We start from the raw sequence: 121,896 nt of genomic DNA, 5'->3' as shown, positions 1-121,896 counted from the left end.
TCTCACAACCTTGTCCTATGTTGGGCACATGACAAGTGAAAAGAACCAACCTTCTCATGGGTAAGGAGGCTGCCCTTCCTACCACCTCTTTATGGGCTGCAGGAGCCCATGTTCAGCCAAGTTCTTGTAATTCAGAAAATTCAGCTTCGTTTTGCCATGGTTTTCAGGTCTTAAACCAAAATTTTACTGGTGTTTCTACCAAATCACAACCCGTGACTGAGTCTCAGCTCTCACATAATTCCCATTATGTACTTTTTTGGTGGACGTTCTAACAAGCAATAAAACTGCAGCCGATCAAGAAATCAAGAGGGAAAACTAAAGCAAAGAGTCTGGATTTCCTATTCCAAGGATATTCAGCTTCTGAAAAATGGAGTGTCAGCTCTGAGCCTTCCTTCCCAGAGTGGGTATTTTCTCCTTGGAACTCATATCTTACTGTTCCTGGGTATAAAGGATTAACCTGCTATACTAGGTTTGAGGGATAAGTGATAGGCATTGTATAAGTGACAGGCTAACTTCTCGATGCCAAAATTTCATGGTATGTAAATGAGAAATGTACAGAAAAAGAAGACTACACACAAAGAATCTGCAAATCCAAGTCCTGCCAAGAGCCCAGAGAATTCTGTGAACTTAAAAAGACTGTGGCAGAAGCACAAGCCAGTACTGCAGAGGTTATCATTTCTTGCTCTGCGTTGTGTCCTCTGCATTGTCTAATGCACGTAAGCAAAGGAAACAGATAGTGGCTGGGCCATGTCTTTTCTTAATAACATTAATAAAAAGTAAGCCACATATTATCAATTGTGTGACCTCAGTTTACCTGCAATAAAGTGCCCAGGAAGTGCAACCTGTAGTTCTTAGCAGTCCAAAGGTTTCCTGGAGTTTCACACCCAGAACAATCTCCAACTTAACACCTAGCCTGGAGCAGAGGAAAATGGGCCAGGTGTAGAAAGATGATTTAAATTCTACCACAAATGCTGTTTTACACAAGGTCACTGCTCAACTGACAACACTATGATAATGCAAACATGGCATCTGCTACAGGAAGAAACCTCAGTGCTTTGAGAAGGAGAAAAAGCAGTTAAATTCACGGCTCTGCATTTCAGGGGTATCAGGACCTTCTGGAGGACTCATTTTTCTACACACAAGAGCAAGCTGAATACTGTCCCGTGCGGCTTTCTTCTACTTTCATCTCTACAGTAAGTGCCTTTTCTATGAAGAGCTGCTGGCTGATGGGGAATCAGAGGCCATCAGTATGTTGGTGGCATTTCCTAAACAAATTCTGAGCTAGTTGGAGGAGACCACAGTGACCTCCAAAGGCAGGCTATCCAGGGGGGGAGCCAGGCCATGAGCAAGGAAGGCTGTCCATTAACGTTGTTCACGGCCCATAAGGTTGTACCTTTATTAGATTAGACAAGAGTATATATTATATATGCTAGGCTGTTAAGCAAATAAATACGGGTAAGGAAATGACAGCCCACAAAATTATATGGCTTGTTTTAACCACCACTCACCACTCAGAGTAGCTTTTCTTCTGCTTATGCCAGGGCAAACCAGCTACTCTGGCGCTGTCGGTGGGAGTAATGATCCCCTTTCCTCTGCAAAGCAAGTAAGAAACAAACAGCAAATAACAGCAACCCTCAGGGGCCAGAGACACGTCAGAAAGAGTCACTCGGGGTCGTGGGGGGGAGTCCAAACCGATTTGTTGGTCCCGTATCTCTAGTTCTGGTAACGGCCCTCCGGCCTTGGGCTCCAGGTGGAGGCAGGAAGTCTCAGCGTAGCGGGGAAGAGACGCTAGCTGTCCCGCGCTGGCGGGAGCCTCGCCGCCGAGGGAGCTTGATCGTGGACCGAGTGGAGTCCAGGGTCTCGCGGGAGGACGCAGACGCAGCCCGGGGCTGGGAGCCCCCTCGCGCGGGCCTCCACGAGGCGCCCCCGCCGCGGGTTTTCGCGCACGTGGCTGCGGGCCGCGCCGCACTTCCCCTCCTCGTGGGCTCCCGGGGCGGCCCGGGCCCTCGGCGGCGGCGGCGGGCGGCTAGCGGCGAGAGGCGGGCGGCGGGCGGCGGGCGGCAGGCGGCGGGCGGGGGCGGGCCTGCGAGCAGGGCTTCTGGCGGCTTTCCAGGTCGGCGCACTAATACGGGCGATGAGGCTTCGCGGCTCCAGTCTGACTGACGCCGACTGGGGCCGCCGCTGCCGCCGCCGCTGCAGCCGCTGTCTCGGTCCCCGCCGCCGCCGCCGCCGCCGCCGCCGCCGCCGCCGCCGCCGCCGCCGGGCCCTGCCGGCGCTGGACGCGTTCAGCCAGGCGGTGAGTGCGCCGCTTTCGGAGCGGGCGGCCGGGGCACCCACCGCGGGGGAGGGGACGCGGCCGGACCTGAGTGGGGGTGGGGGGTAGGGATGAGCGGCACCGCGGGGAACAGGTAAGAGCTGCCCTCGCCGGCGCGCGCTGGGCGTGTGCGTGTGTGGACGCGGGTGCGGCGAAGTTTTTCTTCCACAGGGAAGTCTTGGAGGCTCTTTGGTGTGTGGCTTGGCTCTTTGTACTCTCCATCCCTGTATTTCTTGGTGGGGCCTGTTTGGGGTGGGTCGGGGTGGGCGAGAGGCCGGAGGGGGCAGCTCCGGGGAGACGGCCGCGCGCCTTCCTCTCGGCTGCGGCCGCGGGAGCCGCCGGCACCTGGGACCTGTCAGAGGATGCTTGGCCCGCGGCGGGGGGCAGGGATGGGCGCTCGCCGTCAGCCCCCAGGCTGGGTACCGCGAGGGGCCGAGCACCGAGGACAGGCGCCGTGGAGACCCCGATTTGCCGCTGAGTAACTGTTTGCTGTGGCCGGAGGGGGAGGACAGTGGAGAAATCGGGGTGCGGGGTAGTATATGTGACTCCGCTGGCCTCCCAGGCCTTGTATCTCGTAGGGTTTTTTTTACTCTGCTTACCTTTGAGACACGCGAAGTGAGCAAAAAGAAAAAAAGAAAAGTTAGAAATGTTGTTCAAGTGTCTCTGCGCTAGCGCTTGGATTGTGTTGGGAGCTGGGGTGTTTGTCTTTTCCTTCGCCTGCTGTTCGGTGCCAACTCTCCGCGGAGGGGAGGGGGGCGAGGTGGGGAACAGATACAGGAGACTTACTGACGCCAGCATTGTGATCGGAAGGAGCAGCGAGCTTGGGGCGGCGGCGGGGGGACGGGACACATTTTTATGGATGGCTAATCGCTGACAAGTCTTCCCGTTACTATGCCTTCCTCCTCCCACTCTTGACAGTGGAAATTTGAAATGATAGTTTAGAAATACTCCGTTGACTTGTTTCTGGGCTGGAACTGGTACGCGTGAGAAATAACGTACAAATGATGTAAATCGACTTTGGGAATAAAATTGCACGTAAATCCTTTGCCCAGTAATTCACAGTCGGATACACACCCACAGGACACTGTGGATTGCTTTTAATGGATCCAATTTACAAGTACCGTTTCAGTGGCTTGCCAGATTTCTCGGATAATCTTTTGGAAGCGTTGTTGAACAGGAATAATAGAGAATAGCTGTAAAGTCATAAGGCATTTAATAATGCTACCTCCTTGGCCATAATTGAGCCAAGCATTTGGGCATCCTTCTGGGTGAGTGACATGTTAATCCTACAGGCATATCTTCTGCCTTGGGATTCCTGTCGGTGTCAGGGAATGCCATTGGATGTTTACATTTTAGAAATAGTGATCTATATTTAAAAAGGAAGTAAAAATAAAATCCAAACACATTCTCCTAACTCTAAATAGACAGTTCAATAAGTAAGTATCCCTATATTTGTAGGAAACCATGAGCAGGATTTTGGACCGCTCTCAAGTTTGTGGTTATCCAAGAAGGATACTGCAGATAAGAAAATGATGTAATCATTTATAAATAAGGAGCATTTAAAATATATTATGATAGAAGCTTCAAATAATATATCAGAAAAATAACTTTTAGTGGCAATGGTCACCTTCATTGATGGCAAGACTGCTGTCTTTAGCAGACAGCCTTCAGCTTGTTAATCTATTCTGACACAACCAACTCCCGTTTTTATGCTTCACTGGCTATCTTTGCCAAAGCTGTTTTTTGCTTGAACTCTGTGGTTTCAAGCTATGTTTAAGAGAATGCCAACGTATTCTTGATCTGAGCAAACTCATTTTTATCACTACAGTGTTTGCTAAAAATCAAAGACATAAACAAATCTTAGGTTAAACCTCAAAGTACTTTGCCCTTCTCACATCTTTGTCATCAATCTTATAAAGTCAGCATGAGCTATTTGACTTTTCTCCTTTTAAAATCTTTTTCCTTTTCTTATATATCCCCAGTTAATGAGTAATCAGAAAATATTCACAGACGTCAACTACTATATCTCTGATTGCCCAAGACCATGGAATGAGAATTAGGAGGGGTTTTTGTTGTTAATGAAACATTGCTAAGGATTCTGGAAGTAATAAACAACTGGTAAATTTGTTTATCCTTTCTAATCATGTGGTCAGTTGGAGGAGAAAAAAAAATCTGTCAAGAAATTATTTCATAAAGATTAAAATATTCAATTTCAATTTTACAAATAGTTTAATTCTTTTTAATGAGAGTTCAATTTCCTTTGCCACATTTGGAGAGTTGGTGTTTAATAAGTGGTCACTATAGCACTTAGACAACTAACTAGTTTATATCTGACATTCCCTCTGCAATAAATAAAACAGCAATTTCATCATGTTTGGCTTTAATATGTTGGAAATAATACTTGTCCACAAAATATATTCTGATACAAGGCAAGCTAAAAGTTATGAAAATGAACAAGTTTGTTTTTTTAATTCGCAAAACATACTACCTTGAATTTCAAAGTTCTAATGAAGCTTAGTGCAGATTTTCTACTCATCACTTCTAACATTTAATGAGGAATTCAGAAACAGTGAATAGTCCAGAATAAAACAGTAAATGTAGCAGTACATTGAAAGCATGAATCTCTTCAAATAGTTGTAATTCTAGGCTGTTGGGTTTATATTTCCTTGGTTACTGTTGCCAGTGAGTTGAAAAGTTATTCTAAAGGGGGAAAAAGAAAAAGCAAACAGTAAATTTGTAAGTAGTTATAACAGTATGAGCACCGTAGAATATTTTCTGTTAACCTAGTAAATGTTCATGTCATGAGTAGGGGCATAACAAAAAATAAACAAATATCCCTTGGCCATAAACTAACATTTTCAAATAAATATTCCGATAAATGATGTCTCTTAAGAAACGTGAGCTAACTAAAGTTAAGATTTTAAGATGTTTGTTAGCGTTAGAAGCCATCAGACCTGTGGAAGTTGAATGTTCTTCTTGCCAGTGGACCTCGGCCTGACACTACCTACCCCAAACCATTCTGAACACCACCCACTACTCTCTTTTTGCATCAGCCTTGAGCTGACCCTAGACCACGTTTCCAGGCTTATCTTCCCACCCCTTCCATATTTTATGCTGCAATTAAAATAAAGAATTGTGATTTTCCCTGCATACCCTGGCTTTCCTCTCCTCTGCACGTTTCCTCATGCTAAGGCCTAGAATGCCTTCCCCTGCTTCCCGACCTCTCACCGAATCCACAGACCTATCAGCATCTTCCTCATCTTTAATGACCCTGTCCAGGTGTGTCCTCCTCTGATGCCCCTGGTCTCAGGTGTGTCCTCCTTTGAGCACCTGTGGCTCTTGACATTTTGCACTCTTGCCCATCTTGTCTACTATTGAATTACTCATATACTGATTTGTTTCTTCTCCTCAGACAATCCTTTCAAGATCTGTGAAGGAACGGACTGTGTTTTTATCTATCGTTTTCATTCCCTTCTTGCCCACCACAGTGCCCTGCCTAGTGCTCAGTCAATAAATATTAATTAATTGACACATCTTTCACTGAACCCATGGTCTCGTCTGGAATAAAATCTGCAAAGGAGTTTCCCCTAAACGATAGGTCTTAACGGTCCATCTTTCAAGAAGCCAGCGTTGAACTTGAGCTGAGGACGTGTTAAGAGGCTGTGGAGAATAAGCCCTCACCCCAGCCCAGCTGAGCCTCTTTTTCCTGAATATTGTGGCTGAGCATTACAGTCAGGAAAGCTTATATGATACTCTTATTGCATTAGCAATTTTCCATATCAGATTCACTAAATACACAATGGAAACCATTTAGCAAAAAAAAAAAAAAGACCAGATTTTTAATGTGATATGGCTACCACAATGAAACTCTAATTCGATTCCACAGAAAATTGCTAACACGATATGCTGACCCCCTTTCCCCCAGCAATAGCCACAGAAAAATTGATACTGTTTTTAGTGTACATGTTTCAAACTGTGCTCACAAAAGAAAAAGCCGACTTGCTGAGATGAGCTTCTGCTCTGGAGATTGGATGTATAAAGAATCTTGTTATCAGTCTTGTCAGAGAGCTGAATCTCCCTTCTGTGCCTTGTTGATTACATTACCAGACCATACTAACTCCCATGGTAAGGTGCATCATATTCTGTTCAGTGGTTCAGAGTGAATAGAGTTAATATAATGTAAAAAATATAATTTGTATATAAATATCATGGCTATATAATATAGTCCATTATACAGTTTTAGTTGGGAAATCTAATCAACTCAAACCAGTTTTTTAAGAACCAGAGAGACTATGCATAAAACTTAAATGCAAAACTTAAAATGAAAATGCATAAATAGAGACAAATTATAAATGTGTGTATACAAAGCTGTAGCACTTCAGAAGTCCTAAACACTGATGAAATGTTGGTTCTCCCCTTTCATTCCCTACACCGTATTTAATTCAAAGATGAAAATTTAACCCATGAAATCAGTGTAAAGGAGTCCTACAAAGTTCTGATTTTTCCAAAAGGACAGTTTTGATTTTCTTTTTCGGGGGAAATACTAAATATCAAAGTCCCTCTCTTTCTCTCTCTCTCTGCATCTCTCCTGATTATCTGATATCACTGGTGGGGATTATTTTTATATATGAATTTTCCCTTAGGGAAATTTAATATTTCATATCTGACCACTTCCCTTCCCCTTTTTCACATTTAACTTTGAGGGACTGTACGTAGGAAACGTGTATTCCTCAATCATGAAATGGGTTTAGGGCTACGGTAATGCAAAGCTGTCTTTGTTTACAAACACTGGGATTATCAGGGGTGGCCATCCAGTTTTCTAGCCACTGGACAGATAACCTGCAGAGTTCATATGTTCCCTGAGGGCCACCCAGATGTGTTGATGGCCTTGGGGATTCGTTCTGAAACAACTTAGGGTTTGGAAGTGGTGGAGGTGTGAACATTCTGTGAGGGAGCAGCAGTTTCACCTGGCCGATTCCAGGAGCACATCCCCAGATAGAGGGGGCCACGTGCCCTCACAAACCCTTTTTAACCCATGGGGTATCTTCTTCCATGTGGCCTAATATTTTTCTTTTTTAATCTGTTAAACTGCTTAGAAGTTGATCAAATGTAGATTTGCTTTAGTTAACGTGTGTGTGAGTCAGTTTGTTTTTACAAAATGCGGTTCATTGTGAAATAGGTAGTTGAGGCAATTTATCAAAAGCCTTTGAAGGATTTTGTCCCGAGCACTTAGGGGCTTTGGAAGCAGATGTGCAGATTTTTTTTTAAGGAGAGTTTGATGGGTGGTAGAGTTCATCTAAAGTGCTGTGAGTTGCTTTCTGAGTACTTGTATGTAATTTAATTGACTTGGTGGTAACACATTTCAGAAAATAATTCAGAAAAAAATGACAGATTCCATCAGGGTTCTCCATCTCTTGGTAGAATATTTGATATCTCCTATTATTCGCACTTGATTATAAATCTGTTTGTTCATCTTGCTTTTCTTCTTTACTAAGAATCACACATGAGAGAATTGGAATTTGGTAGGAGGAGAAAGAAGAAAGAGTAGGTCATTTCAGAGTTGGTGCATTAGGACAGTTGTGAGGATTGGAGGTACCTGAGCTCGGGCAGAGGGTGCGGCAGAAAGCAGGTCGGCAGGTGCCGAAGGTGGACGTCACCTATTTGGGCTGGTTTCAGCAGTATTAGAGGCTACCTATACTAGGAGTGGAGAGGGTCTTGGTGAGCTGGCCAGGGAATTTATCAGCACTTGCAACATTGTTTCTGCGAGGAAATGAATTCCACTTTCCCTATGACCACACTGAAATGCACACTTATTCATAAAGTGGGACCACCAAGGATTAATGACATGAGTGATTATTATTAATGATATGAGTGATTATTAGAAGACAATGAATGTGAAAAATGAGAAAATGTTATAAACTAAAAAGATTTTAGGTCCCAAGTGCTTTTCTTTCACTTGTTGATGCCTTTATATCCTTCTTGCCTGATTTCCTAGGGGTAGAAGGATTTCATTTTTAGGAGCAGAAGTTGGATCAGATGTTTGTCAGAGACAAACCCTTGTGTACATAAATGCTTCTCTTAGGATTTATTAGTTATTATGTGTTTACACAAAGCAGTCGTTAGGAGTTGGATGTTTGCAAACAATGGCAAGTTGGTATCTGGGTGTTATTTCAAAGGGTGACACCTTCTTTGTGTCATCATTGATCTAAATTGATTGCAAATATTCATTTTAAAAAGTTTAAAAAAATACTGTATTGATTATGTTTTGGGGTCATAAAATGTGATTTTGTGGATGTAGTAGTTGCTCTAGAAAGTGGGACTGATACACTTGGTCATTCATTCAACATTATTTACTCTGTGCCTTTTGTACCTACACTGCCTGTGAGGCCCCAAACCAGGCCGTCTGGACCATATAAAAAGGTAACCATGGGCTTCCCTGGTGGCTCAGTGGTTAAGAATCCGCCTGCCAATGCAGGGGACACAGGTTCGAGCCCTGGTCCAGGAAGATCCCACATGCCGTGGAGCAGCTAAGCCCATGCGCCACAGCTACTGAAGCCTGCACTCTAGAGCCCGCGAGCCACAACTACTGAGCCCACGTGCCACAACTACTGAAGCCCGCGCGCCAAGAGCCCATGCTCCGCAACAAGAGAAGCCACTGCAATGAGAAGCCCATGTAATGCAAAACGAAGAGTAGCCCCCGCTCGCCGTAACTAGAGAAAGCCCGGGCACAGCAACGAAGACTCAAAGCAGCCAAAAATAAATAAATAAATAAAATTTATTTAAATAAAAGGTAACCACATAAAGTAGCATAACAAAATAAAATCCCGGTATCCAAGATTTCTCAGCCTAATTAGAGAGAGAGAGAGAGGTCAGGAAAGCAGATATCAAATTGTTTATCCAATAGTTAAGTTTTTTTATACAAAAAATTGACCTATTTGGATTTCTCTAATTTTTCCTGGTTAGAATTCCATTTTAGCTGTGTGTGAATTTTGAGTCACTCTTGACAAGGTTAATTAGGACGGTGTTATATGGGGTTCAGGACTCTAACTAGAGGTGAAATAGAAGGCATAATGGGAATAGAGATTCTGGTAGTAAGTCCCTGTGAGAATTTAAGGATGCTGAGGGCATCTCTGGACTTTTACCGCTCTGATTTTCCCAGTTACCCTCTACTGGCTGAGGGAGTTTGCATGGCCCCTCCTACAGGAAACCTTCCCCAGCCCTTTTTGTTTGTTTTTTTTTTTTTTTTTTTTTTTTTTGCTGTATGCGGGCCTCCCACTGTTGTGGCCTCTCCCGTTGCGGAGCACAGGCTCTGGACGCGCAGGCTCAGCGGCCATGGCTCACGGGCCCAGCTGCTCTACATCATGTGGGATCTTCCCGGACCAGGGCACGAACCCACGTCCCCTCCATTGGCAGGCGGACTCTCAACTACTGCGCCACCAGGGAAGCCCCCCAGCCCTTTTAATAACAGTTACAATAATGCACCTGTCACCTGTCTGGTAATAATGTGTTTAGATTTCTGTTTCCTCCTGTAGACTGTAATATTTTACAGGAAAGGGACTGTATTTTATCTTGAAATACCCAGTGCCTAGCACCATGTCTGGTTCATCATTGCTACTTGATAAATTTAGTTCTTCCTTCAACCATGTCCTTTTCTCTTCCCCTAAGATAGGTTGGTGTTTCATAGGGTAAGGAGGAAGGAAGGAGAAGCCATTTGGATTTTAATCTGTAGGCACAGGAGAGCGATTCCATTTTGACCTGTGGTCAAAAAAGAAACACTAAAGGATTTGAACAGGCAAATCACATAATCAAGGGGTGTTTGAAGGAAGGTGAAGACCAGTTGAAGTGACACAGGGCATCTGAATGCCCACATTCGCATCCAGCGAAGCTGGTGAGATGGTTGATACAGCACGAATGCCTTTGGCCAGTAAAAATCTGCGCTTACCCGAACTGCAATGCATTACACAGCTCATTAGTGATTCTCCTCTATCGGTTTTTAATCTCATCCTTCAGGCAGCCTGTGGCCAGGAAACTCAACCTCCCACAATACATGCACATCAATAAAACGTTTTAAATTGCCCACATCATTTTTAAAAACATTTAAAATTTTCTTCACAGCCATTGAACACTTTGCAGGTATTCAAGTACAGGTTGGTGTTCTCTGTAACATCACCTTCAGTAGATAGACTGTTACATGCACAGGAAGGAGGGAGCACATTATGTAATTCTGCCCTTCAGAAGAATTTATCGTATCACGTCAGCAAAGTAATGGGTTTCAGGTCAGCAGTTAGACTGATTACATAGGGCTTGATAATAAAATAGTTCATGTTACTGATAAAACTGGATTTTACGTTTATTCATGCAACATTTGTTGTAGTCCAGACCTGGTGTTAGGCTGTACTGACCACCCCGTGGCACAGCCTGTGCCCTTTAGAAGGAGCTTGACATCTCTGGGGAAAACAAGTAACAAATACAAGGAGTCAGGAGTGATGGTGCTACCGTGAAGGTCTGTGCCAGGGGCTGGGGAAGCCCAGAGGAGCTGTGGAGGCCGATTCATGCTGCTATCTGGGGCCGCAGGGAAGGTTTCCAGGAAGCCGCCTTCCAGCTTGGTCCTGAAGGAGGGGCAGGAGGTGGCTGCACACAGGCCTCCTGGGCAGAGGGGAGGGAGTCAAGGGCAAAGGGGGCGAGAACTAGTGAGGCTGGGAATGTAGTTGGGGAGGCCAGGTTGTGAAGAGCCTGGTTTGAAATTGAACGCCAAAAGCATCAAATCATACCCCACCCCGCAATGATATTTACTGTTGTTTTTTATATAAAATACGCAAATACATACCCAGAGTAGAAATTTGGATACAAATATTTTAAAGCACAAACAAAGCACGTTTAATCCCCACCCCTGGAAATAGATACTGTCCATTTGGCTGCAGACTCACAGCCAGGTGTCACTCAGGACTCGGAATGACATCACGTGAGGACCCAACAGGGAGGGTGCTTTCTGGGGGGTGGGCTGCTGAGGGGGGAGGCACAGTTGAAGACAGCTGCCTGGAGTGATCCAGACTCACTGAGGACGTCCAGGGTGGGACATGGCTAAGAAGTGTGTGGCAGGGCCCATCGCAGGATTCGGTGACCTGTGGGGTATGGGATGGAGGGAGAGGAAGGAATAGAATTTCCGTGGGATTGTTCTGGGTCAGGCGTAGCTCCTGGTTTCTAGCTTGGACTAGTGGTTAGAGGGTGGTGCTACCAGCACAAGGGGAGCACAGGGAGAAAAAACGGTGCTTTAAGAGGCATAACAGGATCTATTTCTTTCTCTTCTTTTAAATTAGTAAACTTTATTTTTTAGAGTAGTTTTAGGTTCACAGCAAAATTGAGTGAAAAGTACAAGAGATTTCCCGTATACCTTCTGACCCCACACGTGCACAGCCTTCCCTGCTACTGAGAGCCTGCACCAGAGCGTTGGGCTTACACTGTCACCCCAAGACAAAATTTTACAGTAGGGTTCACTCTTAGTGTTGTGCGTCCTGTGGGTTTGGACAAGGTTATAATGACCTGTCTCCACCACTGTATTCTCCTGCTGAATGGTTTCACTGCCCTAAAAATCCTCTGTGTTCTGGGCTTCCCTGGTGGCGCAGTGGTTGAGAGTCCACCTGCCGATGCAGGGGACGCGGGTTCGTGCCCGGTCCGGGAGGATCCCTCGTGCCGCCGAGTGGCTGGGCCCGTGAGCCATGGCCGCTGAGCCTGCGCGTCCGGAGCCTGTGCTCCACAACGGGAGAGGCCACAGCAGTGAGAGGCCCACGTACCTCAAAAAAAAAAAAAAAAAAGTCCTCTGTGTTCTGCCTCTTCATCACTCCCTCTCCCCAACGCCTGGAATAGATCCCATTTCTACATTTGGATATACTGCTTTGAAGGATTCTGGAGTTAGTAGTAGTCAAATAATTTAAAAATCGTTTTAACCAGCAGACCCTTTCATCGAGGAAGCCTCAGGAAGTAAAGCCGAGTGAAGCAGGGCTGCTCTGGTGGACGGTGGTATCCACAGGGAGACAGAGTCCTGGGCCCCCCTCCCCTGGTGTCCGTCTCCCCCCACCGTCCCTTGTTGCTGTGCCCGAGGCTCCCTCCAGTCTCCAGGATCCTGAGCAGCCCCCTTTGGAAACTGCACATAAGCAGCTCTGGAGCTCAGAGGAGGTCATAGTAGTTACCAGATGCAGTGACCTCAAACTCTTGGGCTTTCGGAGATTTGGTGACTGATTCTTAATAGATTTTTTTTTTTTTTGATTTCTACTTGTTTGTTTGCTTGTTTGTTTTGGTCCCCTTCCTTGGCATCAGGCTGCCAGTTTTGATTTCACTTTGCTGTCCTACCTGCTAGTAGCACCTCCTCTTCCCTGTCTGTTTGCTGCTCTGATTTGCTGTAAGCTTGGGAATCCTAGAAACATGCTTGTTGTTTAAACTGAGTCGAAAATAGTTGCAAATAGATCCTGTGTGATCTTTTTTGTACAGGCTTGATAACACAATTGTTCTGGCAGGTAGAACTCTTTTTTGTTTGTTGCTTGTTCTCAGTTATCAGCAATTGTACAGAGGCAATTGCTGGATAGTCAGATTTTACGCGGTTTTCATTCCATCTCTGTCAAGGTCCATCTATCTTCTCACCTTCCCTCTCTTTCTGTCTGATCCTGGAATTCTGGATTTACATAGAAAGTATATTATGGGCTTAGGAATTTCTTTTTTGTAAAATAGGTGTAGCATGGAACTTTATTTATTTATTTATTTGGTCGCACGGTGCAGCACGCAGGATCTTACTTCCCTGACCAGGGATCGAACCTGGGCTCCTCAGTGGGAGCAGGGAGAATTCATCACTGGGCTACAGGGAAGTCCCTGGGCTCAGAAATTTCTATCCATCAGCTCTACTGGGTGAATAGTAGCAGTTGAAGCTGATTAGGAAGAAAAACATGTCATTTTTAATTCCTAATGAAATGCTGATATGTTGAGATAGTTGAGACACTGTTCTTTTCCTTTGATGTGAACATTTATCCTCCCCTCCCTTTTTTCTCTTTCTTTGCGTCTGATCCATTCTTAGATTGTTTTTCTTTCTTTTTTTCCCCTTTTTTGGGGGGGATACATTTTATTTGCACAGTGAGGTATGCATAAGGAATCAGCAGAAGTATAACTGTTAATAATAAAAAAAGAGTGTCCTTACATAGTTTACAGTTTTCAAATTGTTTTTGTACACATCCTCTCAGTATGAAAGGTAATGATTATTGTTTCAGTTTTACAGAGCAGAAAACAGGATTGAAGTGTTTAATTTGAAGGTCTCAGTTAATTAGCAGTGGAGCTAACATTCAGACTCAAGTCTTCTTCCTCCAGTTCCTGTGTTTTTAATCCATTACATTATGTAGTCTCTCTTGTTCATGGAATCAGTAGTTAAACTGTGGACCCTTCCAAACTTGAATAATAAAATATCACACTTGTGGGGTGGTATACAGTATTTCCAAGCATTTGCTGACAGTGTAAAGGATATAGATTGGAATGCTAGAAGCTTATGCCGTAATCTTCCCAAGGTAGTGTTGACATTCTCTTATAAGTGTTATGAATTGCTTACTCTTACACAATGTTTAATCTTGCTCTTAATATTCAGAATACTACATGGAAAAAATATGTAGCATTCTAAGTCTACCTTAAAGTGACCCACACGATTAGGTGTGTTCTTTACATTCCCTCTGTCAACCTTTAAAACAAAAACGTGGGGCTTCCCTGGTAGCGCAGTGGTTGAGAGTCCGCCTGCCGATGCAGGGGACACGGGTTCGTGCCCCGGTCCGGGAGGATCCCACATGCCGTGGAGCGGCTGGGCCCGTGAGCCATGGCCACTGAGCCTGCGCGTCCGGAGCCTGTTGCTCCGCAACGGGAGGGGCCACAACAGTGAGAGGCCCGCGTACCGCAAAAAAAAAAAAAAAAAAAAATGTTTCTTGTCTCTCTATTTTAAGAAATATTTCTAAATCTCCAATAATTCTAATTCCAAAATAATTCTGAATCAGAAATTTAATAAATGATGTCTAACCAACATTGACATTCTAGCTGAAAAATCAAACTATATGAATGCCAAGAGAACTGTGTCTCAGGGATTTAAGTGAACATAGATTAAGACTTCTCACAGGCTTATTAAGCATAAGTTCCAATGATATCAGCTTACTTTAGCACTTCATATTATGAACACAAGGCTGCCTAGTAAGCCATGTCTTGGTTTAGGCATAATATATCACTTGTAGTTAGGGCCTTTATTTTATGTGAAATTCAGTATTAATATAAAAAGAAACCAATCTGCTGTTGGAGGAGTTCTGTTTTAAAGTGAGATTGAGTGTGTGCTTTATGCATTATGAAGGTTTTGACATACCTGTGAGCTTTTTTTTTTTTTTTTGTGTAGTTGTGTAGTATAAGGTAAGGTTGTTTAACCCAATAATATTCCCATGCAGTAGATTCTATTATAGTCCTATTATAGTCCTATATATAGATTCTATTATATTCCAGGAAGGATTATAAAGTCAATTTTATGGAAGAATGAATTTCAAATTGTGTGGACCTTCCAATAGATTTGAAGTCCTAGAGATTCTGGAATATTAGTAGGTTTTAACACAACTTTAAATATCGTATGTGATAGTGCGTGAAAAGGAATTTATATTTCCGCTTTCTTTCAAAATGCTCACAGCTGATGAATCTGTGGATGTTTGTTTAATTTAGTTATTTGTTTTGTATGAGAATAAGTGATTCTAAGAAAATAAAGCTCAATAATATCAATTAGTGGTATATAGACTTGCTCTTGGTTGGTTCTGAGATAGAAAGTAGATCTCATTTTTAAAAATAATCTCTCTAGAAATGGACTTGATGTGGGGAGGGGGAAGGGTAAACTGTGACAAAGCGAGAGAGAGGCATGGACATATATACACTACCAAACGTAAGGCAGATAGCTAGTGGAAAGCAGCCGCATAGCACAGGGAGATCAGCTTGGTGCTTTGTGACCCCTGGAGGGGTGGGATAGGGAGGGTTGGAGGGAGGGAGACGCAAGCGGGAAGAGATATGGGAACATATGTATATATATAACTGATTAATTTTGTTGTGAAGCAGAAACTAACACACCATTGTAAAGCAATTATACTCCAATAAAGATGTTAAAAAAAATAAAATAAAAATAATCTCTCTAGAGATTGTTCCATATTTTCCCTTTTTCTTCATGTAGAAGGAAATGTTATTTTTAAAACAGTACTCCCCTCTTCCCCAGCCGCCCCAAACTACCACTGTCAGAGAAAATTGATATGTTTATATGATTCGGCATTAAGTGGAAGAAAAGGTCTAAAAGGCAGGCAGAATGCCCGGACTGCACAAAACTATGATGGTCCTGCAGTAAGTGTGGGCCATTGAAAGGTGAGTAACCTACATAATTGGGCCTGGGCTGTGTGCGAAGATTTCCCAGCATTTTATGTTATTAGGGATTTTAGTTTCTTTCAAGGCTTCCATGTACCAATGGCACATTATTTTCCATCTCAAAATTAGAGTTTTAAAAAACCCTCTGATTTTGGCAGAAGGAGACTTTATTTGTAAAATCCCTTGAAGGTAGTGATGAAGCAAATTATCATAACATTTGGAATAAGATTTTTCTTGTGGTAAAATATACATAAAAGTTACCATTTTTAAGTGTACAATTCAATGGCATTAAGTATATTCATGTTGCTATGCTTCCGCCACCACTATCCATCTCCAGAACTTTTCCATCCTCTCACTTGTAACTCTGTACCCACTAAACAAAAACGCCCCCTTCCCTTTCCTCTCAGTCCTGGTAGCTTCTATTATACTTTCTGTTGCTATGAATTTGCCTGTTTTATTTACTTCATGTAAGTGGAATCATACTTTTGTGTTTAGCTCATTTCATTAGCATAACGTCTTCAAGTTTCATCCGTGTTGTAGTATGTGTCAGAACTCCCTTCTTTTTAAGGTTGAATAATAGTTCATTGTATGTATGACCCATTTTGTTTATCCATTCTTCTGTTGATGGACACGTAGGTTGTTTCCACCTTTTGGGTATTGTGAATAATGCTGCTCTGAGCATTGGTATATGAGTACCAATCAGTGTCTGTGTACCTGTTTTCCTTTGTGTATATACCTAGGAGTGCAATTATAGGGTCATGTGGAAATTCTACATTTAATTTTTGAGGAGCTGCCAAACTGTTTTCCACAGCTGCTGAGCCATTTTACCTTCCTACCAACAGTGCACAAAGGTTCTAATTCTTCCACGTTCTTGTCAATGCTTGTTAGTTTCTGTTTTGTTGATAACAGCCATTCTAAAGGGTATGAAGTGTTATCCCATTGTGGTTTTGATTTGAATTTCCCCAATGACTAATGATGTTGAGCACCTTATCACAGACTTATTGGCCACTTGTATATCTTCTCTGGAGAAATGTCTATTCAAGTGCTTTGCCCACTTTTCAACTGAGTTGTTTGGGTTTTTTTTATTGTTGAGTTCTTTATACATTCTGGATATGAATCCCTTATCAGATATATGATTTGCGTGGAATGTGATTTTTAATGGAAAGAGTCTAAAAAACTACTATATATATATGTATTTTCCACCTATTTGTGTATATTACTTTTCACATTTAAGAATTCTGTGGAGTTTCATAACATACAGTCATATAAGTAAAAGAAAGCAGATATTTAAAAAGATTCTTTGTTTCTAAAACCCAACCAATCTTAGGTCACATTAATTTTAAACAAATCATGGTTAGATTAGAGGATATCTAGCCAGCAAAAGAGATAAGAGTCCAGTGTGTGATATAACATTCAGTGACACAGCAGTTGTTCTGCAAATGAAATTAGAAGGGCCATTTGGTCTTTGTAGCTCTAGAAAGTTGGATCACTGAAGAAAAATTAGCTGCCGTCCCCTAGAGTCTGTTTTTGGCCCCTCAGTGTCCTCCTCATTTAAAAGCTTTCATTTGAGTTAAGAGTTGTAATGCAGGTAGATTAGAAATAAGAATTTTTAAAACTTGGTTCTAGTTCTGCTTTTGACATATTAATATGGTGATAGTATTGAAAATCCAGCAGCAACTCTTAACTGAAAAACAAAGATATTTTAAAAAGTATAAAACCTTTTGAACAGGATAAGGACAATAAATATTTTTAGTTTCATTTGTGTGTGGTATCAAAAAAAACACAAAAAGCCAACCTCATAGATACACAGAACAGATTGGTGGTTGCCAGAGGTGTGTGGGGGGGAGGGAGCAGAATAGTTGAAGGGGGTCAAAAGGTATAATTTATAACATAAATGAGTCATGGGAATGTGATGTACAGCATGGTGACACGTGATCATACTGTATAGTGCTGCGTATTTGAAAGTTGCTGAGAGAGTAGATCTTAGAAGTTCTCATCACAAGAAAAAAATGTATGTAACTAGGTATGATGACAGATGGTAACTAGACTTACTGTGTTGATTATTTTGCAATATGGACAAATATCAAATCATTGTCTTGCACACCTGAAACTAATATAATGTTATATATCAATTATACCTCAATTAGAAGAAAGGATTTTTCAGAAGAATACATTAGAGGAGAGAAAGAGTAGGAATAGAGTAGAATGACCAGGAGTCAATTTCAAGAAATGAAAGCCTAGGTCAGCATTTCTCAGCTTTGACTCTACTGGTGTTTGGGGTTGGGTAATTGTGGGGTGCTGTCCTCTGAGTTGTAGGAGGTTTAGCATTATCACTGGCCTCTACCTGCTAGATGCCAGTGGCACCCACTCCCTCCAGCCCAGTTGTGGCAACCAAAAATGCCTCCAGACTTGCCAAGTGACCCAAGGGGGGTAAAATTACCCCTCTTCCCTCCTTGAAAACCACTGGTCTAGGATGGTAAGAGCCTGAGTTGAGTTCCAACAGCAAGATGTCATAAAAAGGGGAAAACAAGTGCAATTTTGAGTAAAGAAAATTTCCGGTAATTAATACTTATTAAGCAGCTACCATTTCCCAGGCACCAGCACTAGGTGACATAGTGCCGTCACACAAGTAATCATAAATATTTATTAAATGCAGATTTTATGAGAGGGATTGGAGCTACAGAGATGAATAAGACAGTTTCTGTCCTTAAAGACTGTCGTTTAATAGAGGAGAGACAGATGAACAAATAAATTACTATCCAAAGTGAAAATAGTAATGTGTATAAGCTACTGACTGAGAAGAGAATTCATCTGGGAAAGTCACATGAGCTGGATTTGAGGGATGAACAGCAGTATTGCCTCCCGGAGTGGGTTTTGCAGATGAGGTGATGAATTCTCCATGGTCTTTTATTCGCTAAGTTGAAGACCAAGTTGAGGCAAAGCTCTCTCCAGACTGTCACCTCTGTCCAGGGAATAAAACTCCCAGAATATAATTAAACCTGGGATGACTGCCTGGGGAAATTGTACATTTTCCCTGAGGGTTTGAGTGGAGCGATTAGCACCTGGCAAATCCCAGAGCTGTGCCATTTTAGTGACAGCTTATATACTTCACATATTGTTTTAAATCATTATCAGATGAGGAGATGCATATCTCACTCCCTTAATAAATCAGACTCTCTGCCAGACTATATCAACAACATCTTGTTGATTTTGAAAAAGTTAAATAAGAGGCCTATTTGCATCCTCTGGTTAACAGGTTCTTTATTAGCAAGTAGGTGTGCTGTCTTGGGACCTAGAAACAGATGGGGCCATGTGGCTTAATTTGTGGAGTGGCAATAGATTGCTTCATCTCACAGCAGCAGTGTTTGCTGTTATGTAGGAAAAATGCAATTATTCAGTGGCAGTTTACATAATATACATTCAACAGTAGTGGTGCTCTTCATACTTCCTTAATTATTTACATTTTAAAATTTTTACATGGAAAAAGGAAGCAATGAGCATCAAAGAAAATTGCCAAAGCATTTATCTTAAACTGCACCACATATTCTAGCGCTGCTTTTTCTTCACTGGCTTCTGTCCCATTAGTAACAATAGTGTTCAGGCTTGCTGATGTCACTGCTCAGTCATTTAATTTAACTAAATGTGATAAATATGTTTAATGAAGATTTCGTTTGGAACTTTTTTAGAAGGTCAGTATGGTGCTTTTTGCATTGCAGGGTATGTTTTCTGATATGATTGTAAAACTACATAAACTTATCAAAAATAATTATTTATGTATCCTAAAAGCTATGGAGACACTTGAGATAAGATGCAAAAGCTCTTTTCCCTCTCAGTTCAGAGAAGACAATTTATGGTTATTCTGCTTCATCTCATCTGATGGTTTGTTTTTGAAAAATATAAAATGTTCAATGTGATAGTAACAAAATGATTTTTAGCTTTAGTATGTGTGAGTTACTAAACACTGACACACACCAGAATGGCTCCAGCTGCTCCTGCCCCACTGACAATATGGCTTTGAAAGGGTCCCTGGGCACCAGAGCCCAAGCCTAAACCACCTGCCTTCCTGCCATTTCAACTCTTCTCTGACAGGAATTGTTCGACCATGGTATTATCTTCCTCTCTTTTCCTTTTCTCCTCTCACCCCCACCATTTTCTCTGAGCTGTGGACAACTCTGTCTTCTCAGTACCTCATTCATTCATTTAGCAAATATAAGCACCTACTATATGCTAAACCCTATTCTAGGAGCCTGGGGTACAGTGATGAACAAAATGGACAAAAATCCACGTCCTAATTGAGCCTATGTCATGGTGGGAGAAAAGAGACAATAAACCATAAAAATAAATAAAATACAAAACAATCTTGAAAAAGGAGAACAAAGTTGGAAGGCTCACACTTCCTGGTTTCAAACTTACTACAAAGCTACAGAAATCAAAAGAGTGTGGTATTGGCGTAAGGCTAATTAGATCAATGGAATAGAATTGAAAGCCCAGATCTGTGGCTGATTGAGTTTTGACAAAGGTGTTAAGAACACTCCATGGGGAAAGAATAATCTCTTCAACAGATGGTGCTCGGATAACTGGGTATCCACATGCAAAAAAATGAAATGACTCCTATCTCACACTATACACAGAATTAACTGAAAATGATCAAAGACCTAAATAAAAGCACTAAAACCATAAAACTCTTAGAAAAAGACATAGGGGTAAATTAATTATGACCTTGAATTTGGCAATGAGTTCTTAGATAGGACTCCAGAAGCACAAGTGACAAAAGAAAAAGTAAATAAATTGGACGTCATCAAAATTAAAAACTTCTGTGCATCAAAGAGCATTATCATGAAAGTAAAAATACAACATATAGAAAGGGGAAAATATTTGCAAATCATGTATCTCAGAATCTCTATATCCAGAATATATAAAGAACTCTTACAGTGCAACACAAAAAGACTAACAATGCAGTTTTAAAATGGGCAGAGGACTTGAGCAGACTTTTCTCCAAAGAAGATATACACATCGCCAAGAAGCATGTGAAAAGATGCTCAGCATCATTAATCATTAGGGAAATGCCAATCAAACTACAGTGAGATACCATTTCACATCCTCTCAAGATACCCCACGTTCCTTAAGTTGATGCCAGTTTTCAAGCAGGTAAACATGAATATATTTTATCAGTAGATTTCCCACTCTGGTAGATTCCTTTGAATGGCAGGTTGGGCTTAAGCAGAAAAGGGCTTTGTCATAATATGGAATACTATATGCAGCATTTTAAAAGAATAAAGTAGATTTATATAATACTAACATAGAAAATACCCTCAGGCAAGTTGCAGAATGATTAAATATTTTTAAAAATTCAAACTAATACTATATTTTTTTGGTGAGGACCTATCTATATGTGAATATGAAGAGGAAAATATCTAAAAATAAGCCCAAAGAGGTAGTTATACCAGGAAGGACATGAGGATTTGGGAACTGTGGTTGATGATCAAATGAAATTTAATCTTATCTGTGTTTTAACTTTTGTAAGAATAATAGCTTAATGAGCAACTTATATAATTAGAATTGTAAAATGCCTTGACTGATTTAGATATGACTAGAGGCAAAATGCCTGTGGGTTTATTTTGTTTTTGTTTTAGCAATTACTCTGGAACTGTTGACAACCAACTGTAAAATCTGTACAGGGAGTGCTCAAAATCTGTTTTTTTTTTTAAATTATGGCACAAGAAAGTATTGTAAGTGAAATAAAAATGCAACTTAGAGTTAAAATTGAAAGCTGAATATTACTCTGACTACCACAAAACTTTAAAAACAAAATACTAACATGAAAATGCTTACAATATTTCATTCATTGAAATAGGCAGAATATAAGACTATCTGTGAACTAACCCTATTTTACAATATTTTTATTTAGAAGAAAGAGTTCTAAATTCATAAAAATGTTAACAATGGTTAGCACTTGTGTGAATGAACAGCCATTTTGGGACTCTCTTTTTAAGAAATTTTCCATATTTTTCTAGGTTTTTTTTTTTTTCTTTCTTTCATGAACACAAAATGCTTTTAAAATCAAGGGGAGAAAATGCCCTCACTATTTTATTTAAAGAAAAAAGGAAGGGAGAGAGAAAGGAGGAAAGACTGGGCAGGGCAAGCCAGGAAAGATGGGGAATTCTTGTGCTACTCTTCTGCCTCAAGTATTAATAGCTTGAATTGTGTGTTTTCATTGCTTTGATCTTTAAAATATAATTTGATAACATGTATGTATCTCTGTGATATTTAATTTTTGTTTATCTGTTTTTAAACTTTATAGAAATGATTTCATACTCTGTATAGTCTTCTAGGCTCTACTTTGTTTTTCATTTAACATTTTATCTCTAAGATCAACCCTCAGTATAGTTAGTTATATTTCACTGTGAGATTATTCCATCATTTATCTGTTCATTCTGTAGTTGATGGATGGGTTATTTCCAAATTTGTGCTATTTTGAATAATACTGCTATATAAGTATTACCGTATATGCAGTAGTGTCATTTAGGGCAGTGCCTTTCACATGGTTTTAACTATAACCCAACAAGACATATACACAAATCACTCTTTCTCTCTCTCTCTCCCTCTCCCTCTCTCTCTCTCTCTCTCTCTCTCTCTCTCTATATATATATATATATATATATATATCACTTCAAAAACTTCAAGATATAATACTTTTCCCTACTCTGATAAAACCCAGTCTATTTTTTAAAATACTGACAGAGATCCAATAAGTTGGATTTTTTTTTTTGCGGTACCCGGGCCTCTCACTGCTGTGGCTTCTCCCGTTGCGGAGCACAGGCTCTGGACACGCACGCTCAGCGGCCATGGCTCACGGGCCCAGCCGCTCCGCGGCATGTGGGATCTTCCCGGACCAGGGCACGAACCCGTGTCCCCTGCATCGGCAGGCGGACTCTCAACCACTGCGCCACCAGGGAAGCCCCTATTAACCATTTCTACCTGAGGTTTGAAAACTAGTCGAGGACATACATCCAGTTGTGGAGTTGCTAAGTCTAAAGATATGCAAATTTCAACTTCACAAGATAATAGCAAATTGTTTGCAAAGTACTGATCCACCTATTCCTATCAATTTTTGTTAATCACATTCTTATCAACACTTGGTATTTCAGACAAAGTTAGGTTTTCAACAAGAAGTCTATTAACTTAATAAATCAAGTGAGGACATATTAATGATTTTTACTTACATTCTACTCTTACAACTAAAAATTTCTAGCCAAATAAAGTGCCAGGATTTCCAGAAGACTGGAGAACACTGAGTTGTTCTGTATTCTGCTTGAGATCTTGCTTGGCAAATGTCTTCACATATTCTTTGTTTGAAACTACATCTCACTTATTACTCTGTTTGCTTTGCTGCTCAAGTATGCAAATAGTGATCTACCTCAGTTGTGGCTTCATGCTTGATTTTAAAGTTAAGCATCACTGAGATATTATCTGCTAAGTAACAGTTTAACCAACTGAGAAAACAGGTACGTTGTCCCTGATGTGGTATGACACGGGTCATTCTAAAAAGACTGGAATTTTTATGGGCAGTGGTTATGTCAATTTTAAAGCTCAAAGGATCAGTTAAGTATAAGCAGGCTGTTTGATGAAAAGTTTTGGTTGATTTTGTCAAAATGTGTCCTTTTGTAGAACCAGCCTGACATCTAAGGCTTCATAGTAAGAACTTAGTTTAGCTAGTTTGTGGGTCTTTTCACCGTTTGTGAGCTTGAGAATGTCTTTCCTGCTGTTTTTACACTTGCCGGGGAGGGGAGTGCCTCTGTATGCTGGGGCACTTCCTCTTGCCTCTTGCTGTGTTTCATGACTCCTTAGCACATAAAAATCTACTTGTTAGTCTAGATTCAGTGACTAAATCTACAATGGAGGAATTTTTGCTCTGCACAATGATTGACTTCATTATTCACAGCTATCCTCTTGGTTAATGGGCCATCAGCCATAATCTTATAAGGCTCCTTCCTTATGTCTGTCTGGCCTGGGTGACTCCAATAGGAGGTGAACTTCCCTCCAGCTTAATCTTTCAAGTCAGTGGTACAATTAAGCCTAGTCACCCAGTAATGCCATGTTGTATTTATTTCAATGATATTATCATCATAATTGAGAAAAATTTTCCCAACACTGCCTTGCACCCTTTCATCCTTCTGGGTGTGAGTTTTTCTAGCTTGAAAATGTACAGAGCTCATTACAATGGGTGAGCTCACTTTGACTCCAGCACAGATTCTGTTTTTCGTTTTGTTTTGTTTTTAGTTTCTGGAATTCTTTCTCAAGGGCGAGAATCCTAACCGTAGGTCTAAAGAAGCACTTGCTTGCACGGTGGGACAGTAGCAGTTAACAGATGCCCAATGGAGCGGCAGGAGTAGATAAATTTACAGCACAAAAATGTTAGGACTCTAAATGGTGTCGTTTCCTCAGTTATATCGCATCTATGTTTTTAGAGATTCTACCTGGAAAAAAACCTAACAAGTTGGAGCAGCTCAAGTTCATGTCTCACGGTCCATCCACAGGTCTAGGGAACAGGGAGACTGTCCTGCGGGGCGCCAGTTACAGATCGTGGGTCTCACTGGGGCTGGCACAGTGAAGAAAATAGATTGCTTCTGGGCTGGCCCAGAGTTTTAGACTCTCTATGATGAAATCACTTGTTGCCACCTATGTTTAAAATAAAAATAAAATAAAACAAAGCAACACTTCCCCATAAACCATTTGGCAAAGCCAAAAATATCCCCCCAAATATCCCTCATTGCATGTTTAAGACTCTAAATATTTTGAAGCAGTGTAATGGCCTTGTGTCCTGACTTAGATTCTTTTAATTCCTTAGATAACGAAGACTTTGAATCTGGGAAGCGGTTGTATAGTTTTAGCACACAGCACAGCACCTAACATATGGTAGAGACTCAAAGGTTTGTTGGCTGAATCAAAGAATGAATGAAAATGTACAAACTACCAGTCATAAAATAAATCACAGGGATGTAAAGTACAGCACAGGGAATATAGTCAATGATATTATAACAACTTAGTATGGTGTGTAATCTATAAAAAATGTTGAATCGCTATGTTGCACACCTGGAACTAATAAGCCACTTGTACCTCATAGAAAGAAAGAAGGAAGGGAGGGAGGGAGGAAATGAAGAAAGAAAGAAAGGAGGGAGTGAGGGAGGGAGAGGAAGAAGGAAGGAAGGAAGGAAAAGAAAGAAAGAAAGAGAGAGAGAAAAAAGGAAAGAAAATGTGGAGAATTACTTCAGGATGGCTTTGCAGGGTAATTTAGAGGCTGTGTAGAAATAACCCCTACTACTAGGAGTGCACCTAACCACAAGCGAAGGTAACAAGATGCTTTGGTCATGCCAGGCAAATGGCCATTCACTCTGCTGTAGATCTGCATTTCTCAGAGGAACAAAGTGGAAAGAGGAAAAGTGAAAGATCACTTGTGTTTACCATAATTACAGGCTGGAGTTACAGAAATAAATTAAAAAAATCTTTTTTTGAGTAAGCCCCCTGCGCATTACTTGTGTGTTGATATATGAGAAGTTCTGAATGAAAAATAGGAAGATTTGAAAAAACATGTTTCTGTCCTCTGCGTGGTGTGGCTGTCATGCACTGTTCTGCTGTGTCACCACAGCATATACCCCATATTTGGTCTGAACAGCATTTATTGAGAAATGTGGAGGGCGGGGGGAGACAGAGAGAGAAGGAGGATGTACGTGTTGGAGGAGAACTCATTTCTATTGTTCCTAAACACTCATCAGGGTTAAAAAATGACATCCAAGGTGTCCTGGGGTGACTTTATAACAACGAGGAGGTGGAAATATACCTCCTTACCTACAAAAACAATTTCAAAACATCTATTTAGAAAAAGGGAAATATCCCTTTTCTGAATTTGAGCTAAGCTATTCTACATGGATATCATCTGATATTTAGAATAATACAGTTTTCTGAAGGACACACTGGGAGCATTTTTTAAAAGTGGTTTATTGACTACATCAGTAAAATAATACCGTATTGCTTACAAAAAAGCTGGCAGGTTTGTAAAATTCTTAAAGTTTTAAGGATGTTTGGTGTTTTGATGGGCAAAGAGTTTAGAAGATAAAGCGTCCCCAAAGCTAATTTGATTTGCTCTGCAGTTTGCTAACAATGGGGTTCTTTACTGCCTAACGAAAATGTTTAGATGATAAGATGGCCAGAATACGTTTTTTTTTTTTTTTTTTTTGCGGTACGCGGGCTTCTCACTGCTGTGGCCTCTCCCGTTGTGGAGCACAGGCTCCGGACGTGCAGGCTCAGCAGCCATGGCTCACGGGCCCAGCCGCTCCGCGGCATGTGGGATCTACCCGGACCGGGGCACGAACCCGTGTCCCCTGCATCGGCAGGCGGACTCTCAACTACTGTGCCACCAGGGAAGCCTTCCAGAATATGTTTTTAAAGTTAGAGTTGTATTTTAGAAGTAGCCATATAATGTGAACTCTCTTAATTCTAGTAAGGAGTCTAGATTGTTTCTATTAGATATACCTTTAGAAGCAAAATATGTAAAGTTTAACAGTTAACTAAAGGAACTGCAACATAGACAACTTGGTAAATATTTATTGAATGAAAGGGTATTTATTCCTGAAAAAGCTGAATCAGATTTTTGTAAATTGCAGCATACTTTTACATTTATAATGAGTCATTTTGTAAGACAAATAATCTCTCCCAAATTTACATTTGTGGCAAAGCCAGATTTTCATAGATCAGAATTGCTTCGAGTAAGGGCACCTTTAAGATGCCTTGTGTTGTATCTTTTTGTGGTTGCTAAGGTACAGAAAGTTTGTTTTTTTTAAGGGCAACAGTTATTCAGTTTATAAACAATTCAGTAAAAATAGATTTCTGAGGATCTTCAATTTGTAATTGATAAATCATCCATGCTGAAATAGTTGGCCTTGATTCTATTTTCCTTGAGAATGTGGAATGTTTTATAAACACACTAAGAGTTACAAATATAGGAGGGAGGAAAGAAAGAATTGCACTGTCTAATGTGATGATATACATTTGTGCATACATGAAATTTCAATCAAAACATTCTAATACAAACAGTAAAGCATGTTAGAATTTGGTCTAAATTAAGGAAAGCCTCTAAGTAACACATAATCTACTTTGTTGCAATCCTATTTGGGTCCTACTGTGAGTTAAAGACCTATATTTTTTTCTGTTATCTTGTCTCTCTGCTGAGTTCTGGTGATACAATTCAAGTTTTAAGTTAAGTAAGAGCTCCTGATGAATGGGTTGTCTCTTTGTAAGATGTTCACTACCTATTGTCTAACTGGGAATGCAAGACTTATCTTGGGAATAAAAAAACATGGAGCCACATTTTAAATAGCACACTACTTTTTGAATGGATACTGGAAATCCAGTCTTCTTGTCATTTTAACGAGAGCTGAACCAAGATCTGTAGGCATCTCAGAGAGAGTAATCATATGGTTCTGCTTCAAAATCTGTTGAGGAAAGGTGGGGGAAAAATCAATCTTTGTTAATAAAAGGTTTATACAGAAAGAAATTGAAGTATGAAGCAGAATCGATGCTTGGAAAAATAATGGGCAAAACATTTCCTAATTTTTGCAGTTCTTCTCTTCTAGGTTTTTTATTGGGATTTTTCTGACTCTGGAGGTGTTTTTCAGTTGATACAGAATTCAAAAAGTACAGAAGTAACATGTCTTTCACCCTTCTCCCCAGTCACCATTTTCTTTCCAGAAGCATCTAATGTCATCAGTTTCTTGTGGATCCTTTCAGAGTAATGAAAGTATTTATCCTCAGTCCCTGCCTCGAAACTATTATATTAAAGGTTCAAAAGGCAATCAAGTAAGTCACTCCTTTCTGTAAGGAACATGAATCCTCTGTATTACCACTTCAGAATTTCCTCTGACTTGCTAATTTCCAGGTGCTGGGTGGCATGATCATCACAAAAAAATATTTAGAAGTGTTATTTTTTCACACTTGAGGGCACTGCCTACTTTAGTAGGAATGTGACCAACTTATATTTTGAGAGTGTGTTGTGATATTTTTGTGATTCATATAGATAAGTACCCAAGTACCGTCTTGGCTGCCCTGCTTCTTTATCCAGCTCTGATCACCTCCTTGTATCATACAGGGAAAAGAGCCCACTGGTAGAGGACCCAGGTTTCAGTCTGAGCAGTGAGTAATGCTTCCTTTCCAAGAGTAGGTTGACTTTTTCTGAAGCTCCTTGGAGTGGGACCCTACAACGGCTTTGTTGTCTGTCAGCCGTGCTGGCTAAGTGGCCCCTGTAGTAGATTGCCTTTTGTTTTGTATCTGTATTTCAGAACACACTCCTGTTTTCCCACCCTCTCCCTACTTCCCACCTTTTCCTTGCTCCTGAAGTCTCTCATCCCTCCTCCTCCCAGTCTTAACTCAAACTTCAATCAAAACATTAGACTTTTTCAGAGGTAATGCTCCCATTCTTCCAGTGATCAGATGGACAAACCTACCTGAATCTGCCCTCATTCTCCCCTCTTCCCTTCTGTGGCCCCACTTCCTCTATCTTTTGCAACATGAATCTCTCCTTTTTTTACTGATTAATTTCTCTCAATGCGTAAGATGGTCTCTAGAATCCCCATCTTAAAAACACAAAGCAACACTCCACTGATCCCACCTTCCTCAACAGCTACTGCCCTGTTAGGTCTCCCATGGTCTCTCACCTGTACTGTAGTGTGTTCTAGTTGGTCTCCCTGCTTTTTTACCATCCTGTTTTTCTCCACATAAGCAGCCAGCGTGATCATTTAAAAATGCATCAGGTCATTTAACTTCTTTGTTTTTTAAACCCATTCAAAGGCTCCCCTTTGCACTTAAAATAAAATCCATTTTCCACACATCGCCTTCAAAGTCCATCATGAGCTGCCTCCAGCCCACCCCTCCCACCTCACCTCCTTGCCCACTCCTCCTTGGCCACACAGGCTTTCCTTCAGCTACCCAAACTCACCAAATTCTCCCCACCCTTACGCCACCCTCTTAGAACTTCTGCCTGGAATTCTCATTCCACAGCTTCTGGAGAAGCTGGCACTATCGCCTCTTTGTTTGTTACCAAACCAGACTTCGGTCCACTCACCCAATGTGCAGCAAAGCCAATCTACTGACACTAGGTTATGGTGAAGGAAAGTACAGTGTTTCTTGCAGGGCCAAGCAAAGAGAATGGGTAGCTCATGCTCAAAAGACCCGAATTTCAGGGTCCCTTGAGATTCTGTATGAATTTTTCTATTCTGCCAAAAAATTCGGATTTTTTTGGGTAGTATTGACATCTTAACAATATTAAGTCTTTCAATCCATGAACATGGGATGTGTTTCCATTTACTTATGTCTTTCATTTCTTTCAGCAGTGTTTTATAGTTTTCATTATACAAGTCTTTCACCACTTTGGTTAATTCCTGAGTATTTTATTTGTTTTGATGCTATTGTAAATGGGATTGTTTTGTAATTTCTTTTTCAGATTGTTCACTGTTAGTGTATAGAAATGCAACTGATTTTTGCATGTTGACTTTGTATCCTTCTGCTTTGCTGAATTTGGTTATTAGTTCTAACAGATTTTGTGTGTGTGGACTCCTTAGGGTTTTCTACATATAAGATCATATCATCTGCAAACAGAGATAAATTTACTTCTTCCTTTCCAATTTGAATGCCTTTTATTATTCTCTTTCTTGCCTAATTGTTCTGGGTAGAACTTCCAGTATTATGTTGAATAGAAGTGACAAAAGCAGGCATCCTTGCCTTGTTCCTTATTTTAGAGGAAAAGCTTTCAGTCTTTCACCATTGAGTATGATGTTTGCTGTGGGTTTTTTAATATATGGTTTTTATTATGTTGAGATAGTGTCCTTCTATTTGTAGTATGTTGGCATTTTCTCATGAATGGATGTTGAATGTTTTCAAATGCCTTTTCTGCATCAGTTGAGATGACATGTGTTTTTTTCCCTTCCTTCTGTTCATATGGTATATTACATTGATAGAGTTTTATATGTCTAACCATCCTTGCATTCCAGGAATAAATCCCACTGGGTCATGGTGTATAATCCTTTTAATATGCTGCTGAATTCAGTTTGTTCGTATTTTGCTGAGGATATTTGCATTGATGTTCATAAGGGACATTGGTATGGTTTTCTTTTCTTGTAGTGCCTTTGTTGGCGTTGGTTTCAGGATGATTCTGGCCTCATGGAGTGAGTTAGGAAATGTTCCCTCTTCTTCAATTTTTTGGAAAAGTTTGAGAACGATTGGTATTAGTTCTTTAAATGTTTGGTAGAATTAGCAAGGTCCCAGTGAATTAGCAAGTTCCGGACTCTTTGTCAGGAGATTTTTTGATTACTTGTTCAATCTCCTTCTAGTGATAGATCTATTCAGATTTTCTGTTTCTTCTCCAGTTCATCTAGGTTATCTAATTTGTTGGAGTACAGTTGTTCATGTTACTCTTTTATAACAGTTACATGTTATAAACTATAACATGTTACAGTTGTTCATACTACTCTTTTATAACATATTTGTTTCTGTAGAATCAGTAGTTTCGTTTCATTGATTTTTTTCTATTGGTTTTCTGTTCTCTGTTTCATTTATCTCTGCTCTAATCTTTTTTATTGTCTTCCCTCTGCTAGCTTGGGGTTTAGCTTGTTCTTCATTCTCTAGTTCCTTAAGTTGTCCTAGTCTTTAATGTCTGGCTTCCAAAAGGAAAAAAAGAGAAACTTAAAAGGGGGTGAGGTGGAGAAAAAGTATCAGTCCTTTAAAGCCCCTGGAAGTCACTTCAGCCGGAGGGGAAGGGGCTTGCACCAGTGGGAGGTGCAAGATCAACACTTCCCTCCAGCTTGTCTGCATCTCTGTGATTGGATCAGCAGTCGGTGACCAGAGCACAAGTACCTGATGTTTGGAGGACCCAGTCCTTTTTGCCTACCTTGGCTCCCTGCGGAAGGCGTGCAGGCTGCTGCCAAGGGATATGGACTAGGTAACTGCTTCTTGTGCTAAGAACTGAAATCGGCCCAGATTAGCCACAATTTACCATCCAAGCCTTCCCCTGAAGTTGCCAGCCTTCAAATGACTCCAGAGTTCCAAAATAGTTACATTAGATTCTGCTAGTGTAGTAATTATCTAAGTGGGAAGACAGATTCCTGGTGCTTCATACTCTGCCATCTTCTTAGAATTCTCTTCCTAGTCTTTTTTAAAGACCCTTCCCCAGCACCCAATTTAGTTAGAATAGTCAGCTATTCTCTTCAGTCTCTTCAGCTTCTTCCCCTTCTCTCTCATACTTTCTCCTTTTCCTCTTCTAATTCAGTGGGTCTTTTTTGTCTTTTTTAAATCTTCTGGTGGTCACAAGTTCTTTTAAGAATTTGAAGATAAATACCTATGAATTATCTCCCTAGAAAAATCTATATATGCACAATCACCCAAAATGAGCAGACAGTTCAGAGGTCTGTAGGTGCTCTGAAATTCCACCATGGGGGCCCCTGTTATAAGGACACATGTCTGTCATCTTCCTTTGACACGGTGGGCAGGAAGTATTCTACTCCTGCAACAAGACACTCTCTAGGAGATTGGTGAATGCGAACTGCCCCCTCACAGATTTGTAGGAAGTCTCTGATTACAGCTAGAAAAGCCTCTTTCCTGGCATATGAAATCATAACGCCATTTCCATGTTTATCCACCAACTGGCATGTTTATCCAATGACATTAAACTGGTATGTGTATGAGGTAGTTACTTACACCTTACAATACGAACTTGTGATTGCCACTCATTTGGAACATGTAGAGATGACAGGCTAGTTTAAGTGAGGACAAATTTGAATTAATCAAATATACATCTGTGTATTTGTTTGTGTGTGTTTAATTAATTTATTTATTTATTTTATTTATTTTTGGCTGCGTTGGGTGTTCATTGCTGCACATGAGCTTTCTCTAGTTGTGGCGAGCAGGGGCTACTCTTCATTGGGGTGCCGGCTTCTCATTGTGGTGGCTTCTCTTGTTGCGGAGCACAGACTCCAGGTGCACGGGCTTCAGTAGTTGTGGCACGCAGCTCGGTAGTTGTGGCTCGCGGGCTTAGTTGCTCCATGGCATGTGGGATCTTCCTGGACCCTCGAACCCGTTTTCTCCTTCGTTAGCAGGTGGATTCTTAACCACTGCACCACCAGGGAAGACCCTGTGTGTGTGTTTCAAGCCTGGTTTCTCTTCAAGCGTGTACAGTAATAAGACATGATACACATGTGCCAACAGTGATAATAATAGCCAGCTATTTTCTAGGTAGCATTCTTTTGGGTCTCTTTTTACACTTTAAAAGCCATATCAATTACTGGTGTACAAGAAGTGCTGTAGGGGCTTCCCTGGTGGCGCAGTGGTTGAGAATCCGCCTGCTAATGCAGGGGACACGGGTTCGAGCCCTGGTCCGGGAAGATCCCACATGCCGCGGAGCAACTAGGCCCGTGAACCACAACTACTGAGCCTGTGCTCCGCAGCAAGAGAGGCCGCGATAGTGAGAGGCCCGCGCACCGCGATGAAGAGCGGCCCCCGATTGCCACAACTAGAGAAAGCCCTCGCACAGAAATGAAGACGCAACACAGCAAAAATAAATTAATTAATTAATAAACTCCTACCCACAACATCTTCTTAAAAAAAAAAAAAAGAGTGGCAAAGAAAATTCAAAAGTTTTTTTTTTAAAAAAAAGAAGTGCTGTAGAAGTAGTCAAGGAAACAGTCTCTTCTTTTAAGGAGGTTAAATGTTCTTTTGGCGGGGATTCCCTGGCAGTCCAGTGGTTGGGTTCGATCCCTGGTCGGGGAACTACAATCCTGCAGACAACGCAGCACAGCCAGAAAAAGTTCTTTTGGCAAGTGTGTTCAAATTCTAAATTTCCGTAGTAAACTGTTTTATGGAGGGGATACCGAGATATACTTAATGCTGGCCGTGCATTAGAGGGTCAAAATTGATAAGGCTGAAAAATTTTAAAACACATAATGAAATAACAGTGTTCTGTCATGAATGTTTCTGGAGTGGCCCTTGCAACCATAGACACCCCGGGCTGACTGGGGTACACTGCCTGGTAGGTGATGTAGATTTTTCTTGGCCACGTTGACCAAGAAGCAGCGCCCATGAGGGGTTGTTCAGTGGTTCCATATGCTCCTGAGCAGACAACCAATGTATGCATCTTAAACAGTGTTTTTTGAATTATGTTTTCTTCAGGATTGAATTCACCAGTTGAATCTTCCAGTGAGGCCAAGTAAGTGGAAATAAGATTGAGTAACTGCTAACAGGAGTTGGATTTAAACAGACAACTTAAAAAATAAAAGGCTCATATCTCCCAAACTTTTATCCAGCCTGGCAAATTGGATTTTAGTGTGGAATCATGCACAGTTAGATCATGGAGTGTGCATGTGGCCAGTGCTGCTTTCTTTTAAGTGGTCCTGTTTATTTAAAAAACTTGAAAATGAGAAGTTGTTTTGCTCGCTCAGTTAGGGTTTATTGTAAAACTCAGATGCCAGAAAAAGAGAGTACAGTATTGTTTTTGTGCTGTGAGAGTGTGAAGTGGACCACGAGTGAACCGGAGAAGTCATGGTCGTGGTGCTTTCTTCCTTCTGCCCAAAGAAGGAAAGCTCTAATGGTCAACACATGGTGTTTGTGGATGTCTGGCGTTAACACTCATGGATGTCTGGCCGCATCAAGGCCTTGATGAAGGCACTGGAAGTGGTGGCAGACACAGTCACGCCAAGTGTACATTTTCACTCTTATTCCCCAGGGGTGATAAAAATAATGCTAGAAAGAAACAAAAAGGTGGAGAGAAAAGTGGGCCCTGTGCTGTGTTGGTAGATGGCATTTGTCATAAAAAGGGCCAGTTTGATAGCCTCGGAAAGAAGAAGTTGTTCTGCCTGGCTCCATGCGGTGTAGCTTCATGGGTGAAGGTGCTAACTTTCAATCTTCCCAGGGGTAGCAACGTAGCACCAACAGCTGAGGGAATACAGCTATTTTCCTTTTCCATTCTTGTGTTCCCCTGAAATAGAGGTCGAACAGATATTTTAAAGGTGCAAAATGCTATCAGAAAATACTATTTGAAATGAACATTACAGGAATATCTTGGCATAATGGCCGCAAAACACTCTATCGCTTGGCAGGAAAGAGGTATAGAGGAAAGCAGCACATTAGCATTGAGGACTGCTTGTCTCGCCCGGTAAAAGCAGGCGCAGTGTACAAAGAAGTGTATCCTGAATGTGTTATTTGCATTCATTTAGCACAAATAAATCATTTGGTTTCACTTCAAAGTGGAAAAAAAAAAATCCCATGTGTGGGAGGACACGTGGTTGTTGTGTAATCCCATGTGACACGACAGACACGGAGTCATGGACCCATCGCCCAGACAGACCCTCCCAGTGAGACCGAGCCCCTTCTTGATCCACAGAGGAGGACATGAGGGACCCCGGAGAGATCACAGGACTCGCCCGAGATCACACAGTTGATCCATGACAGCAATACGCAATTTTCTTACAAAAGTGAGAATTTAACCACAAAAAACTTTAGAAGATTACCCTTATCTGCCAAGTGAGTTTATCTTTTAACTGTGACTTACATCCTTCTAAGTGCAGCTCAGTGATCATCTTTGGAACCCTTCCAGAACCCCGCAGGTTGGACCAAGGGCTCTTCCTCCTATACCACCTCCTGCCTCTCTCTTCCATAGCTTTTGTTATATTTTGGAGAAATCATCTGGTTGTGTTTTTGTGTATGAATCCTCCATGTACATTCATCTTTATAGTTTATTTTGTTTCATTCTTCTTTGTGCTTTATAGGAATGGAGTAATGACCAGCATGAGTAACACCACCCCCCTTCCTATTTTTGTGAGTTTTACAATGACCCCCCCCCAGGGGGTGCTCTGTGCTAATTATTACGGTGAGCCCTGGCCAGTGGTGTTTTCAGAACGTCATGCTAGGTTAGAGCACATAGTCTACAGGAACCTAAATTATCTGAGGATGGAAAGCCATTCCGAACCAGGTGGACACGACTGAACAAACGGGCGAGGTGGGGGCCCTACACTGTCGCTGTCATTGTGATGACTGGCTGACGATAAACGGGGACCCTTTGTTCTACTAGTGGCTAAAACATTATAGGAATGTTTGATACTATGTATAAAATAGACAACTGATGGGAACATACCATATAGCACAGGGAACTCTACCTAATGCACTGTGGTGACCTAAATGGGAGGGAAGTCCAAAAGGGAGGGGATATCTGTATCTGTATGGCTGATTCATTTTGTTGTGCAGTGGAGGCTAGCACAACGTTGTAAAGCAACCATGCGCCAATAAAAATTAATAATAATAATAATAAACATTATAGTAATGAGAATGGGAGGATAACCTTTGTGAACCTTAAACCGCATCCCTGGACAAATAAGAACTATTAACATTGACGAGAACCGGAAGCCTTAGTGTCAGTGAGATTCCAAGTTTGATGCTTTTTTTTATTTTTACATTTAGTTTTTCTATTAAAAAATATATCAAACAAGTATAGAGAATCATATTTTGAACATCTGTGGATCCAGTCAGCTTTACTAAACCTTAACTTTTTTTTACAGGACCTAAATATATGCATTTGTAATTTACTTTGTGTTTTTATTAAAATTTTTTATTAAAGTATATTTGATTTACAATATTGTGTTAGTTTCAGGTATACAGCAAAGTGATTCACTTATACATATATATATATGCACACTATATATATTACTTTATATGTACTATGTATATTTTCCAGATTCTTTTCCAGTATAGGTTTTAACAAGATATTAAATTTAATTCCTTAAGACTGTAACTTTTTTTTTTTTTCTTTTTGCGGTACGCGGACCTCCCACTGTTGTGGCCTCTCCCGTTGTGGAGCACAGGCTCCGGATGCGCAGGCTCAGCGGCCATGGCTCACGGGCCCAGCCGCTCCGCGGCATGTGGGATCTTCCCGGACTGGAGCACGAACCCGTGTCCCCTGCATCGGCAGGCGGACTCTCCACCACTGCGCCACCAGGGAAGCCCAAGACTGTAACTTTTTGATATTTTGTATTCTTTTCCTTCCCTATCCAGTGGTCACTATTACAAATTTGACCTATTACTCTGAGATTCTAAGTTTGACTCTCTGGGGCCTCCCCAACGCAAGGGCTCTGTGTGATGGGACAGGAGCTGTGTCTTGCAGCAGTAAAATCATAGTTCAGGAGCCACGGTGAGGCTCATAAAGATTTGAAATGCGGCAGAGAGATCAGACTGCAGCGCCAGGGTTCCCAGATCCCAGATTCTTGACTAGTTAAGATTTCCCCAGGGGACGAGGAGGGACAGTGGCCCCTGAAAGTCACTCATCAGGGTGAACCTCAAACAGACATGGTTTGAGGAAATGTATGGTTTAGGGATAATGCTTTTCAAACATTTTTTTTTTTTTTTTTTTGTGGTACGTGGGCCTCTCACTGTTGTGGCCTCTCCCATTGCGGAGCACAGGCTCCGGACGCGCAGGCTCAGCGGCCATGGCTCCCGGGCCCAGCCACTCCATGGTATGTGGGATCTTCCCAGACCAGGGCACGAACCCATGTCCCCTGCATCAGCAGGCAGACTCGCAACCACCGCGCCACCAGGGAAGCCCCTTCAAACATTTTTTGACTGTAACCCACAACAACAAACAAACTTTGCTTGGTGACCCTCGACACATGCACATGTACACACACAAACACACACTCGCACACAGACACACACAGAACACCTACCTCTGAATGAAACATTTAAATGGAATAATGCCTTTTCTTTCTTTGTCAGCTGCCCTGCAATATGGTCTACTTTGTTGTTTTTACAAAAGCTATGTGTTCCAGTAAGTTGATTTCCCAGGCCATTAATAGATAGGAACCCACAGTTAAAACGACAGCAGCAGCAGCAAACCCTGGTTTAGAGAACTGTGATTTGTTTCATGGAGCAAAAGTTTTTTAAAACATATATTTCGTTTAACTCTGCTGAACATCTTTATAAATAGCTGTTTTCTACTGCTGACCTGAGTTTACAGATTTATGCCACAATTTACTAATAACAAATCCTATGTAAAACTAAGCAGAATTCAAAGCTCTTTGGGGGTTCAGGTTATTCTGTGTTGTGTTCCTTCTCCTCTTTAGAGCTCCTGACCCTCTTCAACCATTGCTTTAATGCAGCCTGTCTCGATTAAGTAAACAGAGCTTGAACACAGTGTCTTAACTATATTTTATAAATTCATGATTGTTAAGCCACAAAATCAACCTTTCCAAATAAAACTGAGTGTAAGTCAAACTGCCAAGAGAAAAAGAACAGCTATCAAGCGCTTAACGTCTCCTTTTCTTTACCTTTCTCCATACAGTGCTAACTAAAGTCTATACAAGGAATAAAGCGATGTATGTGTTGCTTCGTATTTATAGAATGTCACCAATTTTTGTGTAACGACCATCTTCTTCACAGAGCTGCCTGATGGCTATCACAAGAGCAGGCGTTGTGATAGCGCCTTTGTTCAAGATGTGCATGTAATTGTACTCAGAAAGGTGCAGCTTTCCCCCCAGGGAAGCAAAGGAGAAAATTATGTTTAATTCATATTTAAATGAGCTATTGTTGGAGATTCTGAGCTAGATTGATTCCAAGATGCTAAAATGAGTCAGCTTTCTCCAAAATATTACCAGCAGCTACTTTAAACATTAACAGGGGAGCTGGTTTCTAAAATCTGGAAGAAGGAGAGAGTTTTGTTTAAGCCAGCTATTTCACAGAAGAGGAAATGCAGTTCTACCTCAGGAAATTTAAATGGGACTGTTGAATAACTGGGAAAGAATGTCTCCTTTGGATGAGAGGGCAAAGAAGAATTCAGCTGATTTTCAGGGAGAATAACAAATGTGACAGCAGTACTTTTTTGTGTACGCGTTTATGTATGTGACTATGTGTAACTTCTAGAACTTTCTGGTCTTATGACCCCTTTCTATTTTTTTTTTTAAAGATTTATTTATTTAGGCTGTGCTGGGTCTTTGTTGTGGCACGAGGGATCTTAGTTGCAGCATGCATGTGAGATCTAGTTCCCCTACCAGGGATCAAACCTGGGCCCCCTGCATTGGGAGTGCAGAGTCTTACCCACTGGACCATAAGGGAAGTCCCATAACCCTTTCTACTTTTAAGAATTATTGAGAACTCCAAAGAACCTTTGCTGATGTGGCTCATATCTTTTTTTTTTTTTTACCATTTTAGTAATTAAAACTGAGAAGCTTATAAAATTTACTGACTCATTAAAGACAACAATAAACTCATTATATAGTAACATAAACTTTTTTTTGAAAAAACTAGATTTTACCCCCAAATAGTGAAAAGAGTGCTATTGTTTTATATTTCTGCACATCTGTTTAATGCCTGGTTTACTATACGACACTTGGATTCTCACATCTTCTCCTGAATACAGTCTGTTGTGATCTGTTGTTTGGGTCGAAGTACATGGGGAAAATCTAGCGCACACAGATGTGTAGTTGGAAAAGAGAGGGCTTCACAGCCCACTGAAAGGGACTCTGGGACTCCCAGGGGTCCTTGGGTCACATTTTGAGAACCACTATCCTATAAAGTAGTTTGGAAGAATATATGAGTGGTGAGATGATCAGTGGTCCTAATTTTTTATTTTTCATTTTTATATCTTTTGTACAGTGAAGATGGATCACTTGTGCAAACTATAAATTCGAAAAGAAGAGGCATGAGCATGTTGAGAAAAGACCCTAGAAACCCAAGCAGAGACATTTATACTTGGGAAACCATGGAGCCACTGTAATTTCTCAAGTAGGAAAATGGCATGTTAAAAATTGTATTTGGTAGTACATGGATTAGAATTGGAAGAGAGGAGCTCCTTCAGAGGTGTTGCAGTGATCAAGGTGGGTGGTGCGGTGGGGCAGGGCTCAGATATGCGGAAATGGAAAGAAAGCTTCAAAATCTGAAAGACATTTCGAAGGCAGAATTACCAAGGCTTGGATATAGGGAATAAAGGAGAGGGAAGAGTCAAAGGTGACTGAGAGTTTTCAAGTCTAGAACATTTGAAGAATATTTTCCCTCTTACATCCAACTTTTAACCTTTTCTGAAAATTATCCTGATTAAGTTCACTGAAGTCTTATTTTGTGTTTTTCAGAGTTGGCCAGCCCATCCCAGGGCTTAGGAGAAAGTCAACCCCCTTTCCAGCCCGCATTGGTCACAGTTACTTCCAAAAGAAAGGGAAGACCTATGACGTCCCTGGAGAGTTGGTACCTATGACATCCCGGGAGGCGTCCTTGCTCACTTCACTCGGGCCCTGCAGGCAGTGAAGGGCCTTGGGTCCAGCTCCTGTTTGCACTGGACGCCTGTGGTCCCTCTCTTATGCACTCCAGCACCCCCATCAGCTCCCTCTTCTCCTTCACCAGCCCAGCAGTGAAGAGACTGCTCGGCTGGAAGCAAGGAGATGAAGAGGAAAAGTGGGCAGAGAAGGCGGTGGACTCATTAGTGAAGAAGTTAAAGAAGAAGAAAGGAGCCATGGATGAGCTGGAGAGGGCGCTCAGCTGCCCAGGGCAACCCAGCAAGTGTGTGACGATTCCCCGCTCCCTGGACGGGCGGCTGCAGGTGTCTCACCGCAAGGGTTTGCCCCACGTCATTTACTGCCGAGTGTGGCGTTGGCCCGATCTCCAGTCTCACCATGAATTGAAGCCACTGGAGTGCTGTGAGTTCCCATTTGGCTCCAAGCAGAAAGAGGTGTGCATCAACCCCTACCACTACCGCCGTGTGGAGACGCCAGGTGGGTTTCCTTCATGGTTCATTGTAAGAGGTAAGAGGGTGTGTCTCAGTTGGTGGAGAACATGGGGCACTGGTAGGAGAAGGACCCCCCTTCCCGCGAGAGAGGGAGAGAAGAGAGGGAGGTTCGATTTGCAGGAACTGATCCAAATTCTGTAGTCAGAACAATCTAGACAGAAGATATTTTCATTTCAGTATACGTGTAAGCTTTGTGTGATTTTGAAAAATGCAGTTTTATTTTGATGCATTTTGGAGTCATCATCCAGTTCTTGAAAGCTCTTAATATCGCCTCGACATGATCAACTGGAAGAAAATAAACATCCTCCTCCCCAGCCCCCTTTGCTGCACTCAACTGTGCTGAGCTAAACGGGCTGCACTTTCCCCAAGCTCAAGTAAGTGGAGATATCTCCTACCTGGGTCTGAAAACAGCCAGTGAAAGAGTTGCTGGGAACCCTTCCAAGACTGAACATAGTGGCGGTTAGGGGAGATTGGTGGCTGTTCTTAAATATGGCTTTAAATATAGGAAGGTGTTGTTCCTAAAACTCTTCACACACATGTGTGTGTGTGTACCTGTATTTCACACACACACACACACACACACACACACACACACCCTTTTGGAGAAGGCTGGTGTTGCTCTTCATTCCTTCACACTGGCTGTAACAATTTGACTACATTTCTCTTTGGATGGAGTGTTCCTATGGCTTGATGGATACAGTTTTTGTGGGAGCTTCCTCTCCCTGACTGGCCATCTGCCCCATTCCAGGAGACCAAAGGGCTGGCACGTGCACTCTGGGAACTGGCCCATGACCATTACGAGGCACTTCTAGGTAGGAAGGCAGGTAGTGGGGGGAGTCCAGCCTGCCTCCTGGCCCCCTCCCAGGCTCAGTTAACCTTGCAGCCGTCCTGGCTAAGTCATGCCCAGCCTATAGCAGTCTTAGTGAGGTGACCTTTCAGGCTCCCAAATCCCACTATCATGCTGTTAAACTGTTGTTAAGGAAGTCACCTGCCTGAACGTGGATGCTTCTCATGGTCACATCACTCCGGATACAGGGTGAGACTGTGATGAGAAAGGCCCACATTCCTGGTGAATGTGGTGTGCTTTCCCCTGGACCGTGTAGGTCTTTGCTTTCTCCTCTTCTTTCCTGCTTCTCTCTGAGCTATCTTTGCCTACTTTAAAAAAATGTCATCAATGAGTTTATGACAGAAATGACTTGATTTCCCTTTTGTTTCTAAGATTTGAATTATATTAAGCATTCAGAATACATCCCATGAAAAATATTTATCAAGAAATCATTTTTCTCTTCCTGAGTAATGTAGTTATAAAATGTGTCTTGTAAGAAGTATCTTGTAAAATGTATCTGGCTTTCCTTTTGAACACTTGAAACCCTAATTTTAAAGGATTATTTCATGTTTTCATATTATGTGAGGTTCTTTCAGGAATGATAGTGTGAATGTTTTTATAGGGCAGGTAGATTTCATATCATCATATTTTAGGTTTGAGTTTCAAAAATGAAAGATGGGCAAAGATTGTATTGATTTTAAGGTAATGTTTAAGCTATACCTTTTTTTTTTCAATTCCTAACTTTGATCTTTTAATAGAAAAAGGCATATTTTACATCTAGCTTTCTGGCCGTGCTTAAAGTCAGTATTTTGAGAACAATGAAGATGCTAATGTGCACCAAGTTTGCTGGGTCCCTGATTATCATAAAGCTGAAGTTTTGCCTTTGAAATCTCTCATCTTTTGACCACCCGTTTTAGGAACCTTGAAGGCTGAATTCTGATTTTGTTTACACTCACACAACCACTTAAATAATCAATTTTAGTGCTTTTCAAACTATCTGTAGTGAAGGACCAGTTTTTAAAAAAATTTCCAATCCCTCAAATATCAGTATTTTTACAATACAAATGAATTACTAGGCAGATAAAACTTTTGAAAGACTTACAAAATACAAGCTCAATATTTTTTACTATTCATTTCAACAGATATAAAATTACTCTGTCAAGTGGCTATTAAAGTTTCTAAACACAGACTCTCAGTTTCAGTACTTGTATTTCCACGGACTGGTACCCAGCAGCTGGTAAAGTCTCACCAGTCCTCAGACCTCACTTTGTGTGCCTTGCGTCTGGTAGAAGCTGTGCAAAAATGTTTTCATGGCTCATAATGATTTTTCTTCATGCAACTGGAGGTTATTTCAGGAGTATAATTTCTCCTCCGTGTAAAATGCCCACACTCTATCAGACCACATGACTTTTGAAAAAGATACAAAAGCTTTTCTCAGCTTTGCTCTGCATTTCCTTATACGCAGTAACTCCTTCCATTATCTGCCCCCAGGGTAATGCTTAGATAGTGTGGTATTTAAAAGGTGGCATCACATTGAGACCAGTGTCTGTAAGCTCACTAGGTCATATTTGCAAGCAGCAGTTGTGATGCAGAAATAGAATTGAGTAATTAGAAATAGCTATTACTATAGATTGAATGTCTGTGTCCCCCCCCAAATTCATGTGTTGAGAACCTCATGCCCAAGGTGATATTATTAAGAGGCGGGGCCTTTAGATGACTAGGTCATGAGGCTAGACCCCCATGAGTGGGATTAGTGTCCTTATAAAAGAGGCCCCAGAGAGACCCCATTCCCTTCCTACTGTGTGAGGACACAGTGAGAAGAAGCCAGCCTGCAACCCAGAAGAGGGCTCTCCCCAGAACCTGACCAGGCTGTACCCCTGTCTTGGACTGCCCAGCCTCTGGAACTGTGAGAAATAAATTTCTGTTGTTTATAAGCTTCCCAGTCTATGGTATACCTGCTATAGCAGCCCTAAGGGGCTAAGACAGCTGTGTTTTGAGTGAAAGTATTTACAAATATGATCAGTGCAAACCTAAGGTAAACTGAGCTCGTCAGGCTGAATTACAACCAGGATGATACCATCAGTTTTCCTTACAAATCTTCACTGCCTTTGGTTTTACCCAGATGATAGAAATACATTATCAAGATATTTGCCTCAATAAAGAAAAATGCATCCTTTCTTTTCTTTTGGTGCCTCAGACCTGCAGGCCACGGTGGAGTGAAAGTCTCTGCATTCAGATATGAGGGAGTCTGTTTATCAATGTTAAGAATACACCGTAGATATCTTACATTAGAACTGAAGTCACAGTGAGTATCTGAATTCTTCATCCAAAAGAGAAAAATGAGTGTTTATTTGACCTTTGTTAACACTGTGATCAAGAAGCATCACTGGAAAAGAAGTCATATGTCATTTACTATGTCAGCCCCTCACTTTCAGAGTATTCATGAGGCAAGGCATTTTTGTATGCCTGTATATTCATGGATTACATAAAAGGAAATTGAATGGCTTATCATCCAGGTTATTTTTGCACGGTGATGTTGAGTATTTGTTCTGTCATGTCATAAGGCATATACAAATACTGGCTTTTGAAGGAGGAAGAAATCATTGTTTCTCTGCCACCCTCATATCTGTAGTGGTTTCACTTAAAACTTTTCATCTACCTGTTGGAGTTTATATTCTACCTGTAGAACTGAAAATTATTGCTTGTTAAGAAGAGATAAGTGTATGATAGTGGGTAAATGGTGGACTTCGTGATGGATGTTATTGTATTGTAATTGTTGTCTGTTTACTCCAAAACATTTACTTTCTATGAAAGTTTTTATTGATACTTGCATGTGATAACAAATCCATAGTGTGATTTGAAACAAGTGCTACCTCAGCCATTTCCAGAAGCAAGCTCTTTTAATCATTCTGGCTTGGTTCTTTTGCTAGTTCTCTCCATTATTACTAAAAAAATATGAAGATAACTCTAGATAATATACATGTTTCCAAATTTATCACTTTTAGCTAATTTCATTGACTCTAACATAAAAGATGAAGATTTAGCTAATTTATATTACCTTTTTCCTTTCTTCCTCTTCTCAACCTATATTTTGGTTTCTATTATATTATTATATAAGTTAATATAATATTAATTATATTATTCTTTTGGCTATTCTATTTGTTTCCATTGTGGGATTTGGGGGTAAGAATTATTCCCCCTTAGAAGAGCATTGATCCATTGCCTTCTACTGTCCAGCATCGGTGATGGGAAGTAATAAATCAGTTTCTCATGTCCTTGTAGGTGACTTTGAGGTGATCTTCTGGGAGCTTTTAGAATATTCAGTTTGTCCTTAGGTGTTTGAAATTCAAGATGGTATGACTAGGTCTGGATCTTTTTTCATTAATTAGGCTGTATACTCTGTGGCTCTTTTCAATCTGATGACATAGATCCTTCTTTAGCTCCGAGACGTTTTTGCCTATTATTTCTTTGATCACTTCGTCCCTGTGTTTTCCCTGCTTCTCTTTCTGGAACTTATGCTGGTGCCAGGTCACCCCTCAACAATACTTCATGGAATAGCTTATTTCTGCCAAGCCTTGGGACACTTTAGAAGTCAGTAGGAGCTAGGAATGCCTGGACAATGCTTGCCCTTGAGAATTGCATCTGTTCCTGTTTTTGTATAGAATCAGGAGCGAACTGTTCTTTTTAAAGTATGGAACCCAGAAGGAAACATACTAAAATGAACAGACTTTATCTATAAGTTCTCTGTTACTGCTTATCTTCTACTTATTCACTTTTGTTACTACTCACTGTTTATCTTTTACTTTATAACTTTTAGTTACCTTTAAGCCTTTCTGCTAAAGGCAAGTAGAATGTTTTTACTTAAGCAGCCGTACGGAGCCTAAAAATTTAGGCTGGTCATCTAAGTAATTCACTGTGGTTTCTGAAGTAAAAATATTCTGGGCATGACTTGGGGTTTCATTGTGAGCAATAGAAACCGATTTTGCACTAAACAAACAAACAAACAAAAAACCGCTTTATTGGCAGAATCAAAGGAAGCAGTGAACAGTCAGGTCTCCAGAAGGCCAGGTAATAGGGCAGCTCTAGTCATTTCTGCGATGGGAATGAGTAGGCAATTTTTAGAGCGCTGATATCAGAACGATTCTCCGCTAAACTTTTCGTTAATTGGCTGCGAGGAGAGAAACCATTGCTTCAGCTTGATTCCCAAGCTGTCTTTTGAGGGGGAGATGGGACCTTCGTGGACAATGTCACGATGAGCACACAGAATGGTGGACAGGTAGTTCCCAAAGGAAAAACAGGAGTTTGTCACCCAAAAATGGATAGACGAAGAGCAGCCCGCCTCCACTCTCCTTTGGGCGGGTGAGCCGAGGTTCTAACATACCGGTTCCTTCCTCCCCCCAGTTCTGCCTCCCGTGCTCGTGCCCAGACACAGCGAGTATAACCCGCAGCTGAGCCTCCTGGCCAAGTTCCGCAGCGCGTCCCTGCACAGCGAGCCGCTCATGCCGCACAACGCCACCTACCCCGACTCCTTCCAGCAGCCTCCGTGCCCGGCCTTCCCTCCGTCGCCCGGGCCCCCGTTCCCGCAGTCCCCGTGCACAGCTGGCTACCCTCACTCCCCGGGAAGCCCTTCCGAGCCGGAGAGCCCCTTCCAGCACTCAGGTCAGTGAAAGCCTCGGTCTCCCGGGATACGAGTACCCTACACGGTTGTGTAGGCGGGGCCATCGTAAAAACCAGCGCTGCCACTTGCAGTTCACACAGCAGTTTCCTGCGGGCCGTTGGACCCTGCCCACCCTCTAACCAGATCAGGACTCTACCCATTTTGGAGCAGTTATCAATTTCTTTCTTTTTTTCTTCTTTTTTTTTTTTTTGTTTGTTTGTTTTTGCGGTACGTGGGCCTCTCACTGTTGTGGCCCCTCCCATCGCGGAGCACAGGCTCCGGACGCGCAGGCTCAGCGGCCACGGCTCACGGGCCCAGCCGCTCCGCGGCATGTGGGATCTTCCCGGCCCGGGGCACGAACCCGCGTCCCGTGCATCGGCAGGCGGCTCTCAACCACTGCGCCACCAGGGAAGCCCCAATTTCTTTCTTTTTTTAAAAAAATTTTATTGGGGTATAATTGATTTACAGTGTTGTGTTAGTTTCAGTTGTACAGCAAAGTGAATCAGTTATACATGTACATATATCCACTCTTTTTTTAGATTCTTTTCCCATATAGGCCATTACAGAGTATGGAGTAGCATTCCCTGTGCTATACAGGAGGTTACCTATTTTATATATAGTAGTGTGTATATGTCAATCCCAATTTTCCAATTTATCCCTGTACAATCCAGTGGCATTAAGTACATTCACACTGTTGTGCAACCATCACCACGGTCTATTTCCAAAATTTTTTCATCACCCCAAACAGAAACTCTGTGCCTGTTAAGCAGTAGGTCCCCATTACGTCTTCCTCTAGCCCCTGGTAAGCTTTTATCTACTTTCTGCCTCTGTGGATTTGCCTATTCTAGGTACCTTATATAAATGGAACCATACAATATTTGTGGGGATTTTTGTGTCTGACTTATTTCACTTAGCACGGTGTTTTTCACAGTCCATCCACATTGTAGCAGTATCGGTTACTCCATTTTTGTAACTGAACAATCGTCCATTGTATGGATATACCACATTTTAAAAATATCCATTCATTGGGTGATGGATATTTGGGTTGTTTCTACCTTCGGCTCTTGTGAGTAATGTTGCTATGAACATTGATGTTCAAGTATTTGTTCGAGTCCCTGCTTTTACTTCCTTTGGGTACATACCTAGGAATGGAACTGATGGGTCATATGAACTCTACGTTCAGCCCCTTAATTTTGTAGATAGATTGACTCAAGGACTTACAAAAGGGTCCCCTTTATAACTTTTGCACCAGGGTCATAGTTCATTTTCTCTTAGGGAAATGCCTTATCACTGGCACTGCGGTGTGGTCCATGGACCACGTGCATTAGAATCATCAGCAATGCCTGTTAAAACCTGCATGGCTGCATCCAGCCACTGATCTACTGACTCACAATTTCGGGGGGTGGGCCCAGGAATCTGCATTTTAACAGGTTCCACTGACGATTTTTATGCCCACTTAAGTGTGAGAACTACTTGGATGGACAATTCAGTTCAACAAAAGCAGTGGAGTTAATGCCATTGAACTCCACTGCTAACATAACAAGACCACTCTGAACCGACATGAGGAATGTGAACAGAAGGAATCATTTGTTCTGAGGTCCTTGATAAAGAGTTTACTTTCTGCCTCAGGAGTTTTTATTGTCTTGAATTAATTTCTGATAACATGTTATCAACTGAATGCATACCATTTGCCTAATTATGATCATCTGATCATAAAACTGATATCTGGGGAGAAGAGCCCTTCTTAGCATGCCTTGGGCACAAGCTTATAATCAGGTTTCAGCCATTCTGTGTTTTGGGGGCCATATTTTGAACTGTGTTGAGTCAGAGTTTCCCTTTGGCCATTGTACAATCCATGGCACCAGAGGAACTGAAAATTAAATTCACTTCAAAGAAGGTTTAGCGTTCTCTGTTTTGAAAGCCAGGTAACAGACTATAGAGAAAAGCTAGGAGAATAGCTCCTAGATTTGAAGGTCCCATCATGAAGTCATTTGAACCCAATAATAACTCATAAGTCAGAGGGACAGCGAATCAACCCTCTAGTGAGGGCCTCAGGACAACCAGTTTCTCCTGGAGGACTGTCCCAGTGTCACCGTAGAATGGCCCCCTTACATTAGTGGTCTCTCTGTAGCAGTGACACTGTCCACCAAAGCCAGGAGTTTAGCGGCAGAAAGGGTTGACTCAAGCTGTCCTTGTGTAGTCTATCAGTTTGATGTTCCTTTGTTTTACTGCTTTCTTTTAGTTGACACACCACCCCCACCTTATAATGCCGCCAAAGCCCCAGGGACCCAGAATGCCTGACCTATAGATGCCACAGCTGAGAGTCACTTAGTACTGTCAGTGCCTAACAGAGGTCACTTGGCAGATGAACAGCCAAATGTAGCTGTTCTCCAAGAGTACTTCCTATTACCACCTCCCTTCTGGGAAACAAAGAAAAAAGCAAAAGAAAACAAAACGTGCCAGCCTGCTGTTTCATAAGTGTTGTCAGGGGCAGATAGCATGGTTTCACATTTTGACTTTGGCATTCCTCAGTCCCATAGAGTGAATGTTTTGTGTGTTATCCTGGTTAGTAGAACAAGTAAATTTTAAATTTTAACCGAACATTTACGAGTCTGTAGTTCTGGATGTTTTAGTATGGAATTGGGTATTTAAGAAGTAAGTAATTTTGTCCCGTTTGTGTTTCTTTACTATAATAAGTTTATAGTAGTGTCTTTCATTTGGCTTAGAGGAGTGCTCTTCAAAATATGTATATAGCTTTTACATAATTTTATTTGTGTCCTGTAATAGGCTAGATAAATATTGCTCCACTTTAATGTTCATACAGACCACGTGGTGATCTTGTAGAAATGCAGATTTTGATTCCCTAGATCTGGGGTGCTTTCCAAGAATCTGCATTCCTAACAAGCTCCCAGGTGATGCAGTGGCTGCAGTTCCAGGAACCACGCCGAGCAGGGAGGGTCAAAGCGCTTTGCTATCTAAGGTATCTCAGAGGGAATTCTTTCATAAGTGAAGGTCCATTTGGAAATCAAATAATAACCCCCTAATTTATCTGTTTTGTGAGGTCATATTTTAGTGCATATAGGAACACACTGTAGACACAAGAATTACTAGAATATTCAAAGAAAAGAAAGACACTATAATCAATAGAAAGGCAGATAAAGAGTGTGAGGGGCGAAGAAAAAAACCCGCCAAATTTGGGTTAGTGGCAACTTAACTTTGAAAAATTTGGGGTGAAAACATAACATTCATGGATTTCCTAATGAAATAGACCTCTCCCTTTAAAATATTTTTATGTAATTATCCCATATGTACACGAAGGAGAATGTGAGTCTATGTGGACATTGTTTTTTCTTTCTTAAATAAAATCCTATGCAGTGTTTTTGGTTTGATTTTTACATATTCGAACAAATTTTTTTCAGCTTTAGGTCGTTAGAAAAGGGTACCCGTTGCCACGGGGATTCAGTTTGGCACTGCAACAGTAAGATGCTGTCGTCTGTAAAGATGAGGTGACCTGGCAGCTTCCTTTTAGCTGTGTTTCCTTTCGGGGGGATGAAGTTTACATGGATCCACTCATATCGCTGTTGCCTGGCCCCTCAATTCTAGTAAACATGTTTACAAAGCCTCCATCCACGGGAGAATCACAAGGACGGTGGCCCCTGTGCACAGGTACGTGGACCAGATGAGCTACCTGCCAACAGCTTCCATGGAAGAGGCAGGTTTGTAAAGATCACACAGCAGCCTCCTGGGTCTTGCAGCCGACTTTCTGGTGAACAGCGGTAACCGCAGTTTCCTGGTGGAGTCGTGAGCTGGGAGGCACGAGCGTGGCGGTAGTGATGTCCTGTCTGGTCCGTTTTCTTTCAGATTTTCGGCCTGTTTGCTACGAGGAGCCGCAGCACTGGTGCTCAGTCGCCTACTATGAACTGAACAACCGTGTTGGGGAGACGTTCCAGGCTTCCTCCCGAAGTGTGCTTATTGATGGATTCACAGACCCTTCAAATAACAGGAACAGATTCTGTCTCGGACTTCTTTCTAATGTAAACAGAAACTCAACGATAGAAAATACCAGAAGACACATAGGAAAGGGTAAAAGCAAATATGTAGTTCCTTCCTATATTCTTCTGAGCTAAAACGTGGAAATAGAAACAAGCCATGGATTGGCTGCATGACCTAGTGGGATGATCCCAGGGCTGGGATCTGGGAGACCATTCTGGGGATATTGTTGGGAAAAGCATGGGAGGTCTTGTAACCTTAGAGTCTGTACCTCTGAGGTCAGCACAGCATCTTCTGGGGGGTGGCGTAGGGTGGGTATTAGGAAGACGAACAAGATGATAAATATGAAAACAGGATGAAATTATTATTTTTATTCATTTATTTATTTGGCTGCATCGGGTCTTAGTTGCGGCGTGCTGGCTTCTCTCTAGCCGTGGCATGCGGGTTTTTTCTCTCTAATTGTGGCATGCAGGCTCCAGGGCACGTGGGCTCTGTAGTTGTGGCACGCAGGCTTAGTTGCCCCACGACATGTGGGATCTTAGTTCCCCGACCAGGGATCGAACCTGCATCCCCTGCATTGGAAGGCAGATTCTTTACCACTGGACCACCAGGGAAGTCCCAGGATGATATTATTGAAGAGAAGTATTATGAATTGTTTTTGAATTGCCTGAAATGCTAAATAGGATAACTTCTGAAGAAGAGGAGTTCTGGCTGGATGATTATTTATATCAGGTGAAGTTACCTTTAGAGACTGAGAAGCCAGGCAGTTTAAAAAATCGTTGAGTTATTAATGTCAGGAAGCCTTTGGTAGGTGATTGGGGTTCTCTTGTGTCCAGGCTTTGTTACAACAGCCGAATAAGCACAGGCCTCACTGGGGTCTGGCTGTGATGCGTTTGGAGCCTGTCTCATTGGCATAATCAATCCCAGCTGAGCATGAGGCCTCGTTGAGGATTTTAAGTTCTTTTCTTTTCTATTCGAATAGTTGGCAGTATCCGAATGGTGCCTGGTTGTCCACTATTCTACTCTGGAATCACAGGTGTAAAGAACCTTCAGAGTCATTTGATCTTTTCTCTCCCCATCTATCACTTATACCACCTTGGGAAGTAGCCACAAGCCTTTTATTTCAAATTTCCAGGGGAGATTCATTATTTCACTTATGATGCTTCCTGTATTCTTCCTAACGTACGTCCTAAATGTCTCCTGTTGTAAACCTACAGACCATTGACTAGAGACAGGCTGAGTTCCTTCTCTGATGTTGACTCTTAATGGCAAAAGTTACTTTCTGTTTATTTTATCCTGTATCTTTCCATAGTAGCTTTGAGGTGGCTTACAAGAAACCTTTACAGTGAAATGATAAATGAAAAATAGAAAATCAGGAGCTGGGGGTGCGTGGGAGAGAAGAATACAGGTATGTCATCTCCAAGAGTTACCATTGTAATTGTAACCACTGTGATTGTGATTAAACTTTTCCTCTGGAGGTCAGAAAAAGGAAACTTAATCTGTAATGTAACTTTTATCCCAAAGGAGGAAACACAGTCATTCCTCAAAGGAAGTAATATTTTGACTGAAATCTTAAATATCTCAGGTATGGTTTTACTTTTAAATGATTTTTATAAGAATCTTTAGGTGAAATCTAAAGGTAGAATGTTAAAACGTAATGTTGTAGAGCTGTTTGCTAAAGGGCTTTACAGATTGGTCTGCATATTAGACTTCTACTTATGCCACTTGATCTAAAAATATAATTAAAATATGGAAGGACTGTTAAATACCTTCTGGGAAACTTTCTGCAAGTAGTTTGTTCAAAGTGCTGCTGATGTGGATGGACAGATGTGGAGGGTTGGTGTCATGTTAATAACTGAGAGATAATCCACAGGGTCAAAAAAAACACATAGGAGCAAGAGCCAGGACTGGTGACCTGTTAGAAAAACCAGCAAACCTAGAAAATGCTCACCTGGATGGAAGGGCACTCCACCCTCAACATGGTCCCCAAGACAAAGGCACAATTTTCTCAGAAAGCTGCTTTGGAATTGTCCTAATGTGAAAAGATTATTTTTTTAAGGGGCTACAAGCCATGCCATAAAGCATGGCATGGAATATTTCAAAGCAAGAGCTATTGGTTTCTGTGAGGTCAGGGGGCTCTCTCTCAGGGGCCCCCATGGATTATCTGGTTCTGAGCTGCGTGGCTTCCTGGAGCACCAGCCTGAGTAAGTTTGCAGCCAAATGCACCTTGAGGTTAGTGAATGAGTTAACGTGTTCTGTGGCGCTAGTTGCTAGAGACAGTCAGACTTCACAGCTATGCATTCATCTCGCAAATATTTATTGAGCATTTAATCTTAGCCAGACGGTTCTGCCACTAGGGATGTAGCAGTGGGAAACAAACAAGACAAAACAAAAATCCCTGGCTTCGTGGATTACCTACAACTAAGGAAAGACAAACAAGAAATAATACACGCGCACGCACACACACGTCAAATGATAATTGTCCAGAGAAAAACAAAGGATGGGAAGGGAATGGGGAGGGTAGCCAGGGCAGGCTTCCTAAGGAGGTGACATTTGAGCCGAGAGCTCAAGAGGGAATCGACAGTGTCGGTAGCAGCGGGGAAAGCTTTCCAAGCAAAGGGAAACAGCAGGTACAAAGGCCCTGAAGCCTGCCTGGCATAGTGAGGAATAGCAGGGATGCCACAGTGAATGGAACCGTGAGCAAGGGAGTGAGGAAGTCATAGAAGAGGGGACAGGACCAGGTCTCAGGGCCTAGAAGCCATGGAGAGTGCTTTAACTTTGCCTGTGTGACATAGGAAGATGGAGTTAAGTTGGAGTTTATAGATCTGAGTTTTCACTTCAGAAGGATCCCCTGGCTGTTATATCGAGATGAGACTGTAGGCTGGGGGGGGGGGGGCGGGCAAGGGTGGAAGGTATCGACAAAAAAAAAATCTTTTTATTATGGTTAATTATGGGCCATTTCTCCCCTCAGTAGTTATCAGTTGCTTTGAGGTCACTTCCGGTTTGTGTTCCTTGCCACTTAAGTTAGGGAAGATGGCTGGTCCTCTAAAGGAAGTTCATGCCACCACCGGTCAGCAGTGCATGTACTTTGAGTTGTTTTCTGTGGCGGTGATGGTTTATGCTGACTCACCCATGCTCTTTCATCCTGCTTTCCATCTAATGCAATGCACTGTGAGGCAGCACACCACAGCCTTTATTTGTGTCCTTACAACAGTAACAAATCTATTACTTTGACCTCTCCAGCCAAGTGCTTTAAATAGCTGTAGGCTAGTTAGCACTAGAATAGCCTGGGCTGCTGCTTCAGTGTCAGAGGCAGGGCTTCAAAGAACCTGGAAGGGTGCATTCTACATGAAGTCTGTCCATATTCTTCCTTGAAGACCAGGCAGACCACTTGAACCCTTTCAAATGACTGATAGCTGCCCCCACTGATTTTCCCTAATGTGTGTGAGGCACCCTGGCAGACTCTTACTCATATTATTTTTATTGTCACCCTACAAGTTAGGATTTCTTAGTCCCGTTTTATGGATGAGGCAATGGAAGCTCAGAGAATTCAGCAGCGTACCCATGGTCCCACGAGTGATGTGGGTTTGCACCCATGGCTCTGTCTGTAAGGTCCCGTTGCTCCCGTCTGCTGGAGGGGAGGGACCCTGCTGCTTTTTCATCTCGGCACCCCTCTTAGTTCAGCACTTGAGGAGTTAAATCTTTCGATATGGAATGAAAATACTTATCATATGCTGCAGGCATGATATGTCAGAATCACCTCTGAGATCTTCAAATAAGGCCCTCATAGTACTAAAGTGATGAAATTTTACAATGATTTACTTTAAAAATGTAAATCAGAGAAGATTTTGTGTTTTCCCCACAAGAATATTCTAGAAAAGGAGTACCTCACTGAGTTACACAGAGCTCCATCGGAGGATTATAAGGATCTTTACAGAAAAAAAGATGAAGAACTGATGACATATCATACCTATCTGTGACTGCGCAAAATAAAGCAAAGGTTATTTCCTGATGTTTTGGGAGTGATGGAATAGCCAATTTGGATCACTGGAGTATAAAACGTGCCTGCTTTCTTAGAGTGGCTTTTAGGATGGCCCCGATTTCCAAATAATGAGGAAAACCGCAGTTTTGAATGGACTGCATGGACATATGTGTGCTGCTCTCAAGGTCATTGAGGTTGGATTATATTTCTTAGAAATGCACAACTTAACATAATCCTAATCAATAGCACTGTCATTTCTGAGCACCTACGATTTGTGCTGTAACTGAAGTCAGAGCTGTTGACCTTGGTAATGAGCCTGTGCCGGGTTCTTGGTGTGAAAGGACACTTGGAGCAGGACAGGCAGGTTTCTCCTTTGCAGCTGCAGACATGCGTGTGTCCTGGCTGCTGGCTGTTCTTCCTCTCATGGGAGAAGGAGTGGGTGATTATAATTCCTGAGGCATTAGTCCCAGGGATTGAACTTACTGAGGCAAACCAAGACCTTCCCCGAACATAATTATCATAGATTCCAAATCACTGAATTGCTTTTGGAATTAGTTTTTCACCTTTTAATGAATCTTTATTTTCTTGCACGTCTCAGCTTGTTCTGTAGAATCCTAGTAATGCTTCCATGTTTTATGAAAGGAATTATCCTGAGGCAAGGGTTTGGTTTGTCAGTTCCTTAGCAGGAGGGTCTGCACCTCAGGGTGATTTTTTTTTTAAATAAACTTATTTATTTTTGGCTGCGTTGGGTCTTCCTTGCTGTGTGCGGGCTTTCTCTAGTTGCAGCGAGCGGGGGCTACTCTTCGTTGTGGTGCGCGGGCTTCTCATTGTGGTGGCTTCTCTTTCTTGCCAAGCATGGGCTCTAAGCGCGCAGGCTTCAGTAGTTGTAGCTTGCGGGCTCTAGAGCGCAGGCTCAGTAGTTGTGGCGCACGGGCTTAGTTGCTCCGCAGCATGTGGGATCTTCCCAGACCAGGGCTTGAACCCGTGTCCCCTGCATTGGCAGGCGGATTCTTAACCACTGCGTCACTAGGGAAGTGCTCAGGGTGATTTTTGGATTGCTTCTTTCCCAATGGATTTAGTTTCCCAGTCTCAAAATGTCCTTTCCATTCTGCCTTTGAATGTGTATAAGGTTTCTCATCCCTGAAAAAGCAAATCCTAAAAAATTTTAACACAATGTCATACTGTTGCAGTTATTACACAGGGCATTGCAGAATACTTCATATCATGAGAAAATGTTCACACTATTTTTTTTGTTTGTTTGTTTGTTTTTTTTTTTTTTTGGCGGTACGCGGGCCTCTCACCGCTGTGGCCTCTCCCGTTGCGGAGCACAGGCTCTGGACGCGCAGGCTCAGCGGCCATGGCTCACGGGCCCAGCCACTCCGCGGCATGTGGAATCTTCCCGGACCGGGGCACAAACCCGTGTCCCCTGCATCGGTAGGCAGACTCTCAACCATGCACCACCAGGGAAGCCCCACACTATTTTAATATGTGAAAAAAGGTTATAAAAGATCCTGTAGAGGATGATCCTAATTTTGTTTAAAATGTGCACATAAAAGACTGAAAGGTATGTGACAAATATTAGCTTTGAATATTTCTGGGCTGTGGATTTGTGGCTGATCTTTATTCTTTGCATCTCTGTATTTTATAAATTTCCTCTAGTGGGTTTTGTTGCTCCTGTGAAGATGGGGTGGGACCGGGCATGTCCAGGCATGCTGGGGTCACTGAAGTAGTGGTGAGAGAGAAAGCATCACGGTTCACCCACCCTGGCAGAGTCGCCCGAGTGTGTGAGTGCACAGTGGGCATTCAGTGTAGGTCAGTTGGGACCAAAGCTGCTTGTTCATCATATTGTCCAGAGAGACTTAAAGTCTTCAAGTATAGCTTTAGGGAACTGATTTTGCTACCAGCCCAGAAGTGTCTTTGTGTGAATTGGAAGGAACCCATTTCTCAAGAGAAGTTACTGCCATCTGCTGGAGGAGTCTTCTAATAACTGTACAAATCTCGGAAGACTGAGGCACACCCTGGGTTTGTGCAGTGCACAGCTGCAGGCACTGTCCTGGGCGGGCCCACCTCCATCCTCTGGACCAAAGCCCCGGTGTAGATCTGGAAATCTTTACTTTTATATTATTTTTCGATCATACATTAAAAAAAAATTTATTTTGGAAAATTTCAAGCTTACACAAAAGTAGAGTCATGTAACAAATTTTCATATGACCATCTCCAGCTTCAATAATGAGTCACATTCTGTACCATTCTTTTCCCCTGTCCCATCACAGTATTTTTACAAGAGTATTTTGAAGCAAATCTCAGACCTCGTATCCTTTCTCCCATATATTTAAGTATATGTCTAACTACATAAGGAATTTCTGAAAGTATCATCATTAATCACCCTCAGAAATATGCACTTTCTTCAAGCTCCAGAGGGTCCTGACAGTCAGCCAGATTTTAAAATAGTTGTGCATCTTTGATGGGGAGTAAAGACTGGTGAGGCCCTTTGCCTTTGGGTTTCTCTGAAATCTTGATCTTACCTTAGATGGCCTGGACTCAAAAGAATGTCACCCTGCATTTCATAGAGTTTCTAAGTCAGTATGATTACACTTCTTCACAGCGACTAGTTGGATAATTCACTTGTATTTCAATAAATAGTGCATTTTTTAATGGGAAAAAAATAAAATAAAATAGTTGTGCAGAAGAGAGGGCAGCAAAGCCAAGGGGGATATCAATTACAAACTCCAGGGAAGGTGTTGAGTTTGTGCTCATAAGTTCAGGGTGTTTTCCAAGCAGAGTGGAGAGGCATCAGGGTTCTCTGAGCTGGGCTGTGGGGTGATGAGATCTACTTTCTGCAGGGATATCCTTTCCCCACCCCCACTCCCACTCCGGAGGGGATCCATGCATATTCCTTCCACTTTGGGACATCCCCCTCTGACTGTTAGTGGGTTCCACAGCATTGGAACCCACTCACAAGCCTAGCTGAGCCACTGTCCTCCCCACCTCCCCTCCATCATCTCTGTCATTCAAGGCTGCAGAAGATGCCAGAAGGGACCGACCTGCAGCCTGACTCAGCAGATCCAAATCAAGCCCACAGGGTCCTAATTAACCACCACCCAGGACTCCAGACTCCCTAATCTCCTACAGGGTGGGTGCAGGCACACACAAATGGAAAACTCAGAGGAAGAAAGATGCAGCCCCGGAAGAGAGGTCGTCCGAGGTGTGGGTGCAGCTTGCCCGAGGACCCCATCGCCTGGCTTCTCTCTCGTCTCAGGTAGCGCCTTCTTTGGGCGTTTACCCTTACTGCTCACTGTTCTCTATGGCGATCTAGCATCTCACACATGTGGTTTGAAGCCACTCTTCTGACCTGTCAAACGGATGCAAATAAAATCCCTTGCTTACTTGACTCCTTCGATGCTGCTGTCTCTAGCCCAAATCCAGCCTCCTTCGCAGTGGGGTTGAACTCCCCCCGGTCCCGGTACTGAGGCCGGCCTTGGGCTTCTGCAGGTGCATCCCGTCGGCTCTGCCCCCTCTTCTCGCTCAGGATGCTAAACTACTGCCTCCTTGTTCGGTCTCTTCTCTGCTTTCCATGCTCTGCCAGCATGTCTGTGGCTGCGGATAAGACTTTAACAGGACTGAAAATCCTCCCCTAAATAAACACCAGAGTCAGATGACAAAAATCTGTTCTCCTTATTAGGTTCTGGGAGGATTATATATTTGAAGGTCATTCAATTCAAAGACATACTAAACACTTAGCAGCCTCATGTTCTGGCTCTCTTACCACCTGCTCGCTCTCACTTTGAAAAAACGCACAGCTACCCCAGAGGCAGGCCTTCCCCCTGGGAGTTTTTAAAGGAAGTCTGCTTGGATTTGCCCCTGCCTCACCTCCAACATGTCGCTGCAGCCAAGTAACTATGTCCCAGCTAATTAGGACAGTCCTTCTGCCTTCTCCTCACGGCCAGGGCCACGAGGTGTCAGACCCCAGGCCGTTCAGGGGAAGGAATGATGGAGATGAGGAAGAAAAGGGAGAGGAAGGCTGAGCAGAGGAGGGGAGCTGTTCTGATCTAGGTGCTGAGAGGGGAGGCTTGGCCTGAATATCAAGAGCTGTGCTTCATCATTGTGACCCTGGGTCCATTTCTTCAGACTGTGTTGGAGTCTATGGTTGGGATACATAATACTGAAAACCACTCTTCCCTAAAACTGTATCAAGGGAAAGGAGATGGGAAAAGGAAGCCATAAAGCTGGCGGGAAGTATAATGCAGAAGTGCCTCCATTGCTGCGGCTGTGTCCGGAATGTTTCCTAAATGCCGAGTTACGCACACCAGGGTCTGAGAACCCCTGCAGGTCAATTCTGTTACTTTTAAATGTTTTATTTTTAAAAGATCCAAAATCTATCTCTGTAAGTACATTCAGGATCATTTCTACAAACCCCTTGCCACTGCACAGTGATTGCATTTACAATCATGTTGACACTTCGTGCTGGACCATTTTGTTCCTGCTAAAAGGTTGGGGAACAATTGTTCTAGTCTTTAATACTCACTAGACTAGAACATCTTCATCTCATCTAACCCCAGTCCCTTGTTACAAATTGACGTGGAATCTTAAACCCAGACGTTTGGAGTGAAAGCAACAACTGAAATTTACTTTGAGCAGCAGCCTTCTCAGGATGCTTTGCCTTTCAGCTCTAAGAATGTGAGATAAAGTAGCATAAACTACATTTTGATTGTGTTTTTATATTTTATCTGAAAACGTGGCACAAAGTTCACTGTAGGTAAAAAGAGGCATTGTTTCTGTGACCTATGACCTAAGCTTTAAAATAAAATGGGTGTCTTTGAGGTATTTATTAAGAGAAATGGATTTATAATTGTTGGTGAAATAAAATTTAAACTTCATTTAGTGTTCCCTCTGAAGCAGGTTTAGTGTATGCACCTAAGTATTACCATGGCACTGTGTACAGTTCTTTTTTTTTTTTTTTGATGTGTTCTGCATTATGTATTTATTTCGCATCTAATATTATGAGATCTTCCTTTTAGAAGGAACAAGCGTGAGATTGAGCAAGTGATGGGAGTAGGACACGAGAGCCTACTTCTGTGCTCTTGGTGCTGATCGTAAACCTGGGTTGCAGTCCACTTTTAAATGGACTCATGAAAAAAATATAGATGATAATTAAAGCAAGTCAGCCTTTGGGGCACGTGTGGTACTAATCAATGATTGGTGATATTAAAATTAACCTCACAGTTGATAGTCACATCTCTTGAGGTTACAGAGGTGGATGAGAAGGGAAGGGTGATAAATCCAAGCGAAAGTCGGTGCTGGTGTTGGAAGACTGTTTTTGCCTCGTAGGCGTGCATCTGTACTACGTTGGGGGAGAGGTTTACGCCGAGTGCGTGAGTGACAGCAGCATCTTTGTGCAGAGCCGGAACTGCAACTATCAGCACGGCTTTCACCCGGCCACCGTCTGCAAGATCCCCAGCGGCTGCAGCCTCAAGATCTTCAACAACCAGCTGTTCGCTCAGCTGCTTGCCCAGTCTGTCCATCACGGATTTGAAGTCGTTTATGAGTTGACTAAGATGTGCACCATCCGGATGAGTTTTGTCAAGGTAAGGAGTGCTTGCTTCCCAATTGTAAGATGAAAAATAAAAGCAAAAGTACTCTTTGGTTGATGTGGCAGTTAGACAGCCAGGGTAAGTAGACAGCAGTTTGCCGGGGGGCGGAGGGGGGCACTCTCTTTAATTGTTTTTTTTTTAAAGTAAATACAAATTTAATTTAAATTTTTATTATAAATTTTACAGTAAAAGTAAAACGAATAATATCCTAGAAGTCAAAATTCTACCTACAGGTAATGGCAAGAGTAGGGAAACTACAGAGTCCAAATTTTACCAAACAATGTACAACTTTCCTGATCAGCAGCTTAACTGGGAAAAGCATGAGCTCCGTAAGCAAACAGATTTCAAATCAAATCCCTGCTCCCCTAACTAACAACTGATTAAACAAGGTAGCTATGCTATCTTTTTTTTTTAAACATCTTTATTGGAGTATAATTGCCTTACAACGGTGTGTTAGTTTCTGCTGTACAACAAAGTGAATCAGCTATACGTATACATATATCCCCATATCCCCTCCCTCTTGAGTCTCCCTCCCACCCTCCCTATCCCACCCCTCTAGGTGGTCACACAGCACTGAGCTGATCTCCCTGTGCTATGCGGCTGCTTCCTACTAGCTATCTATTTTACATTTGGTAGTGTACATATGTCAGTTGTTTTTTGTAAGAGCTCCTCCATGAGTATGAAATCTCTTGTTTAGCAATTTTAAGAAAATTCTTAAGCATATTACTTTTGGAGGAAAACCAAGTTAAGATAGTTATCTGATTTTTTTTTAACACATAAGATAAAGTGACAATGATAATTGTATAGAACTTAATGCTACAGAGATTCTTCCATCCCGCAAACTGCTGACCACCTATGGTCACTGCCGACCACCTATGGTCACTCAGTCAATGTTGTTGAATTTACCTGAATCAAATAAGACACTCTCCTTACTCTTACAAAGCATACAGGCAAATGGAGCAGTCATATTTATAAATAAGCTACAAAACAGACAGAACTGACTCTAATACAAGATAGTATGAATTAAGTGCTGTTTATAAAGGTATAAACAAATTGGAATAGAAACATTATGGGGCTTGTGATTAATTCTGAGACAGCAGTAGATGTTCTGTTTATGAATATTTGTTGAATTTATCAAATTAGATCTTACTAAAATTGATGTGAAGGCTGGAGAACGGAGGAAAAGTTACTTAGCGGGAAGGAAAAAAACTGGATTTGCACGTTGAAGCTAAAGACCTCACTTTCATTGTCTGCTATTTCATCCCTCGCAAAGCACTTGCAAATAATTCTAATATTTCCAAATCTGAGCTTGTTTATCAAACTGAGTATATGTTTTCCCATTGTCATATATTCATCCAAGGAATCAGTATGGCTTGTTGCAGGTTTTTTCAAAGTAAAATTTATTTATTAATCCTTTAAAATTATCTTGAAAAATGTGTCCTGTTTTTCTATACTTCTTTTTAAAATTTTATTTATTTATTTATTTTTGGCTGTGTTGGGTCTTTGTTGCTGCACGCAGGCTTTCTCTAGTTGCGGCGAGCAGGGCTACTCTTCGTTGTGGTGCGCGGGCTTCTCATTGCGGTGGCTTCTCTTGTTGCAGAGCACGGGCTCTAGGCGCACGGGTTTCAGTAGTTGTGGCACGCGGGCTCAGTAGTTGGGGCTTGCGAGCTCTAGAGCGCAGGCTCAGTAGTTGTGGTGCATGGGCTTAGTTGCTCTGCAGCATGTGGGATCTTTTCAGACCAGGGCTGGAACGCACGTGGTGTCCCCTGCATTGGCAGGAGGATTCTTAACCACTGCACCACTAGGGAAGTCCATTGTGTCTTTATTGTATGTATAATTTTAGTAATTATTTAAAAAATAAGAATAGAGTTTCCAATTGAAAAACTGACTTCTTGAATCCATTTCTTTCATGGTGACAAAGCAGTTTTATTCAAATTTACTGTTAAGCTTTAAAAGTATTTTCACACGGTCAGGCAATTAAATACCTGAAAATCTTTTCAAGCGTTCTGATGCTTCAGAGCCAGAAGAGGGCGTTAAATTGCCATTAACGAACAACCATTTGACTTGTGGTTACTTTTGTCTAGGCCTGTGTTTTTCAAATTAGGATGAAATGCCAATATCTCAGACGTAATTATTTCACTGTAACATAAGCTTGCACAGAAATCTTATTTTCCTAAGATCAGCAAGATGTATTTCTCAGATATGCAACCTTTAAATTCATAAAACTACACAATTCACAGAAAATAAACTGTTATTATATTGCAGGGACTTTTAAAAACATAAATCCCTAGCAAATATAACTACAGGTGATCGATGTAAAAGAAATGTACAAGTTCTCATCACAAGAAAAAATTGCAACCATGTGAGGTGATGGATGTTGACTAAACTTATTATCTCTATTTTTACTGTCTCTCCTATGGATGGTCATAAATGGCAAATTGCCAGAAGTGAGCCGGCGGGGGGGGGGGGGGGGAGGAGAAACAAGCTTTGTTCATCAATCCTGAATAACCAAGAGCACCCTCAGCCCTCGCTTTACAACGTTCAGATCCAGTCATTGGTCTGTAGTGAGCAACCATCTTGTACAAAACGTGGGTCTTCAGCATTAGGGGGTGAACATGAGTTCAAGCTCCTTTCCCTGTGGAAGAGGAAGTGATTTGCCAGGGTCTCCGGCATGGCTAGAACCCAGGCCCTTTCTAGGTCCATGAAGTTAGTTGTGAACCCAGGAGGAAACCATGGATGGGGACTCAGGGTATCTGGTTGATGCAAAAGTCGTCCTGTACTTGCAGGAACGTAGAGTTCACGTTCTCAGGTCCCAGGCGCTGCCCCGGGTTGGGTGGGCTGTGTCCACGGGCCTGCTGGGGCCTCTGAAGGCTGCCTGTAAAGTCTGGAACAATCACTCCGCCCCGTTTTTGCTTTTCAGGGTTGGGGAGCCGAGTATCATCGCCAGGATGTCACAAGCACGCCCTGCTGGATTGAGATTCACCTTCATGGACCACTGCAGTGGTTGGACAAAGTTCTGACTCAAATGGGCTCTCCACACAACCCGATTTCTTCAGTGTCTTAACAGTCTTGTCTTCATCCACATTTCTATAGGATAGATGCTATTGCAGGCAGTGGCTTATATCATTTCAGATTTGCAACTAACTGAAGTTTCTAAGTACATGTGTAAATACATATAATATATACTATTCACATTTTGTATCACCATTTGTGTTGTGCTTTCTAGTTAACCTGATGCCAGTACAGTGTAATTAGAAAAGCAGGTTTTTTGTGCTTACGCTCTAATAAGCAGCAGCTTCTTTTGTGGGAGAGAACAAATGAGAGGCAACTGTAGGAACAGTATTTGAAGGGTGTTGGTAGAATAAAGGCAGCTTTAGTCCACCATGTCATGTAAGGCATGTTGTGTGGCCAATCTGGAAAAATATTAAAACTGTTTACGTAGCAAAAATCAGGTACTAGCAGCACTAGAGCAAATAACACTTTAGGACAAAACAAAGCTACCAAACCCATAAAATTGAAATAACCTCACTGTTAGTGCTACTGGCCAAAAAAAAAAAAAATCAAGCTTTTAAAATCAGTTATGTAAGATAAGTCACATAAACTTTATTTCTGAAGTTGAAATGCCTATAGCTGGACTATTGTGCTGATATGAACGGTACATTTTAAACAAATTAAACTGTGATGGGAAAAGAAAGAAACTGTGAAGCTGAGAGTCATGTTGCCTCATTATCTACCACTGTAAAAAAAAAGAATGAGTCTAATATGGGAAGATACATATGAAAATAGCATGAAATGAGCTATATCCCCCAATTGCAAAATAAGACCAGAACTTAGTCTGAGAATCCCCCACGGAGATGCCTGCTTTCCACATAGGAAATCTCGGGTTCCAGTTTTCCTGTTGATTCGTGTCAGGCAGCTCTGCAGATTTCTGAGTCTGCACAGTGAGCTCTACGGCCATGTATGTCAGTCAGTCCTGTGTGCGGAAGCAGTAAACTAAGAGCATTGGACAAAAGCACCCTGTTTACTTATACCTTCTCACATTCCCATGTTCAGAGTCTCCAGGTGAGGGCATGCCTTTTGCCACATTTTCCTCACATGTTGGCAGATATTAACTATTCACAGATGACCCAAACAGTGGTGAAGCCTTTGAGAAAATCTAGACACACTGCTGGGATCAAATTTGAGTTATTTAACTTAGTGTCTCTATTGATTAAATGATCTGCTGGTCATATGTGGTAGCCTCTTCTAAAACTAAAGCTTCATACCTGGAAATACCTTCCCAAGTAAGATAATAATTTCACAATCCCTATCATTTCTGAGGAACAGTGGTCCTGAATAACAGGATATTTAAAAAAATGTATCCACAACATCAAAACCTGTTCTTATTTACCCTTGGATGATAAAGAGAGGAAAATTTCCCAAATTCCTAGGTACTTTCATATATATATATAATTCCCACCCACTAAACACTGCATTGCTTGGAAAAATATTTCACACCCTTTATAAAATGTGTAATTTAAGAAGGTAATTATGCTTGTAACAGACGGTACTTCAGTGATCCAGGAGGTTTCTTCATTTATACATTCTGTCTCAACTCTTTCTAGCATTAGTGCATAGTAGTTGTTTCTCATTAAATTGTATTCAAGGTAGGAATGATCATGTGAAAAAGATGTATGTGTGAGCTACTGCTGTCACCTCTTGTAATGACTAGTGTTACGTAATAGAAGCTTCTCTATATACAATAGAAAATATTACATTTTACATTAAAGCTAGGTGGTCCACTTAGTGTTTAGCAAACTCCATAGTATATTGGTTCATCAACTATGTATGTGCCTGGCACAATGTTAGGTACTGTGGAATCGAATGTAAACAAGAGACCCGTCCCAGCCCTCTGGAGCTGAGAGTCTTAAGAGTAAATCTGTTTGTAGAATCATCTTCATGTTTCAAGAACTTTTAAAACAAACCATGCAATCTTTCTTATGCTTGAAAAAAAGTATAATTTTCTTAATTATCTCTATTTTGAAGCTGATTTCCCTTCTCTTCTGAGCAATCAAGTAATGGTTGAAGACTTCCTTGGATAAATGATACTTTTCTTCTGTGTCTCAAAATTGAGTTTTTCGCCTTTTGCTTCCCTATTTTCCAATAATTTCCCCATCTCCCCTTTTCTTGGAAAAGGCATTAATATGGTGAAGTCATCCTCATACAAGTACTGTTGCATGAAAGAGCATTAGGTACACGTGGTTTGGGCTCCAGAGAGCAAACACAGCTTTTTGAATCTCTCCATCAGTGGTCAAACTCCTCCTCTGGTAATCTTATACCTTTACAGGATTAATCAGTACTAGTTGCTTATAAATGACATGAAAAAATACATTCAATTTTCATGCAGCTTTGGGAAACCAGGCCAAAATATTCCAGTGAATCCAAATTATTTCTTCAAAAAATAAATGATTAAAGTGGTACATATGCGTCATTACCAGTCCTATCTCACCAAAAGCCTTTATTAAGATACTGTGAAATTCAGAGGATTTAGAATTGATGAGAAGTTAATCCTTCAGTCACTGTAAGTCACATTTTAAATCAGCCTTTTAACATTTTTGCTGGCAAGAATTGTTAAAAATAGTAATGCAGTATTTGATTTCAAACTTCTAAATGTGCTCATTTAGCATTCATTCCTTGAGACAGACAATCCAAAAAATGTCATAGCATTCTTTTATAGGATAATGAGCAAAGTGGACATGCTAAGCCATTAATTGCATCAGCCAAACATGTTTAAGGTTGCCATAGACAAGGATTGTGCAATAGAGAATAACAACATCTGGCCTGCTTACAAGACCCAGAACATTTATGGTGTTGTTCAAGCCTGTTTTTTGTGTTTTTTTGTTAAAAATTTGAGATGTGAAAAGTTTGTTTTAGTTAGATGATATTTTAATACCTGCCAGTGCTTTGGAACTATTAAGATGTCACTTCTCAATACATTTATGTTTTGTTATTCTTTTCTTTTTTTACACTCAGTATAAATCTGGAAAAGTTGTACAACAACCTAGCATTTAGAATTTCCTTTTCATTGTCTTCTTAGGAACTGAATACCCCCATCACAGCAACAAAAGCATTTTATAAGTACCACTTGCTAGACTTTAAGCACCTGCTTAACTTTGAGTATGTCCTGAATATTTGGTATATATAGTCAACAAATAAAGCAAAATATAACATGCATTCCAAATTTCGTCTTTTCCTATTAAGGATTTAACAGCTGAACTATATGACAAGATTAGGTGATCCTGGCATATGTTAAATTCAAATTAATGTAAAACAAACCAACAAAAAAGAAACTATTTCTATTTAAGTAATGTTTTTGATTATTGTAGCTAGGCTTCAGTTATCCTTCAAATGCACACTTACACTGTTACCTGATTGTTTATAATAAAGAATACTGTACCTATGTGTCATTTGGCTCATTTTTCCCTGCAGACGTCATAGAAGGATTTCTCGCATATGAGTCCTTAAGATGATCTTAAACCGTCCTATTTTGAAAATAGGATGTTTTTGAAATCCAACATCCTATAGAGAAATCAGGTAACAGTTTTGAATTAAACACCTCAGAATAACTGGCATTAAATATAGAACCTTGCAGGGAGGGATAAATTAGGAGGTTGGGATTAACATATACACATTTATATATAAAATAGAAAAACATATATTCATATATAAAATAGAAAAGAATATAGAACTTTGAAGATACTTTGCAGTAATTTTAGAAAGGATATGCATAGAAGCTTTTTTTCTGGATATTAGCAAATATTAAGTGATATTACAGTATATAGGAGAGAATGAACAATTTTATTACTGCATACATCTGTACATTGCTATATATTACCTATTAGAAAGGTGCTAAAGAAGGCAACTGAGTAAGAACTAAGATGAAATCCAGGAGGAATATGAATATATCTAAAAATGTAAATGTTCTATTCCCTCCATTTAAATTTCCTTCCAGTCTATAAATGGAGGGGGTTAAATATGTAAATATTTTGAGAAAACTTAGCTGCCTTAACTTGATCGAAGTTTTTCTTTTTTAATTTTTTTTAAAGAAATGGAGCCCTTTAGTCAAAAGAAATATTTTGTGGAGTTCCAAAATGTAAACAGATGAAAGACAAGCTATTCTGGTTCAATACAGGTGAGGATTATGAAGCTGTAAGTTTATGGAAAGCAGTGTTTGTGTCTTGCTTGTCTTTGCATCTCCCATGGCTCCTGACCCTGTTCTTGCAACCAAAATTTGGTATTGGCACTTCAACCACTAACTAGTACAGATTTTTAAATATATCACTGTATAGACATAAAATATTGTCTTTAAACGTCAGCCCATCTAAGAGAAGGAATATTTTCATCATCCTAGGAACTTCCACGTATTCGTTTATTAGACGATTCTTGTGCATCAGCTACTACCAGGCAGGCACCATAGATGGCAATGACGACACAGTTTCTGCCTTAAAGAAGCTTATCATCTGTGGAGGAAATGAACAAGTAAACCAGTAAAGGTCAGTGTGCTCTCAGTTGTGACAGGCTGCAGGGGACCAAGCAATGACACCTCTGTCGGGCCCTGGATGGGTACCCAGGAAAGCTTCTGGGCTGACCCACCTTGCCTTCCTTCCCATCAGTTCCCTTAGCAAGTCTCCCAGACATTTCTAAACCAGCCTAGGTGCCTGATCTCTGTGCTCCCATCATAATTTGTGCTCATCGATGGTCAGTTATCAATTCCTGCACCATACTGTTTTCTTGTCCATCCATCTCTATGAAGCTGGGAGCTTTTTAAGGGCAAGGATTGTATCTATTCCTGTTCAGCATTTTCCAGCTGTTGTTTGTTTAGAAAGGCATTTGGGGTTCACATTATAAAGGCAGAAATGGTATTTGTCTCATTCTCCTTTTTTAAAATCAGCAATTATTTAATCTCTTCAAAATAAAAATAATTGCAAGCCTTCAATTACATGACCAGTGACCATGCTGCAGCTGGTGGGGATGGGAGAAGCATGCTTATGATTTAGTTTGCAAATATTCAGCTGCACAGCAGTAGCAAGGGAAGATAGCTTTGACAGTTAAACTGTTAAAATTGTTTTTATTCTAAGCACTTATTTTCAAAATGTGAATTTGAGCAAAGACAAGATGCATAGGAATTCTGATGTAACAAGTTAACAAGGAGCATAAAAAAGGTAACAGTTCTGAAAGTTTATCTCTGTATGATCACTGATGATTCCATTATTTGCATGCATCTGATAAAAATGTTATGCATGGCCTCAGATTTACTCCAGTAATCTGAAAGATGATGTTAAATGGAGTAAATATAATGAAAATTATATTCAGGTTTTTTTTTTTTTGTTTTGTTTTGTTTTTTGCGGTACGCGGGCCTCTCACTGTTGTGGCCTCTCCCGTTGCGGAGCACAGGCTCCGGACGCGCAGGCTCAGTGGCCATGGCTCAGGGGCCCAGCCGCTCCGCGGCATGTGGGATCTTCCCGGACCGGGGCACGAACCCACGTCCCCTGCATCGGCAGGTGGACTCTCAACCACTGCGCCACCAGGGAAGCCCAGGTTTGTTTTTTTTAAGCCAGAAATTACTCACACCTGCAGTATGTTATTTGGAGATAATGTTTGCAAGTGACAGGCTAAATTTTCTCTAACCTCATCATTTAGAAAGAAGAAAACTAAACATTCTCAAAATAACCCACTGATGTTTAATGACGATGCCTGTGGAGAGAGGCTCAGGAGTAGCGGTAAGAAGACTTTTTCTATCAAGGGGCAGACAGTAAATATTTTTAGCTTTGCAGGCCATGTGGCCTTTGTGACTGTTATAACTACTCAACTCTGCCAGTGCAGTGCAAAAGCCACCCTAAACAGTATGTAAGTGGATGGGCATGGCTGTGTTCCAATGAAACCTTATAGACATTGAAATTTGAATTTCATATAATTTTCACATCATGAGATGATTTTCTTTTGATTTGTTTTCAACCATTTAAGACTGTAAAAACTATTATTAGCCTGCGGCAGTACAGAAATGAGCTGTGGGTTGGATCTGGCCTGGGGCGGGGTGTCCCAGTTTGCTGAGCCCTGCTCTGGAGGATGAGAAGTTGTCTTGAACGTACCAGCCATACTCCCATCTGAATGCAGCCTCAGGAGACACCCCCCAAGCCCGACCACGAGAACCCCTCAGCTAATCTCAGCCAACCCTTAACATTGTGGGTTGGGCAGGGAGGTGATTATGGGAAGCCACTCTGCTTAGGGGTGGTGTGCTAGATAACTAGTCATAAACGTGTGGAATGTTGATGAAACTTTTTCTTTGCTTCATCCAGAAGCCTCAGGTGGGAGTAGCTTCTCATCACAAAGCACAGGCATGCCTGTTTGGAAGCACCTACAATTTTTTTTTTTAAACATCTTTATTGGAGTATGATTGCTTTACAATGGTGTGTTAGTTTCTGCTGTATAACAAAGTGAATCAGCTATATGTATACATATATTCCCATATCCCTTCCCTCTTGCGTTTCCCTCCCACCCTCCCTATCCCACCCCTCTAGGTGGACACAAAGCACCGAGCTGATCTCCCTGTGCTATGCGGCTGCTTCCCACTAGCTAGCTATTTTACATCCGGTAGTGTATATATGTCCATGCCACTCTCTCACTTCGTCCCAGCTTACCCTTCCCCCTCCCCGTGTCCTCAAGTCCATTGTCTACGTCTGTGTCTTTATTCCTGTCCTGCCCCTAGGTTCTTCAGAACCATTTTCTTTTAGATTCCATATATATGTGTTAGCATATGGTATTTGTTTTCCTCTTTTGACTTACTTCACTCTGTATGACAGTCTCTAGATCCATCCACCTCACTACAAATGACTCAATTTCATTTCTTTTTATGGCTGAGTAATATTCCACTGTATATATGTGCCACATCTTCTTTATCCATTCATCTGTCGATGGACACTTAGGTTGCTTCCTAAGTGCTCAGTGCCCTGTTTTCAGGCTCCTGTCATATTTGCAGAGCTGCCCTTTCTTTCTAAAATAGCCTTCAGGACCGGGACACCTTGCCTTTTGTGCCAGTGCGTGGACCCTTGTGGCCTGGGATCTGCCTGTCCAAGAATAGCCAAGCGTTCCTCTCTTATCCTGTCCTGGCTATTGTAAATAGAGCTGCAATGAACATTGGGGTGCATGTGTCTTTCTGAATTATGGTTTTCTCAGGGTATATGCCCAGTAGTGGGATTGCTGGGTCGTATGGTAGCTCTACTTTCAGTTTTTTTAAGGAGCCTCCATACTGTTCTCCATAGTGGCTGTATCAATTTACATTCCCACCAACAGTGCAAGAGCGTTCCCTTTTCTCCACACCCTCTCCAGCATTTGTTGTTTGTAGATTTTCTGATGATGGCCGTCCTGACCAGTGGAAGCACCTACAATTTATGATATGGTAGCTACTCTGGTTCTGAACAGTACCCCGGCTCCATTTGCTCCGCCAGTGAAACCGCTGTTAAAGAGATCTCTGTTCAAAATACTTCTCTTTCCCAGACCATGTGGGAAGACTTGCCAGTTTGGTTGCTACAGGTAAAGCATTCAATTCCCACCTCCTATTAACACCAGAGGCGAGCTATGACATTCCCCAGCGAGGGTACAGTGCAGGCAGTAAGGCAGCACTGGCCTCTGAGGATACTGCTGTTCCCACCACTGCTGTGGTGATCCCAGCCTCTGACCTTCATCTTGTGGCCAGAGAAGAGTCCAGAGAGCCTAGAGTTCTGCTGGTCAGAAAGCACCCCGCCTTCCTCTCCAAACTGGGTACCTGAGAATTAACTCTGTGCATCTCTGTTTTAAATTCTCATTGCCCTTCGGAATGGGCGGTGCCTCGCCTGGGCAGAGGATGTGGTCATTTTCCAATTGCTAACTAAGCAGGAAGTGTTCAATAAAGTGAGGTCCTGGATGGACTTTAAACCCCATTTAAAGGTAGCAAATGTCTGGGACTGGGAAGCAAAGGGCAATGCTGATTGTTGCTGGCACTGGAGAGGTGAATAAGAAATAGAAGAGACACAGGAAACACGGTCACATAGCATTTGAACGTAAGAAGAGAGACAGGTACCTGGATAAGAGAGGAACGCTTGGCTATTCTTGGACAGGCAGATCCCAGGCCACAAGGGTCCACGCACTGGCACAAAAGGCAAGGTGTCCCGGTCCTGAAGGCTATTTTAGAAAGAAAGGGCAGCTCTGCAAATATGACAGGAGCCTGAAAACAGGGTCTCTGAGCACGACACTGCTTAAGTTTCCATACTGGCAGACAACTTTTGGTGATCTTAGAAAAATACTGATTTCTCTAAGACTCAGGGTCCCTCATTTTCTGAAAAGAAATAATGCTGTCACAATTACCCACCACCCCCGCAGATGGTTCTAATCAACATGATGGTGAAGTACAGGTGCATATGTGTATTTTAATATGATATATTACCATAATAAATAGTAATAAATTTTTGTGCAATATATTTGATGTTAATATATCCTGTATATATCTGTATCATCTGCTCCTTATTAGATTTTCAAAGGCAACCGGTGTAAAATCTTATTAGTGGACAGTGGTCTCCAACTGAGAACAGTATATGACACAAGTTGCAATTATATATAAGAGAGGAAAACAAACAGAAAATCTCATTACTCATAACTATCTTTTCTGGTTGTTTTCCTTAGCTTTCTGTTGTTGTTTTCCTGCTGCATATACTCCTGGGCCCTTTTAAGCCCAAACTACAAATAGCTCATGAAAATCAGTATCTGTGCTCAGTAAATACACCTTAAGAAAGGCTACATGCATTTCAATATTACTAGGGTAAAGCTACGAAGAGAAAAGATCTATTTAGTTTGCTGCAGTACATAATAATAAAAAAAAGCTTATCTCCGATGCATTAGAATAGTACAAACGATTATTTAGAGGGTGGAGTAATACATGTTAAGGATAATAGGGAAGGTTAGAAGATGGGATCAACTCACCTAATTAGTAAACATGTCAAGTATTCTCACTAAAATATTTTGCAAATATTAACTGTAAACTCAAGAAAGGCAGTATTTTGATCAGTTTTTTTCCTATAGTGAGACAAGTCTGCTAAACAAATGAAAGTTCAGCCTATCACCAAATAAACTGCTATCTGAATACAGGTCCTATGTATGTACCATTCAACAGCATCTGTAGTCATGATTATAACGCTCATTTTCATAGTTAAAGAAAGCTAGAAACTGAGGGAGTGATGATGATAAGAACACTAAAATTTCCATGTCAATTAGTTACACAAAGGAAATCAGGACTACTTGCCAATATCCATATTAATTATATTTTCCAATTCTAGAAAAAGAAACAGGAAGGTGTAAATCAACAATCATTTGAAAGATCCCAAATTGAGACCTTTTAAACCAAGACTGAGAACCTAGAAGTCATAAAAGAAGTGTCAGATATGTTCAAATATTCAAAAATTGAAAGCTTGCATGGCAAGAAATACCATAAAAAGGTAAAGAGGCCAATTTTAGAAGTGGAAAAAAAAAATAAAAACGACATAGGGTTAATTTTTATAATAGTCACCAGAGTTTTGCACACTGAGTAGAAAAAAGGAGCCTAATGGGAAAACAGACAAAAGACACGATGAGGCAATTCACAGAAGAGTAAATCTAAGTAGCCAACAAGCATGTGAAAAGGTGCTCAAGTTTACCAGCGTTCAGGGAAACGCTAATAAGTGTAACAGTAGCAGTACGTAGCTATCAGAAAGGCAAGAGTTACAAAAGAACAGTAACTCCTGCTGCTGGCAGAGGAAAAGAAATTCTCCCTTGTTACTGATGGATGTGTGAAGTGATACAGCCATTTGAGGGGAAAGGAATATAACGGTATCTATTTGAAGGAAACATGTATCTATAGATCTCCCTCCACCCAACAATCCCATTCCTGAGAATCCCCCCCAAGGCCAGAGAACCAGCAGTAAACACCACTACATAGGGACACACCACAAGGACGTTTGCTCCAGCTTTGCTCATAGTGGCAGAAAACCAGACACCAACAGTGCGATGATTGAATATGATGGTACGTTCACATCATGAGATGCTCTGCAGCCACTGAAGCAATGAATTCGAGCTACACAAGTGACTCAGGGACCTTCTACACGGTACTGGTGTGTAGAAAAGCAGTATACTGACGTGTATAATACACCCACGTTTTTATGTAACAGTGACAGTTGCAAAATGTGTATATATGTGTATCTATAGAAAATTACACAAACATAAAAAAAAGAAGAATCCCTGCTGACATTGCATGGAAGACAGTGGGGGAACCACAAAAAGGACCAAAAGGGGAAAGCCAAAAAAAAAAAACCACCCCTCCATATATACGATATGATTACACTGCTGTATTTATATAAAATTATATACGCGTGCATACAGAAAGTTTTTTAAAAATTTAGCCTTTACTGAAGCACCTACTGGGTTCGAAACTAGGTACTTAAAAGTGATAGCTGCTGATTTAGCAACAACATTCTACTGCGGCAAGAGCGTCGTTTTTGGAGACGGAAGATTTAGCTTCAAATCTTAACTCTGCCTCTAATAGTAAGACCTGTTATTTATGTCACTTCTCTCTTTCCTCATCCAAAAACAGGGACAATACTTGCCATGCCACGTTCTGAGGTTCAAAGGAATGAGCACATAGGAAAGTACCTTCTAAATTGTGTTCTGAAGTAACACAATTAGGGTTGGTTTAAATAAAATCTGTCATTTAACACATTCTAAAACTCAAGGCTTAATATACAAAGGCTTTATTCTCATGGCCCAGTGACAGTGCATCCACTGGTAAAAGTAAAGTTCACGTTCAAACTGCACTGGCCTCATCATGATCATGTACGTGGATCACACTGCTTACTAGGTTTAAGTCCAAGAGCCGTGTGATCATGAGCAAGCAGCTTAACCTCTGCAAGCCTGCTTCTGTATCTATAAAATAATCATTGTGCATACATTATGGAATTGTGAAGACCAAGTATGTATGCACAATTGTTTTGAAAATTATAAAGTGCTAGAAAATCTGTATCATCTGGTCATGTTTTTATATTATGTACCTCCAGTAAGGAAGTATACGTTTTGGGCCTCAGAAAAGACGGTAAGAAACTCCAGGAGGGTAAATCTCACTACAAATAAGTGCTACGTATATGGAAATAAAGATTCATTAGTAAAAATGTATTTCTTCCTATAAGCTGAAATAGAAAGCAAAGGAAAAAGCATATCCTGTCTACTGTTTTCAACCTGTAATAGGATTTCAGTTTGTAATAAAAACATTTTTGAAAGGGTCATCTGTGCATGGTGGAAATTCAAGCAGTACAAAGGGTTATTTTGAGAAAAGATATTGTCTCCCAACCACTGAAGCTCCTATTCTTCTACCCCATGCTACCAGTGCCCCAATTTTCCTTTGCAACTTCCAATTTTGTATATAAGCATACATGTGCGTATAATTATATCTTTACATATAATTTTTGGTAACATTACTTATGACCTTTTGTATTTCCCTATTCATAACTAAGTAACTATAGTCCACTTATAATTTTTGGCCAATATCGTCATTGATGGACACCTCTTTTGAGGACTATCTTGTTGGTTGTCTCCTTTTTCTCCAGTCATTTGGATTAACTACTACTGAAGCAAAACATCTATCTTATAGTTTGCTTTCTTTCCTTTTCCTTTTCTGATCGCTTTCTAGCAAGGTTTGGTAGTACTCTAGGGCTGCTGGTTGATGAGCTGAAGCAAATCCCCCTGGGTTTCCTCCCTGAAGTGGGCTGTTCCTGAGTGATTCTCCTGCCATTAAATCCTACCGACTTGTTTATTCAACCCCTCCAAATCCCACTCTTCAAGTGGAAGCCTGGGAATGGTCTTAAAACCAAGGAGTTGAAGGAGCTTGAGTTACTGATATACCCGCTGTTACAGAGTAGTGTAATAAAGATTGGGGCAGTTGCTCATTCATTGTCATGAATACTGCTAGTTTCCTGGCTGAAGTACCTCGTGCTCTCTGATTCTTCCTACACTTGCTCTGCAATGTCATAGAAAACTACATTCCCTGTTGGCCTCATTTCTTCTCTGTTCAGTGAGAACTCTAGCTTCTATTCCTGAGAGTAAAGCATCCTAACTTCCGCCACTTATTCCACTAAATGAATCTGAGCTCAAGCTTGCAATCTATCTTTCCTCCTCTATGGCTGGTGGAGCCCTGAGATATACTGTCACCTGACTGCAGACTGCCATTTCAGGCTCCTGGTTTCCAGGCCAAACCTTTAATGCCCAACTCATCAATCCCTTTACACACAGTATTACTGAGGATATAGACCTGGCTGGATATAACAGAGACACCTTACTAGCCATGACAGACACAAGAAATTCCATCTCTCTTTGATGTAGTAGTCCAAAAACAGGAGGTCCCTAGTCCAAAACAGGTTATAGGATAGTAGCTCTGCTCCCCAAGGCCATCCAAGGACACAGGTTCTTTTTCTCTTGTTCTGGCTTTCCCAGTGAATTACCTTCATTTGGTCTACAGATGATGTGCTGCTTTGTCCACATTCCACACAGCAGGATGGAGGAGGAGAAATGGGCTGCCTGTCTTCTGCTTCAGGGCACCGTCTGGAAGGTGCACACATCTTCTCTGTTCATAGCCCATTGGCCGTAACTTACATGGCCACACCCAACTGCAGGGGCAGCTGAAAAATAGTCTTAAAACTGAAATAAAAAATATATACTGAAAAGTACAAAAATCATACATGTATAGCTTGCTGAACTTTCATTAACAGAACACACATGCATAACCAGCATCCAGGACAGAACGAGAGCATCATCAGAACCCCTGAAGCTTCCTCATGCCTCCTTCTAGGCTCTATCCCCACCCAAAGGGAAACCACTCCTCTGTGTTCTAACAATAATAGTTTCACCTGCTTCTGTACTTTATACAAATTGAATCATCCACACATCATTTGTGTCTGGATTCTTTCGCATGACATTATGTGAAAATCGGCTGTATTGCTGGGTGGGTACATTCCCAACCAAAACTTCTATTATTATGAAAGAAAGAAAAAAGTTATCAGGGGACTATTAGCAGGCTACTAGCTACTAGCCATCTTTCTCACTGACTTCAATGTCTTTCTAATTTTTCCTTTTCCTACAGCCTCTTATCAACTCCCCCGCTCCATATTAGCAGATGACTTCTCTCTGCTCCTTTCCCCAAGTCCACAATAGCAGATGACTTTGCTGGAAAATGCAAGCTGTGAATGCCTTTACGTTATTACTGCAAATATACCATATCTCCACTTACTATATCTCCTTTCCTCTAGACTCAAATCAACTAGCATTAACATCACTTTGTCATGTGGTTAGAGCAGTCACAGGGGCTGCTCAAATTCAAGGGGGCAGAAAAATAAAATCTAGTTCTTAATGGGCCACATCACATAAGAGCATGTGGGATGGGAGATTTTGTTGTGGCATCTTTGGAAAGTGCAGTCTACCACACCTACCTTGAAAGCTTTTGCAGAGTTATTTAAAACCATAGTAATCATATACAGAACTGTGAGAAAAAATAATAAACTGTTTTCAAGCCACTAAATTTTGGGGTGATTTGTTACACATAAACAACTATACAGTTAGGTGTATCAGTTACCTACTGTTTCAAGAATGCTGTATAACAAACCATCCCACAACTCTGTGGCTTACAATCATAACTATTCTTGCCCACAAGTCTGCAGGTCAGCTGGGTGGTTCTGCCAGTCTGGACCAGATCAAATGCACCTGCAGTCAGCTGGTAGGCTGGCTGGGGCATAGCTAGTCTAGCACAGCCTCACTCACATATCTGGCTGTTTACTGGCTATTGGCTGGTACAACAGAGGTGACTGGGCCATGTGTCTCATTATCCTGCAGGCTGTGCTGGTCTGGGTTTGTTACCATGGCAGCTGGGTAGCATTCTAAAAGGACTAGCCAAAGTGTTCAAAACCTTTGGAAGTCTGTCTACTCAGAGCTGCCATGTTATTATTTCCTCTGCATTCTATTGGCCAAAACAAGTCACAGGGCCAGTCCTCCAGATTTAAGGGGTAGATAAACTCAACCTCTCCGTGGGAGGAACAGCAAAGTCACATGACAAGAGTTATAAATATATGCAGGGATAAAAATGTTGGGGACACCTTGCAATAAATCTACCCTAAATATGTAAAAAACCTTATTGTTTTCTATAATATATATTATGTATATTATATATATATATATATATATATATATAAATAAATTCAATTCCTTTTCTTTTAATTCAGCTGTCACTGGCCTATTACTTTCCCTCCTTTCCTAATCCTCGTGTTCCATTTGAAGAAGGATAAGCTGGGTTTTTTTGTTTTCTTTTTACTACAAAAGTTAACTTATACTCTAGGGATTCCATAAAGCTCCTAACACCATAAGTAAGAAAACTCTAGGGATTCAATAAAGCTCCCAACGCCATAAGTAAGAAAACAAGCTAACAGTTAATAACAAATGGAAATGAATTCCTCTGCATCCAGTGCGGAGCAACTAAAGAATAGAATAAGTGACTCAGACAACTCAAAGGTCAATAACTGGACTTTAATGAATAATTCTGGTAAAAGCATTTTTGCACAGATATGCAGGTATAAAACACGTATAAAAAATGAACATAAGATTCTTTCTCTCCTTAAGTACATCTTAGAACAGCCATGACTAAGTTTAACTTGATACATATTTCAGAGCTTAAAACCCAAGAAACTAACAAATTTTTGCACAGTTTAACTTGAGGCACATGCATTTATTGTCCTAACACTGGAAATACTTTCTTGACATTTGATTTGATACTCTTATTGGTAAGCTTTGCCTTTTAAAAGTTTTCCTAGGAGAAAATACAAGAAAAAAGTATCTATCCGGATTACCCATCACTCTTTGAACAATACTTAGGAATAACACAATCTTAAAATAGCTCAATTTTGAAAAAGACTGACAAAATGCTGGAGTGTTATTCTTATATTCAGGATCTCTTTTTTAAAAAGAAATGAGTATAAAAAGGTAATTTTGTCCTGACATTGGTGGGATGAGATACATTTGTACTGTTCACAAATTCAACACACAAGAGTGTCTGTTTTAAATGAGATCAACACTAATAGGTAACAAGAAGTAGAGAAGCCAACTTTAGGAGATGCACTCATTCCAGGGTACTTGGTTAATCCCTCTCGAGTTTTACCAGCACATCTCTGAAAGGAGATGCACATCCTAATCTCACAGCTATTTAACAATGATCACTTTCCTTATACACAGAAAATATGCTTACCTCTTTGACAGCTCCAGTCTTAACTGCAAAGAAAAGGTTATTACGAGAACCCAGCTCTAGGTGCCCCAACTACATTTTATCATCACAAGTAGCTCTCAGTGTTTCTTAACAGGGGGGATTATTGGCATTGCGTGTAACATAATTCTTAGTTGTGGAGGACCATTCCAGACACCTAGCATTCCTGTCCCATTCACTAAAAACCAGCAGTTTTCAAGGTCGCCGTGACAAGCAAAAACATACCCATATGCTTCCAACTGCCCTTTGATGAGAATTACTGAGTTAGATGATTCAAGATTAATATCTATTAACTTCGTGACTTCCACAGAAAGCAACTGCTTCATTACCTTCAGTAACAATGACTGAAGAGAAACATTTTGTTTAAAAAAACATTGTAATTAAATATTACTTTGGAAAGATAAGCTGATTTCTTCAAATCCACAGTGATCTGAAAGGATCAGATGCACAATGTGCAATACTTATTTGTCCCCAAATGCACACATACAGTCACAGGAAAATGACTGTTTACCTTCTACTGGCAAATCTTACCCCATTTATCTTTAGTATAAAAATATGTCCATCCACTACAATAAGAGAAAAAACGTGTAGGACTTCTTGATAAATTCGCTCACACTGATGTTCCTGGAAACTGCTGTTGTCTTTGCTCCAAAACTTGCTGATTTAATAGCTGTTGTTGTTTCTGTAAAAACTGCACCACTTCTGGACTTCTTAGTAATGACTTAAAAAGGAAAAATAAAAAAATATTTATTAATAGCATTATTTTTATGGGATTAGATCATATTCATGCTCTAAAATTACTCTTCTATATCCTTACACAAGATACAATATGCTTACGAAACGAAACATGCCTAAATTGAATTCACTTCTGCATCTGATGTACTGCAATTAAACTGCAAACTAATAATAATAAAATTTGATGTCGTATATCAAATACTAAAACCTAAAACTCACTGGTGAAGCCTGATCTTATTGGTGATTTTGCACACAAAGGAAATGCTTTTATGATATGCCAGCATGTATACCCTTTACGAAACATAAGAGCCCAAAACAGCACTGGATTACAGCAAGAAAAAAAAGGAAAAGGCATACCATGGGAACATGGTTAAATGCCAGTTTAGAAACACATACATGTATGACTAGTACTGGAACTCAAGTTCCTGCCACTAGTTTACTAAGTCTTTCTGAGAAATTAAAAATGGTGTGTGTCTGTGTGTATAGGTATGTGTGTGTGTATATATAGGTATACATGTATAATTAATATTAGCACATTACCAAAATTTCAGAAAAGAAATACAACTGCTCTGAAACAACCAACATAGTTTTATACACTCACCATTTTTAAATATAGTTATACTCATATGACAAATATAATAGACTATGGCTAATACGTTTTTATTAAAATACTTATATAAATTGATGAAGGTAAAAAAACCTTGAACCTAATAAAGTGAACAAGAGAAACCAAATAAGGTGGAAACATTATCACTAAAAACTGATTTTTAAAATGTAATATTACAGCATAGTATATTTCCTATTTATTACTTTTCTTTAAAATTTATTGGTAAAGACTACCCAACATTTATTAAGTAAATGTACTAAAGTCTACTTAGCTGTTATGAGACTGTTGGACATTGAGGTTGTTTAAACTACCATTTTACTATTTGTGATAAATACATTTCTGGCAAATATCCTTATGCTTAATTTATCCATATTTAGGATTTGTTTCCTGAGAATGTCTTCACAGTAAGTATGATTTCTGAGTGAAGGGATACAGACTGCCCAGCTGCTTTCTAAAGTGCTGTACTAATACAAGATGCCATCAGCAGAATGAGTCCCTTTCATGGAACCCTCAACATCACTGTGTGTTATCATTTAAATAATTTTCACTTATTGTACTGTTTATTGTGTGATTTTTACTGATATGAAATATCTTTCCATATCATATAAGGGAAGCATTCTGCTTTTTTCTGTTTATATTTTTTGCAATGTATGGAGGTCAAAATTTTTTCCTCCCCTATCTGTGTGATAAAAATGTCAACCATACCAACCACAGTCTTTTACATATTTGTTGCAAATGTTTTTCCTGTATGTTATTTTCAAGTTTGCATTTTTATTTTTACCACCATTTTTAACTACAATATTCATTTTTATGTAGTGAAATTATACTTTCTTTGTAATTTTGTCTTTATGAGATTCCAGCGTGTACTGGCAGAGGCACAATTCTATTCTGATTACCAGTTTAACAAATTTTAAGATCTCAAAAGCTAAATAGTTCCATTTATAACAAACAACTTTTGTTAGATTTGTAACTACTTTACAAACAGATATTTACCAGTCTTTTCTGATTTAACACTTGTTCTAAAAGAGTAGGTCTTGCAGGTCGATCCCCAAAAGATCCTGTTCTCTGTTTAACAATGGAGAGTATATTATCTGCACTTTCCTGGGATAAAAGATAAAAATGCAAATAGGATTAAATGTTGATATAGTAATCCATGATTAGAGGCATTTCAATGAAGTAATGAACAGGTCTTTGCTTCTCTTCCTTCTTGCCCAGTTCCTGGGAGCCTTTAAAGTCCCTCTTTAAGTCATTAGGCAAAGTGTTGGCAGTTAATTTTATATAACATGCCTCACTTCCTCTCCCTCCAGGGCTTCCAACCTGGGATCTTCTGTCTCCAGAAGGTCTCAAAAATCAATAGTGGAGCAGGGTAGGGGAAGGGAACCTATTTTAATATTTGTGAGTGATTTTCAATATTACAAAAAAGTACCAAGTGTAAACTGAACATTCTCCTCAGATAAAGCTATCCAGGCCAAACCAAAGTTTGCCTGCCTTTGAATATATGAACTCAAAGGCCATTCATGTAGTGCTAATAAAACACTCTTGATAGTTTTTTGCCCAACAAAACAACAACAAACAAATTAACAACAGCAAAAAAAATGGGGAAGGGGAGTAAAATATTACTCAAAGAAGCAATTGATACACAAAGATTTCAAAATTTGGAAGTCACCAGGAGAAAAATGACAAACTGGCTTTGAAAAGACTGGAAAGCACTGGTATAAGTAATCTCCTGCCACTGGTGTAGACAAAACAGGCAAGTCCTAAAATGACACCATTCTCTTTGAGACATCGTTCCTCAAACAAAATCAGCAGCACTTACTACCAACTATGTATCCCCACTGACCTGATAAAATCTTAAATACAATTTTCCTGGCTAACAAAATGTTAGTTCACTGAAACATTCTGACTCTTATAAAACCATGATACAATACTGACCACATCCAAAAATTCTGACCAAATATAAAGTCACATAAGCTGTGCCACGTATGAATTCACTCTTATTCTGCTCTTCATTTTGGTTATTATTGAAGCCGTTTTCTTCTCTTGACCTTCTTTCTAATGTCCTCTGAGTTGTCTATTAGAATACTCCCTTTCTTTATCTCTTTCACTATGAGAAGTTTATCAATCTGATGTTAAAAAAAATGTTCAATCCCTTAACATTTTAAGCCTCACAATATAAAAAACTGTAAAAAGAGGAATCTAATACCCAGAGAAAACAAAAATAATTTTTTCCTCCCTCTCTCCCCATAGGATTAACTACTTATGGGACTGTGCTTCATTTTTATTGCACAAGAAATGGGATGCCAAAATTGATGATGGAGTACCCTGCATTCTCACAACCTCACACACAGCACTGTGTACATTCTGAATGTTAATAACACAAAATCACAGAAGCTTGTAGTGAAAATAAACTTGAGTCATCTAGTTCAAACTTCTACAAGTGTTGGAATTCCCTTTTCAAAAATTTTCAACACTTTTTGTCCTAAGGAGTTACCAACTTTTGAGGCATCCTATTTGGTTTTGAATATCTAACATGTAGGGAGTGTTTACTTAGGTTGAGCTGAAACACATAACCTCTGTGATCTTCACCTAAGAGCCCTAGTTACTTAAGAACTATGCAAAATAAGTCTACTGCTTCTTCCAAATGATAGCCTTTTAGATATCTAATGATAATGATCAATCCCACAGGTCAGTTCTTTCATCCCTGGTTCCTTTATGTGTCTCTCACACAGCATAATTTTTAGATACATCGACTAAATATTATATACGTTTGTTTCTCATTTAACCTTGATTTGTGTAAGAAATACTGATTTTTAAATCTCTTAATTTCTAATCTTGCTGCTCACACTATGGCAGAAGACCCCATCACCACCTACCAGTCCTACTATAATCATCTCCTAAAACATCTCTAAATCTATAGGCTCTTGACTTTAATCCACTCCATCAGAGTTGGAGCCCCTGTTACTTCCTAACTAGGAACTTTCTTTTGAAGACTCCGAATTCAAAATCCATTGCCTGGCATTCAACATCATACAAAAATTGGCTTCAAACTCTTAAATTTATCTTTTGGGAATTTTCCACATAAATATTCTGCTTTAGCTAGAATGGTCCCCTTGCTGCCTTCCCAGAAGTGCCTTCTGTATTCCCACTTCCCTTCCTTTACTAAAATGTATTCTCTTTCTTTTCATCACCAAAATTCTAGGGAAGCAGTATAGTGTGGGGATAAGAATGAAGGCTCTAGAACCAGATTGCTTGGGTTTGAGTACTTGCTGGCTGCACGACCTAGGCCAAGTTACTTAACCTCTCTGTGCCTCAGTTCCACATATGTAAAATATAGTACTTATCTCATTGCTGAAGGGTGTGAGGCTCCATTTACAGTTTAGCACAGTGCCTGGCACATTAAGAAACTTAGCTGATTAAGCACATACTATTAGCCGTCCTTTCTGGCTTACACTGAGTTGTATTTTCTTTGCAAAGCCTTTCTAGAATATCTCAGCCTACAATGATCTATCCTCTCCACTACTAAAGCACCACTGTACAGTTGGCCCTTAATGTATCCTGCCTGTCCCTGTTAGTTATTTTCTTTACACTCAGTTCAACAAAGACTTACAGCTCTTGATTCCTCAGAACTGGTAAAGTGTCCCAATACTGTAAGATAAATGGCTATTATTTGTTGCTTATAGCAATTAATTATCTTCCCTAAAAAAATCATGCAAATTATTTTAGAATAGGAAAATTATTAAGGTTCTTTGGGGGGGGTGGAGGGAGAGATTCGAATTCAGTATCTATTTGCCTTTTGTACATTTTCCTCAAACTGTAGATGTAAATGCTGGGCAATTAAAAAAAGAAAGTTGCTACAGGTAAAATACTTCCTTCTTGAAAAGAAGTATATTATCTCCTCTCTCTGTAAAGAATTCTGAAGTGAATGGGTACGTTTGGGACAAACAGAGGGACAAATGACTATTTCATTCTGTAATAAGTGGCTTATTTACTGATAATTGGGATACTAAGAACAAAATCAACTGAGGAACAGGACACTGAGAACACAGTAGTACTAAGCACAGAGTACTAAGAACAGAGAACTGAGAATAGGTTTAACTAAGAAAATAACACTAAGAACACTAAAAGAGTACTATTAATAGGGGTTCTGAGAACAGGGTACTAAGAATAAGTATACTAAGAAAAGGATACCGAGAATAGGGTAGTGATAACAGGAAGAGATTATCTTCTCCAAAGTACCAATTTCACGCAGGTTCCTAAGTCTCTTTGCCTGCTCCTCTAGTGATGAATCAGGTCAATCATTTACTATCTGCCCTTCCAGCCCATATCCCAGACCTTTGAAACGACAGCTTTGCTGACATGTCACATCATTTTCATTGAGATTTATTCATCTCTCACAAGGATGCACCAGAACCTCACAAGGATGCATATGTTTGTATAAACTGTAGTTGAGGGCAAGCACTCATTAACTCTCAGCCACAAGTCCTGCCACAGCAACCTGGCTCATTTGGGAGGCGGTAGGCAGGCGCTGGAGACGCGGTCTGCGGCCAGAGTGGGGTTTCTTTTTCCACCTCCCACTCCCCCAGACCCCAGTCGATACCTCAAGTTTGACATTTCCTGCGCTGCCAGCCTGGGCGGCCCCACCGCAGTTCAGGGCCTGGTCGCTTTTCTTCTTCTTGTATTTATCCTTGTACATCTTGTTGCGGTGTTTCTTGCACATCCACGGCTTGCGCTGCTTGGCCACCTGGCTCGTGGTCTCGCTGCAGCCCTCGTAGGTGCAGGTCTTGCTCATGCTGCCCCCGCCGCTGCCCCGTCTCCGGGCTCCACCGCTGCCGCCCTCTCCCCCAGAGTGGGTCTCCTCGTCCTCCAGATCCTCCAAACTAGCCGTGCTCTCACCTCCCCCCGGGGGGTCCGAAGTGTCCAGCAGGTCTGTCTCGTCTTCCCCCGCCTCCTCCTCGCCATCCCCCGCCACTTCGCACAGGTACCGAACGGGCTTGCCCGCCCCGGCGCTGCCCCCCAGGGCCGGAGCCTGCCGCAGGACCCCCTCGGCCGCAGCCTCGTCCGGCCCTCCACAGGGGCGCATCACCAGCAGGGTGAACTGCGAGGCCGCGGCTGGGACGGGGGTTGGAGCCCGGGCCTGGCCGGAGGCAGGGGCGGGGGCCCCGGGGCGGAGCGCACCGCTAGCGGCGCCCGGCCCCGCGCCGTCGGCGACAGCCTGCACCTCCGTGCTGCTGAGACCTGGCGGGGGTCCACGACCCCAACCCTTCAGCACCTGCCGGGCCCAACTGCACTTAGCAAACCAACGACCCGGGACCCGCGACAGGAAAAGTGGCTGGCTCAGCAACGGCGCCCCGACTGCGCCTGCGCGGCTGCAGCCCGCGCTTGAGCGTCTCTACGCTCTGTCCCTTTCAGGGAACCCGGCGCCTCCGAGGGGCGGAGCTGAGCGGCCGCCGGAGGGTCTGACTGCGCATGTGCTGTGGACTCTGGCGGGAGATGCTGCGCCGCGCGGTCACCGCCGGCGCCCGCCGGTTTGCTGAACGCACTTGAGGTACTGAGGTGCTGGGCGGGACAGCGCTTTTGCCTGGAACCTACGCTGCCTAAAACGTTTCAAAGCACTTTTGTACTGGAACTCCACAATGTAAATTCAGATTTTTCCTGAGCAATCTTATGTGGCGTCAGGACGCTCATTAAAATATTTCTGACTGAAAAGCTGACTGAAAAGGCAGATGTGGCAGTGTCACAACCAGGCCCCAGTAGTTAGCAGTCAAGGAAGGCAGAGGCGGCCGATTTGAAAATGGTACCGTGGAGGAGTGGACCAGACCGGGGGCCAAGGAGTATCTGTGTGGAGAACTAAATGATTTACTCCTGAAACCTTTTTCTCTCTTGGAAACATTTGATTTTTAATACTTGGCCTTTGCTGTGACCTCCAAGGTAAGTCTTAAATAACGTTTTCAGTAACTATAGTGAAAATGTGTGAAAAGGAATACTGAATGACAAACGTTAAAAAAAAAAAAAAACCCACAGTGATCTATCATTTCTACCAGTTGTCACACGATGGCTGATGGCTGAATCTGAACTCAGCCAAGTCTCGGGAAGGGCCGCATCCTGCCATGTCCTGAGCAAAACTGTCGGTTAGATGTGCTCTTTCGTTTTATTTTTTCCTCCTGCCCTGGTCAGAGTTCCCATTCCACCTATTGGAAAGGAAAGCAATGGTTATCCAACAAATGACCAGTCCATTGACGTTAGTGTTTGGGTGTTGATGTGTGGGTCGGTCACCAGCTACATTTGAAGGAGAGGCACGGTGGATGGGAGAAGGTTTGGAATTAGACCGACCTGGGTGGCACCATGCTGTGTGACCAGGGCTAGTTAATGACTGCCTCTCTGAGCTTCAGTTTTCTCACTGGTAAAACGGGCAGTCGGTTGGTTGTGTGCTAGAGCCAGTTGATGAGTGCCCACTGTTAAGATTTCACGAATTCATTTAAAAATTAAATTCCGTAAATTTACAGTTATGTTAGAAACAAAGGCTAAAAAACTTGAAACACATCTCTTTCTAATTGCTTTACTCTTAGCTCTGCGATAAGATTATTTATGTCTATTGTATCTGTATGTGGAAATACTGTTTAGTGGTATGATACTGCATATTTCTTCCCAACTCTGCATTCAGTGGTATGTTGGTAGCTTGAAACCAGCCTTGGTGGGACTGTTTACACCATGGAAATTGTCAAATGCTACAAAGCAGGGTTTGAATTATTGTTGGTTGTCTCCAGACATAAGAAAGTAATAGTAAAAATGTTAATGAAGATTAAACTTAAAATGTTTCATGTCTGGGGCTGTCACATTGTCAATACCCCCTCCCCCCAACTGAGGAAATATTCTTTCATTTTTTTAACAGCTATCATTATTTCAGCAAAAAAGTTGCTTACGTCATTGAAAAACAAGTGAAGTTTTGGCATATGTCTTCATTTTTTCACTTTTGTCCTTAATGTAAACAGAGTCTCCGCCAACATTCATGTCAGAACTACACTCTTGGTCAATAACGTGAGCAACTTCCTTGCTGTATTAGAGAGAAATCAAGCATTTATTTGTTTGAATTTGTGACACTATTGTTGGTGAAATAATTATAAAAACTGATAGTGGATTTTGCAAGAAATGGCAAGTCATACTAAAGTATAATAAATAAAGAGCCATATATTGTATCATTAATTGTAAATTGTGTGCTAAACATTCTTTATATCAGTTAACTTGTTTTAAAAAATTTATGAGCATATCACTGAGGGTAGTACTGTTTAAATCCTAGTACAAATTCCTGTTATATAGTATTTAATAAATGACAGCAGGTTTTTTTTATTTTAAGTTTTATTGAGATAATTTACAGGCCATAAAACTATCCATTGTAAGTGAACAACTTAATGATTTTTAGTGAATTTATTGAGTTGTGCAACCATCACCACACTCCAGTTTTAGAACATTTTCATCACCCTGTATAAGATCCTTCCTGTCCATTCTCAGCCAACCCCTGCTCCTATTCCAAGCCCCAGGAAACCACTAATCTACTTTCTGTCACTGCAGATTTGCCTTTTGTGGGCATTTTATATAAATGTAATCATATAAACATGGTCTTTTGCACCTGGCTTCTTTCACTTAGCAGAGTGTTTTTAAGATTTGTCTACTTTGTTGATTGTATCAGTAGTTTATTTCTTTTTATTGTAGAATATTATTTCATTGTATTGCTTATCTGCTCACCAGTTGGTGGACATTTGGATTCTTTCCAGCAATGTTCCATAACGGCAGCAGGTGTTATTATCTAGGGCTGAACACATAATGCGCTCTCAAAATATTTCCTGAATGAATATATTAACAAACGAATGAGTCAGGGTGAAAGAAGGAGCGTGGATGGACACAGACTTTTAGGTTCTAGGCCTGGCTCAGTCCCTAAGTGTCAGTGCAACTGACCAGGTGGGGACCAGGAGTCTCTGGGCTTTAGTTTCTCAGTTATAAAATGATGGAGTTGGTCTAAATGATCTGTAAGCTCTTTCCTAAATTTAGAATATAATATACTGTAATGATCTTTTACTGTGCTTAGGCCTACTCCTTGGGATTCTGATTCCAGTGGTCTGGCGTGGGCCTGGGCATGTATATTTTTAGAAAGCTCTCTAGGTAATTCTGATTTGTAATCAGGGCTGAGAACCATTGACTTATCTGTTATAGCTAAAATGTAATCTAGTAGACTTATATATACAAACAGATAACCTAGCTTTGGCCTTCATTAATATAGTGTATTTGTCACCAACCAATAAGATTTTGCATATATAGTTTTTTTGTTTGTTTTTTTGCGTACGCGGGCCTCTCACTGTTGTGGCCTCTCCCGTTGCGGAGCACAGGCTCCGGACGCGCAGGCTCAGCGGCCATGGCTCACGGGCCCAGCCGCTCCGCGGCATGTGGGATTTTCCCGGACCGGGGCACGAACCCGTGTCCCCTGCATCGGCAGGCGGACTCTCAACCCCTGCGCCACCAGGGAAGCCCTGTGAGAGGCTCTTTGATGTCCAGCGTCTCCTTACCTGTGCCCTCAGCCCATCTTACTGGCTGACTTTGTTCTCAGTGCTCAGAATGCAGTAAACAGGAAACAGTAGTTCATTTCTTCTAGAACAGAATCTCCAGTGCTTTATGGACACTTTACAGATTGGTATTCTTAATTCATTTCTAAAACTTTAGTGTACAGCTTCTGAATAAACTTTTTCTTAAATCAGGGAATAGTACCTCTATTCCTAGCCAAAAAAGGTTTGACCTGCTTCTCCACATGAGGTTATTTTAGATTTGCAAGTCTGAGCCTGGTTGACATTTAGGGAGGATTTCATGTCGACCAGGGTCAGTGAAAGTCTACTTATTCTATACGTCTGTTTACTCCCCTCCTGTGTGGTTTACTTCAGCTTCTGTCTCAGGAGGACCGTCTAGACCCGTCGTAATGCAGCCCCAGGGAACAGGACTTTCTTAAAAACATGTTGAATCAATCAAGGAGTCATGCAAATAAGGTTAAAAAAATAAGGAGAGTTGTTGTTAGAAGTACTTTTTCAAGTAAGGTAAACAAAAAAGAACCTAGGTTTCACACCATCTGTATTATGTGTACTCACCACTGCTTTTTATGAACTGTTGTCTCACATTGTCAGACAAGGAGAAAAGAATATACTAAATTCAAGGCTCTGGAAGAGCAAGAAAAATACTTTTGAGTTGAGAATATACTTTAGGTGCTACTGAAATTCAGCAGAAGAATTAAGTCAAAGTGCCAGGTTTATTAACCAATTATTAATAACAGAAGTACTTAATTTTTCCCAAAGGAAAAAAAGGGGGGGAAAGTAATTGTCAAGTAACTTCTAGCTGGACAGTAACTCCAAGGTGATGTTTAATGTTCAACACCATACATTCGTACATCTGTTAAAAAAAAATGTATTTTCTCAATATGATAAAAAGCTATCTTGGATTTTTCTTTTCTTTAACAAAGTAACTAAATATGAAAATTTGACTCTACAAACTAGTATACATAAAATAGATAAGCAACAAGGATTTACTGTATAGCACAGGGAACTGTATTCAATATCTTGTAATAACCCATGAGGGAAAAAAAATCTGAAAAAAAAATATAACTAGATCACTTTGCTGTATACCTGAAACTAACACAACACTGTGCTTCAATTTAAAAAACTGAACAATGTTTAAAACTTTTTTCCATTCCAGTAGTCTTTTTAGAAATATATTTAGGATGAATAAGGGTATACTAATGGTATGTCAAAATGGCAAATGGCCAAGCTGGAAAGGCACCAAGCCTTCTGGAACAATGTCAAGCTGGGCATGGGGGGCAATAGTATTTGTGTCAAACCACTGTTGCCCATTGCCTTCTAAGGGCCATTTGTTAGACTCTGGGAGAGGAATCCAACCGAGACGCTTAGGCTATGGAGCTTTAAACTGCGAGTATAGGATAGCATCAGCCCCTCCCCTGGCATAGTAAGGAATTAAGGTCCAAGGTAGTGTGACTCTGCAGAACCTTGGCTCCAGCCCTAAGCTTCCTAGCTCAGCTAGGGAAGCACCAGCTCCTTCCCAGGTGAGATCAGGTGCCAGGATCCAATCCTTGAGACTGACCAGGGTTTATTTCTTATGTAGTTGGCTGAAACTGTTTTCTATGAAGCTCTGCCTGCAAGGGATCCACCCTGGACACGTTATCCCTTACCTCTTAGGTATTTGTTGTTTAATTGAGCTTAATGTAAGTTACCAATATAGGAAGAAACAAGTCAATATTTCTCTTCTCTTGAATTTACACTATGCTGCTGAGTTGGTATATTGAATAGTTTGTTCTGATGTTTAAAATACAATGTAATTTATATTTTGCTTTGGATATAAAATGTATTTGTATGTCTAATATTCTGAGAAGACCTAGAATTTCAAATGAAAGTGTAAAATCATAATTGGCTGAACATTTGATAAAGTCCTATGATTTGTCAAGGACGGGGACTATGAGTTTAAGATTTATTCAATCAATCAATCATTCTTTTTTAAAAAACCTTATTGGGATATTTCTATATCATAAAGTTCACCCACTTAAAGTATACAATTCAGTGTTTTTAAATATATTTATGGAGTTGTGCAACCATCACCATTATCTAATTTTAGAGCATATTCATAAAAAGACTATGGAGAAATTGTGCTAGGCCTCTGGGGACTCTGAGTATCAGAATTAAACAGGAAAAAAAAAAAGTAACCAAAAAATAAATACATAGTTTCAAATGTAAATTTCATAACATAATATCTTATCATACTACTTAGAAATTTTTAGATTATATAAAAATATGAAATATTTGAGAACAGTACCTTTCTTTAAAATTCAAGGACATGTCTGTGTTTCCGATGTCTGTTTTAATATTTTGTACTGTCTATTTACGTTAATTTAAAATGTCCTGTAGACTTTTATAGTAAGTGCACGGACTGAAACCATTCTCGACTATATAGGTAGTAGAAAATGCTGCCACAACTTAGCTTCTTTTCAGACAAGTGGGTGTGAAAGTCTTAACTGGATCCCAAACCTTTTAAATTAGACTGATTAAATCATGCTTTGTCCTCAAAGTTCTTTTGAAGCTCAATTAATTTTTCTTGTAAATTCTGGGTAACATGTTCCACATCTGCTTAAAACCACCCCATCTGGTGTTGTAAAATGTTAACTGATCTTTAAATCTAATCATCATAGCATCCACATGAGAGCAATCTGTTTCTGAGTCAGTATCCTTTTGTCTATCCTCATGTTAGATAGATTATGCTGCAAAGCTGGAAAATACAAAAATCATCAGTGAACAAGGTTATTTTAAAATACTCGATTTGTCGAAAAAGCCAAGATAATTCCCTGCACTGTAATGAGATCGATCCCCTTTCCTTTAAGTTTAAGAGGGACCTCATTTACACTGTAAATATGCATTTACATTGGAGAGATCTGACTGCCCCTTCTAACCCAGGTAATTGCATTAGTAATAGGGGTAGAGTCGACCTCTCCGATCTCCTATGTGAGCAAATAGGAAGTATCAGCATCACATGAGATGTATTCTGGCCAAAAATGTTTAACATGAATCGAATGAAACCTATAATTTCCTGTTTATAGGGGAGGGAGGGAGGAATAAGTTAAACCACACAATGAGGAGACAATCAGAAACATCTAGAATGTGGAAATTCTAAAAGATGACTGGTCTGGTGGAAAAAGTCAATGTAAAAAAAAAATTTTTTTAAAGATAGGGTTGACAAATTTTTTGGATTAAAGGAGACTGAATACAACAAACAAATGCAATATGTGAAACTTGATTAGAGTCCCCCTTAAAAACAATAACAAAAAACAATAATAAAAGGTATCTAGGGGACAATTGGAGACATTTGAAAATGGACTGAGTATTAGGTTACATAGATAATTATTCCAAAATTTTTTTGATGTGGTAATTACATAGTGGTTATGTAAGAGAATATCCTTATGTTTAGGAGATTTATGCTTGAGAATACAGGGATGAAGTGGCATGATAATGTATATTTTATTTTGAAATGTTTTAGCTAAAATATACATACATATAGGAAGCAATTATGGCAAAATAAATTATTGAATCTAGGTAGTGAGGATAAGTATGTTTATTGTCCTAGTCTTTCAATTTTTCTGTATATTAAAAAATATGCATATTATATACAAAATATAAATTAAAATATTTATAAATTGAATAAAGAGAAAGACCTTTGCAAATATAGCTTAGAAGATATACCTCATTGTTTTGCAGTATTTCAAATTTGATATTTATTTTTTTCATTGATTGCATCAAAAATTCCACATAAGTCCATAATGTGAGCCAAATCTTTTTTTTTTTTTTTTTTTGCGGTATGCGGGCCTCTCACTGTTGTGGCCTCTCCCGTTGTGGCGCACAGGCTCCAGACGCGCAGGCTCAGCAGCCATGGCTCACGGGCCCAGCTGCTCCGCGGCATGTGGGATCTTCCCAGACCGGGGCACAAACCCGTGTCCCCTGCATCGGCAGGCGGACTCTCAACCACTGCGCCACCAGGGAAGCCCGAGCCGAATCTTTAAAAGAAAAAAATTCCTTGGAGAACCATCTTATTTGGACAAGACATTCAAACTCTTCATTGACATTTGATAAATTATGGGTAATCTGTCATTGAAGGGATTACTTTTAAACATTCATTGATCTGTGGCCTCTTTCTCTAAGATTCTTGGTAATTAAGTATTGCTAATGAATAATGAAATGACTTCGTAAAAATATTTGGTGGTTCTTTTTTAAATTGGCTCTGAACTAACATTACTGACTCTCCATCTGTTAAATAAGTAATGATGTCGGAAAAGTTTTTTTTTTCTTTTAAGTAATTTTGACGGTTTCAAGTATTGACAGTTCTTTTGTATTCATTGTCAGTCATTTTGAAAATGACATTTTTGCTACAATTTTTTCAGGCCTTGGAAACTTTACATATGCAAGTGGTAAAGCTTGTTTATCATAAAGGATGCTTTCATCTACTCGTTTACATCATGCAGCTGATTTCCCTCTTAAAGCAGAAAAAATTACCCTCTTAAAGCAGCATTGCGATGGAATAGAGGAAATGATTTAATATGATCTTTTCTTCCTCTTTGTAGTTATCTTTTATACAGCTAAGATTAATTTTTCTTGAATATTGTGTGGCATGCCATATTTTGTGATCATTTATGTTGTTCTGTAGAAAACAATGAGACCTGTCTCCTTCTGCATAGAACATAGTCAAACGTTCCAGGGACAGTATTGCAGTTTTTAGTATTCTTTAAATATAGAAATATATATCTCTTCCAATCAACATGTTCCTTTGTAAAATGCTCGCTTAATCTTGATGTGTTTGTCGGCTTAATGAGAAAAAGCATGCTGGCAGAGTAGGCACATTCGTGACTGTTCATTTGTACAAAAAGCTGTAAAACCCAGCTTCTAATATTTAACTGAATACTTGTCCATATTTAAAATCTATATTTGACATTTTGAAAGAAGAGCTAAATGAGGAAATTTGTACATTTGCTTAGAATCACCATGATTCTATAGCTACAAATGCAGACCAATGCAGTTGTGTTGTTTTGGTGACTCAGATATCACCCATGTTGCTACCCTTGGTGACCTGGCTTTCTGTAATGGGAACAACTCTTGGTAAAATTCTGAACGAAAACCAATGCATTCTTTCCTCAGTATATATGGTAGTTACATTCCTGTGAGTTCAATATACATTAACACCATGAACTCATACTTTTGGTTATATATAAACCAGAATTTGAATCTCAACTCAGACAATTATTGATAAGTTTTTCACCTACATGGAAGCCCAGAAGAACATTCAGAAGTTGGACATGATGCCTACAGTTCCTTTTTGGTACTGGCCTGTCTGCATATTGCAGGCATCTCGCATCCCTGGCCCTACACACTGAACATTTGTAGAGTTCCCCAAAGCTCCAATTTTATGACAACCAAAAATGCTCCTTGCATTTGCAAAATGCCTTCTAGGGGCCTACATCACATCGTCTGAGAACCACTCACTTAGAATTTAATAAGCACTGACAAAATATTAAGAAAAATAAAATGTTATAGGTGCTATGAATGCATGGGTAATTCTACCTGGAAGACTTAAGAGCTTCAGAGAAGAAGTGATAAGATACCTTAAGTTGAGCCATGCAAGATCTACATGGACTAACATAAAAGGGCATGACAGGCAGAAGAAACATATGATAAAGTTTATAAAGCTCAGAGACCTACAGCTGGAAGGTACAACTGGCACCCAGGTTGCAGAGGTACCTGCATGGTATCAAGAAACCATTCAGGGGGCTTCCCTGGTGGCGCAGTGGTTGAGAGTCTGCCTGCCATTGCAGGGGACGTGGGTTCGTGCCCCGGTCCGGGAAGATCCCACATGCTGTGGAGCGGCTGGGCCTGTGAGCCATGGCCACTGAGGCTGCGCGTCTGGAGCCTGTGCTTCGCAACGAGAGAGGCCACAACAGTGAGAGGCCCGTGTACTGCAAAAAAAAAAAACAAAAGAAACCATTCAGGGAAGTACACAGAAACCAGGTTTTGGAAAGGCTTGTCTTCCATGCTAAGGAGTTTGCATGCTGGGAAGTCCAAGATCAAGGTGCCAATAAGATAGATTTTCTTCTGAGACCTTTTCTCTTGGCTTATAGGCGGCTGCCATCTCACTGTGTGCTTATATGGCCTCCTCTTTGTGCTAGTGGAGAGAGAGAGAGAGAGAGAGAGAGCGTACAAGAGCACAAGCCTTTTCCTGTCTCTTCTTATAAGGATACTAATTCGTATTGGATCAAGTCCCCACCCACCCTTATGACCTCATTTAACCTTTATTACTTCCTTAGAGGCCCCATCTCTGAATATAGCCACATTGGAGGTTCAGGCTTCAACCTTTATATATAAATTTTGGAGGGACACAAATATTCAGCCTGTAACAGGCTGCCATGACAAAATACCATGGACTGGGTAGCTTAAACAATAAGCATTTATTTCCTCATCATTCTGGAGGCTGACAAGTCCAAGATCAAGGTATTGGCAGATTTGGTTTTTCCTGAGGCCTCTCTCCTTGCTTGCAAATGTCTGTCTTCTTGCTCTGTCCTCATATGGGCTTTTCTCTGTGCACATGGAGCTAGAAGGATCCCTGGTGTCTTTTCATCTTCTTATATGGATACCAGGACTATTGGATTAGGGACTCAGCCTTAGGACCTCATTTAGCCTTAATTACCTCTTTAAAGACCTCTCTAAATACAGTCACATTGGAGGTTAGGTCTTCAACATGTAAATTGTAGGGAGACACAATTCAGTACATAACAGATTTTGGCAGGATAATTTTGAAATTTTTGATTTACTGTTTCTAATCTAGTAGCAACCAAATATATTCCCTCTATCTAAAACCTTCTTTAATACCAGTTAGAACCTTAGTGTGTTTTTCTTTTCCTTTTATATCTAAAGGTGTTTGAGGTTTCATTTTAGTTTAATTTCTGTTTAATGTATCTCCTAAGATTTTAACCTTACTCCTAAGAAATATTCTTCCAGCTTAATCTGTCTCTTCCTTTCTTTTATTTTAATTTTCCCTCTGCTTATGTTCTGATATGAAGACTGACATATTTTTCATTCCAGTTTTTCTGTGAGATTTTGAGCAATCATGTCCCCCTAGAGACAGTATTTTTAAATGATCAGCATTTTTATTTGTCGTTGGGTCAGCAATAATTTATTTCAGTTATTCCTCTAGTATAATCTAAGAAGATGACTTTTTTTTCAATACAGATGCCCATTTGTTCTTATTGTAAATATACCATCCTTTTATGGTTGAGCCTATGATTTCAGTCTGAAATCAAAAGCCTTGGCTTGAACTCATGAAATGAACAAATTTGGGCCATCTTGAGTTTGCATAGTTGGGGGTGACTCAAGACTGTTGACAAGTCACATAAATTTAAGACTGATTCCTCTGGCTCTGAGTATAGAATAGAATTTGGGCAGTAAGATCTGGTACTACCTATCTGAGCTTAATGTTAACAATTTAAAGCTAGAATCTCATATGCTATTGCTCAGTGACCCATGTGGAACTTAACTATCTTTACCGACCTGGCTGAAAACCACAGGTAGACACAACATCCTAAATCAACTATACTTCAGTTAAAAAAAAAAACAATTAAAATTTAAAAACCACAGCAGAAGCAGGAAAGTATGCTGCTGAAACTCTGCCTCTTTCAAGGCAAGACTTCACGGGGACTCAAAGGCTCTCTCCTGATGGTTAAATCCCTGTATCAGCCCTATCTTCAGGCATAGACCTACCTGGGCATGTATTGTTCAAGGTCATCTGCAGCTACCCACAGAGTAAATTCTACCTCAACCCAGGTTTGCTTGCTAAGGCCTGTGTGGCTAATGTTCTAGATCACCTGAAGTGGTCAGTGCCTGCAGCCCAGGCAATATAGAGAGAGCCCTTGCCTGTATACAAAGCCAGCAGATCAAAATCTTTAGGCAGCCGAGGCTTAAACTCATTCACACTGGCTGAAGCAGCTAAGAGCCAACTTCATGAAAAATCAAGCACAAAGTATTAGCTGTGAAAAACTGAAAACATTAAAAATTCCTGCATGACCTGAGCTTGATATAGTCCTCACAAAACTGAAATTATACCAATCAACTCCTCCAGCCTCCAGAAACCTCAATTTTCATATGTTTTAGTCTTGGTCTTCAAATTCATTCAGGTGTGTGGCAACAATGGAATTCCTGATGCCAAACCTCAGAACTGGATTGGGGCTTGTCCATCCTGAATAATCCCAGCACTCCCCTCGTCCCTTCCCTTCCCAGGGGCAAGGCCTCTCTCTACGGCAAGCTTATGTCAAGTCTAAGAGAGGCCCAGAGTGCATGTTCTCAGCAGGCAGGCACACCCAGGAGAGGGAGGAGGGAGGAACCATTGAGCTACAGCTCCCACATCTGCCACTAGCATTATTCACTCTTCCTCCCCCTCCATGAGTGAGAGGCCAGTGGTATCTGGGACCTGGAAAGAAACATGAAGAAAGAAAAGTAGACACCCCCCTCACCTCACCCACATGTGCACTCAGTTTAGGAGATTCTAAAAGTGTTTGTAGCTTTTTTTTATAGTATAATATACTAAGAGGAAATCTTTAAAGCCAGAATGAAAGGTTTGAACTTAATTTATCAGCTCTGGTGCATCCTCAGAGTTTTAAAACAGAAAAGTAAAAATAATCAATTTAATATGGGAATAGTGCATAGTCAGAAGGTGTGAAGAAACTGCCTAGGAGGCTAATGGAATTTTTAAGCAAGAAGAAAAGATTAAACTCATAGCAAGTAGGAATGAAAAGGAGGGGACTGATGTAAAAATTTCTTCACATGCAGACAATCTGATTGTGAGCAACAAAGGAAAGGTAGGGGGAAGAGTCATTGCTAGTTGATGAGGTCTGAAAGCTAGTTATGGGAGAATGGATGGCACCATTAGTAAGTGAGGAAGACAGGAAAGTGTTTTTTTCTTTTTTTTTCCCCACATCTTTATTGGAGTATAATTGCTTCACAATGCTGTGTCAGTTCCTGCTGTACAACAAAGTGAATCAGCTATATGTATACATATATCCCCATATCCCCTCCCTCTTGAGCCTCCCTCCCACCCTCCCTATCCCACCCCTCTAGGTGGACACAAAGCACGGAGCTGAGCTTCCTGTGCTATGCAGCTGCTTCCCACTAGCTATCTATTTTATGGTTTCCTTTGCTGTGCAAAAGCTTTTAAGTTTCGTTAGGTCCCATTTGTTTATTTTTGTTTTCATTTCCATTACTCTAGGAGGTGGGTTGAAAAGGATCTTGCTGTGATTTAGGTCATAGAGTGGGGAAAATGGTTTTGACTGAGGATATGGGGCTGATGAGTTGTTTGGTTATTTTGTCATTTTAAGGTATTTTAGACACCTTACCAAAAAAGGATATACACAGCATAACAATAAAATAAGTATAGATGGTAAAAGTCAGGATCAGGGAAAAGAAAGCCACAAATGACAAGAGTCCATATTATTGCTATGAATGAGATTTAAATTTGGCTCTGAGACAAATGACCAGTTCCCTCATTCTCATGAGTGGATAGCATAGAGCATATCAATTATTTCGAGGGGTAGGGAACACCGTTTTTCAGCATAAATTTTTTTTTTCACTATTCTGATACTTTGGCTCTCTTGGCTGGTCCCCAGAGTCAGTTACCAAAATCCACTGATCCTAAGTTGATCTCCTCTCTTGAGTCCTCATGTGCTCCTCCACCACTCAGAGCTGTTACTTAGGTTTGGGCCATTCCTGTTATACAGGGATCTCTGCAACTGTCTCCAATTAGTCTCCCTCCAATTCTGTCTCCACATTGCAGTGTCAAAGATCAACAAAACCAGACACTAGGTAAAGATGGATTTTATTGGAATAAAGGAGAGACCCCAGGGTATCCCGAGTTCAACTCTAATCTGTGCCTAGGTGACTGGGTGTTTTAAAGGGAGAGTGAGGGAGTAGGGAGAGGGAGTGAGTGGGGGCTGGAGCAGAGTCAGGGATGTGAAAAAATTACAAAAAGCAAGTAAGTGGTTCCTGTCTGGGTGATTAGGCCATGAGTGCCTGCTAACACATTTACTGAAGTTAGTATACCCTCCCACAGAGGGTGGGAGACAGGCCCTGTCCTTAGGATTACATTTCAGAGGAACAGCTTAGAGGTCATTAAAGACACTCTTGGGCTATGGGAGGTGCAGGCAGAATTTTCTGTAGGACATAAGAAAGATTTACAATTGAAGCTTTTAAAATAAATACTCTCAGAAAAAGGAGGTCAGGGGCCTCTCTCAGCTGTTGGCTGGAACAAAGGGTAAGTTCTTTTGGTAACCTGGAGCTCTTCCAGGCAAAAAATCATCACTGTTCCAAACATGCGACCTTAGGCTGCTGGAAGCCACACCAGTTTGGTGCACGGGTTTGCATGTTCTTAGCAGCCAGAGCCATCTTTCTAAAATCTAAATGGAATCTGTTACACTCCTGTTCCAAACCTTTCATGTATTTCCCATTTTCATCTGGAAAATGGACACACTTCTCAGCATGACTTACAAGGCCCTTTGTGATCTGGCTTCCACTCCCCTCACCAGCCCAGGTCGCATCATCCCTGAGGGAGGGAACAGTTACTGTTTTTTGAGCGCTGACACCCACCCTCTTCCTGTTGAGTCTTGGGTTTCCTGAACCTCTTCTGGCTGGTGAGCTGCCTCTGTGGGACCATCACGGAAAGTCCTGTCTTCCTCCAGCCAGCAGCGGGCAGCTTCAACCGGGCTCTCTCTTTGGGGACTTCGAGTCCAGGGCAGAAGGGCACAAGGGCAGACACCTGTTTAGGGCGCCTGCTTCCCAGAGCAGTGCTCTGATACCAGTGCAGATGACCTTGGTGACCAGCCCCGAGCATTGCCTGTTTCTCTTTCTGAATCTGGCACTCCTGCCCTTTCACTGCTTCTATGAAATCCTGATATCCTTCCCATAAACTGCTGTTTACCTCAGCCAGAGTGGACGGGCTTCTGCTGTGGCCACCAGAAAACCCACCGTTCTTCTGGCCAACTCCTGCTTTTCTTTCAGGCCTTGGTGTAGGTATTGGCATTTTTTTCCTTCATCGTGCAAGAGGCAATTTCATCTGCCTTTATTTCCATCATTTTTTTCTCCTACTTCCTGGGCTTTGTATCATTAATCAGAGGGGTGGATCCCTCTTACTTACTCATTCTCTAACCCTGTTTCCTTATTTTCCATAGTTTTGTTTTTATAATGAATTTTGCGATCATATTTACAGCAGTTACTTATGCCTGAGTCCCGGTACTTAACTGATTTTGGTTTTCCTATTCTTTAGTTCTTAATTTTTAATCTCCTCAGCCAGCAGGGTATCCACAAGGTGTTTAATTTCTAGATCTTTGTCTTTGCATAAGAACACACTTGGGCTGGGAATAGAATTCTTAATTACATTTCCTCCCTCTAAATCTTTACAAATTTGCTGTTACCTTTAGGAACTCAGTGTTGCAGGGAAGTCTGGGGAAAGCATCTTAATTTTGGTCCTTTTAAGGAAAGCTGCTTTTCCTGCTCTCTACTTGGATATTTATAGGATTTTTCATTTTTATTTTTATTTTTTTTGATAAGGCATATCTAGGTATGGGCATTTAGAATTAATTTAGAATTTGCTTGGGCTATAATGAAGCAATTTTCCATATTGACTGTTTTTTGTTGTTGTTGTTAGCATTTAAAGTTTATACTATTCTATCTCCTGTATCAGTCAGGGTAGGACCAGAGAGGCAAAACCAGGGGGGTATTATTTCTTTTAGGGAATTGACTATACGGTAGCCAGGCTTCAAGGTAGCTCACCCAGTGATCGCTGGTATTTGTGCCTTTGTGTAGACCCCTCCCACAATGTATTAATCTTGGTCTGTATGACCAACAGAACATAACGGAAGTGGTAATGTGTGACTTATGAGGCCATAAGGACATTGCTTCTTCTGCCTGTTCTCTTGGATCGCTCACTGGAGGAAGCTGGCCACTGTGTTTTGGGGACACTTGAGCAGGAGAGATGAGGGACTATCTCCCGCTAATAGCCAGCATCAGATTGCTGAGTGAGCCATTTTAAGAACAGATGCCCCCGCCACAGTTAAACCTTTAGATTGGGGATTGGCAGATTGACTCACCATGTCAACCAGCCTGCTGCCTATTTTTGTAAATAAAGTTCTGTTGGGGCACAGCTGCAAACATTTGTAAATGCATTAGCCATGGCTGCTTTTGCCCCTTCGCAGCAGAGCTGAGTAGTTGCAACAGAGATTGTATGGCCCACAAAATCGACAGTATTTGTTATCTGGCCTTCAGAGAAAAAGTTTGCAGACCGCTGCTGGCATTTTTTTTTCATTAATTTATTTATTTTTGGCTGCGTTGGGTCTTCATTCCTGCGCACGGGCTTTCTCTAGTTGCGGTGAGTGGGGGCTACTCTTCGTTGTGGTGCACGGGCTTCTCATTGCGGTGGCTTCTCTTCTTGTGGAGCACCGGCACTAGGCATATGGGCTTCAGTAGTTGTGGAGCGCGGGCTCTAGAGCACAGGCTCAGTAGTTGTGGTGCACAGGCTTAGTTGCTACGCGGCATGTGGGATCTTCCCAGACCAGGGCTCGAACCCTGCATTGGCAGGTGGATTCTTAACCACTGTGCCACCAGGGAACTCCCTGATGCTGGCATCTTGACTGCAACCTCATAGGACAAAAGTACCCACTAAGCCACTTCCAGATTGCTGACCCACAAAAACTGTGTGAAACAGTAAATATTTCTATTGTTTTGAGGTAATTTGTTGTACAGCTATAGGTAACAAACACATTGACCTTATATCATTGTGGGAGTTGATTAGAAAGTCTATGTGAGTCGGTATTGTTTCTGTATCTGGTGCTGGGGCCTGACATGCTTGGGACAGATGGTTGGGAAAGGAAGACAGATGTGAACTGGAGCTTGCAAGGCTGAACTGAAGCACCCGGGGAAGGACTAGAATGCACACTGGTCACTTAGCCTCCACCCGTGATGATGAGGCTGTCCTGTAGGAGGTGCTGGCGCCCTTTGTCCGGGAAGTAAACGTGTACCTGACTTGAAAGTTGGAGAAGCTAAGGAAGGATCCTGTAGGAGCTGAACAGTTGTGGGCCCCCCTACCGCCCTCATCAGCCGGGTGAGCTGATATGCCTGAGTGCCTTGTGCCCTGCCCTAAACTTTTGAGCATAAAAAGATGGCCCCTATTTCACTTCTGCCTTGTGAATCTCTAGCAAAATGTCTCTCGTTGCCTATGCTAACACAGAACAAGGCATGAAAGTGAATCTAGGAAATAACAGCTCCAGCATACCTATCCATTGTACTTTCTTATCCTCAAAGGGTCAAACACTTTTATTTAATTAGCATCATTATTAGGTGATGTATCTTTCCACCCTCTCCATTCCTAATTACAAATGGTTTGAGAAATTGCTCTCAAGAGGTCTGACCCAGTCTGCAGATCGTTACAGGCTTCAGAAAACACACAGTCCCTCTACACAGTGGCTCTGGCACAACTATGTGAGGGCCTACTGTGTAGAGAGATTGAAATGTTTTCAATATTGCTAGGCTGTCTCTACCTTTACAGAATGAATGATAGAATGCTAGAGGCAGCTGTGTGCCAAGATCTTTGGTCCAAATCCTGCAGAACCCCAGGCATCTGAGCCAACATTGTGGGATCTGTGTTGCACAAGGTGGTAGAATGTTGCAGCAGTGACCCTCAAATTGCTCACAGTTCCCTTTGTCCACACCTTTGGGTAGTTTCCTCCCACACTGACTCTGACCTTGGCTGTGCAACTTGCTATCCCCAGTGAGACAATAGCAAACATGACACAATCATAGACTTGAAAAGTGCTTGTGAACTAGCTTTTTATACTGCTGAGAAAATACTGCCAGGTTATAATGTTAAGCAAACAAGGCAAAGCAAAGATGAGTATGTATAGAAGGTTACTAATTGCATAACAAGGAGGGCAAATACTGTACTAATTCATTTACAAAAATGCACAAGTAAATTTAAAAACAAATATTTATCAAACCATTTCTTCTTGCATCTCATATTCTCTCTTTTTGAAGTTTACCCTTTATAAGTTTTTTAGTGAGAGTAGGTTGAAAACCTTCTTGGTTGTTGTTTGTCTGAAATGTCCTTGTTTCATTCTCATTCTTAAGGTATGATTTAGTTTGGTATATGTTTTAGATTGGCAATTATTTTCCGTCAGAACTTTGAGGGTATTATTCCACTGTTTTCTGGATTCTGTTATTGCTGTTGAGAAGTCAGTTGTCAACCTAGCTATAGTCTTTTTGTAAGTAATTTGTCTTCTCTCTCCAGCTGCTTTTAAAACTTTTTCCTTGCCCTTGGTGTTCTTCAGTTTCCCTGTGAAATGTCTGGGTGTATATTTCCTTGATTTGTCTTGCTTGAGGATCATTGTGCTTCCCAAACCTAAGGATTCATATCTTGCATCAACTGTGGAAAAGTCTCAGTCATAATCCTTCAAATACATACTTACCTCACATAATGTATGCTCAGTTAATAACTCTTGAAAAATTCTGCCACTTTTTGGACAATTACTTTTTTTTCTAGCTTAATGTCTTTTTTTTTTTTTTTTACCCAATAACACACTAAATAAATATATTACAGTTATATTTTAAATTTCCATTTCAGGCAAAAACACACTCATCAATTGACTTGACACACAGTTCCTAGTCAGAGAATATCAAAGGAACAAGTGTGAATTGCACAGTTTTGCTGAATCCAGACTGTTCTCTGTAAGAGAATTGAGGTGGAAGGATCTTGCTTTACATGTGCAGTATTTTCACATTTTGAAGCACTACTATGTTTACCCATAATTTTGCACTAAGGATATTTTCCTGTGCTATATTCAATGCAAGATAATCACAAACTCTCTGAAAGGTGAAGAGAATGATGCAGAAAGAGTAATGCACCATCCAAAGTGTGCCTTTCATGCACTCCTGTGCCATCAACTGCCACCTCCTCAAAAGTCTTCTCCCATTAGCAAATATAAATACAAATAGTTTATGAGCAGACTGTTTTTGTTTCTTCTTAAATTACAGTTTATCATGGATATATAGATGCCAGGTAAGAGCAGCTTGTGTCTTTTCCTCTGAAATCTCTGCCTCTAAGTACTATGTAAGTGGAGAGTAGGTGGTGAGCATTCTTGGTACATGAGAAAAGCCTGTCTGAGGGTGAAGCTACACACGGAGGAAAGCAGGGCTGAGGAAGGACAGAGTCCAGAACATTGCTTGAACTCCTGAATCCACCCTGCCAGATGTGCCTCTTGACTTTTCATTTTTGTGAGCCAATAAAGTCGATTTTTTAAAAATAAATTTATTTATTTATTTATGGCTGTGTTGGGTCTTGCTGCAAGCAGGCTTTCTCTAGTTGCGGTGGCGAGCAGGAGCTACTCTTTGTTGTGGTACACGGGCTTCTCATTGCGGTGGCTTCTCTTGTTGCGGAGCACGGGCTTTAGGCGCGTGGGCTTCAGTAGTTGTGGCACACAGGCTCAGTAGTTGTGGCACACGGGCTTAGTTGCTCTGCAGCATGTGGGATCTTCCCGGACCAGGGCTCGAACCCGTGTCCTCTGTGTTGGTAGGTGGTTCTTAACCACTGCACCACAAGGGAAGGACATAAAGTCGATCTTTGTTTAAGCTAGTTTGTTACATTAAATCCAGTGGAGTCCTGACTAGTACTTAACTTGACTTCTTTCCTGATGTCAGTCGTGTTTTAGTGAAGGTCCATGGTGTGCACACAGAGGGCTGAGAATTGGGAATATAGTTGATAGGGGCTTTTCCATTTCGTCAACAATTTTGTAAGGTTTCTCATAGTTGCCAATTCCAAACTATGTGACAGCAGTACCTGTCCATAAGAGGAAAGCCATCTTCACTCTTTAGACAAACTCTCCATGCTAATATTTATGTCATTTTAACTAGATCTTTTTAAAAAAATTACTCTTTCAAAAAAAAGTTAATGGGCCAAATGTTGACCATATCAAAATATAAAAACCAAAATATTAAATATATATTTTTAATCCTTTATATATAAATATAAAATATTTTAAAATATGGGTTTGCACTACAGGAAGCAAATCATCACCATCATTTCAGGCATTTAAATGTTCCAAATATGAAATAACTAGAAACAGTCAGGAAGTTGCTGTATGCAAGCTTTATGTTTTTGAGGGGTGGAGATGCTTCTAGTTTCCTCGCAATTCATTTTATTTCCTAGCTTGATCGGTCATTCCAAGAGAACATCTCTTAGAGGAGAAATAGGATAATACTTTCAAGGTTCTGAGGGCCTCCTTGCAACCTGAGTCAGGTGTGCATGGCTGCTGTGGGAGTTGCGATAGAAATTCCAGAGCTGAGCAAAGCGAGTGCGGATGGGAGGGCTGAAATGTGCTGAGCACAGTTCCTACTCACCCCAGGCGCTAAAGTTCCAGAGCAGCGACCTATTGTAGGGAAAGAGCATGCTTGAAATTTCACGGTGTTTGTTGTAGCAATAATCTTTCTCCAAGACGTACAACACCAGAAAACACGAGAACATTAAGCATTCAGCTGTTTGATGATGCACATCAATAAAAAGATGGTATAAGTGGAGGACGACATGGGCTCCCACATCGTGTTAGGGGTTCATCCCCTATGAGTCATAGGGCTTTGTGTGTACCATTCTCATTTTTAGCAGGTTTTAATTCATCTAGAATATGATCCACACATGACTAAGAAGAAAAGGCTAAAACTAAATGAAACTGTCCAGAAGAGAACTGCCTGATTGAAAATGTGATTTATAACTATGGCAGCATGAATAGTCCTGTTTTTATTGTGTTTTCTGATCACCTTCTCTAGAGGCAGAAGCATCCAGATTAATGGCCAGATCATCAGACTTTTGCACTTTCATAATAGAAGAGTAAGGCCGCAGTCTCTCAACAACTTTTGTGTATATGTGCTTATTCTAGAACACAACAAGATTGTTCTTCCTTCCATAGAGCATTCAGATACATCAAGTTTAGGAGATTTATACTGTCAGCACACTGAGAAGCATCCACGTGCTCTAAGGGAGTTCTTACTTTTGAAAGCCAGATATTTTGCTGAATATTAAAAAATGAGACATATTAAAAATGACAGAACTAGAAACTCACCATGCTCTAATTACTACTGTCGTAATTGATTCAGGCAAGAATCATCATTGGAGGCTAAAACTACTGGGAGAAAAGTTGTTGGAAAACAAGATATTCAGTCTCAAAATATCATCCCACAAATTGCTTTAAAAAAAAAAGAATGAGGTATGACTGACATACAAAAAGCTGTACATGTTTGAGATATACAACTTGATGAGTTTGGAGATAAGTATACACCCATGAAACCACCACTGCAATCTATGCCATAAACCTATCCATCACCTCCGAAAGCTTCCTCCCACCCCTTTGTTTATTATTACTATTATTATTTTAATGTATGTATGATAAGGACACAACGTAAGATCTGCCCTCTCAGCACATTTTTCAGTATACAATACACTATGGTTAGCTATAGGCTTTACTGTAGATCTCTAGGATTTACTGATTTTTCATAATTGGAACTTCGTGCCCTTTGACTAATACCTCCCAGTACCTTCCTCCTCCTCCCAGCCTCTGGCAACCACCGTTCTACTCTCTGCTTCTAGGAGTTTGACAATTTTGTATTTACCAATTCTGAGGTAATTTTTTAACTTAATATGTTACTGTTACAAAGATGTGCAGATCTTTAATCATTCACTAGGTTAATACTGTAATATCAAAATACTGTTGCATTCTTTAAACATTTCACATTAGATACATTAAAAGGAAGTTTTTTTTAAAAAAATGGTACAGTTGCTGTGGAAAACAGGTTGGTGGTGCCTCAAACCCATAGGGTTGTTGTGAGGATTAAGTGAATTAATAAGGGTATAGTGGCAACCACTGTACTTACTACACAGCAAATATTCAATACATGTTAGCAATTGTTTGCCTCATTTAAATAAATACAAATCCTTCATAAGTTGCTTTTAGAGTAATGTCTGCTTATGCTGTTATCTATGCAATTCATTTTACTTCATACCTCAAAATCTTATGTTAATGATTTCTCACATAAAGGTGTTTTTAAAGACATTCACATTTTCTGACAGATTTTGTGTCTGTGTTTTTGCACCCATGATTCACATGTACGAATAAGGAGTGCCTAAGTAATTCAGATAAAATGCCTTTCTTGGACTGGAATCAGCATTCCTTTTCAAAAAATTGAAACAAAAGTTCAGATTATAAAATAGTAATGGAGTTGGCTTTTACTCACAAGTGTGAAAAGTTGCCGCAATTCAAAAATTATTTATGCATTCAGATTTGGGGGTTGGAAGGAACTTTAGAATGGTATAAGGGGTTTTAAGGTAGCAATACATGAAGAAAAGTTCAGCTTTCACTCACAATGACATTTATGTTGTCACCATCAGAGATTCTTTGAGGCTAAAGATATACAAGATTTTCCTATCTCTATGGGAAGTTTCTGTTTATCTATCCCATGGTTCAATACATAAAATTATTTATTTGAATCTTGCCTAATTTAAGCCATTTACTAGGAATAAAGAATAAGTATTTGTGACTTACAACTTTAGCTTACAAAATACCACCAAGCAGACTGATGGCCTACTTTACCTGAGAAGAAATTCTGAGACTGTTTATGTGGAGCTGTGATTTGTGTCTTGTAAATAGTAAAAGCATAAGGAAAGTATCAGCAGTCATGTGAGGTGGTGGTGTGCTCTCTCCTGTGAATATTATCCAAACCACTCTATTGGGACCTTTCTCGCTCCACTCACCACATTCCATCCTATGGGGTTTTATAATTTCCGAAGTACTTTGACATATTTCATTTAATTGTCATAAAATTTTTCTGAAGTAGGTATTAACTATCTCCATTGGATAGGTAATCAGGTTAGGTATCTTTTCCAAAATCATAAAATTACTAATGGAATAGCTAGGGCTCACACCCAGCCCTTCTTAGTCCATCTCCAGGGCTCTCTCTCCCTGTTGCCTCTCAGCTGTCATTGTCCCTTTACACTAAGGACATTTTGATATGCTCCCTTCAGCGACAAACTCAGGGCTTTGCCCAAGCAAATATACTCAATGAATATGAAGGAGTACATGAAGGAAGGGTCATAGTGGAGGAGACTTTTGAGGGTTCTGAAAGAAGGGGAACTTGATGAGAAAGAGGAAAAGGGATGCTAAGAGTAGTGAGAATTCTTTCTTGACCCTTGTTGCACTGTTGCAAATTAAAAAAAAATGGAATGAAGGAAAAAAGCAAGCACCTCCTCCATTGATGACATCTCCCCATCTAGACCGCCCTCTTAGGCATTCACTGACCTCCCCTTCTCCCTCTCCACCCCTATCAATTACTGTTCCTTGGCTTCTGGGCATCAAAATGGGATAGTCGATCTATCTTCAAAGAAGCCAAGTTGGCAAAGGAAAACAGCTTTATAAAAAGGTGCCACAATAGTGATTCATGGGGAAAAAAGTAACCCTGAGGGGATAGAAAGGATGTGCAAATGCTGAGACGGACTGCTGGTATCTGTTTATAGCATTCTTCACTTAACCATCTGTTGACTTAAAAAAAACTCACTGTGAGTTGAGTTTACTCAGTGTCTTACTGAGGACTGTAGCCAGGGAGACAGCCTCTCAGAGAGCTCTGAGGAACTCTTCCAGCAGGTAAGGGGGGAGGTCAGTATACATATATATATATATATGATTTTGGCGAAGGGGGTATATGTAACCAAGCACACATCTTGGTAGACAATTACTGCTAGTCACCAAGAAACAGTAATCTTAGTTAATGGTTTTAGTGCTTTTCTAAGAATGGGAAGATCAAAAATACAGGTTCATAAAAAATTTCTTCTGAAAATACATAACTATCTGAAGGCCTGTTCTGCCAGTTTTCTCAGAGCACAGAGTGTCTTATCCTGATCTTCACCCTGACCTCCTTTCAGGGTGTATTAAAGGTCAGCAGCTACGGTGGCTTATGACTCAATCCTTGTAGAGCAGGATGGCAAGCAACATTTTTTAGTTGTTACATTCTAAGGACAAAACTCTCTCAATTGCCAAATCTCACTTCTCCTTCTAACCCTTTTCTCTGAGGAAACAAAGAAACTCAGCCAGGAAACTAGGAGGTGCAACCCATCCATCCCACCTCAGCGAGGTCCATGTGGGATGCCAGGTCCATTCAGGCACCCAAACCACCTGTGCCTGAGTCTGGGTATTGGGGTCAACCAGTTCCATCCCTGCATCCTCCTCATCTCATCCCCATCACCTCCCATCTCTTCCATGTGTACCCTCTACTCTTTAGCTCAGTGCCCTTCCCTCTGACTCTCACACTTTATTGGCCCACAGTCCTTATGACTAGGTATTTGGGAATCATATTCTATTTTAAGGAACCCCGTCTTTTGCTTTAACACCTTCATAGAACATTCACTTCACCCTTCCTTCCTACAAGATGCCGTATCTTTTTCAGCTCTTTCTGACAGGAAGGACTTGTTCTCTGACACCTGATATTTCAGGCCTGCTGCTGGTGGTGGAGAGTGGGGTTATTCAGTATCAACCAGGCTCCCCGTTTGCTGATTCCCATTATTTTACGCATCCCCTCATGGCAGTACCTGTCCTCATTTAATGCTTAGAAACTGACCACACCACCCTCTATCCCTCCCTCCTAACTCTTTTAATTGGTGGGCCAGCTATCTGCAGCATCCCCGGGAGATTTTGGTACTTCATTCAGTGATTCCCAGCTACACAAAGAGCCATCCTGGGATATTTCAACCACACATCTGGTTTTATGTTCTGTGACCTTAACTCTATTGATCTTTACTTTCCGTTTTAACGCCCTGCTCCTTAGACATGCCCCTCTCCCCACTGGATTTTATCATCATTGGAATTTTCCATTTCAAATATCTTAAACTCTTAACTTTCCACACACTCTATCAATCTGCCCTCAGTTAGTTTCCCAATGACTTCTTAATTGCTAAATTCAAAGGATTCTTTTCAGTCCTTTGCTTATCAGTCCTCTCTGTGGAATGTGAATTTCTTCTAGAAATTCTGTTTTCCCTCAGACAACTTAGTTGGTTTTTATAATATCTTTGGCCTCCTTTACCACTGCTGTTGTGGGCCTTTCCATGGTATTCCCCAGAATTCCGTTCATGACCTTCCTCTCGTCTCAGGTCCATACTCTCTGGTTGCTGTCTTCTGCTCTCCTAGCTCTAATAATATACACTCAGATTCTGGTGACTCCAAATACCTTCAGCTCAGATAGACCTTTCTTTCTTTTTTTTTTTTAATTAATTTTTATTGGAGTATAGTTGATTTACAATGTTGTGTTAGTTTCTGCTGTACAGCAAAGTGAATCAGTTATACATATACATATATCCACTCTTTTTAAAATTCTTTTCCCATATAGGTCATTACAGAGTATTGAGTAGAGTTCCGTGTGCTATACAGTAGGTTCTTATTAGTTATCTATTTTATATATAGTAGTGTTTATATGTCAATCCCAATCTCCCAATTTATCCCTCCCTTCCCCTTCCCCCCTTGGTAACCATAAGTTTGTTTTCTACATCTGTGACTCTATTTCTGTTTTGTAACTAAGTTCATTTGTGCCATTTTTTTAGATTCCACCTATAAGCAATATCATGTGATATTTGTCTTTCTGTGTCTGACTTACCTCAGTCAGTATGATAGTCTCTAGGTCCATCCATGTTGCTGAAAATGACGTTATTTCGTTCTTTTTTAATGGCTAACTAATATTCCATTGTATATATGTACCATATCTTCTTTATCCATTCATCTGTCGATGGACATTTAGGTTGCCTCCATGTCCTGGCTATTGTAAATAGTGCTTTAATGAACATTGGGGGAGACCTTTCCTTTATATATCAGCCTCATACACCCTACTGTCAGATCTACATCCCTCCATGGATATCCCACAGCCACTCAAGCATATTCCAAACTAAATTCTTTACCCTATGAACTCATTTTTGCTCTTTATTCCATATCTCAGTTGTTAGCAAATACCTCATCCATGGAACTAAAAACCTGGAAATCATCATTCTGTTCCCTTTTCCTTCCTTCTCACTCCCATAAACAATAAATCATAAAGCCATACTTTTCATCAATTCTCTACACTGTGCCTCCTATACCTCTATCCCCCCACCCCCAGACTAAATGTTCCCTGCACTTTCCCTCTTTTCCTTAGCCCATAGTGCAGTTCTTGGTCCATAGCTGCCTACTATCTGCTTCATCTGCTCTGTCCAGGAAAGAGAGCTTAGCTCTTGCTCGTGATCTAGCCCATTACTTCAGCACCTACTTCCTCAGAGACCAGGACCAGCCCTGACTCCTTGGATTTGTTTCATATCATCTTGTTCATTCCTATGAAGCTCAGGAATGATGCCAGGCAAGGGGTCTAGCTTTTAATCTGGGCTCTTATTAAGAAACTTGGAGATGCTAGACATAGAAGCAGGGACTTTGGGGAGTGGGAGGAGGTAAGTGACCACAAACTACTTTATCACAATGGACAATTAGTTACTGATGGTGGGTGATTTGGTCTTGATAATGATGTACTAGAATGGTACAGACACACCTCTAGATTAATAGTCCATCCTCCTTTGAACATACCTCTTCTTCAATCTTCTTCAATTAGATTGCCCTTGCAATCTAATCAGAGATATACTAAGGATCCCTTTTGGGATAGGGAGCTCAGGCTAGACATCAGTATATTCAAAAGGAGTGACAAGACACCAAAGAATTGGAACTGAACAAATGAACCATGTGAGCATTTCAATAGAGATTAAAGAAATAGAAATGTCCTCCTCCTCATACTGCATCATTTAGAGTATGGGAAGATGCTCATCATTGTCTCCACGCTTTGTGGTGGGAGGTGTAAAATCAACGTACAAACAGACAGCTAGAAATTCTGAATAGGATAGAACAAAAGGATGCATTATAATGAACATGTTGGTGGGATGATGTATCAGACAACATAATAATTTTTTATATCAAATTTCTAGTCTTCATTATGTGTGCTTATATTTTCTGTTCCTTTAGCTCAGGAGTTGGCAGATATATTTTGTCTTAAAAAATATGACATGTGCAATCACAACTTTCCATCAAGTGTGTTGTGCTAAACATCCCACAGGACAGACTCAGAATATTCAAATCAATAACAAATCTTTCCACTTAGTAAAACCCCTAAATTTATGGCTCATTCTTGCCTCAGATTTTTCATACTGAGAAATGACTTTGTTAGTGGTCAAGGTCTTGAAATTTTCAGCCCAAGTTTGATACTAAGGAGTTTAAAAAATCATACCAGAAATTGGTCACATATTTTCCCTTCAAATGTAAATTTCAATGCTTTTCCCCTGACAGGTGACCTTGACCCTGGCAGGATGACTTTTTACTAGGAATAATTTGCTTTTCGAGGCAATGATGCCTCTGAGGGCCCAATCCTTGCCTCTTACTGCATCCTTATATTTCATACTATGGCCAGCCTTGTGCCTTATATATAGTAGATAAAAATTGTAAGTGTTGGACGTGACCATGTAGTCATCGTTTCATCCAACCCCTTCATTTTGGAGAAACAAGTCCCCAAAAGGTGCCTTCACTTATGAAGAGCTATTTTGGTGAAGAGCTACATCTAGAATCCAGGACTCCTGTGTCAGGACCTCCAGTCTAGTGCTCCGTCCACCAGTATGATAGATAGCTGCTCAATGAAGCACTAAAACTGCCCTTGCAGAGGTCACAAAGGACCTTCCAATCACCAAACCCAATGGCATTTTTTCATTTCTAATATGCTCCAGTCTACATCCCTGGGAAACAGAAGAAATATTCCAGCTGGAGCCACTTCAACTTCCTAATTTCTGATGGATAAAGTTATTTTCCCCATCCTGCTGCCTTCTCAGCCTGCCCAAGATCAACCCTTTTACCTGGGCTCAGTCTCATCCCCTCCAGCTCCCTCAGGAACTTTTCACTGTCAAGTGTATTCCTTCATCCACAGTTAAAATTATTTGCATCTTTAAACTCTCCCCTGGGCTGGCTATTTACCTGTAAGGTGTAGACACACTCAGGTCTCACAGCTCACAAAGTGCCTCTGATCCTTGGTCCCCTCCCCTTCCACTATCTTTCTCTCATTACCATCAATGATAACCTTAAAAGAACCGTTTATTCTTTCTGTGCCCATCTCCTTTCTTCCCATTCACACCTCCACTCCCTGTGGCTGGCCTTTTCATGTCAGTCCTGGCACTGATCTTGCCAGCAGTTCCCGTGATTTCTGATGATCAAATCCAGTGGATACCTTTCAGTCTTTATTTCACTTTTCTTTGACATTTGACATCGTTGACCTGTTGTGGACATTTATCATCTGTTTTGGTGGCCCAGCATTGAAACCCACTTCCTTTGAGGAAATTTTCAACCTCATGGGGCAGATTGAGGCATTTGTCTGTCTACCAAATGCTGGATACCTGTTCCCTCTGTGTCTTTTCTTCACCACCCTCTCCTGCAATGTAGATATTCTACAAGGATCTGATTTTAGCCACTTGAATATCTATATCAGTGGTTCTCAACCTTTTTTTATATCCTAGCACACACAGAAAAATGATATTATGGCACACTGGGGATAAACAAGAGGGAATTTTAGGATGACTATGTCGACTAAAAAAATATATAGCCTAAAAGTTGAGAATTATGTTTTATTTGGCAGACAAAACTGAGGACTTAAGCCCAGACACAGCCTCTCAGATAGCTCTGAGGGATGGCTCCAAAGAGGTAATGGAGGAGCCAGGATACATAGGAGTTTTTGCAACAAAGACCAGGTAGTAGGAACTTCAAAAGGTTACTGTTAATTAAAGAAAACTAGGTATCTCAAGTTAAGGAATTTAGCACTTTTCTATGTATGGGAAGATGCAAGAGTCTGGGCTCACTGAAATCATTCCTCTGATATGCATCTCAACTATCTGGGGCCAGGATCCTGTGCTTTCTCGTTCTGAGTCTCCTCAGGGTGCACCTTTGGGGGTGGCTACAGCAGTTGACTGCTTGATGGCAGGCTTCCTGTTTCTATCCTGAGTCCCCTTAGGGCTCACTGTGGGGCGGCTGTAATGTGATAGCTTGATGGCTGCAGCATCCTCTGTTACTGATATGGCAGGCAACATTTTTTTCACTGACAAGTACATGGGAGGTTTGGTGGAAAAAACTTGTTATAGTTTATATTATATAAGTCTGATAGGAGAAATAGAATGAAAACCTCCAAAAATATTTTTTTAAAAACTTTTCGTTGAGAAACTGGAGTTTGTTTCTGTGAATATAACTTCTTTTTAACAGGTTTTATGCTTGAATGACTTGCATTCAATTCTTAACCAAGACTTTTGAAATGATGATCTCTTCAAGTTCTTGATGGCCACCATGGAACAGTGTGGGTTCCACAGGGAACTTCATCAGATCCCACTCTGCTTTAGCCACTCTTCAAGGAACTTCACATTGAAGCTGCTCATGGCTGGAGGTGACTGAGGAACTCTGACCCCTCAAGAACTTACCAGCAGTACTGAAGCTTGTGGGATCAGTTTCTTGTAGCAGACCTGCAGCCCACTGAAGGCACAGTGCTGTGGGAATGCTGGTTGGGAAGCTGGGTCTATACCATTTCCTCTCAGCCTTGTTTATCCTCAACACACCTGAGGGCCGCATTAGTGACATGGTGACTCACAAGGGCATATCTTTGAAAAATCCTTCTGAGTAATTCTGTAATAGTCCCCAAGGACTTCCTAGTCTGTAATTTCTAGTCTGCCCTTCCTAGTCTGTAATTTCTTTGAGGGAAAACTGCACCACAGGTTTCTGTGGCTGCTATAACAAATGACCACAAACTTGGTGGCTTAAAACAACAGAATTTATTCTCTCACAGTTCTGGAGGCTAGAGGTCTGAAATCAAAGTGTTGGCAAGGCCATGCCCCCTCTGGAGACTCTAGGGAAGAACACTATCATGCCTCTTCTGGCTTCTGGTGACAGCCAGCATTCCTTGGCTCATGGCTGCATCACTCCAGTCTCTGCTCCATCTTTACATTGCTTTTTCCTCCTTGTGTCTGTCTCTAATCTCTCTCTTATAAGGATCCATTTAAAGCATTTAAGGTATCTTATTGGGATGTGATAGCATTTAGTGCCCAGCTGGATAGTCCAGGATAACCTTCCCATCTTAAAGTCCTTAACTTAATCATACATTTTTTTTTCCTAAATAAGGTGACATTCATAAGTTCCAGGGATTATTGGATATCTCTTAGGAAGCCATTTTTCAACCTACCACAACATCTTTGAGTAAGTGTTCTCAAGAGCCATGAGTGATGTTTTCAATTAGAAATATTTTGGTTTGCCTCAGGATTGGTAATATAGAAAGAGAGAACTAGTGTTAAATCAGTGTATATAAAGCAAAGATCATACCTAATTCAATGTTCTGTTCACTAACTTGTATAGAGATATGGTGTCAGACAAACCAGCCCAGACACTGCCTGTATGTTGAGAGCAGAATCAAACCCAACCTGCTTCTTTTAGCGCAATTTGTTTGCATTATCCCAGGATCAGGACACACTCATCCCATTACTCTGGGGGCCATCTTTCTAAGCCACAGTGAATCAAAATTTCTGACACATTTAACACCAATTAATTCTGTCTTTTGCAGAAGAAATGTTATGATTTTTGCTTCATTTTGTTTTTAAAAAAATTAAGTTCTTGTCAGTGTCAAGAATATTGATTTATTCAATTCACCAAGTATTTATGAAGTGCTTAGCACTATGATAGATTAAATGGGCAGACAAAAATGAATTATGTATATATATATAGTTTATATATATATATATATATATAAAATTCAAACCACTTCTATCACTAAATGAAACTACGAAGTGAAATCTTTAGGGGTACAGTTTTATTTTTCCAAACAATTTGACCCTTTAGATATCTAGTGCCTTCAGATTTGGGTGAATATATATGAGTCAAATGTTATTTTAATATAAAGCATTATATTACATAAGGCCACACCTGACAGACTTCTCCAAGAAGACAGGTCTTATCTTAGACTCCAGCTCTCAATTTTTCAGGCTTTCAGAATAAGTGGGAGTGGTATTATTTTTGAGAAGGGAAGCACACCCTATAGGTGGTCACAACAAATAGATGATTACTTTATGCATAAATGCAGCCATGATTACCATAATCCATATAAATAGTAAGTTAGGACATGTCTTAAATTTGACTTGGAAACTATATTAAACTGGAGAAGGAAAGAAAACAGAATGAGGAACTAGAAAGTAAACCTCCCAGTTTATGATTTCAGAAAATTATTGCACTTTTTTTTCCTCCCTCTTACTAATTGGAAGTTTTAGCGCAGAGTCTTTCCATTGTACTCGAGCAGAGAAGCGGGAAAATCCATTAGCAGTTCGATAGTGGTGTTAGCAGGCTGTTGAGAGCGCAACTCTGGGGACTGCCCAAGTGCATGGATGGAGCTGCGTAGTTATGGAGTCACGGATGGTTGGTGATATTAGCTCATTTGCAGAGCAATATCCCAGTTCCTAAATCCTGAACCCCGAATACCCAATCGGATCTGTATGTTCAGCTTCATAAGGCATAAATGTACCACTCTACAATGGTTTGATATTTATTGGAAATCATTATTTTTCCTTCCCCTAAAAAAAAAAAAATACTGAAAAAAAAAATCAGCTTCTTGCTAATTAGTCCTCAAGTGTCAAGAAAGGGAATCTAGTAGTAATGGAAAAGTAGAATCGTTAGAAGAGTGACTCATCCGTGGGTGGAAGAATATATGTGTGTAGATTTTATGCTGTAGGATGTTTATATGTCTAATACAGTTAAAAATAAAACTGAAATTTTTTCTTTACTGTAAATGGTTAGGGTTTTGGCCAGTTCCTTGGTGATTCAAAGAGGCTGCATATAATGTATCACATGGAAAACCAGGAGTTGAATAGCAGTGTTCTTTAGCATCCTGTTGACATTAAACTCCTCCCTTCCCCCTCCCCATCACTTCTGTTAGGTGAAAACTCGTCATTCATCCATCCCTTTCTTCAACAAATATTTATAGGGCACCTGTGATGCAGAAGGCCTGTGAAAGACAGAAGTGAACAATCGGGAGAACGGAGGCACCAAAGCACAGGCACCAGGAATGCAGACCTCAGGGTGGGCAGAGAAGCCTTTCCCAGGGTGGCCGGCAGTTCTGCAGCAGGGGCATAACTGCAAAGGCCCAGAGAGAGCAGAGCACCTTCTAGGGGCTGAACTGGGAAGAAGTAAGGGAAGAAGCTGCAGATTTAGGCAGGAGCCATATTTACAGGCCCAGATCAGAATTTGGTGTTCAAATACCCTGAAGTATTTTAACTTGCTGACAGATTTTGAATAGAGAAGTAATATGAGAATTGATTTCCACTATGGAGTTAGAGCTAAGAAGGGCTTGGGCTGCCTTTTCTGACACAAATGGAGAGGGAAGCTTTGAGGAAAAAAGCTGCCAAAAATTTTGGAAAACACTGCTTTTTAGATCCCTTTCTTGGAGTTTCTCTATTCATATTAGCATATTAAGGGACTCTGAAAAACTGGGAGCAAAGAAACCATTCTAATTTTCTTTCAGCCAGGGTCTTTCACACATTTTGATTACAGATTTTGTTTTGCTTGTAGGATCTATTAACATTCTTTGTAATTCTCAAGAGACAGACTTTGGAAAGGATTGGCCAGTATAACAGTTTCTGCTGTACAGAAATAGATTCCGAACAGAATACCCCAGGTGAGGAAAATATCAGCCTGCATTTGCTCAGTATATGTTGGAAGAAGGGCACCCCGTCTTATATTGAATCGCTGCAAGGCACTTATTTCCTTGAGAACAAACTCTCATTTTCACTTTCAACTCTCCCCACCCCCATAAAGATTACTGTGAAAACTAAATACTTGCCGGGGAGGGGGAAGGGTAAGCTGGGACAAAGTGAGAGAGTGGCATGGACATATATACACTACCAAACGTAAAATAGCTAGTGGGAAGCAGCCGCATAGCACAGGGAGATCAGCTCGGTGCTTTGTGACCACCTAGAGGGGTGGGATAGGGAGGGTGGGAGGGAGGGAGACGCAAGAGGGAAGAGATACAGGGACATATGTATATGTATAATTGATTCACTTTGTTATAAAGCAGAAACTAACACACCATTGTAAAGCAATTATACTCCAATAAAGATGTATAAAAAATCTATTGATATATACTCTTGACATTAAACTACCTTTTCATTCATCAAAACAAAACAAAACAAAAACTAAATACTTACAACATAGAAGAGGGAAATACCATTGTATTCTTCCCTGATACCTGAACTCTATGCTTATTTTCATGACTGAATTAGCAAATCCTGCAGATGGGTTTGATTAATCTGCTGCTGATAAATCTCAACATTAGCTCTACTAAAACTGAAGAAATGGCAGAAGAACAGACATTGCTTTTCTACCATATACACTGACCAGTGCTTTCTAACTAGATCATCACTTTTTATAACACATTTAAAAACAAATACAATGTTCCTCTTTTCTGGATCTAAGTATTATTTGTGTTTTACAATTTTTTTTCCTCTCTAACATGTTTTTGAGCAAACATGGAAAGTTATTTAATTTTTTTTCGGTAACATAAAAGTTGTTTAGTCTTTTTAGAAAGTCTTGGAATGTAACTGAATATTACCCAAAAAACTGTAGTTGGAAAAACAATCCTAATTTTATGAAACCTTATTTTTATCTTGGTGTATAGCAGTGCATCTCCTTTAAGTTCGATAGTATGGTATACATTCGGTGTAGAAAAGAAATATTTAAGATTGTATTCAGTTCTTTGGTATTGAAAGTTAGTACTGAAAAGGACCCTAGAGAACATTAATTCAGAGTGGATGAATCGAATTGTGAAAATGGTGGTGAATCCTCAGATCAGGTAAGGATGAGTCTTCCTGTATCCCCCTCTTCTTCTTCCTTGCTTTTTCAGCATCTGCTCCCACTTCTGTTGTAGTTTTCCCTCTTCCATTCTTCCTAGTGGGTGAGGAGATCTGGGGCCCCCATCCTCCACTTTGCTATTTACTACTTTAGCTTTGGGCAATGACTAGAGAAGAGCTTGATATCATAGTATAAAGGGTCAGGCTCCACTCAGCTCTCTAAGCTTAAGTGATTTTAGCACAAATTTCAGGGGAGAGGAATGAAAAGACTAGTCTACCTTTAGACTCTGCCACTAACTAGTCATGTTCCAAGCATGTCATTCTAGTGAGATGGAGTTTCAGTTCTGTAAGTAAACAAATTTGTGGCCTATTTTGGTAATTTCCCTTTGAAATACAGTTAATAGATGCCTAACTTTGTTCTTTTATTTATACATTTAAAAAATATTTACAAAATACCTACCGAGTGCCAGGCATTGTTGAAAGGTTCTAAGGATATAGAAATGAGCAAAAATGATGTGGTCCCTACCATATGCTCTTGTAAAGAGGAGACTTTAATGGTAAAACAAGGATTCTTCAACCCCATATTCCCATGACATTTTATTTCCTCCCTATGCGTTTAAATCTTGTATCCAAGCTAGCAGAGTTGCTGACTTCATTTTTTTTTTGTAAAAGAAAATGCATTAATATTTATATAAGAATGTACTGTCAGAATATCATTTTTTTAATGGAAGAATTCCACTAACTTTTATATCTGAAGATTAGCACTGGTTTTTCAGTGTTTAAACATTGGGATACCACAGATTCTAACAGCAGCCTATTGATGTTTCTTTTTCTTTGTAGATTTATCATTACACATACTAAATATTATATTATTTTATTAAAAGTCTCCTTTTAATAAAAGGAGACTGTTGTCTTTGACACTTGTCCTAGGCATAGAATGAACTTTTAAGCTGAAAGCATTATAGGGTTTTAAATTTCATTATCTTTTAGAAGAATTACCCCATATTGTATGTCATACTGTTAATAGCATTTAATTCCAAAGATTTCAATTAGAATAAGGTCCCAAACATAGACTTTGGGGGAAGAAAACTGAGCAGGCAAAGTTTTTGTATGGTAATTCATCATAACTAGGCTCCAGATCTTGGATCAGCAAACTTACTTCATTGAACCTGACAGTCATTCCTGCGTGGTGTTAGGCACATGGATAGACTTTTCTTTTCTTCTGCATGTAAGTTCCATGGGAGAATTTTGCCTGAATGTCGCTCCTTTTGCGTGCTTAGGAACCCCGGCACAGAGTTCTCCTACCATATTCACTGCAGCGTGCTTATCGGTTATCACAAGTTCCACTTAGCATTTGCAAATCTGACAGCTGCTGTGAAGTTGAAAACACTGTGAGAACAGAATTTGGAAAGGAGGAGAAGGGCAGGATAGATGTTGAGAAAAGTCTATGTACTAAGGGAATATATTGCTGGTATCACTCAAGGTGCCCAATAGTTGTTTCCTTCAAAGAGATACACAGGAAATAAGCCTCCACGCCTTATTTCCAAGACAGACTTCTTTCCTCCCTTTCTTCCTTCCACAAGAATTAATTGAACATATGTTGTGCTGAGGATAAAGAAGCCTCCATCATCTACCCTTACTGTCTATCTATCATTCAGATATACGTACATTTTGATCATGGACTCTTTTTTTATTTTTGTATTGTGGTAAAATGTACATAACATAAAAGTTATCATTTTAAGTGTACAGTTCAGTGACTTTAAGAACATTCATATTGTGGTACAGCCACTTCTTCCCAAACTGAAACACTGTCCCCATTAAACAATAACTTCCCATTCTCCCCTTCTCCAGCCCCTGGCAACCAGCATTCTACTTTCTGTCTCTATGAATTTGACTGCTCTAGGTACCTCAAATAAGTGGACTCTTACAATATTTGTCCTTCTGTGTCTGGCTTATTTCATTTTGCATAATGCCTTCAAGGTTCATTCATATTGCAGCATGCCTCAGAATATCCTTCCATGTTAAGCCTGAATAATATTCCATTGTATGTATATATCATATTTGTTTATCTGTTCATCTGTCAGTGGACATTTGGGTTATTTCTACCTTTTGGCTTATTGTGAATAATGCTGCTGTGAACATTGGTGTACAGGTTTTGTTCAAGTCCCTGCTTTTAATTTCTTTGGGTATATACCTTGAAATGAAATTGCTGGATCATATGATAATTCTATATTTAACTTTCTGAGGAACTGCCATACTGTTTTCCACAGTGGTTGCACCATTTTACATTCCGATCAGCAATATATGAGGGTTCCAATTTCTCCACATTCTCAACAACACCTGTTATTTTCTTTCTTTTTTTTTTAAAGAATAGTCATCTTAATGGATATGAAGTAGTACCTCATTGTGGTTTTGATTTACATTTCCCTAATGACTAGTGATGTTGAGCATCTTTTCATGTGCTTATTGACCATTTGTATATCTTCTTTGGAGAAATGTTTATCCAAGTACTTGGCCCATTTTTAAATTGAGTTGTTTGTTTTTTGTTGTTGAGTTGCAGCAGTTTTAAAAAATATATTCTGGCTATTAATCCCTTATCAGATTTGCAAATATTCTTTCCCATTCTATAGGTTGCCTTTTCACTCTTTTGATATTGTCTTTTTTTTTTTTTTTGGCTGTGCTGTGCAGCTTGCAGGATCTTAGTTCCCTGTCCAGGAATTGAACCCCAGGCCCACAGCAGTGAAAGCACCTAATCCTAATCACTGGACCACCAGGGAACTCCCTTGATATTGTCTTTTGATGGACAAAAGTTTGTTATTTTGAGGAAGTCCAACTTATCTATTTTTCTTTTGTTCCCTGTGCTTTTGGTGTCATATCCAAGAAATCATTGCCAAGTAGTCATGTATTTTTATTTATTATATACATGAATTATGTACCAAACAGAAAAAAAATGAAATTCTTAAAGGACAAGACAAAGATGAAATAAGCAATTATATTAAAAAATTTTCACTGCATATCCCTGTGATTGAATATGCTACATTGTTTTTGAAAAACATGATTTTAACTTCTATAATAATTATTCTATAATAAGTTCAGTTTCTTTCCATAGTTGGATCTAATGGTGGTCCTAGTGAAAAAGATACCTCACAAAGATACGTATATCCAAATTGGAGATGTTCATGGTTGGTTGTGCCTGCTGGGTCGTGATGCTGGTTTTCAATTCCATTCACTGATTATGCAAAGATTTTAGTTGAAAATTGCCCACCAGATGTCCATCTTCCCTGATATCAGTCAACTGTTTGTTCAGAGTCATCAAAAGGTCCTGAATTTTTTGTATTTTTATAAATAGATATAGTTTCACTGAAATCTCACATGTGGATGATTTAAAAATGGGTTTGAAATATTTATTTTGAACTTTTTAAAAGTGAGCATATAAGAGAGTTGTTACAGACAGCACACATTGTTTTCAGTTGTCTCATCAGGTAATTATGTAAATAATTTCAAACATTCATTTTTCAAAATATTCTCCCCAGAGTATGTTTCTTTCAAGAAGCAGTTATTTTCTCAACTCATTATTAAAATCAAAATTATCAAAATGGCAGCTCTACCTTGAAGGAAGTGATTAAGGGTGTTTATGTCTTTGAAAATATCTTCCAAACAGCATATCCTGACAGCCGCTTGTCATCCCAGAGAAAGACAGCAAATTTGTAGCATGGTGTTTGTATAATAGAGATGTATAATACCTTGATAGTCAACAAGTCTTTTATGTATTTTGCCACAAATAGCCCCCCAGAGTCCTCTGTGTCACTCAAAAGATTATCATGGTTATTCCCCACATCATTACAAAGTATTGTGAAAGAGTCTATTTTAAGGGTCTTGTCTTCATAGAAAGTAACTATATTTTTGACATCTCTAGCACTTGATACACTTCTGGCTTCAACTTCTTTGCTGTAACATCTTGACTATGAATGAAGCAGTGCAGGGTTTCATACGTTGAAATGTCTCTGTGACTTTATCCCAGAATATTTTTTTCCACTTTAAGTAGCTATTCCATTAAGCATATTTTTCCATAAATCTTTGTTTTTATTAAAGAAGTTACTGTTGAGAATACACCTTCTTTGGTACATGTTTTCCTTTAGTTGTCCATAAGAAAATGAATTATTTTTGTATTTCTTTTTTGAACCCAACTAGAAATCTTATACACTGACTTGTTAGGAATATCTTTATTCTTTTCTATATATACAGAAAACCTGCTGTAATGTACAATTTAACATTTATCTCTTTACATTTTAAGCAGTGTTTGCTGAGAATCTTTCAATGATATTTGCTGATAAATGAATGTGTTTTGGATTGTCTCCATATTTGTTTCCTTGTATTTCAAGTATTTTTACCATAATAGGAAGAGTTAGTATTTATCCAATCATATGTAGCTTTTTGTCTTTTTAATCTTTCAATATTAAGTAAGGAGACTCAAAAGAGACTTCTAAATATTCTCATTCATTTTAATGATATTTTGTGAAGTACTGGATTGACTATTGTCCAACTTGATTCATGGCATGGTTGGAAGTTCACACAGGGAGTGGCTAGGGGAGCACTGTCCAGGCAGAAGAAAGAGCAGTTGCAGATGCTGTGAAAAAGGGGGCAGCTCAGAAACCTGTCAGTTAGTCTGCTTGGTTTACCAAAGGATGAGATCTGGGGACCATACGTGATGAGACTGGAAATGTCAGCGGAGCCTATCTGAGGATTTCTTTAGGTAGAGTAAGCAGTGAAATGAGACTTAGCCCAGGCTCTTTACCAAACAGAACCCGAGGCAAGGATTAAATGCTATTGCTGTCCTGGGAAGGGTAATGTCAGGGAGTGTGATAGAGGGAAAGTGAAATGAGTCATGGACGGAGCTAACACAATGTCTTAAGTTATGGAGCTGGCTGTTGCTTCATGAAGAAACAGCCAGTTTCTCAGCCACATGAAACCCCCCCAAATAGGCTATACAGAAAAACTGTGTCTCAAATCTGTCTATCAGAGGGTGTATGGAGAGGGAGTTCATCTGCTAGCACCCTCCCTTCTCTTGTCTCCCATTGAATAGAGTTCACCTGCAGAATGTTAACTCCCTGGACTTCTGGC

The 121,896-nt window shown here is 40.6% G+C and overlaps 2 protein-coding genes across 2 annotated transcripts; one reads left to right on the top strand and one right to left on the bottom strand.

Moving 5' to 3' along the window:
* The first annotated feature begins 2,246 nt into the window (after nt 1-2,246).
* On the top strand, nt 2,247-65,726 carry SMAD9 (SMAD family member 9). The gene is made up of 7 exons (XM_060129144.1): nt 2,247-2,296; nt 38,860-39,495; nt 44,737-44,994; nt 48,854-49,075; nt 58,293-58,549; nt 61,476-65,128; nt 65,641-65,726. Exons 2-6 carry the CDS (start codon nt 39,084-39,086, stop codon nt 61,617-61,619), a joined length of 1,293 nt encoding a protein of 430 aa, XP_059985127.1. The 5' UTR covers nt 2,247-2,296; nt 38,860-39,083; the 3' UTR covers nt 61,620-65,128; nt 65,641-65,726.
* Nucleotides 65,727-76,135: 10,409 nt separating this feature from the next.
* RFXAP (regulatory factor X associated protein) lies at nt 76,136-97,866 on the bottom strand. Its single transcript, XM_060129550.1, has 5 exons — nt 97,434-97,866; nt 83,622-83,822; nt 82,826-83,580; nt 79,222-79,329; nt 76,136-77,607 (listed from the first exon to the last, which is right to left on the bottom strand). The coding sequence occupies exons 1-5, from the start codon at nt 97,864-97,866 to the stop codon at nt 77,497-77,499; spliced, it is 1,608 nt and encodes a 535-aa protein (XP_059985533.1). The 3' UTR covers nt 76,136-77,496.
* Between the last annotated feature and the right edge of the window lie 24,030 nt (nt 97,867-121,896).

This window comes from Lagenorhynchus albirostris, chromosome 18, assembly GCF_949774975.1.
Source record: "Lagenorhynchus albirostris chromosome 18, mLagAlb1.1, whole genome shotgun sequence".
Lineage (NCBI taxonomy): Eukaryota > Metazoa > Chordata > Mammalia > Artiodactyla > Delphinidae > Lagenorhynchus > Lagenorhynchus albirostris.
This window is presented reverse-complemented; position numbering and strand designations above follow the sequence as displayed.

Coding starts and splice junctions, on each gene's coding strand:
- SMAD9 (XM_060129144.1), top strand. CDS start 39,084: ATGCACTCCAGCACCCCCATCAGCTCCCTCTTCTCCTTCACCAGCCCA. Junction 49,076..58,292: donor CAGAAGACACATAGGAAAGG/GTAAAAGCAAAT, acceptor TTTGCCTCGTAG/GCGTGCATCTGTACTACGTT. Junction 58,550..61,475: donor TCCGGATGAGTTTTGTCAAG/GTAAGGAGTGCT, acceptor TTTGCTTTTCAG/GGTTGGGGAGCCGAGTATCA.
- RFXAP (XM_060129550.1), bottom strand. CDS start 97,866: ATGCCAATACCTACACCAAGGCCTGAAAGAAAAGCAGGAGTTGGCCAG. Junction 83,581..83,621: donor TTCCCTGAAAGGGACAGAGC/GTAGAGACGCTC, acceptor GCGCAGGCGCAG/TCGGGGCGCCGTTGCTGAGC. Junction 79,330..82,825: donor CAGGAAATGTCAAACTTGAG/GTATCGACTGGG, acceptor CTTTTATCCCAG/GAAAGTGCAGATAATATACT.